The 144179-nt window shown below is 38.2% G+C and overlaps 2 protein-coding genes across 2 annotated transcripts; both read left to right on the plus strand.

Annotated features, from left to right (window-relative positions):
• Positions 1-14529: 14529 nt before the first annotated feature.
• On the plus strand, positions 14530-93720 carry LOC131682702 (zinc finger protein Elbow). Its single transcript, XM_058964390.1, has 2 exons — positions 14530-16292; positions 92216-93720. Exons 1-2 carry the CDS (start codon positions 16233-16235, stop codon positions 93545-93547), a joined length of 1392 nt encoding a protein of 463 aa, XP_058820373.1. The 5' UTR covers positions 14530-16232; the 3' UTR covers positions 93548-93720.
• A 7284-nt stretch (positions 93721-101004) lies between these two features.
• On the plus strand, positions 101005-106305 carry LOC131679985 (uncharacterized). The gene has a single exon (XM_058960726.1). The coding sequence runs from the start codon at positions 101005-101007 to the stop codon at positions 106303-106305; it is 5301 nt and encodes a 1766-aa protein (XP_058816709.1).
• The last annotated feature ends 37874 nt before the right edge of the window (positions 106306-144179 follow it).

A 144179-nucleotide genomic window follows, 5' to 3' on the forward strand; every position in this document is an offset into this window, starting at 1 on the left:
GAAACCATCGCTATAAGTTAAAAGCATCCTTTTACTGGGATGCAAGTATAGTTCGATGGTTCAGGGGGCTTTGGGCGCCATTTTTCCCGGATCTAATTTGTGGATATTTTTGGACTTTGATCCGTTATTTTTCATAAAAGTGCATTCTAATATAATGAATTTGCATTTTCAATAACATCAACCCAAAACAGGTGCTCTCAATTTTCAAATGACACATTTCAGCATATGTTTCATTCAAAATTCAGTAGGGATACGAAAAGTTTAAAAACGTGCTCGTGGGGTGCCTCTTTTCAACATTGTTGTCTTCAAACAACCATATTACCTAATTTGAAATATCCAAGGATTTCCGTAATTATAGTATAAACAAATGATCAATATAGAATTGATTTAAATAAGAGTAGATGTAGTTTTCGGTTTTTGGTCATATGATTCTCCTTAGTTCAACGTTTCGAAGGAATAGCTCCTCATCTTCAGAGGAAAGAAAGGTTAGAACATATCAGTTGTAGTTTTCTCATAATACAAATATTTTGCAAATTTTGCCAGGACCACAAATATTATCTTCCGCAAGTGGCTCTGTTCTACACTAAAATGGAAAACTCTTTATAGGAAAACACAAGACAAAAATAAGTTGGTTTTCTTTAACCTGAACAAATACATCACAAAATTAAATTAGCTTGGATGCTGACAAATATTTCACATTAATTTAAGATCTTATGACACATCTTAGAAATGGATTTGAAAATATCAGGATAGATCTTAGTCGTGACAGTCGCCACGAACACGATTGGAGAGAGATTGGGGATGGGGAGGGACGACAAGTGAGGAATGGTAAATGATCGTTAGTACTGTGACATTATTTTTGTATATATAACGAAATTTTGATTCCTTACATCTTTATTATACATAATGCAACTGATAATGTTTACGCTATAATTAGTATAACATAAATCTTGCAAAAGAAGATAAACTTTCATTAGAATATTGTTAATCAAAAACACAGTTACTCTCGGTGATGCTACGAGTATAATATTAATATGAATATGAATTATGGTAGAAATCTATTTTCTCACTACTAGGTGGATTACTTGGTGAACTGTGCATTCATATACCATCCAACGACTACCTCACGACTAAACGCAGTGCTTAATCCACGGATAAATGCATCAACTCTGGACAAATTTTCACTTTGATGTGAATTTACACATTGTTTTGTCTTTGAAGGAAACTTACGTATTAATCTTTGAGAAATAGTTAAATTATTAAGTAAATTCACAAAACGTTTTCTGAATCGAATTCCTTGAATCACGCAGATGTGTTTTCATACCCCGATATTCAAAATTGGTTTAGTTTTGCCCCTAAAACACCCTTAAAGCAATACTCTGTATGTAACGATATCATTTTTAGTTATTGGAAATTGGTAAGCGAGGAATAAAAATACAAAATGTTTAATATCTCCACAGTTCGTGAACGGATTTTCTATAGCTTGTTCGAAAGGTATTTTTACAAACTTTCTAATTTTGCGCACATTTCCTTGGCCTGATATAAGGCAAAAACGCTAACAGACTATCGTCACAAATAAACATACATACATACATACATACATACATACATAATAAGCATTGCATTGCTTTGTTTGAAAGATATTTGCTTAGATATAGTCTTCCATATCTCAGAAAGTAAACAAAATATCGAAAAACTAAAATAATAGTGTCAAATGGAAACGTTAGGCCTTCCATTTTAAACTAATTTCGTTAAGATCGGTTCAGCGGTTGCTGAAATAATTACATGACATAGTGCACGCACACACACAAAGACATTGTCTCAACTTGTCGAGCTGAATCGATTGGTATATGAGACTCGGCCCTCCGGGCCTCGGAAATTTTTTTTCAAAGTTTCAGCGAATTCTATACATTTCTTTTGTAAGAAATGTAAAACGTGAAAATTGCTGAACACGCGAAATTCCGTGATAAATTTGATGCGAAATTTAATTCGAAATTTGATTCGAAATACCGTTCGAATTTCCGCGCGAAATTCCGCACAGAATTCCTTGTGATATTCGATGCGAAATTCCATGTAAAATTCCGGGCAAACTTCTATGCGAAATTTTGTGTGGAATGTGAATGTGTACAAAATTCTTTGCGAAATTTTGTGCAAAATTTCGCGCGAAGTTCCGTGTAAAATTCAGCACGAAATTCCGTGAGAAATTCTGTGCGAAGTTCCGTGCCAAATTACGTGCGAAATTACATGTGAAATTATGTGTGAAATTCCGTGCGAAATTCTATGCGAATTCCATGCGAACTTCCGTGTGAAATTCTGTGCAAAATTCCGTGCGAAGTTCCACGCGAAATCCATAAAAAATTTCGTGCGAAATACCGTACGAAATTCCGTTCGAAATTTCGCCCGAAATCCTTCGCGAAATTCCGTGTGAAATTCCGTGAATTCTGCGTGGAATTCTGTGAGAAATTCCGTGTGAAATTCCGTGTGAAATTCTGTGCGAAATTCCGCGCGAAAATCCACGCGAAATCCGAACAAAATTCCATGCGAATACCGTCTGAAATTCCATGCGAAATTCCACGCAAAATCCTTCGTGCGAAATTCACTGCAAAATTCTGTTCGAAATTCCGTTAAAAATCCGATGCGAGATTCCGCGTGAAATTTCGCACGAAACTCCGTGTGAAATTTCGTGCAAAATTCCGTGCGAAATTTCCCTACGGAGTTCCGTGAAAAATTCCGTGTGAAATTCCGCGCGAAATTTTGTGCGTGAAATTCCGTGTGAAATACCGTCCGAATTTCCGCAAAATTCCGTGCGAAAATTCTTGCGAAACACGCGCGAATTTTTTTTCATTTCGACCGGAATCTCATTGACAACTGCAAAACTTAGCGGATGTAAACAACAGGGAACGGTGGGGAGTTATGAATATAGTTTTGTTTTCGGGGCATAACTACCATAAACATTGGTCGATTTTCGAAAATTTGACCTGGTATTCCTTCATTCCTTCATTGAGATATGGCAGAATGCGTGGAATCGGCATTTTTTAGTTTGGTGGGGAGTTGTGAACCATCGCAAAAAGTAGAAGAAATGGAATATTTTTATTAGGGCTATAGAAGATAAATTTTAAAATATTTCTTAACTAAAGATGAGATGGAAAAGTGATCTGATTCGCATTGCGTAGGAGATAAAATGATTTGCGTCAAGCCACCTGAATTCGCGGTTACGGCACGGGGAGATTAAAATTGTGGTAGAATTAGTTGATGCTGAATGCACAGTAGAAGACATGTTTTATTCGCATATAGATGTAGGTGATAAGATAGTATAAATGGTTGCTAAATCAGAGCAAAAATTAGAATTCACCCAGTTTTTCTATTTATTATTCACCGAAGATAATCAGATATAATAAGCAAATACTATGAAGATAAATGCTGCATATAAATTCAGTACTTCTCACCATCGCATCAAACTTATAATAAACAGAAGATGTCTTCCTGAGAAAATAACCTGAAAATGTCAACGCAACGCAAAATGAATAATAATGAGAAAAAAATATTACCATTTTCCAAACATACATGTGTTCGCTGAGTCATGAAGCAGATTCCACGACGTGATAATTGAAATTGTGATACATGGCACCTCATGTGCGAGGGAAAAAGGACCAAAAAGGGGGAATTCAGAGGTGCATGTTGGTTCACAGCTTAAACAACTTGACAGCAGCAGAATGAAGTTCACCGCAGTCTCTTTCTCGCACTCTCTCCCGACCTATGTTGGCCTCCGCTGCTGTGCTGCTGAGCTGTCGTAGATAAATAGCAAGCAAACGAACACATGTCATGCCAAACATCGCGCGTGACTTGACATGCCTGACGACAGTGACATGTTACGAGTCTCAACCATGCACCAGCGGAAAAAATACGACAGCGAGTGGATGAATAGAGGACACAGGGTTGACATCAAGTTCGTGTCACATGCGAATGGCAGTGTAAATCAAATTTTACGAATTAGAACACTTCATGATTGTGAGAATCCGATGGAATCAAGATTTATGTGGTTTTATAAATTTCAACAACTTTCTATAATATCCGCAACAGAACGGCAAATGTTTTGCGTTTTTCTCGAACGCTTGATAAGAAGAAAGAACAATAAAAAACTAAAAGTCTGCCCGTTGTCAGTTCAAATGAATAGGGTGTGGAGACTATTTTCGCCCTATTTCTATTATCGCCCTACCCATTTGAAGCCGTTAGTTAGAGCAGCGTCTGCCATCTTTGTTCAACGCATTAGCTCAAATGGTAGTGCGAAAATAGGAGCATTCGATTCGAGTTTTCGGGGCTCTCAAACAGAATAGTTGCCCTTTTTTCAGGACATTTTTGTTTTTATATTGGTTCTTGGGAATGAAGCAAGGATACTCACGCCAATTTATGCGCATTTTAACGAGTGTAGGCTGCGTAATTAATAGAATGGTGTGGTACCCTCCCTAATGGAGCCAAAATTAGGTACCCTACTTAGAAATGCAAGAGCATCGCCTATCCAGTCGAATTCACAGAGTTATCCTAGGCTAACCAACTTAATTTGGACCCCTACATATTTTGGATCCTGTTAATGTATTTGCCTCCTACACTGCCAAGTTTCTCTGCATTTGTTTGGTTTGATGCAGCAATTATATTCCTTGGGTTGTCCATTAAGATTCAATATCATTAGTTCATCTCTAATTGTTTAAAATTAAACAGAATCCACAGTTTTCAAAAATATCACCGAAAACGTTTCATGTTTCAATGATAGCCAAGAGGAACCGGTGGAAATGATACATTTTCAAATTGGATTTAAATGTACAAATATAATATTTTTTATCGATTTAATTAGTTTGTCTGATTTGGTTTTATGCATGTTACGTGTTTGAAAAGGTTTCTTCGTAAAGTTTTATCTAAAAAATCTAAAATAAATGGTGTCCACAATATGTCTTAAAAATTGATGTCAACTTATTTTGGACACCCCTCGATTTTCTTTCTTGACAGCTATTTGTTTATCGAGTTAGAATAATCAAAAAAGTGAAAAATTTCGTAACGGTAGGTCGCCTGCTCTTTTTGGTCAAATTATTTAAAAATGTTCAAGCCAATGGATGTTGAAAATCAAACGATTGAGTAACATTTCATTGAGGACCGTAATATGATCAAAGAGGAGACTTCTGATATCCATGTTGAAGAACATTTGTAGTTCGAATTTGTTGAATTCGATGAGCTATATGTTGACAAATCTAAGAGACATATCACAGCTAAATAATGATAATAAGAGTGTGCTTGCTGAATTCCTAGAATCGCCTGAAACACTCACACGAACAGGAACATCACGATTCAAGCGACGTAGTGCTGCTGTTTTAACATTGCGCCGAACAGTTAAATACCACGAGGCGAAAACTGAAAAAAAGAAAGTAAAGTAAGAGAAACAAAGAAAAACTGAGCTTAGAAAGATTAACAAGAAACCACATCGTAAACAAAAGAAAAATTAATATTTAGTACAAGAAGATTCCTGACGAACTTTGAACCTTGATTTATCATCCACTTGCAACTCTATTGCATAACAATTAGTGCTGCTTTGTTAAGTCTGCAGTAACCTAATTGTACCGAAAGTTTTTCTATTTCTCAAAATGATAGAACTAAAAAAATATTTTATTCAGTCAGCCTTCCATATAAAGATTAATGTACCATTTTTGATTGGCAGTCAATGATTTGCTTATGTTCTTCTTTCATGCATTAAATATACACACCAAAAAAATCTGAATTTTATCGTTGACGTAATTGCAAACATGACACAATTCAACAAACCGTAATTTACGAAATGACGGAACATTACCGTGTTTCGTTAATTTTACATGAAACATATACTTTACATGCGCAATAACATAAAATTACACTTCCTACCATTCAGAACAAACGCTGTATGTGGAGTAAAATTATATGATTTACGAAATTAAACGTCATGCAAAATTACAATCAAACGTAAAACTAAGTCATTTTTGATGCTCGTATATGTCAGGGTCAGGAGACGTAAATTTACACTATTTTTTCTAGGTGTGTACTGCAAAGAGAACGAGTCAGTTTAGTAGAAAAAACTTCACTGTTTCCAAAATATATTCAGTCCCATTCAGTGTGCCCAAAATATGCTTGGAACACTGTGCAAATTAGTCCGAAATGTGAAAAATTCATGCTGTGAAGAAATGTCATTTTCGAGTTTAAGTCAATGTATAAAACATCCATTGACAGTTTTCTTTCAAGAACAGTAATTTTGGAGCAGACTCGTGCATGTATTGCATTAAAAAACACAGGCAAGCAAATATTTTTTGACGTTCACGTAATTTCACTTCCTGTAGGGATCCAAAATTGGTTGGTTACCCTATTTATTTGTGTGCATCAAGGGATTCTAATCCACGCTTCTATTTACAAATTAATTTGTTTTACCATTTTGCAATCTACTTCATAAATGTTTAAGCTCAATTCTGTTTTAAGTGTGACGAAACTTTTCTCTTCAATGTATTTATTATTATTGTGTTTCGATTATAGAGGTTGGTAAATTTATTAAATATTCGAAATTTTACACTTATTTTCTCGCAAATTACTGTGAAAACTCGATTTTGTCGGATCTCGAGTATTTAAAAATTTTACGACTTAGTAACACCATGATGTCTAAATGATGTGATACATGCCAAAATGGGTGCAACACTACTTGGATTTGCAGGTCTGGATCACTTATGAACAATCAAAGTAGCTTTGACCACATTATGTGACCAATGACAGTTCATGATGCCCCTAGGGAACTCGCCTAGTTCCTAAACTAACAACCTATTTCCCAGCGAATTCTTGATCGAATTTCAAATGAAAGATACAGTAATTCCATCAGCTGCTATTGAATTACATTCGGTTCTGACTATTGGTTCCGATGTTACAGGTTGGTTTCTAAGGTCACACTGGAATTTTCCATATAAACCGTTACAATCGTAATACCTATGAGGCTAAAAATCTATTTGAATAATTACCAAATTACATCGTTTCGCAGATTGGCAGATTGCCAATCAAACATTTGAATATATCATCCTCTATCGACAAATCTGGAAGTCCCGGTTCTCCGGACATATTCCCCAGTTACATGGCGATGGTTTGTAGTTATCGCTGGCTTCACCCCGGAGTAAGGAAGTGCGTCATCTTGGCGCACTTTCTGTCGGCCAAATTCAGATGGGCTTCACATACAACATCCCGGCACTCCTGAAGAAAGGTGAAATCATCGAAGGAAAGCCGGTCGTCCAACGTGATAACTCGTCGAAAGGTAGGTGGACCCACCGGCTAATACATAACATATCGAGCTGGGTGGGCAGACCCCATAGGGAACTTCACTTCCATCTGACACAATTCCTGTCAGGCCATGGCTGCTTCCGAGCGTACCTCCACAGGTTAGGGCACGCGGAGGTCCCGCCTGCCCCAACTGCCCAGGTGTAGATGAAACTTCCGAACACATACTGTTCGTATGTCCTCGCTTCGACGTCGAAAGAAGAGAATCATTGCGACGACGTCAGACGTCTGTGGCTGGGACACAACCCCTGATACCCTTATTCAGCGGATGTGTCAATCGGTGGAGAAGTGAAACGCAGTCTGGTCTGCAACCACCCAGATTGCCTGTAGGCTACAGGGCATTTGGCGCACAGAGCAACAGACGACGGGCACGACTAACTAGTGATTGGTTAGTTGGAGCGAAAAAGGCCAAGCGCAGAAAAGTGAGTGAATGGTCTGTTCATGCTGAGGCAGGTTTGGCGCAGCGACTGGCAACCGCGTAATGGGTAAACCCAGCCACCCCGAAGTAAGGCAAAAGAGCGAGTGTATAGGCGTATAAGTGGACTGCCTCATGCCAAGATGGGAGGGTCGTAGCGTAGTATGTTGGGACTTAGATATCGATGCCTCGTGGCGTGGCAGAGGAGCGAAAGGGAGCATCCAAGTCAGTCTCACACGGTATGTTAAAGGTGAGCACAAAAGTCAGCCTCACATGGTATGAAAACGGTGAGCACCCAAGTAAGCCTCACATGGTATGCCAGAAGTAGGGCCTAAGAAAAATGTTCCACAAGGGATGTCAGGGGGAGCGACAGGAGTTTAATAGTACGATTGAGAGTGAACCAGGTGATAGGGTGAGCATCCAAGTCAGCCTCACATGGTATGTTAGAGGCTAGCACAAAAGTAAGCCTAGAAAGGAATGAAAATGGCGAGCACACAAGTCAGCCTCGCAAGGAACGAAAAAGGTGAGCACAAAAGTAAGCCTCATATGGAGTGTTAAAGAGTGAATCAAGGTGTGACAGAGAGAGCACCCAAGTAAGCCTCATACAGGACGTATGAACGCGTGAGCGAGAGGGAATGAGTACATCAAGTACAGCCATCCCCCCAGAAGTAATACCGAGAGGTAGTCCCTGGGGGGAACAATGGCGGAGCCCAATGGAGTTTAGTCGGTATTAATGGCTGCGTCACCATTAGAGCCCGACACACCCCCAGTACACCCCGTGTGGTAGCTTGGCATCTACTAATAACACGTGTACTAGGCTAGTACGTAAATGTATTCTCCATTGTATAAAAAAAGGCCGAGAGGCATTGTATAAACCGGCACAGGTTAGTCTGTACACCATTATAATTGATAACGGTTAACGATGTGTGACTTTCGCAGCTCTCAGAGGAATTGTAGTCCGAAGCACCTTCATCCCCCGCAAAGTTATAAACAACCTGTACCTGTACCTGTAAATCACCTGATAAACAAACTTAGAACCGAATCAACCACGTTTTAATCAACGAAAATTTCATCTCCGACATCACAAATGCTCGCACCCATCGCAGTGCGAATGTAGATTCGGACCACTACCGGGTAGCAATCTACATACGCTTAACACTGTATGCAATACTCGTCGAGCACGAACGCCGATGCTCACCAGTGAGCAGTTATGAGACTATCATGATACAAAGGAATATGCGCAGAAGCGAAAAACAGAAGAGTAGCTAGCCGCGGAACTCTTGGGAATAGCTGGAGCAACATTCGAAACGCCATAGGTAGCAATGCCTAAGCCGTAGAGGAATTATGGTTAAAACTGACACCTTCAGCTTAACCATTTTTCTGGGTTACTACAAAACCAATAAAGTTATAGTTTCTGCGTAGAATTCTTCTCCAGAAAATTTCTCATAAGGCCTAATTTTGTCAGTGCTTCAAAATTTTTATTTCATTAACCTTTGCGTCCCCGTGATACTTTTCACTTATCAATTTAGGTGCTCAATTCACTCTAGTTTTAACAATTGTCAACGGATTACAATCAAACCACTTGCAAACGATCGGAAATTCATTCAAGTTTCTTAGGTTTTGTATGTTGGTCAGGTCAGATAACCGGTTCCGGGTTTATACGGAAATTCCGTGGGGTCTGTCCGAGGATCATTTTAGCTATTTTCTTTAACTTTTCAACGTCTAACTATAAGTCTGGTATTATTATAGCCCGTACATGATCAAAACTTATATACAAACCCTTTGAAGTTATTTTGGGATGGTAATGGTCACATCCGGGCATCCTGGAGCCGGTTCCGGGGGACCTAGTAAATCCGAAATTCGCTATCTTTACCAAAAGGCATATCAAATATTACAAATTTTCATGAAAAATACACAACGATACAAATTGCATGCCCATAGACTATTGCTGGACCCTTTCGGAAGCATCCGGGACATCCAAGAACCATTTCCAAGAGATTTCCTGGAACGGATTTCCGGAAACAGCAAGCCTTATCTATGAAAAAAAATTTAAAAAAACATACCTGTTATGCGGCACATCAAATTACATTAGTTTGATGATGTATGCACTTTGCGATCATGTTGCGGATCACGTTGTATGTCATCCAGCCACAAGGGGACACTTTACGACCTGTTCCGGAATTTCCGAAATCCGGTTCCTCGGACCAAACATTTTTGGTGAATATGCCTGTCATGCGGCACATCAAATAACATCAGTTTGGTGATGTATGAACATTGCGATCATGTTGTATATCATCCGGCCACGAGTGGACACTTTACGACCGGTTCCGAATGTTCCGGTTATATTAATACCTTGCAAGTGGGAATATCTTTACGTGCTACGGCTCGTGATCTTTACATTCCAAGATTGACATTGAATTCCATTTTCTTCATGGTACAATTCAATAACATAACATTTATTGATTTATCATTAAAAAAAACCTAAAATTTGGGTAATATCTGTACTAAATCAAACAAAAACATAGGCGGTCGGGTTTAGAACACCATGTTTGAAAATAGCAAAAATGAACGTTTTCGTAAAACGCTTGTATCTCAAAATTTTCGCAAGATACGAATAAGAACCTATATATTAGGGTGGGGCATTGATATATGGAAAAACGTAATCATAACCACATCAACCGAGCACAGCACTTTTTTGATTCCATTTGGGGTCCCAAACAACTGTGCAAAATTTGGGGTCGATTGGTTTTGACCCGGCGTAGCGCATTGCGTTTGAAATTTGTATGGAAATTAGTATGGGAAAACCTACTTTTTGCATTTTCAATTCTACAGACTGCAATTATTCCTGCAGTATGCCAACAATTAGATAGAAGGATAGTCCAGGATGTGCTGAACTTTGCCGAAGGATGTATGATGTTAGAATGTCTCTAAAACAAGTTATAGCTGTTCAAAGATTGATAGATCGAAATAAATGCCAAAAATCTTTTTTTGCCAACACTGCGGGTGTACCAATGATACTTCATATAACATACCAACATAACATCATATATTTTAGATTTACCACATTGGTAGATAAATATTTTAAAACATTTGCGCAATGTCCTATGCATAATAGTAACGATGAAACGAAACATCTGTATCCCTCTGCAATGAATTATATTAATAGAATTAAAGATAGAGACTGAATCAACTGATGTCGAGTTGATATGTCAGAGATTACTTACTTAGAACAATGGTAGTTGCATTGCTTATATTTCAGTTTAATTCGCACAATGATTTGATAGGATGATCTTTTCGGTGCTGCTCGATCACCTCAAGAAAAAAATGTTAGTTGAACTGGAACTCTGGTGGATTGTGCGTATGTTTGAAAATAATTCATCTGAACATTCCAACTCGACAATATTTCAGTTCGAATTTCTATACATCGAAGACGAACCCGCCCCCCCGCTCCTTACTACGCTCTAATCCTCAACTACCTACGCCCATAAAATTGAGCTAAGGCTTTTTAATAATTCATCAAAAAAAACCAATGTGGTAAATCTAAAATATATGATGTTATGTTGGTATGTTATATGAAATATCATTGGTACACTCGCAATAGACCTCTTCAAATTTTGGAAAAGTTTTGAAATATACATGGGTCAGCTCAAATTTTTGTTCTAGGTGTGAATTTGAGAATTTGCCATTTTTGGCGAAAGTTCTTAAATTCACACCTAGAATAAAAATTTGAGCTGACCCACGTATATTTCAAAACTTTTTCAAAATGTGGAGAGGTCTAACCCGCAGTGTTGGCAAAAAAAAATAATTTGTGGCATTTATTTCGATCTATCAATCTTTGAACAGCTATAACTTGTTTTAGAGACATTCTAATACCATACATCCTCCGGCAAAGTTGTTCAGCATATCCTGTACTACACTTCTATCTAATTGTTGGCATACTGCAGGAATAATTGCAGTCTGTAGAATTGAAAATGCAAAAAAGTAGGTTTTCCTATACTAATTTCCATACAAATTTCAAACGCAATGCGCTATGCCGGGTCAAAACCAATCGACCCCCAATTTTGCATAATTATTTGGGACCCCAAAAGGAACCAAAAAAGTGCTGTGCTGAAAAAACAATCATTTTGCCCCATCATAGTATGTATGTGTACATAAGTATGTGTGATGTAAATATGTGATTTTTGTAACTTCATCATGTAGTGGGGGGATGAGTTCGAAAACGTAGTGCTATAAACAAGAGTCTCTTATGCTATAAGATTATTTCTGGATATGGATATTACCAAGTATTCCTTCCATACAGCACTGTAACCTTCTGTGCCATTTTATACCGTAAGAGCAGATTTGCTAGCGTTCTACATTCTGATAATAGGATTCATTCACTTATAAGTAACACACACTTCGCAGTAAAGCTACATGGTTCAAACTTTTGTTTTTTTCGGGTCACTGATTATCCACGTATTGTATACCGGGGTATACAAAAGATCATTGTCTCACTGTGATAAAGTTCATCTAGGTCAAACCAAGAGAACACTAGAAATTCGGTTTGATTAGCTTTTTGCAGCAATAGCAAAAGCTTTGATAGAATCTGATAGGTAAAAATTCAAAATTTTCTTTTAAAAGAGACTTATAAAAATAAACATAATAAAAGCATTTCTGTTTTACTATAGTGTGATAATAGTGTAATCGAAGTGTCGCGAAGATCTCCCGCCTTTTGTAATGAATTATGAATAAACACAACCATCTTAACAGCGTGTACTCCAACCAAAGGGAGTCGGTTTTACCCCAACAGTGAACATTTTTTTTTCCAAAAAACTATAATAAATATTGAATACCGCAAACTCGTTTTCAATGCTCCCAGTTGATCATAGGTGAGGCCACTAATAATGGGTGCAGAAAAAATCTGTGATTTGCAAAGCATTTGTTTGATTAAAACCTTAAAATCTACCAACAAAATCTATCATGCAGACGAGTATAAACGCTAATGTCGTATGTTTTGTTTGTTTTTATGACATTCGACGGACCAATGTAAATCCAATTTGTTTTCAAATGTTCTACCTAATCGTACTAATGATAAACTGCCATTTTGAAATGAATAAAAATTTGATTTCTAGGGAAAGTTGTGCGGTGTCGGTTTTACCCACAATGTCGGTTTTCCCCCTACTAGGTACGAGAGCTTCGAATGGAGGAAATGACTGCTTTGACGGCGAGTGCTAATAGTTCGCTGAGGAGAATAAGGGCGAGGATACACCATACGAGAGCGAACGAGAAACGATACAGAAAAGCGCGGAATAGACAAAACTCGGTAATCCGATGAAAACATCAGAAAGGAAGATCAGGATAACGAGGCGATAGAACATCCAAGTACCAAGTTTCGGTTAAACACAAGTATTATAAACGAAACAATGAGTTTGATGATAATTCATTTTTATTTTATCGATTGTTGGCCGAGTCAATGAACAAAATAGTGCTGTGGCCGTCTTAATAGGGCCAAAATAGGCTCACCTCGTTCCAAATAGACTTAAAATAGCTTTAACCTTACTTTCCATAATATTGCTCATTGTTAAAATGTATGCATGCTACAACCTTGTGTTTATTGCCAACATCTTGTTGACGTAAATGATAAAAATCCGACGCAATTAGTATGTTTTCTCATTTGTGTGCGAATAATTCAGTCTATGACAACGAATCCTTCAAACTCGACATGCTTCGTTACGTATAGATACATACCCAGCAACATGGATGGAAATATAGAGAGCAAGGGGAAACTACCGAGAATGGATCGTGTACATTATAAACGAAATTAACATGACATATTGCTATTTTTTATGTGTCGCTTTTCGTTGCAAAAACTGTCACTTAATATAAATGATACTCCACTGCTGACATTTTCTCCCTTTCCCAGTCTCGCTTGACAACTTTCTCCTCCTCCGTGACACCTCGGTAGAAATCCGGCAGTGCTCTACGATGGCGAGGCGGTTTTGCTGATATGCCCCATTGCTGTGAATGGTGTTCCCGGGTCGATCCGTTGAATCAAACAGGCCAGTATAAGAGCAGTGAAAGGAAATACAGCAAACAGTGCTTGCCGTTAGAACACAAAGCCAGTTGTTGACGTAAGCTTTCCCTATCCTGTCACAGTCTACTTTTTGGGTATAGAAGATAGTGCATGTCTTAGAAGTATTCAAGATTTAGTTCAGAAATGATAAGAAACATGTTGTTTGGTATGGATACTGCAACGAACAAATCAATGAAGGATAAATTTGGTACATTTGAGTGAACCAACACTCTGTCAAACCTTCAAGCGAACAACTTCATAAATTATTACTGATTCGCTTCCCAGCCAAAGCCATTTGCCAACTCCGAGAACAATAGACTACAGCAAAGGGCAATCATCACTTAACCTCTCGGCCCCGCACGCTTGTAAAAATGAACATTTCCCACACCACCAACCGCGACCTATCGCCGGGTGCTTGTTTGTGTGAATGAAACGAGGTGTAAAACCGCCAACAACAAAGAGATAACAGCAGCGGCCATAATAAATTTGACGTCACATACATCAACACGTTGCAATCATGGCGAACCGTGAAAGCGCATGTTCCAATCGAAATTTACCAGCTGTGAAATAATCCATTTATGCGAGCGAGTTTCACTCTCCCGAGGACGGCATCATAAACATTGCATACGCCGACTAGGGTACAGTCGGTCTATGTTGCTTTGCGCTCTTGCCAACTGCCATGTGCTTCCCTGGTGCAATACAAGTGCACTCGATAATCTCAGCGCTAACCAACACTGCTACAGCAATAGCAGTAAATGTCTGCCCATCGATCGGAGAAGGGGTCGTTTTTGGGTGGCTCCAGACTGTTTGTGCCCCATACCCCACCCAAACGCCTGCTGCGATGGAGCAGTTTACAGTGCGCGTCAGTATCGGTATTTCATGAGAGCGTGAGCATAACGAGGAGGTACCCCTCAAAAACGAATGTGTTTGTAAACGCTTCATTTGAGTGAGAAATCTTTCCTTCTCTTGCTCGCACACACACAACAGAAGCAGCTGCGAAGATCACGAGGTTTTCCACGAACAGCCACCGGAGAGTGAGAGGAAAAACTAGTAGTCGAATGTTTTTGTTAGTCGCTGTCAGTTATTGTGATCGTTTAGAGAAGCACAAATGTTATTAATCACTTTTGCATGAAGTCTGCCACACCGGTCGTCGTGGTACGCTTTAGCTTAATACGCTGAACCCGTTCCGTCCGTCGAGTTGAGTTTCGTTGGCTGGTCGCGAGTTCAAACGTCTGCGCCGCTAACATTCGCCCTATCTCTGTCATGCTTGCGGCAGATCCGAGCGATTGTCGCGCCACCGCGCGCGATGGATGATGTGAAATGAGCACATGCGATGGGATAATGTAATCCTTGGTGATAGCACAATAGACAATACGACCGTAATGATTGTCTTTTGAATTCCTGTGCACAGTTGAGTGTGTATGTGATAGGTTGTTGAATTTATGATCACACGTCACCCTTTTATGGGAGCAATTGGTACTGATTTGAGTTGATAGTTTTTATTGTCATCCACGAATGGCAGCTAATCGCTGAGTTTGTACCACTGAATGCACTGTAGTCACCAGTCAATACATAACCGATCACGGTAACGAGAATAGTTATGAATAAGTCCAGTGAAAACCATTAACCTTCGTTATCGTGCTGCAAAAAAACACAGAAAATATGGCAGCAGCAATTGTTCGGTGGAAATAAAAAGTAGACAAAAATGGATTAATTTACATAACTTCAACTAAATGTGGATTTATTGCATCTAAATGGATATAAATCTAGCTCAGGGGATTATAATTTAGTGATTTATGTTGTTTTTATTCCATGTTTTGCTTTGTTTTCGTCGACCCCACTCTCGTTCTCGCTGGATACCGACCTGAATACAATGAGAAAAAAAAAACGGATTCCAGTGGAAAATATTACCCTCTGCAGTGTGAATAAAATTATGGCCGTGATTACTGCTGTGGATAAATTTATGTATTTTTCCTCGGGCCAGAGCGCGCAGTGATTTTATTTACGTGCTACATATCATAGTGCTGTGTGAAAATATTGGGTCGTCACTTCGCCGGTGCCTCGTCAACAACGCTATGCGCAATTGTGTACATCATGAAATACGGAGCAATAAAAGTGAAGTGAAAGCAAAAGTGACAAATAAACAACGCAACCCGGAGGAAGTTGGATTTATAGCTTCATGATTAATGGAACTTACTACAACCATGTGGTGTAGTGTTTACACTCATGTCCCCTGATAAGCGAATTAGATTTAATTATAAATTCCCAAAAGCCGTTGGAAAACAAGTGTCATTACAAAATAAGCAAGCAGACAACAGTAAGAAGCATCCGGAAAGTAAACCAGTTCTTCACTAGACGGTTGCGTTGCGGGTTGGGGATTAATCGAGAAATAATACACTGCAAAAATTACACCGCTTAGAATCACACCCAAACGAAACAATGTTGACGTCCAGCAATCAGTACATACGGCCGGAATATCTATCACCTTTACCGAACACGGTAAGTAGTTTAAATATAAGATTATGTATATGAAAAATTAATGGGTTTACTTTAATAGAACAAAATTATCAAACAAACCAAATCGATATTTTTTCAAAGGACAAAGAAATATTTTTTTTTAAATTTACAACATAAAACGTTATTCAATCAATAGAATTTTTCGCCTGCAGTTTTCTAGTCTTTGGAGAAAATTTTATTATGAACGTAGTTATCGATATCGCCACTCAATGGCTACTGGATTGTCCTTGTTGGTTATTTCTGAAGTTGTAGTTTTCAATCCAAATGATATTAGCTGCTATTTTTTTATTTCGATTATAGAGATTTTAACCTTTTCGCCTTTTTTCGGGTTAGAGAAATCTCTTTTTGAAAAATCTCTAAACCTATGTGCAGGGTTGGGAATCGAACCCAGGTGAGCTGCGTACAAGGCAATCGATTTACCAACTACGCTATGTCCGTCCTCAGTAGTTGTTATTTTCCATATTGCAAAGCCTTCAACCCTTTCTCTCGTATAGGGGGTTCCAAATCTATTTTGCCTTAGAACTGTTGCGATCATGATACATACATACATTCGTTGATTTTACAGTTATAGTTAATTGGTGGTTAGGTAAAATATCTTACTATTATTACTGTTGGGATCGGTGCAGAAATTGTTGCATTTGTAACCAAAATCTAACTTTTTTTTTGAAAACAAGTACCAATTTATTTGTAGATATACACTGGGATGATAACAATGCATGTCATTTTAAGGAATTATCTTAGTGTGAACGAATAAAAATGACACAATTGTAACATTTGATGCTTTAGAAAACGTTTTGATAATATTTAAAATAATTGGCTACTTGTTTCAACTCGCATTGATTGCTGTTTCAACTTACCTCGGCAGGAAAAGAGTTGCAACAAAGAAAACACTTTTACAAAAATCATTATATGGATGCTTTGTTATTGATTTGCTCTAGTTATTCTGACGCAATTTGATAAAGCATAAACAGAAGCAAGGAATTTAAAAATAAGCAATCATCGAATGGCAGTTTTTGTCGATTTATCTAATTAAAATAATAAATGGTTTCAACCCTCCTCGGTCTCCCCTACAGTTAAAATTTTTGCCTGCAAAATGAAAAATGCTCGGGTATGAGCGGATCGAAAAGTCGAGCTAATGCGTTGAATAGAGATAGCAGACACTGCTCTAACTAATGGGCTCAAATGGGTGGGATGAATAGCGAAGCTAAGATGAATTGGTCGGTGTTAAATCAGACCGGACTAAATCGCAAAACATAAAAAATGAGATAATGATATTACTGGATAAGGACTTTCGTCAGCTACATTTGACTTTTGCCAAATTTGAAATATGTAACAATAAACAAGAATTATGGCAAAATTAACTTACAATTAGGGTAGACGAGCCCTTTTTCATCTCATTAGTCAAGATGTTGCACTATTTCGTTGATAACTCGGCTTACAGTGATTGGATTACTGTTAAATTGGTATCATCATCTTTGCTTCGTTCTTAACAAGGAGTACAATTTAAAATCTTACATGGAAAATGTATAATACTCGCGTTTGAACGATGCTAAAAATCGAGCACAACGCACCCTTATTCATCCTACCATTTGAGCTAATGTGATGAATAGAGATAGCAGACACGGCTCTAACTAATGTGCTCAAATGGATGGGATGAATAAAGGTGCTGAGATGAATTAGGGCACAGTAACTCTATAATGTAACGGATGCTACGATTCAAACTTTAAACTCGTTTTTCTCGAAATCAATATTTTGTTACTTAGTCCGGTCTGACTTAACACCAACCATTTAGGCAGTGAGATTGAAAATTAAGTAGAATAAAACAGAAGTGAAGGAAATGGCTGTTTGTGTTCGCTGGATTTAAGTTGTAAAATGTCGATTTAACATCATTTTTTAATATCAGCATAAATCTTGCTCGCTTCTCTCATAATATTCCAATTGACTCGTTGTTGGCATTATAACCTGCCATGTCTTAAAAGCATAACGATTTATTATCTTCACGAAGGTGCAAAAAATAACATTCTAGTTCATAATTTATGGGATAGGAATCGAAGCTACAACAAATCAGAAATTAACAATAAATGAGTCCCGTGGATTTTGTTTTCCATTGATGTCATTTACCGCCTAAGTGAAATGTTTTCATAACCCTTTGTTATTTCCGTTCAATTATTTCATACGTGCTGGAACATCGATCAATTAAAAGTATTTAGCAAATATTGCCATCTCCAATCATTCTCATGAGTAATTGACGAGTTGTTTTCCACAAATTATCACGCCAAGCGTAAACAATTATCATTGCTTCTGACAGGCATATATGGTTGATTGATGCCTGTCTGGCAGTTTACAAATGCAACTGAGACAGGGGGCACTGGCAAAAAGTTTTCTCACCTATCAACCGCCGCTCTAACACAGATGGCTTACATCCAAGGTAGGCTTTCAGTGTGTATAAGAAATATAACTGTAGTTTTGAAATAACACCAGCACCTAAAAACTATCAAATAGCCGACACACAGTGGTCACAAAACCCTTGCAAAGCTGTGGTCAAAAATGAGAATCTCGTGAGTATTGCGTTGTAAGAAAGGATTGAGTCTTGAGTGGTTTTTGGATATGAAAGCTTTTTTAATATAATTATGATTAGCATAACAAGATTTTTTTGAAGGCACTATATATATATGATTTTCTTCGGTAAAGAATTTGCATTAACACCGTAATGAATAGTTCCAATTACTCACGCCTGTATACAATTTGCTATCAAATCTTTACCTATAAAAGAATGAACATTGATATAGTAGCTCACAATTTTGGATGCTTTAGCGCATTAACTGTTTCCAATGAAATGATTTATAATTTGCTGGCGAGTGGAAGAGGAAGAAACCAATAAGAAATTGTGGTGTACAAGAGAGGAAAGAACCATGGTGTCCAAAGTATTAGAGCAGAAATGCACTGGATTGAGCTCGATAGACACGTGAAACCAATACCTACAGCAAAGCGAGAATATCGAGAAACAATACAAATAATTCACAAGGCTATTTCTGACATTTTCGTTTTGATTTAGGAAATGCCTATTAGCCAATGCAAACTATAATTTTATTCTTTTCACCCTAATAAATTTTTATTCAACTTTCCACTTCTTAGTTCTATCTGACCTTTATTTCGTTCCGTTGCTCTACCACCTCCTGGTTCTCATCCTACTGTCGAACTCCCGTTCTCCTTCCAGCCGCGTCTGTGGCCTTTGCCTTTGTATCCGACCGCAGCTTACGACGCATATTGAAAAATGAACTCAAACCGAACAACAAGTAAGAGTTAAAAGTTAAATTCCGAAAATCGTATTTACTGACAATTTTTTTTAATTGAGTTATTCGTAAACTCCCAAAACGATAGGGGTTTCTTTAGCCCATCGTTCATACGATAATTTGAATTATCGATTGACCGCCAGGAGGCAGCACCCACCACAAATAATGGTTTGAACCGCTTTAACCGGAGATGGGCACTCTTCAGCCGATTTCAATGAGCCTGGCGTCAAAATAAATGCATCGTATTATCGAGAAAGTGTTCTGGAGGCTGCTTTGAAGCTGTGGACAGACAAACATTTCAGTCGCAAACCATGGACGTTCCAACAAGATTCGGCACCGTCTCACAAAGCACGAGTGAACCAGGAATGGCAGAAAGCTTGATCCGAAGTAAAAAATACACCAGCCTTGAGACGCTGAAGAAAACCATTGTCCGTGAGTGGGCCAAAATCCCGGCAAGTTACATTCGGGCAGCTTGTGATCTTTTTTTGTCGTCTCAAGGCCATAGTCATGGTAAAAGATGGTCATGTTGAGCAAGAATGAATAATTTCTAACTTTTGATTATTTTCTCACCCTCTCTCTCTGCACTTTAAAGTAAAGCAAACTAATTTCCAAACCGAATTTACAATTTACAAAAAATTTGTTACACTTACAGTGCCGGACCCTGTATAGCGTTACGAAAAATATAGGTTTAAGGTTGAACAGAGAAAGGGCAAAAATCTAAAACGAAAAAAGCAGTTTTCTTCCGCACCGTGTGTTAGATCTTCATAAAAATCAATTAGCAGTACTGTAACAACATTCTACATGAGCTGATTGATTTTTATGAAGATCTAACACACGGTGTGGGAGAAAACTGCTTTTTTCGTTTTCAATTTTTGCCCATTCTCTGTGCAACCTTAATGACCACATGAAGCTTGTGTGTATAATTCATTTTAGCAAGTTTCACAATACAATAGATGAATAATAATATTATAAACTCATGTATTGATATAGGTTGAACAAAAAATGTGCAATAAATCATTGCCATTTATTCAAGATGTTCTCAAGTAGCGCGAATCGATTCAACAATCCATCAACTTATGGGAACAAATTCTAAAGCCACTTTTCGAATACTTGTATCTATTGTTTTGACTTGACTCTACTCTATCTAATTAGTAAAAGCGTAATCTATTCCCGCTCTACTAGTCACATAATTTTTAATGACATATTACGCTGCTCTTGTTATTGCTGCCTGATAGCTATTTCTTGGGTGCCAAGGGCGGACGGAACACCCTGGCTGAAAGCGGGGAACAACTGTCTGTCAGATGGCAGTTGTAGTGATTTATGGGATCGCTACAGCACATTTATTCCAGGGATCGTTTGTTATCATCCATCACGCACGGCGACAGGAGAATAGCGAACAGCATCGTGTGCCATCCGTTTCACTTTTCGTTCGGTCGTCACAGTGACGGCATCGCAAAGCAACCCGTCGTAGTAGGCTAGGTAGCCATTGGGTGGTGATCTAGTGGGCAATGGACAATGCAGGAAGTGCTGATTAAAAATGTTTGCCTTTGTCAGAAACGAATCCCACTGTCTAAAATAGTTATTCATCATTCATGCTTTAATCGTTCTGCTTACAGCCTGCTCCCGATAATGGAAGACAATAAAACAAACATTTTTCTCTGCTTTAATTATACAAAAATGATTAGACGATCTTGCGCCCATTAAAATCACAGCCGCGGTAATTACAGCTTCATTATAGAAGAATTGAAAAGCTAAAGAAACTAAAATACACAGCATTATCAGTAATTGCGCTTCTGCTTCATATATTTGCTCGACGTCAAGATGTTACTTTTTGTAGCTAGAGATCGAAACCTTTAGACTCAAATAGAGCAATAAATCAAAATTTGTTTTGCTACCAACGCTATCACATTTGCTTTTTCCGTGAAATCTTTCAATTGCACCTTAACCTTTAAATTTTTTGACAGCTATAGAGAAACATGACCATCAACCCTGTCACGCCACCGATAATGCGGTCTATATTTTTGGTTCTGTTCAAAAACAGTTTCATGTAAACATAAATAGCAAAATATACCTATCTCTATGACACTGAGCAATCTTTGTGTCAGATTGGTATGTTTCTTACATACAGTATTCTTGGTTTAGAATTTAAAAGGAAGAAAATATACTATGTGGTTCACAAACTGTTTTTAGGTAAGCATAGTGTCGCATTTAGCGGTGGTTTTATACTTGTGACTGAAAGGCGTTACGATCAAAAACACATAGCTTCCTTGGTCGAGGTTTAATATTCCTGTCCGGAAAGCTGTTTAAGGTGAAGATATGTGGAAGCCAGGAACGCACGCTTGTTGCTAGGCACCGACTCGCTTGTTTACATTGAGAAAAAATGGAATTCGAAGTAAAAATTCAAACGCACAAATGAGAGTTTTCGGACTTTTTCCTTCGATCATGTGCACAGTACCAGAAAATTTGAAGTTTTGTTAGTAATCGATTAAAGTTTCGCGGGTGTTTTGTGCAATGGTGTGTGATTAAAGTGCATTAAATATGGGAAGAAGAAAAATAAGAGTGCTTCGAAAAGAAACCCCAAGTGAAGAGGGGTGATATTTTCGCACAAAATAAGAGCTACAGGTAGCATTCCGTCAAAAACTCGGGTTTATTGTATAGGAAAATATTCTAGCTTCCTCAAGTAGCAGTTTCGTGGCACACCGGCAAGGTTAGTGTGTTGAAAAACGTATTTTTATATTTGCTCATGTCAGATAAATGATTAGACAGGGGAGAGGGGTGTATGTAACGTAGGAGCTATGTTGTGGCTCGCTTGTATAATGTCCTTAAAGTCTGTCTGAGGTTTCATCACCCTGTACCAATCAGCAATCAAACTTCGTTTGCATCTTCATATACAGCCCCGAGTCGATAGTCCGGCTCGCGTTTAAGTTCGATTGCAGACGATACTCCCAGCTTGCTTGTGACATCTCGAACGGAGAATTTGGGGTTCCGAATGAAACAGCCAGCTACTGTTGTCGTTTTTGCGGCCTACGTCTTTCGATTTCCCCCGATCAAGTATTGCAGGCTGTAGACAAATGTTTTCCGAAAACTTTTATCAGGTTAATGATAGTTGATACGGCCAATTGAATTGAACAATTTCGCGTGCAAGTGGTTCGGATTTTCACGATACGCTCCGTTGCAGCTTTTGCTTCGATGCCATTTTCACAACTGAAGCAAATGTCAAAATCAAACTGTAGGCTTGATGCAACACACATACATCTTTAAAATTAGAGGTGCGTTAGTTTATCAATGTTCGATGAAAAAAATGTTTATTGCCAAATTGTGAACAAGGATCACATCAACAACTAAACATGTCCAGGCAACAACCACAGTAACACTATCAAACATTCGAATGTAATACCATGTATATATTCGACGCGAACTAGTTTTTTGAAAACACAAATAGTTTCGTGAATACCAGTTTTACATAATGTCAGGAACTTGGTCACGATTTTCGTAAATCCTCCGATTCACGAAATCGTGATCTTGTTTTCGTGAAATTATGAACGGAGATTTTTTCCGCGTACTCAGTTAACCCTCCGACAGTCGTAGATTGACTTAAAACCTGCGACAAAGTTATATATAATTGAAATATCTATCTTATTTTTGCTTGCAGTGCTAATTTTATGAACAAATCCCTACAAACAAACTTACAAAAAAACGTTTGTTCGATAGCTAGACTTGTACGATTTGGTTCGAATTTGGAGTAAAAACTCCTGGTGGAACTAGGAATCGACTCAGGAGTGGGCCGATTGAATCTCCAAAAAATAGTATTTTCCTGGCCAGTCTTCCATTGTGATGTTGACTTTTATGTGTCGAATAGTGAAAATATCGAATACCACATTACTGCAAGTTAGAAACTCTGAATATTGCTAAAAATTCTTAAACTTTGATTCTGAATTGGTTTTGCTTCATGCTTTTACATTTATCCTAAAGTTTCCTAGATGGTCCACAACCGGAGACAAACAATTTATTGGCCAAGAACATCACTTCTGAAAATTGTTCCTACTTCTGTTTCACACAAAATCAATTTACGTTTTTCGCCGAATAGTTAACTATACTATTTGTGATATCTTACAGACGGTATATAGAGTTCATAGCATCCAAATCATCGAAGCGAATTTTATAAATAGAAAACAAAACGCGACCCGCAACTAGGAACACTTCACTACTTCCTCTATCTGAATTGAAGTTGTAATTGACTAATTATTAACTAATTGAGTCACGATTATTAAACTAAGCCTGGTCCTAAATGAAATCACAAGATGAGTTGATCCTATATCAAAACAAATTTTAGGAACATATTCTGGTTGTGTTGAGTGCTTAAACAATCATACAGAAATTATACAGAAGATCAGTACGTACGTATTAACTATCCCACTGGTAATGGATTATGAAAAGAAACTTTTCATCAAAATTTGACATAACGCTCTCAACGATTCCACTGACGGAAATAAACAAATGTACCTATTTCGTACTGACAAACGTGAACCATTTGCTACATGTAAAACCACCTTTGAAAAGAGTGTTAGCCAATTCCTATCTCGACAGTAGTCGATAAATCAATCGCGTTTGTCATTTACCATGTAGACCGGCGATTATAATTGTTCATGTTCGTTTACTCATGTTCTCCTTTAAGTGATCGCTCAGCCGCGAACAGCTTCGTGAGTAATCACCGCCTCTTTCTACCGCTGGGCTATTCGAAAAACATATAGATTGGTATATCGGCTGTTAACGTGGCGCGAAACAGCATGGCTAGTAGTTGTATTAGGGTAGTTCAACTAATAAAAATGTTTGTTTCACTTACTTGGTAATTTTTTAATTGAATTTGAAATGTATATGTATGTACCTATTCAACACAAAAAAATTCAATTACAACAGCTAATATGCTTCCTGTCCTTTTTCAGTTAACCTAATTCCAAATTGTGCTTACTTGAATTCTTTAGAATGTTCTACTTCTCAATTTTGGATTCAAAGCACGCATTTAATCACCTAAATAGCTTAACTTAGCTTCGCTTAAGTAGTACACAAATTTATTCACCCAAATATTTCACTAACAAAACAAACAATTTCGGAGAAGTTCAAAAACATTTTTTTTTTTTCAAATTTTGATCCATCCTACTAGGAACAAGGCAAAAAACAAACGCCGTAATAAAGAAGCACTGCAATAAATTTTATCGGGATTTCTACTGTAGGGGAGACCGGGGCTAGTTGGCGGTGTTTTCAGTTTTCATTTTTTACCGCTTTGATTTTGGCAGATCTTGCAAAATAGAACACGTTGCATGAAAGGGTAGACTGTTGGCTACATCTCTGAATTTTATTAAATTGTTTGATATGTTGTCTTCATTTATAGAGATAAAAATATGTAACGCGGAAAAGCCCCAACTTACCCCAGCCTCGGGTAGGTTGGCGGTATGTATGGGGTAAGTTGGCAGAGTGCCAGAAAATAAGCAATCCGTGCCGATTGTCTTTTCAACAAAAGCGTATAGTATTCCACACTTTTCATTATAATTCAGTCTCAATACCCCGCCATTTTGACTTCGACGCGTACTCCATTTTCAAAAGCAAATTTTCGAAAATCTTCAGGCGATTGGCTGAAATAATTGTCTTTTGCGTAGACGAGAGACACATGAAAAAGTTTCTCTTACTTTGGAGTGAATTCCAGAAATAAAAATATATGATGACTATTTTTGCACCATAAATAATACCGCCAACTTGCCCCGTGTGCGTTACCGCCAACTTACCCCAACCGCATATTTTATAAAAAAGGATTTAAAAAATTACTTTTGGGTATGAATAGGTATGACATCTATACGGATGCTGAAAGTTCTTTTCACGCACTATCGAAAAGTATAATCGTTCGGGTAACAGATTGAAAAACACCTTAAATGACACAAAATGTTTAAAATTAAGAAAATTTACAGAGTTTGCTCAAAAACACAATATCGCCCACAGCTTCTACAAAAGATAATGTTTCACAACAAAAACACATTGGATAATGTGTTTCACATTATTTGAGGTACACAACGAGAGACAGCGCTTTATGTCTAATAGAAACAGAGTAAAGGGGGTTCCGCCAACTTACTCCAACCGCCAACTAGCCACGGGCTCCCCTAGACAAATGTATCCTATGTGAAGTTGTGTAGCCATTAGTGATTTAACAAATCTAAAAACTTTCACTCCGAATTAGTTTATTTAATCACCTGGGTCATGTGCAAATTTTAATTAATTTTATTCTTAGATTTAGGAACATTGATCTTAGTATAAAGACAATTGTTAAATGTGTAAATTCGTTGTTATTAGTTTATGTTTGTGTCTAAAGCATTTTTTAACTAGTGACGAAGAACGATCACGCAGATTTTGTTAGTTCGTTTTGCTACACTTCATAGAATATAGAAAATGTACACCAACACCGTCGAAATGTTGGAATTTGAAAATCTGTTGTCAAAAAATAATGATGGGGAATCCCTTCAACTACTTTTTTGAAGACACTGTCATGACAGTACCTACAGTGTCGGACAAAACAATAAGACAAAATTAAAAATTGGTTGCATTATTTTTTATTTTTCGTTGAATATCGAGTCATTTTTATGCAACCCAATTCAATTCTTATTGATTTTTATGAATAACATCACACCTAGAAAAAATAGTGTAAATTTACGTCTTCTGACCATGACATATACCAGCATCAAAAATGACTTAGTTTTACGTTTGATTTTAATTTTATATGACGTTTAATTTCGTAAATCATGTAATTTTACTCCACATACATCGTTTGTTCTGAATGGTAGGAAGTGTAATTTTAAGTCATTGCGCATGTAAAGTATATGTTTCATGTAAAATTAAATGGAACACGGTAATGTTCTGTCATTTCGTAAATTACGGTTTGTTGAATTGTGTCATGTTTCCAATTACGTCAACTATAAAATTCAGATTTTTTTGGTGTGATGAGAAAAGAACATATCCACCCGATATACATTAAAGCATAAAAAAGCTGGGTGGTTACTGTCAGAGACATAACAGAAGTAAAGTAGAATACACTTTCGGTTGTTACTACGAATGCTGCAATTTTCACCAGCTTCTGAAAGGTTGTATTAAAACCAGTTATTTCGGTATTTGTAACGGAAATACCGAAATATCCGTACACGTATATAGAAATTTAAAATATTCAAATATATTGGAACATATGGGTTCTCAATATCATTCATCATTACTGAGTTTTACCGCTAACGCATCTATTTTTGTTGTATTCCTAAGAATTTTCCACGTTCAACAAGTTACATTTTATGAAAATTGATTGAAGAATAATAGAGATATATGCACGAGAAAATGATAAAATTTAATATGTATGACAAAAGGCCCTATAACCCCAAGTTCTCGTATTCGGACAAAGGTCAAAAAGGTTCCGTTCGATTTCTGAGATTTTTTTACATTAGGAAAACTGTAAAATATGTATGATTTGAATCACGGAGCAGAAAAATTATTAAATATGGGGGATTTTGAGGTCGAAATGGCCCAGCACACAACTTTCCCGCATTTTTCTAGAAACAGGAATACCTCCATTCAAATACTAAGATTATTTCCTTTGAAAAGAGGTGTATATTGTAATTTTCTGATTGCTATTTCAAAAGTTATAGCATTTAGTATATTTTCCCATAGCACCAATTTCAAAAATTTCAAGCGAAGTGGGCGAGAGTCCAGAATTGTCCAAATGATGTGAAATTTGGCATCTGAGTTTACTGTGATATTTGTCACAATATGAGAGGGGAGGCCTTTTCAGAATTAACAAAAAAATTGCATTTTTCTCATGTGGTAATACTGAAAAGAGCATTTAATGATAGTGAAACAATTCATTTGGCAACAGCAGAAAATTCGATATACGTGTACCGTATATGTATGTATATCCGTATTTCCATTAGAAATACCGAAATAACTTATTTTAATAAAATCTTTCTGAAGATAGTGAAAGTTGCAGCATTCGTAAATATTAACAGACTATAAAGTGAATTCTACTTTACCTAGGTTATGTCTCCAACATACCCATCTTCTTAATTTGTTCCGTTCATTTTACTTTTATTTGTTCTGTATTAAAACCGCTAAATTTGAGTTTGTCCGTTTGTTATAGTAAAAAAACTGACTGTCATTGTTCTGCTTTACGAGTGCATCCGTATGACGTTTCAACTCGTTTAAATTTGGAATCTGGCTCATGTACACCGTTGTACACATTAAGCCTGTCTAGGGCATACAATTAAAGCATAATATGTATTGTTGCATTTCGAATAAAAGGATGGCTTGTAGACTCCTTTTCTGAAGTAGTGGAGCATGATCTTTCACCTGTGTGGTCCTCTTTTCAAGTAGTATGGTGTGGTGATATTATTGATTTTCACCCCGTATTTGACACAAACAATTATTATGACAACTTCGCTTAGGCAGAAATCGATTAGTTCTTCTGAATCTCAATCCAAGGCTTGCAACATAAATTGTAGCACATGGTCACAAATTCTAAATGTTTGTAGCTTTCAAGGAATTGCATGTGATGTTAGTGCCATGAAGGTAGAATAACAATTATACAACGGTTTTGTTGTGAATCGCAACCTGTTCCGCTTTTTTTACAGCCTGACAAAAAAAATCGAAAGAAAACGAAAAGTTGTACTTGCTTTGTCTAACGCAAAAGCACCCAAGTAGCAATAGCAGCTTTACTTAAAGAGCCTCGTAGACTGCACTTGTAGCGTGCTATAAAACTTTAAATGCTGCTTGGGCACTTTTTAAAAATTTACTTAGTGTGCCGTCGTTGAAGAGTTTATTGCTCCTATTGTGGTATGGAATTAAATTAGACTTCTAAATAATCATTTTTGGAACTTTTCTTCGTTTCGATTCAAGAACGATTAAGTTTACTGGCGCTTTTTAATAAAGTTGTTAAATATATTTTGTTCAATACTGTATACGTCTGTGCCAATAGGCTAACTACCCTACGTACCTGCGAACCAACGAAAACAAGTTGACATGAGAATTTCACCCGTACTAATTTAACGCATACACAAGCAGAAAAATAAATTGATTTATCCCAACGCAACCCGCAAGCAGCACACATACGTCGCACCCTGCAGTGTTGAACTCAACTCAACCCCACCCTTCCCGTTTGCATTGCAATGTTTCAAATTGCACAGCGTTATAAACAGCGTACGATCGGCCAGATGGATCAACTATGATCTTAGCCTGTCATTCTAACACCACAAAGAAAGAAAAAAGAACAGCGTACGATAAGCTTTGCAAAGAAATTGGTGCAAGTTTTACATGGTTTAACTGTGTGTGAGTTAATACCTCAACTACCGTAAATCCATAGTAGACGCCAGTGGTGGCATTAACTCGCACACAGTTAAACTTGCTGTGTGCGCAGTTTATCGTGCGCTCTTCATGACGCTGTGCAATTTGATGACAAAAACAAAAACAAAAATGATTCTACTGTCCCTACTGATATAGCCATGATGTTACTCGTTTGATATTCGAGCAACGAAAGATTAAAACGTACGCGCGGCACCTCCATTTGTAAACTACCTGTAGTTAATTGAGTCACTTGGGTGCGAGTGTGTGCATATGCGAAAATCCATAGCATCTACCGCTTATTGTATCGTTCAGACAATACAGTAAATATGTTGCTCGTTTAGCAAGTGAGCACTGATTAATACAAAACGAACACGCGAGGTATGAATAAATAAACTTCTCGTATATGATGAAGCGATTAAATGCTCCATTTTAACGGCTCTGCCTGAAATAGGCTTGCAAATTTCGCATTTTCTTCGTCGTTTTTGAAAGATTTTCTGAAAATCCGTTTTTGCTTTATTTACAGTAGTTGCACATTTTGCGAAATTGATTACATAACACGTGCACATATTTTCAATCAAATAGTGCAAAAATAATGCGATTTCGTTCGGTATCACCTAAAGTATTCGCATATAAACACTAGGAAAATTTCTCAGTAGAATTTCCCCAGTATTGAAACGTTAGAAGTATTCTACTTCAAAAACATATTGAAGCTTAGAAAAATTAGCAATAAAACAATAAGACCCAAGATACACAGCAAAAAAATATGAAAACTAGCTTAAGCGTATTTCATTATATCACAGAAAAACTATTTTTGTAATTATGTTTCACGAATATATCACGGTAATATATCATTATATATATGTATATATATATATATATATATATATATATATATATATATATATATATATATATATATATATATATATATATATATATATATATATATATATATATATATATATATATATATATATATATATATATATATATATATATATATATATATATATATATATATATATATATATATATATATATATATATATATATATATATATATATATATATATATATATATATATATATATATATATATATATAATGCGCTATATATCACGCACATAAAATGACCCCTGAAAATCATGCAAATCTGTATGTTCCTATTAAAATTTACATTATTCTGCTCGAGATCTGCGCGCTATTCATTCAATTTTCAGGTAAAATATCTTATTTTTACACAATTTTATACGAAACGGTGTTGAGCAGAGAGAAAAACTAACTGCGTCATACACATACATGAACGAGTCGCAACTCAATGCGCTTGGATCGTTCTCGCTCAAGCGAAGCTTATGTACGCCACTTTCCAGTCACATTGTTATGTGTCGCTTTAGCCTAGTCCATAAAGGGGTGTCTTTGGTGAGTCAATGAATGTCGGTTCAAGTCTTGGTATTATTTAACGAATTTTTTTTTGATGTCGGTATCGTCACCAATACATACGTAAGTTATTTATAGTACGATTTGTGGCCAATGTAAAATTAATCACTCGCATAATTTTACACTATTGGTCGCGTTCCCTTTATGTGCAGTATAGTTAGCAAAATTTTACATGAATTAATTCAGTTAATGATCCAGTCTGAACATTCTATCATTGTTATTTGGTAGTATACCCATTATTAATTATTAATTCTCGGATCCAGGTCTGCATTTGCTGAGCCAAAGTGTGACATGTAGTAATTAGAACGGCGGACCATGCTTCTTGTGTCTTTTTCACTTAGTTTTGTTAGTTTTAAGAGTAAATTATTTTGCTCACGATCTGTCACAAGTTTTTGTTTGGGTAATTAAATTGGTTTATTTGCAAAGGCAAAAATTGATTCCTTCTACCTAGTGTGTGAAACGTAAACAAACAATGAGTTACAATACAAAGCAAGAGTATGTCTGTTTTGCTGCTGGCTACTCGAAATGTCCGGTAAGACCATCAATTCGTGAAGTGGAGCAAATTTTGAAGGTGAACATGAAGCTCAACGTAGCAGAAGTTAATGCAGTGCAATTCCACCATTTATATAGATATAGATAGTATATAGATGTTGACAGTATTGAAATAAAGATACAAGACCTGGCACCACGTACTAGCGACTCCGTTATCAAAAACCTATTTTAATCCACCTAGCGGTGCAATTGTGCCTTTCTCAATCATGAATCACGAGAATGTGTGCGTTGTTTATATTCATTAAAAGCTTTTAAATGCATATATTACATTTTATTATTGTACATGACATGACAACTATATACAGGAAAATAAATCATCATTCGAGTTCTAAAATTTTGAAAAAGAAAAAACAGCCACGGTAATATTGAACTGAAAAAAGGTGCGAAATCGGCAAAGTCCCAAAAAGTCGATCTAAAAAAAAAATTTTCGTGATAACATTAAATCTCGACGTTTCATGCATTTTAAAGATGTTTGGCATCAAAAATACGAATTCGATTTCTGAAATTTCATGGGGTACCCCCTTTGAAAAAAAAATTTGAGTTCCGGCTTATATGGGAATTTTATGTGTGACCGGACCGTTCAGTCTATATTTCCGGAACCATACAAGCGGTCCATGCGAAATTTTACAGACATCTGTGGGGATAACATAGCTATCATTTGGGACTAAGTTTGTGAAAATCGGCCCAACCATTTCCGAGAAACTGATATGAGTTTGCTAGTTATGAAAGATGGCCGCTTTTCCCGGGCACTTCCGGAACCGTCTATGGTGGTCAATGTAGTCAACGAAAGTTTGTTTGGCCGTCGGTGACCTAGAACTGCAAAGTTAAGTTATTTGAGAAACATTTTAGCGAAATTTTTACCTTTTTTGCTTCCATCGAGGTATCGGTTTGAATCACAATTTGCTATGTGATCGCACGCCACAACCCGTAACTCCGGAACCGGAAGTCGGTTGGGGATAAAATTTAATAGCCATTTACGGGGACGCAACATCTTTCATTTGAGACTAAGTTTGGTTGATTCGGTCTAGCCACCTCCGAGAAACCGATGTGACTGTTAGTCTGAATTTGGATACTTCCGCCGGGGCTTCCGGAACCGATGATGGTGGCCAATGTGACCAAAGAGACTTTGAATGGCTGTTAATGACCTAGTACTACAAATCGAAGCAGTTGTGGTCACATTTTGGAAAAATTTTCACCATTATACATTCATTGCAGAATTTCTTAAAATCGACATTTTCTGCGTGATCGTACTCATCACCCTGTAATTCCGGAACCGGAAGTCGGATCCATTAGAAATTCAATAGCAGCCTATGGGAACGTTGCACCTTTCATTTGGGACTAAGTTTGTAAAAATCGGTTCATCCATCTCTGAGAAAAGTGAGTGAGATTGTGTTCGCGTACACACACACAGACGCACATACACACACACATACATATACACACTCATACATACACACACAGACATTTGCCGAACTCGACGAACTGAATCGAATGGTATATGTCACTCGGCCCTCCGGGCCTCCGTTAAAAAGTCGGTTTTCAGAGCAATTGCAATACCTTTCTATTGAGAAAGGCAAAAACCTATTTTAATCCACCTAGCGGTGCAATTGTGCCTTTCTCAATAATGAATCACGAGAATGTGTGCGTTGTTTATATTCATTAAAAGCTTTTAAATGCATATATTACATTTTATTATTATACATCACATGACAACTATATACAGAAAAATAAATCAATATTCGAGCTCTAAAATTTTTTAAAATCAAAAACAGCCACGGTAATATTGAACTGAAAACCTGTTTTAATCCACCTAGCGGTGCAATTGTGCCTTTCTCAATCATGAATCACGAGAATGTGTGCGTTGTTTATATTCATTAAAAACTTTTAAATGCATATATTACATTTTATTATTATACATCACATGACAACTATATACAGGAAAATAAATCATTATTCGAGTTCTAAAACTTTGAAAAAGAAAAAACAGCCATGGTAATATTGAACTGAAAAAAAGGTGCGAAATCGGTGCGAAAAGTCCCAAAAAGTCGATCTTTATAAAAAATTTTCGAGATAACATAAAATCTCGACGTTTCATGCATTTTTAAGATGTTTGGCATCAAAAATACGAATTCGATTTCTGAAAAAAAAAATGAGTTCCGGCTTATATGGGAATTTCATATGTGACTGGAGGATTTAGTCTATATTTCCGGACCCATATAAGCGATCCGTACGAAATTTTATAAACATCTGTGAGGATATTATAGCTATCATTTGGGACTAAGTTTGTGAAAATCGGCCAAACCATTTCCGGGAAACTGATGTGAGTTCGTAAATTTTGAAAGGTGGCCGCTTTTCCAGGGCACTTCCGGAACCATCTATGGTGGTCAATGTAGTCAACGAAAGTTTGGTTGGCCGTCGGTGACCGAGAACAGCAAATTTAAGTTGTTTGAGAGACATTTTAGTGAAATTTTTACCTTTTTTGCTTTCATCGGAGTATCGGTTTGAATCACAATTTGCTATGTGATCGCACGCCCAGGCCTGTAACTCCGGAACCGGAAGTCGGATCGGGATGAAATTAAATAGTCATTTACGGGGACGCAATATCTTTCATTTGAGACCAAGTTTAGCCGAATCGGTCTAGCCATCTCCGAGAAACCGATGTGACTGTTATTCTGAATTTAGATACTTCCGCCGGGGCTTCCGGAACCGATGATGGTGGCCAATGTGACCAAAGAGACTTTGAATGGCTGTTAATGACCTAGTACTACAAATCGAAGCAGTTGTGGTCACATTTTGGAAAAATTTTCACCATTATACATTCATTGCAGAATTTCTTAAAATCGACATTTTTTGCGTGATCGTACTCATCACCCTGTAATTCCGGAACCGGAAGTCGGATCCATTAGAAATTCAATAGCAGCCTATGGGAACGTTTCACCTTTCATTTGGGACTAAGTTTGTCAAAATCGGTTCAGCCATCTCTGAGAAAAATGAGTGACATTTTTGGTCACATACACACACATACACACACATACATACATACATACATACATACATACATACATACATACATACATATATACATACACACATACACACATACATACACACAGATATTTTGCGATCTCGGCGAACTGAGTCGAATGTTATATGAGACTCGGCCCTCCGGGCCTCGGTTAGAAAGTCGGTTTTTGGAGCAATTGCGTAACCTTTCTATATGAGAAAGGTAAAAGAATAGTATTTAATTAGCTTAATCAGCATGAGTTTAATGTTATCTTCATGTGATTATATTTTGAAATGTTGGTGGAATGGGTTTAAAAGTGGAGGGAATGGGGGGTTAGTAGAGTGGGAGTGGAGGATGCGTCAGAAATCCTTCATCTTATTTTGGTATACGGGGTGGATGAAGGAAATGCGGGCGTGAAGGTGGTCCAAGGGGAGGGGAGTGATGAAGGAGGGAGGTGTAAGGGCAAGACGGGGGGGGGGGGGGGGGGGCGGCGACGCAATACTCAACTGCATATTTTGCCTTCTATTTGAGACTTGGTTTGAGAAAATCGACTCAGTCATCACCGAAGAACCGATTTGACTTTAATTGTGGAATATGCCCGGAATTCCCGACTTCCGGAATCGTCGATAGTGGACAATATATTCAAAGAATGTTTGATTGGCAATCAGTGATCTAGATCTGCGATTAGAAGTAATTTGGTGACCATTTCAATAGTTTTTAGCCTCTGAGGTATTACGATTGTATCGATTTATATGGGAAATTCCAGTGTATCCTTACTAACACCCCTGTAACTCCGGAAGCAAGAGTCAGAACCGAATGAAATTCAGCAGCAGTCAATGGTATTACTGTATCTTTCATTTGAAATCAAGTTTGTAAAAATCGGTAGAGAATTCGTTGGGGAATGGGTGTGATATTAGCTTAGGAACTTGGCGGGTTCCCCGGGGGCGTCATGAACTGTCATAGGTGGCCAATGTGGTCAAAGCTGCTTTGATTGATCATTAGTGATCCAGACCCGCAAACTAGAGTAATGTTACATCAATTTTAATATGTTTTACATCATTTGAACATCATGGTGGTACCAGTTTGTATGGGAATTTGCTGGGTGACCGCACTCTTCAACCCGTAACTCCGGAACCGGAAGTCGGATCAACTAAAAATTCAATAGCAGCTTATGGGAGCGTTATACCTTTCAGATGAAACTAAGTTTGCGAAAATCGGTTCAGCCATCTCTGAGAAAATTGTGTGAGTTTAAATGACACACACACACATACACACACACACACATACACACACACATACATACACACACACAGACATTTGCCGATCTCGACGAACTGAATCGAATAGTGTATGACACTCGGCCCTCCGGGCCTCCGTTAAAAAGTCGATTTTTACAGTGATTGCATAGCCTTTCTTTATATGAGAAAGGCAAAAAGGTGCGAAATCGGCAAAGTCCCAAAAAGTCGATTTTTATAAAAAAAAAATTTCGAGATAACATAAAATCTCGACGTTTCATGCATTTTAAAGATGTTTGGCATCAAAAATACGAATTCGATTTCTGAAATTTCATGGGGTCCCACCTTTGAAAAAAAATTTTGAGTTCCAGCTTATATGGGAATTTCATATGTGACCGGACGGTTTAGTCTATATTTCCGGACCTATATAAGCGGTCCGTACGAAATTTTATAGACATCTGTGGGGATATTATAGATATCATTTGGGACAAAGTTTGTGAAAATCGGCCCAGCTATTTCCGGGAAACTGATGTGAGTTCGTCAATTTCGAAAGATGACCGCTTTTCCCACTTCCGGAACCGTCTATGGTGGTCAATGTAGTCAACGAAAGTTTGGTTGGCCGTCGGTGACTTGAAGTTGTTTGAGAGACATTTTGGCGAAATTTTTACTTTTTTTGCTTTCATCGGAGTATCGGTTTGAATCGCAATTTGCTATATGATCGCACGCTACAACCTGTAACTCCGGAACCGGAAGTAGGATCGGGATGAATTAAATAGCCATTTACGGGGGCGCAACACCTTTTATTTGAGACTAAGTTTGGTTGAATCGGTTTAGCCATCTGCGAGAAACCGATGTGACTGTTATTCTGAATTTGGATACTTCCGCCGGGGCTTCCGGAACCGATGATGGTGGCCAATGTGGCCAAATAGACTTTGAATAGATGTTAGTGACCTAATACTACAAATCGAAGCAGTTGTTGGAAAAATTTTCATCTTTATACATTCATTGTAGAATTTATCAAAATCGACATTTTCTGCGTGTTCGTACTCATCACCCTGTAATTCCGGAACCGGACGTAGGATCCATTAGAAATTCAATAGCAGCCTATGGGAACGTTGCACCTTTCATTTGAGACTAAGTTTGTCAAAATCGGTTCAGCCATCTCTGAGAAAAATGAGTGACATTTTTGGCCACATACACACACATACATACACACACAGACATTTGCCGAACTCGACGAACTGAATCGAATGGTATATGTCACTCGGCCCTCCGGGCCTCCGTTAAAAAGTCGGTTTTCAGAGCAATTGCAATACCTTTCTATTGAGAAAGGCAAAAATCATGTCAAAATACGGAGAGGGGAATACAAAGGAAGATACTTGAAGGAACTTCTTCCGAGGACTCCGCAATGGCGTTCGTGTCGTGAGAATGCGTCCGACAAAACCTATTTCCTCTTACTTGACTTTCACATGCACATCACCTCGAGGTATTGAATATTCTCAACGAACACTAATCGCGTACCCAGGGCAAATTCCTAAATGCCAGTATTGTGATCAGCCGCTACACCACGGAAAACCTTGTGCAGAGACTGCTAAGGAAATTCCACCTGCTACGACCAAAACCGGTATAGAATCATCGTATACCAAACCACAACCGATTGTTAAACCAACTACTGCGGACCAGGCAGTAACAAACACCAGCAAATTTCTTAAAAAAAATCGCAAAAAGTGTTTTTTTACGCTGAAACCCTTATTCCCCTCTTTAGTGAAAAATGGCTTTTGGTACAATTTTGAATATCACAAAATGCAAAATGATAACATAATTCTGATCAGATAACGAATGCTGTCCTATTTTTATGCCCCGTTGTTTTGATGACATCCCGATCAGAAATACATAACAAAAACGTTTAAAAACTATATTTCGCGCTGTTAATTGCTATAATTTTCTGTTTTAACTACCGATGAAACCAAATGTTATTGCATTCTGATCGAGATCTCCGTTAATCATAGCGTCAAGGTAAGTGACGCGAAGATAAATGTTACCACCGCAGTGGTCTTATTGTTTTGTCCATAACCGTATATTTTGTTTTCTATGTAAACTGAACTGACATACATTTTATTTACAATATATCAATGCAAATAATGTAGTAATATTTAACGATGTCTAATTCAAAGCAAACCTACATACACCACTGTAAATCAGCGAATCATCGTCAAATTCACAAAACGACTTACTCGCACACGATGGTGAATTATAAGGTCCCCAAGGCACTCTCGCCATACTTTGTGGAACAAAATGTTATTGACACAAATTAGCACCACCGTCAAGAGCCCACTGGCATTGGTTTGGTCTGCCGCTTTCGGTCGAATCCCAGAAAAGGAGATCAAATCTGGCCGCCGGTAAATTATGGCCCATTAGAAACGTCTTTATAGGCACTAAGAGGATTAAATAAATTTCATATTCATAATCAGCGCGCATATATACGATCCATAAATTGCTAGATTTTCAATCGCCCGCCATTTACCGTTCGGATTGGGTTCTCTGTACGGTCTCGAAGAAATATGCGTCGTATTAAATGTGGAATATAGTCAGAACCTGGGCCGTATACTAGGGTTACCAAAGTACAAGTCCCTAAAGACCTGCTTCTGCGAAGTAGCGGAGGCGGTGTGCACTTGCACACAGAACAGCTTGTAATGAATGGTCTTAGTCAACTCGAAGCTGTTTTTGTGCGCTACGGTGCATTGTGCAATTCTGCCGCTCCTCATCCGACGTCTTTCGAAGCGCGGATTAATTGACGTGTTGACGTTGTTGGGGACGAAGAATTAACGTCCAATCGAACACTAATCGCTGACAGTATTCGGTCACGAGCAATAAATCATGAGAACCGTAGATATTATGGGGTCGTCGGCGTTGCCACCTTGACTTCGTTTGTCAGACCAATTAAGTGAGTTGACATTCAACTGGTCCCGCCGGCTTAGATGCTCAGTCAACCGAGCGACTCAACACAGCGGGGAGAACGGCTCAATAATTCAATCATATTTCCTTAGTGAGCGCTGTTCGAAATGCGAGAAACCGTTTCTCAATTGACGGTAAAAAGTGATGATATCTTTGTTTGGATTGCGCCGTCGCGGCTATGCCGAAAGGAAGACATTCATTAAATGCTAAAAATGACATGAAACGTGCAATTTCGAGCCACGACTGGAGAAGCAACATACCATAAATAACGCAAATAAAATTAATAAATAAATAAATTCAACAAACGAGTCGCTCTCGTTGGTGCGGTGGTTTTTGCAGACTCAACTGAAGAAATAAAATAATAAAATGAAGTAGAAAAACTCCGAACCGAGGCTCATCCGCCCGGCACCGCTCTGCCATCACTAAGGTTGACTTTAAAAGAGACCATAAATTAGCAGATTACGGGGTAAAATATGTGAAAGCGTGTTTATAAATTATAATCACAATACCGGGTAGGCACAAAATGGACTCACGCGAAAGTCCCGTCCGGGCGGTCAACGGTGGACCAAAAGAAAGCGAAATGAGCCTTAAAACGTGCACATGCAGAGTAGGATCCGAAAATGAACAACCGCCGCGACGTATGAGATCCCATATGTATGTAGTAGTCCCATCGTGTGTACCTTAAGCGGAACCAGTGTTGTACACATGTTCTTCACCTTCACGATTTTAAATATCGGCACGCGAGAATAAAGTCATGCATAAAGCGAGATTTGTGCGCTGATGGTTCTATTTAGGGGATTAGTAAAGTTTTTGAAATTATTTTAATTTCTTTTGCAAATTTTGGAGGGCTGTGGTATCTTATGTACTTTACTTATGTTGGTTGAAACTATTTATGAATCAGCTCCAAAAATTGGTTTCAGTAAGCCATTACCCCCCGATCAGAAACACATAACAGAAATATTACAAACAAATTTGTTGTTTGTTTCGTTCACGTTGTTGTTTCACTACTAACACAATATATTACAAAAATTGTGTTTTGTTATAATCTGTTATAATATGTTACAAAAATTGTGATCTGTTATAATAATCTGAATTGCAAAGATACTCAACACGAGTATACAATGTCCAGTCAGTGCCCTGATTAGAATGTTGCAATTGTGCTTAAAATGCAATAAATTATTTGACATCTGGCAGAAATATTTTTGTTTGAAAATAGGATCACCCAAGCTGAAATTGACCTGATTCTGCAGGAAGTATGGAGAACTTAACTAAAGAGAAGGAAGAGTGAAGCATGCGCTATGTGGAGGCGAAGCACAGTAAAGTGGATTGCGTTAAAAGATAGTTTTCCATCGGGTCTAGTTGACGCAGCTTGCTGCTGCGTGTTGAAATCCTCTTCCTTGACGGTGAAACATTAGCTGCGTTGTCTGCTGCAACTTGATGGTCATTCAGTCTGCTTTCTTTCGCGTTTTCGTGCACGTCCACGTCGCCATCGATATTGTATTCATGTTGCTCACGCTCAGATGTTCTTTGGGCTTATCGGTCGCCGTTGGAAATCGGTTTTCATCGGCATCTGATTATTTTTCAGTGGTGTTGGTTGTTTGCTTGGAAACATTTTTTCAGTTAATTGCCTGTCAACAATAATATTGTTTGGAATATTGTCTCTAAATTTGGTAATAAATTAATAATTAATTTATTGTTTTTCCTGAATGAAGGAGGAAAATGTTAAAACAATTTATGTTCCTATATCATCATTCTGTAACCTGATATTGCTGCTACCGCATGAAAAGAATAGTATTGGACATTCTGTTCAAAAACGCCTAATCTTACAAACAATTTATAATTCTGTGCCATTCGTGACACGTCATACACATTTTATCATCGATACACACTTGTGACTCTGGTTTTCATTTTAAGTAAAAACTCTCAGTATATGTAGTCAATTGATCTTCACATAAATCGAGAGATTACGACAAAAAACATAGAAGAACCGATTGCTTTCTATGAAAAGCTTCTAGCATTTATGAATTTTAGGATGTTAAAAAAGTGACGATGACGATGAATTCGACGATACATTATCCTTAACGGAGGTCCCGGCGACGGGTGGTTAACGTTATCGACGATGACGATGAGTTCCCTGGTAGGAATCGAATTGACAGAGCGGAGCACGAATAAATTTGATTGCCTGCCCTGTTATAGCAGCAACGCGATTTTTAGCTTCTGAACTGTGCAAGACGAGACACCGAACTTAGGACAACTCTTGCTAAATCGCTTAGAAACTGGGCGGCATCTGGACCAAACGGTGTCCAAAACTTTTGGGAGAAGTTACTGACTTCAGTACATTCCAACTTGATTGTATTACCTGCCTATCAAGATCATCACCACATACGTATGAGCTTATTGCGAACAGCACAGCATGCCGAAAGAAGAGCAGAGAGGACAAAAGAGAAATACACAAGGGTGCAAATATGAAGTTTTCGATGCAGCCACTGCTGAACAAGATTGATAACAGGAAGTTCCTGCGGCAGACGATGAAGAAGTGAGTGACAACACTGAAATTCAGAAGTGGTGAGGGTGTGCGTATATCGCAAGGTATATTTCGACGCAATTTTTTCAGCCCGCAATTGTTTTGTTTAGTAACTCCCTCAGTAGCACACTCAATTGAAACGGGTATGGCCATCAGATAAGGTACCGTCATCGGGGGTTAGTTTACGCCACAGGGGCTACTTTACGCCAAAATTAAAGAACGATACTTGAGCGTCTAGTTCAAATTTAAGATTATATTTGGACAAAAGCAAACAATAGCATTATTTGCTGGTTCAACACAAATATAAAATTTGGATATAGGTTCATTATATTAGTATACTATCAGTATCTTTCAGAAGCATTTCAAGTATTATAGAAATGTTATAGGGTAATGTCCCTATTATGTCAGTATTGTGACCCTTTTTCGAACCTCTTTGTTTCGAACCAAGCATATAGTATAATGACAATATCTATTTGTCTGAAACAGGTGTTCAAAAATAAGATCAAGCTATATTCTTTATTGGTTGTGCTCATATTGTTTTAGCACTATCCCGTAAATTTTGCCTTTATAAAAATAAAATTAAAATCACCTTCTTAAAAATTAAATAAAGTCACCTTCTTAAAATATCAGATAATACACCTCAGTCAAGTAGTGAAACGAAACAGGACGCAACGGCGCTTAGCAAAATAATGTGCTCCGAGCCGACAGTTACCGCCTCATATCTCATTATTCCGACACAAGAATATTTAACAATGCGCTGATACATACCTTTGACTTAGCTGGAGAATCACGTTATCGCCATTATCGCCATAATTTCTCCGATATACTACCTCAATAAAACAAACCTTTTGCCTCCAGCACCCAGGGAAGAATTAACAGTGTGGCCAAACTAAACCATACACTTAAAAATATATTTTAATGTAATTTCAGCTCCAAATAATCAATAATTAAAAATTATTCAACTGAATGCTGATTGCAGAGATAATATTTTTAACTGAACATAAAATTCGGCTCGGGACAATGCAATTTTTGATGTGAAACTAGTCATTAACAGTTGTTGGTCTTTGCATGATTATTTCCTACCAGCTGATGCGGTTCTTTCATGCGCGTGATATTTACGTTTCCTTTGTCGCCTGAACAAGTAAAATGATTCGTTTTACAAGTGGAGTCAAAATTTGGTGGGTTTCAATGAAGGTCTAGCGGTCCAAGTAACCCCCTCTTTTCGGAAAATTCACGACATTTTGAGAGACAATCCTTAACATACACTACTTAGAATATGTTATGGTTTGAAAAATTTAAAACTTTGGAATCTTCCCGTAACTAGGGCCCTGATTGCATTTTATTGGAGAACAAACGACCAGTTCTCTTGTGCATAGTTCTACTCTACATTGCCCGAACAAGCCAAACGCAGTGATGATAGGACTCTCAGATAAGTGAGAAAAAAAGTCCAACTCCAACCGAAACTCATAAACCCACAGAACTAAGTGATTCCAGTGTACATGTGCTCTTTGCTGTCCGGACCACTATTACACTACATATTTCATATTTTTGTCCACCACTTCCACGCCGCTGCCCACCGAAAGTAAAGCTGTGGAATACCGCAGCATAGAAGTCGCACTCTGCTCTGCCACCAGTTGGACCGATTACTCTTGGATGTGGGTTTACAAGAGCGGTAGACAAAGCGAGAAAAAAAAACTTTACGGTGGCATTTGGCTCTGGTGATTCGCGCTTATTTCTCCCCATTCCGTCCGTATACGTTTGCGGTTCTCATGTCTGCTTCGTTGATTATATTAAAGTCGTATATTTTATGTGCCAATAATTTACTTGGTAATGGAAATGATCTAATAAAACTTGTACTTTATTACCGTAAATTAACAATTTGTTTAAATTATTATTGATCTACCTATTGGTGGAATGGTATTGGGTCGATGTTCATCTGATGATTACAACTATGTGTTGGCACTCATAAATAATATGAGAATTTATTCTGGCACGTTATTTTGTTAGATTTTCCCGCATGTTATACTTCCAAATTTGAGGCCCCTACTACCTAGGTTTATGTAATTTATTTTTGCTATAAAATCAATCGCAGCAAAATTTGACGTTACGTGTGATTAACGTAACAATATATTAGGTCTGTTTTTTTTTAAAGTAGCGGAACCCGGGACTATTCAGACCTACCTTAGCGAATTGCCCTTTTATATGTGGATAGATGTGAAATAATTTACCGGTCAAAGGTCCTAATTGTTAGTTTGAAACCTCATCTACATTTGGATACCGCAAAAGGTTAATTTGCACCACTCCATGGCAGCGCTAGGCGACAATTTGCAAACCTCTACGTTTTCACAACCTTTTGCAATGTAATTCGAACCTTCGGGGCAATTTTTTGCAATGGAATTATGTTCGCCTATGAAATATTTATTAGAGCTCCTTAAGAAGCAAAAAAAATTGCGTTAAAAAAACTAAATCTGGTCAATCACAACTATCGATTAGTGCATCATGTTTTTTCTTTGCTCTGGCCTGTGCAATGGTGTGCGCAGCCGCTGAATGGTGGTTGATGGAATAGGGAGTCCAAATAGCCCCGTACGCTCATTTCGCTCAAACATGGTGATCATCTTGAAAATATCGGTGTTTTCACCCAAACAAAAATTCCATTCCATTGAACAGGAGCCTCAAGCTTTCCAAAACACTTACATTTTATTTTTTCACTTTTGTTTGTTGCTCTAATCACGGTTTTACCATTAAAATGATTTTTGCTTTGAGGATGGCGAAAAAATTAAACACATTGTGTACATATTGTAGAAATAAATTCAGCTCTCAAAATTAATGCTTTAAAATAGCGGTTTCACGAATATGTATGATAGCAAGAAACTCTTGCGATTGATAAATCGAGGGGAACCGAATTACCCCGTTTGTCTTAATAGCCCCGGGTTCCCATATATATAGTATTTTTGAAAGATAATTGAATTCTTTCAAAAACAAATTAATACTGTCGACAGCGAATGCAAAAATATGAATGACATAGACTTTCTGAATCGCACCGCTCTCGCCAAACCTTGGTTTTAAAATTTCATATCATAAAGCATTAGCCCATCAAGTTCAATTATATAACTCTGAGACTCAGGATAATTCGAAAATGTCCGTGGTAGAGGTGGGCAAACCGATTCAATTTAGCGAGCGAATCGTGTGCAGTTCACCTGAAAAAAAATCGATTCTTGATCGATTCAATGATTCACTTGGGAAGTTTAAAGAAATTTTTGATTTTAATCTGGAATAGATATTTAGCAGCGCATTCATTCAGTTATTTTCGGTTTAAATTTGATTTTAGTTTCAGACTGTATTTTGTTTCTGCGCTGGCTCTGAGTGGGATTATCGAGCAAAAATACATCAGAAATAGGTTACGCAGTTCACTTATGCTCTAAAATTCAAAAGATGTCACATTTTGCCTTGACAAATAATAAATAAATGCTTTTGTTTGTGAATTAATTTATATTATTCCTCTGAAATAAAGGCATTCCATTCTGTATGAAATTTCAGTAAGCTTGGAAGTGAATGAATGATTGAGGCGTTGAAACTGGATGCTGGCTTCGGTAAATGCACATTAAATAGCAAATTTGATACAAATTATTCCTTTCTAAATCTTGTAATAAAACATTACCCTAAGTCGCTCAACAGCAGAATGTTTTTAAAGAATCACACATTTTTAAAAAAGAGTCGTAGCTCACTCACTCTTTTCCAAGAGTCGATTCGCGATTCACTCGCCCATCTCTAGTTTGTGGAGTTCGGATGTTCTTGATCAATCGCTTCAGTTTGTCAAGGAATACAATTTCACGCATAACCGACCATATTCGTGTATTCAGCAGTGATAAACAAACTTTATTACTGCAGTTCTTGAGTACAGACTGCGGCACAGAATTTGCGAGAGCTCAATATTCGGCATTTCTGAGTATTCACAACACATCTGGCAGTTGGTATTAGTTGACTGCTTTTTGTTGAGTTGTCTGAACAACTCTGGATTAACCTAACATCTAGAATATCATTTGCGCCATCTGTACAACTACAGTCTACTAGCCGCAAGAAATCAAAGTGAGTTCAAATCCGTTGTGCTTTTAACGTTAAAAGCCTAAAGCGTTTTAATTTGCAGCTTTTTGAAGGTAACACCTACATCAACTAGCTAAACCACAAAGAATTCAAATGCACTATACGTTGGCACGAACACAACAAATAGCGGCAGTGTAAACTCAAACTGCGTATCAAATCAGACACTCAAAATTTTAGCGTAATTAATTTACACAGCTAATGAGCAAACATAGTCATAAATCTGCAAGACTGAAACTCCGCATCCGTTTCGGATTTTGGCAGAAATTCGCCTTCGAAGCTGCAGGGTTATAGAACGTTTGACGGTCAATAAAGTTTGATTAATCTTCTGCCGCAGTCACCGGAGATCAGTTTTGTTGTTTGCTTCGAGTCGCGGTCGCGGTCGCCTAGTGTGACCAAGTGTTTGATGTGCCTTTCCTCGGCACTTCTGAGGCAAAGCCGCAAAAGTCTGCGTAAATAAGTAATAGTAATCCTCCGCCATGCTGCAGTTAACACGTCCCAGTCCGACAGAAGGAAAAACGAAACATTAGGAATGGTTTAATTTGCCGTTAAATTAAGTCATGTTTTTGTGAGCAATTTGAAACGCTCAAGCAAACAACCGAAATTCTTTCAGTGGAGAGAACTGAACGCCTTTCAACAGAAGCGTAGCAAATGTCTCGAACATTCTATCCGTAACAGTTAATCGTAAATTATTTATGAGCTGACTGAGTGCTTTGACTATGGGAATGTTTTAGAACCACAGCGCGAGGGTGGCTCAAATCACCTTGTCGCCGATGGATCAAGCTATAATTAAATTCAGTTCTCGGTTTAGGTACCACAACAGGAATAGCTTAACAGCCATTGTTCGGTTCATGCTTAGCTGCCTCTTGTTGTTGCCTTTTGGTTTATATCAGAGTTCCCTCTGACACCGTCAAATGAATATAAACGACGAATTAATAAAATAATTTATTCTCACAGCTCATTTCTGGGTCTGGAAGTGAGCGGTAAAAATGGCAATATTTTTGTAAACAATCATAAATCATATGATTTATGACCGCTATTCATTAAAACAAATTGGTTTCGCCACAGATAATGACAGTTGGGTCGTTTATTTTAATTCATGCCGTGGGATACACAATGGGGAATCGATAACGGGCCCTACCCCGCGGTGTCGGCACAATTGGCCGAATGGGTTTCATGTTCGATAAAATGAAATAAATCATTATTGCCTTTTTATTTTTCCTTTGGAAAGGGAACACAAATATGTCATAGTAATCGCATTGGATTGAGAGCCGAAGAAAGGTCACGAAAAAATATGCATTGTTTCTACACATATATCTATTATTATTGGAGGTGTTGGGAATTCAAAATACTTTCCGATAATAGGAGGAAATCTACAAATTTCTGAAAATTATTTTAATTTCAGATTAATTGGATAGCTATTGAATATTGTGTAAGTCTATCCTGAATTCTCAAATTGTTTTTATAAAATTTTAACATCCTGAAGGAACTTTTTTTGTGGCAATTATGTGAAAAAAGTCACTTCTTAGGGAGGTCTCGAGGGTGAATTTTTACCCCAGAAACTCAGGTTTAGGTACCTGGGGTGATTTTTTTCACATGATTGCTTTCGTTTAACTCACCACTTCGATCTGTTTTCCCCCATTGGACATCACCAATAAGTCTTTAATGAGGTATTGACACTTACGTCAAGACCCAAAAATGAATTAATTGTTTAATACTGAGAGAAGTTGTGCTTACAGATGTTCATACAAATGAATTGTTAAAATAAAGTTCACTTGACTAAAAAGGAATGTTTCGGTGTTTTATGAAATTATAAAATTACGGAAGCACCAACACTAACAATGTGTAAAATGATAAGGTAACTACTCCTATGCTTGTATCTGTAAAAGGCAAGCTTGTTGCTCAGACAAAAAACAAATTGGATTTACAATTTCAAACTTTTCGAGTAAAACAAAGATTTTTCTATTTCAAATTATTGAATAATGTGAGAAAGGGGATTTCTTAATTACCCATAGATTGAGTCTCTCTCATTTATGAAAATTAGTTTCAAAACACGAAAAGCGCACTTTTCTAGGTAAGTGAGTAAATGATTTATCCTCCTACAAGTAATTATGGACTAGTTACTCTTTCGAAAAATTTAATTAGTTACGTATTAAATTAATTAAATATTCGACATTCTGTTCTAACGATCGCCAGGAAAATTAAGATTCAATTGATATTATAGGGATTCCATGAGAAACCGGCAGATCGCAAAATATGACCATCGTCGATTCGAACGAAACTTTACATTTGTGTTCGGTTTATGAATCTCCATGATTTTCTCTGGTAATTGCAGTATTCTAATACAAGGTCAATTTTTCAAAAGGGGGTAGACGTTTCTACGTTTAATAATTTCAAAAATTTGTTGTTCGATTACACTATTTTATACAATAAAACTATCTGAGAACGAGTTACAACGAATGAATACTTCTGCACGAAAAAAATACACACTGAAAAAAAATTTGTGTCATTTTTCACAAAAACAAAAATTTATGACAAAAAATGATAAACTTGCCCATTAACATCAAGGCGATATTGTAAAGCGTTTAAAAGCTACATGAAAACAACCAAAATATAATTCAACTATATAGTTTAATCATCAGATCCTAAGGTTGAATAATACTTTAACTGTTTTTGTATAGCTTTCAAATGCTTTAAAATATCGCCTTAATGTCAATGGGAAAGTTACAGGAAATATTATGGGTCTTGCGAAAAACTAATTGCTGTTGATGGAGAAACGCGAATAACTTCTGAAACGGTCGTAATAAAACAAACTAATTGGGTTATTAAAACAACATTTAAAATATCTCGAGAACTACTACATTTCAGAATTTTTTTGTTATAAAAATTTCCATTTAAAATGGCGTTTCGAATCATATTCAAAAATAAAATACTACTTTTGACTGCTTGACTGCAAATAGTATGAATTGTGAAAATTTGTCAAAAGTTGTTGGGGAAACTTTTTATTTAAAGCTTCTCCATGATCCAAATACACTGAAAAGGCTTCATTTATGTCTGTAAAACGAAAAAAACATTAGACTTTTGACAGTTTATGATGGGGTAACGCGAATAACTTTTAAAAAAGACTTAATTACATGAATTAATAGTTCTTGTTGGAGCAAAATTCCAAATATCTCGAAAACTATCGCATTTTGCAAGATATTTGTTAAATGCATTTTGATTTAAAATGATATTTAGAATTATATTATGTAAGAAAATTACAGTTTTGTATGTGAATTAGTATGAAATTTAAAAACATGTATAAAGTTATTATTAGAAAAACTTTTTTGGTGATAACTTCTCCACCATGAAATCACAATCAAAATGTTTCTTTTCTCTTTAGGTTTTTGTTGACAAAATATAAAAAATTAGAAAAAATGGTTTTCTTTGCAATTTGAAATTTTATCATGAATTTTTGTTTTTGTGAATAATGACACAAAACCTTTTTCAGTGCATATTTTTTTCGTGCAGAAGTATTCATTCCCTGTAACTCGTTTTTTTCAGATAGTTTTACTGTATAAAATAGTGTATTCGAACAATTTTTTTTTGATATTATTGCACTTAGAAATGTCTACGCGCTTTTAAAAAATTGCGCTTGAGTCAAAATAATCTTGACTGTGGAAAATGTTAAGTCTACCATGTCGGTTAAACATGTAAAGTTTTATCGGAATCTAAGATGGTCGGTCACGATTTCAGAGATTTTCGGATGGATCTTCGTGGAATTCCAAATAAGAAATTCAGCCCGAGATAAAAAAAAAACTCAACGATATTCGGCTTACACTCCTCATGTTAGTCTATCTGGAGTTTAAGTTGCTTATTTCGCAAATCGTATTAATAAAACAAATGATAAATATCACCAATTCTCGGTAGCCGGCTGCCCAGAGCAATTATTACACGATAACGCTATTGGCATACTTACCAACGAATTACACCTTCCCGTGATACATGTGGAGATGGTCAAGGCTCCGAAAATGGCAACCACAGGAGAAATATTTTTGTATCAAATTTTGTGCCAAGCTATTTTTTTCTGTTTGTATATGACCTGTAATATTAAACAAAATGAATCATGAGCTCAGAAAAAAATTCCATGTCTATCATTTACAAAAGTTTATTGATGATATTAACCCTTTCATGCCCACCTTTTTTCTAGTGCATGTAGGGTTTCAAAACAATTTTTCCTTGAAAACGCTGGGGTCAAGAAACACGAAAAGTCTATTTTCATAAAGATAGGTGCTTCCATGGTAGTGCTAAAAGCTGCTCAATTTTTACCTTCTAATGCTCAATACAATTCTCCTAGAATAATTAGAATAGTCCAATAACGTGGAAGACGTAGCCAACGACAGTCTAAATTGATAAATTTTATCAGTTTTCAATAACATTGCACCATAACGATATATGAAAAAATCATTTTCCGTCGTCAACGTAAACTGTCCCTGGCAGCACTGCTTCATCGGAATCCAATCAGACTAATTGCAATAACTTCAGTTCTAGAGCTGATCCTTGTAACTTTTATTAAATTAAATTAAAGGCAATAATCACATTAATGAGCTTTACTTGTTTTTGTGAGCAAATCTCACCTCAATCAAAAGTTATAGCTGTTTAAAAACGTTGTTGTCCACAAACAACATGGGCGTGAATGGGTTAAAGACCGTAAGGAGATTAGAAGGTAAACAAAATCCATATTTTCAACTTTTTGCCTGGAACCTCATTGTCCCATCGTAGTCTAATTTAAATTTGATGATATTGTTTGAAAATTTGAGATGAATATGGATTAATGCTTATTTTTAATTGTGAAGTAATGAAAAACAAATAACTTGCAACGTGACAGATCAAAAATTCGAAAAAGTTTTGTGGACCACACCAACAGTTTGTATACAATAGCTAACCTACATTTTTTCTTACTACTTTGAGTCTACTTTTTGAAAATGTATTGTGAAAACCTTAAAGTTTTATTCATTTTTGTTAATCTTATGTAACGTGACAGATGTTTTCTGCTATAAAGCAATTGCATCAAGTTTGATTCAATTACGTCAAAAATGGTGACCTTCTTCGATTCTGATGGAACTTTTTACGTTTCATCTATATGGAAGATTAAGTATTTTGACTACTTTCAAAATACATTGTTCGAAAATCGACATTTGTACAGGAAAACTACATGATAGCGAGATCTAGGGAATTAATTCTTCTGTGTAAATATTTTTAGCGAGATTTTTCAAAAAAAATACAAAAAAAGTTGAAAAATACAAAAACAACGATTTTTTTGTTAACGTAAGCTTAACAATAGAAGAAACAGTGATTGTATTATTAGGAAGTTATTAATAAGAAAGCATTTTGCACAATGACTTTAAGAATGCTTCTAAATTTCCTAATATTTTCCAGTCATAAATCTAATTGTCTTATACACTATTAATACTAAATATCATTTCGAAGCAAAATGCTCTCAAGACAAATTTTCCAATATATGTTGTTTTTTTTCAAAAACAATATTTGGTAGTGAAAATATGCCCTTTTAATAAGTCACAAATACCAAACACTACAAACCATAACGCGTTTAAAATTTTTTAATAAATAAAAAAGATATAAAATATAATTGCATTGTGGAGAAAATAACAATAAATGATTTTATAACAAAAAATTAAAACATATTTCAAAAATCTTTTAATTTTGAATTTTAATTTAATTTTTGACTGTTTAGTTGTAGGAATGTTCAAAACGTTTGGCAATTTAAAATACTCATTAAAAACTGTCAAAATGCTGTTTTTAAGTTCTTTTAGATTTTCTTTTGACATAAAGTGTTACTTCGTGAAATTATGACCTTTTCATAAGTTATTCGCGTCTGTTCAACAAAACCAATATGGTTTTCAAAATAAACATGAAATTTCCCGTTAATACTCAGTTCCCAGATCAAGGACGATTTGTGTACGATTGTCTCGATATCCTTCCTTCAATAAAAATATAGAACTGTAACGTGACAAATTCTGGCTGTAACGTGACAGATCATTGAGAATACTCCATAAAATCGAAAAAAAAGTTGTTCTTCAGGAAAACTATATTTCAAACTCTTCTTTGATTTCCAAGCTTCAACTTAAAACTGTGTTCACGCAAATTTAGGGGCCAACGGAACAGCTTTTTCAATTTAGTCGGGCAACCTCCAAACTCACTTCGAAAATTGTGTTACGTGACAGACGTATCAAAATGACAAATCTGATAGAATCTGATTTTATCGTTTTTGCAGACTTATATTATGAAATATGCGTAAACATATAACGTGACAGACAGAGTCCTGGACCAGATGCAGAGGATTCCTCGGTCACTAGCAGCAACATGTGTCGGACTAATAGTCCATCCTTCCTCAGATGATCCGCATTCGGACGTGGCCGGCGTCGGTATAAATCCGCATGCAGAAAGCAATATAGTTTGCACAATTATTCCCAAGTATGTTGTTTCAATAAACACTTTTGCACTCTCAATTGGTTCTGGTCAATAACAAAGTAGCAACCACGGGCGATCTCGTATACCTATTCTTATGCTTATGCTAAGAAAGATTATTGATTTGAGTTATTAAAACTAGGAAAACCCGCTATAATTTGCTTTTTGTAAGGAAGATCCATTATGCTTTAGAAAGACTTTATCAGAGACAAAGAGAGAGGGTTTACAGTGGTAACAGGAAAAAAACAACATAAACTTGCAGTTTCGTGACAAATGGAAGTTTAACGCCATCGATAAAAATCGATGACGCTGATGTATGGTCGTCCTCGGAATGGATTTGAATTCCTTTAACAGACTTCCAGGTCGTTTAGTATTTAATTGTCAGCTTTCCAAATTTAGATATGCGCATGATTTCGTAGTGGGTCTATGTTGCGGATCGGTAACACACCGAGTTGTGCGTATGTTGTTCATGCTGTAGCATTCGTGCTGATTGACTTTTACGACGGAGATGTATTGTGCTAACTTGATGTCGCATCAAACCATCGATAGTATACAGTACAGGTAGAAGAGAGTACTTCTGAATACTTCGTACGAATAGTACCACGGAATTTTAGTAGCGGGTATTTACACACATTTCGTCGAATCGAGCCTAAACGTCTGTTATATGTGATTACACTAACAATTCTCATTTTTGACAATAGCATTGATAATGTAAACTAGCCATTAAAACATAAAAGTTTCATAAAGATTTTAATTAAAAATGGGTTATCTGTTGGATTGTATTTTGAATCACCTTTGATTTATATCCCAAAACAAGAGTACCAAGTTTGTTTCGAAGAAAAATGCCAAAACATGGTTGTTCCATCCATATGGTTCAATAAAAATGTATATTATGAGTAACGTATTTTTCTCTGCTTCTTATTTTACAATATTGATGGGCAGTAAGGGCCGTCATTAGATTTCTATTTCCAGCCCCAAGTGATGTAACGACACCTCAGTTATGTTCCAGACATTATACACCCATTTTTTTAAATTTGTAAATCAAACATTCGAACTGGTAAACATATTGCGATTGGCTCATCACCTGCATTTCCATACAGCTATCATCTTGCTTCTAACCGCCAACGCGCTGCCAACTGATTGGACCGCATCATCATCATCACCATCAGTACCGCTCGTTCCATTTTAGTTCCTCTCCTTGCATCTGCGACAACGGACGGCCCGTGGCAAAGTTCATGCTGACAAGCTGACAGCAACAACGCCAGTTTTACTCAACTCGTCACCCATCAAAGCAGCAGCCGCTCGTCCGTCGCCAGATGACTTTCCGCTTCAACGCCTGTCACACAAACTGCGCTTTAGAAATGCGAATACCTACCTACGCTTTGCAGGACCTGTCAGTTTTATTCAGCGTGTTGGCGCTGCATTTATTGAAAATAATGTAACCCGATGTTTCTAACACAGGCAATAACCGCATTTCAATTACATAACATTTATTTAAATGACTAGTTTTAAAGCCAGTGGTTTTCAACTATCCCAGGGGGGTTAATTATGATATAGTAGAGGCAGTAATGCGTGTTTAAATGAAAGGCAGAGATTCGTTGATTATCAACATGTTTGTCAAAACAAACTACAAAATTGTAAATGCTATAATGAATTTGAATAGCTACAAAATAGATGATATTGATCTTCGAACAAATGGACGGTACAACAGTTCAAAAAATATAAGCGGCGAATAAAAGAAAACAGTTCAATAGCGGTAGAAGTATCCCGGTGGATTTTAAAAAGGCCGAGAACAGAAGAGACAACTATATACGAAGGTCTCCAGTGTTTAAGAATTATCCTGGCCATCAGAAGGAAGATTCGAGCTAATCACATACGTTCCATGAGGAAAAGGATAAAGGATTTTAGGATCTGGGAGTTTACGGCACGGAAGATCGTGCAGCGAATGATCATAAAGGTTAAAGTTGCCGAATAAATAAATAAATAAATAAATCGTAAAGGAAGATTGCGAGGCGCAGCCAAGAACACGAAAATAAAACGCTCATGACAACTAACCGCATCCGGGAGCTATGATTCGAGTGTTGTAAGAAGATTTTGAGCTTCCTCAAGCGAAAAAGTCGGGTGAACCTGTTCAGAGGCGAGAGCATGTTTACCATCAAGCCCGTATCCAATTCCAGAAGCAACTGTTACGTAAACTCTATTTCCACGTGGCCGATGAGTACAAAGATGTGTGCTTGACAATGTATCCGGCGGAGGGAGGACGGGGTGGTATTTGATGGCCTCAGGCGGTACAATATCAGCGCTGTGGTCATTCCAGAAGGCGACAAGGCAAACACGAAATTTTACTTCGGCATTTTAAGTATGGGGGTTACTTGTCACACCTCAGAGGTGACTGCGGGAACATCTATCACTATGGTGCGTCACTCAAGTACAGCAAGCCCCAAAAACACTGACCCGTATCTAGAGAGATATGAACCCAGACTCCATTATTGGAATTTGCATTTCGGAAGCGGTTGCACACGGAAAACAATCCGTTTCTAAATTCATGAAATCAAGATCACAATTTCGTGACCAAGTTCCTGAAATTATGAATAATAAACCTCGTATTCATGAAACTATTTGTGTTTCCAAAGAACTAGTTCGCATCGAATATATACATGGCGTTACATTCGAATGTATTGGTAGGTAGGGTTACTGCGATTGTTACCTGGACATGTTTAGTTTATGTTGCGATCCTTGTTCACAATTTGCGAATACACAGCCGACAGCTAATCGATGTTTATGATTGCAGGAGTTTACTCGCTATTTTTGTGATTTCTCATCAAGTTACCGTGATATTTTATTCATGAGTTTGCTATCAGATTTTTCGGTCAAAGCAGCGTGATTCATGTTCATGATTGCAGGATCTTATTCCCGATTATCGTAATTTATATTCACGTTATCGTGATATTTTAGTCACGAGTAGAATGATTTATGTTCATGAATTCAGGATCTTAGTCACAATTTTTGATATTTTTGTCACGAATGGTATGATTTATGTTCTTGATTTTAAGATCTTCGTCACGATTTTCGTAATTTATTTGCACGTTATCATGATATTTTATTCTAGAGCTTACTTTCGCATTTGACACGTGGAGTAACGTGACTGATGTTCATGACATCAGTAGTTTTATTATGATATTCGTAATTTCTCTTCGCCTTATCGCGATCTGTTATTTTTTGGTTATTATCGGTTTTTGTACTTGGAGTATCGCGACAATATAAACAGAAACATAAATGTGTGATTAATAAGCGGGCTCTAGTTCCATGAACTTTATCACCAGCACGATTTGTGGCTCTGATACATACAGTGCCATCTACCGGCAAGAATGCATATTAGTCGGCTTTTTCTATGTAAATTGTTGATAAATCCCATAGAAACTCGAACGCGTTGGTCCGGTAGCTAGACTTGTCTGATTTGATTTAAATTTGTAGCAGGCGCTCATTGTGAGACTAGGGATCGATTCTGGGGTGCACCGGCTGAGTTTTCAAAAATTCGTTTTTTTTCTGGGAAGTCTAGTAAACATATGCCGCAACCGCTGCTGTTCTGCTCTAATATGTTTGGCGCTTTACTGGTAGAAGAAATTGCTCAGATTATTGTAACAGATACATTTTAATACAATTTAACCATGCTACCACGATTATTTCCCTGAAATATACTTTTTTTGCGCGATGTGGCATAGAGAGGGATCAAGGATTATAGCGATTTCTAATTCAGCACGATTGCGGTTTTATCACCTAACCAACGAAATAAACCTACGTTTAGGCAAATATAATGTTAGGGTATTTAAACCAATTTTCTTCCTATAACTTGTTTTCCTTCTACCCAGTAGTCATAGTAGTATCTACTAGCCTTGTTCATCGCATTAGTTATACCAATTTATGCGTAATCTATTGATTGTAGCCCAATCTAATACGATCAACAAAAAAAGTGAATTTTATAAACCTAATGTATTTTTTATTGCATATCATATTAATTTTGGCAAATCGGTTTCCTATGATTTGATTACCCATATGACATAAGTCATAAGGCAAACTTATTCGTTTCTTTTAGTTTATATTAATCATAAGATGCTCGTATGAAGTTGTATGAAGCGAGTTGAATATGCAACGCCTAATAAAATGTTAAGAGAAAAATCGTACGCTTCCAAAAATATTCGTCTTATAAAAACATTGTTTTGCCACCTTTCTATGTATCGTAAGATAATTCTTATGAATTTCATTATACGTGTTGTCTGAGTGTAGGATTAAAACAGGCACAACAACCCCAGCTAAATTGTTGAAAGCAGAGACGAATGACAGCTGCAAAGACAAAACACCTATCCCTTGATGAACTCGATGCCACCAAGCGTGTAAATAATAGCGATCGACGACAGATAGCACCGTGGATGCAAATATGATCACTGTGACGGGCTATTATTCATTCAATTCGCGCTGGTCTTAGCTATACAGCGAACAACGTGGGCTTGTACCGTGTACTTCTCCGGAAGCCTCGTCGCCAACATCGTTTATCCAATAATTTATACAGCAGAGATTTCAATAAAATCTATTAATATATTGCAGTTTTCTACCGTTGAATGTGCCACATTAAAAGCTATTATCAATAAATTACGGCCGTATATATTATTTAAATGCGATGTTTTATGGCTTTTGTATGCAAAGGATCTGTCGCTTTCGAGCATACTCAACTCACGGCGGTGTTGCAGAGAATGGCGCTGGTGCTTTATGCACTCTCCACAAGCCAGACAATATCGAGTGGTTAATGTATTGTGTATTATTGATATTGCGCTTTTGTGTGGATTATGTTTCCTCCGTTTGCCGTCCGGATCGATTTATCCTTTTTGCCCGTCGCGAGCGAGTTCACACCAAGCTCATTTACCTACCGCTACCGGTTGTGTCAGCTACTCACAGAATCTGTGTCAGTGTGACGCAAACCATTTACGATTTGTGCTGCAATAAAAAAAATGTGCATAATTTGCAAGTGACAATTTATTAAACAATACCCCGTTGCAGTTCTCCTGATATATATTTGCGGAATTATTTTCCCATTCTTGGACTTGCCAAACCACGAATAAAGTATCCTATCGTTTTTTGAGTTAATCCAACTGCCATGGTGCGCTGCGTTGCGTTGTGACAATGATTTGTCTAATCAGAGTTGCTTAAGAAATGGTAAGTAGGAATTCATACCAAACCAACTCATTAAAACCACAACAGCATGATAGTCACCATTGCCGGGCCGCCCTCATCTCCATTATTCATGGGAAAGAATAAAGGATAGGATAGATGGGAAGTGTTGATGATTCACCTACTCAACCCTCCAGAAGTCGCGCTTATGGGCCACTGAACGAGCAGCCGCTGGTGCCCCAAAACGATTTTGCTAGATTTTCAGAGCAGCATGTACTCAGTGCACTAGCGCGACTGCCGGAAGGTTAACAGAAGGACGACGATTCATCAAACTTTTCCATAGCTGTCGCAAAGTTGGAGACTGATAAGCATTAAGGTCTAGGACTCACCCCAAGCAAGCGATGCGACCTGTAAATCTTGTCGTTTAGTTGGTCTTCGAGTACGCAGTCCTTTGAAAAATAATGGATTTTGTTTAGTCTTTGAGTTTTTTTTTGTTCTGGGCAGCCGGCTACCGAGAGTAACCTGGTTTGTAAACAAAGGCAAACAACCGGTCTTGGAAGTATGACCAAGTAAAGGTAATTTTATCTGTGTAACTGACTTGCATCTTTCTTTTTTGCATCACTTGTTATTCAACGATATATTTATTGGGTTGGAATCCACCGGCTAATAACACGTAATATTAACAATAGTTTTGATAGCGTGAAATATTATAGATCAGGGAAAACATGTCCTATCTTCCATATCAGATTATTTGTAACATACGCGTGTATGAGTGATCATAACGATCATAGAAAGGAAATACAAGGTATTGAAAACCAACTGTCTCTACAAACCAAATTTTTTTTTGTCTGCCTATTTAGTACATGGCATTCGAAAGATATAGTAATCAAGTATATTCCCTGCAAGTTTGAAAATATTTCATTGACGGAATCGAAATTTATAACGGTTTGGATGTGGTATGCGGTCATCAGGAATCAGAATATATTGGCTCAAATGGCACGTTCCCCGGACATAGTCGGGGATAGATGGGTTTTCTACCAGACTTCAAGCGTGGATCCATGTTTGTCCATTGACTATTTAGATCGTTTATACGTGTCGCGGTTTTTAAAGGAAAACCTTACCATTTAATTAGATAAATATAATGTACAAAAGGTGTTATTTATATGGTACACTGAAAAAATATGAAAATAGGGTTGTTTACCAAACGTTAGATATAATGTGTAAATTAAAAAAATGTATAAAAGTCGGAATGCTTACTTCAAAAGGCCAAAAAAAAATTTGTTTGTAGAGATAGGACCAAACCCGTGTGTGTTTGCTGGTAGCCTTATGAAACGTGTCATAAAACTTCAAATTGCAATTTCTCTCGAATCCCTCGATGGATCATTTTGAAATTCACTGAAAACATGCTTGCACACTGTATCTTTCGAATGCCGTATGACAAATTTATGGTCATTTTTTGTTAATAACGGTTTTGGGAACACCGCGATCAGCAATTTACACAGAACACGTTTTTATGCGTCTCCTTGAATTGAATGGTCGGGTTTAAATTTTTTCGAACCCGAACCCGAACCCGACCCGAGCCCAAAATATTAAAATTTTAAAACCCAAAGCAAAGACAAGCTCACTTCGATGTGAGTTCCAGGTCACATGGGAGTCGATGGAAACAAGTTGGCTGAGCCATGCTTTAGTTCGTGATTTTTTAAAGCGTTCTATGCAATTTTTTTTGAGAAAGCAAAAGACAGCTCGTTGGTAGTGCTATCAAAGTTCAAAAAAACAAGTTGAATTATAAATAATGTTGAAGGTTGTCGGAGTTATGGCCCATCCCCCGTAGCGAGTTTTTTTGGCAGAGGTGTGCGGTGAACGCTCTCCAAGCCGAACCGCTCAACTGAAATCAAAAAAATAAAAAGAATAATTAAGAAAAATGTATTTTGGTATATTTGAACGGATTGGTTTCCTAAAAAAAAAATTGTTCCTGCAAATAAAACGTGTTAACCAAAAAAATGAGTTTTGTGGTGTTCAAAATTTTAAACAGAAAATCATAGCAATGAATCAAAAAAATTTGGATAAAAACAAGAACCGTCCAAGAACACGAGAATATAAATACAAACAATTCAAAAAAAAAATTATGAAAATCGGATGAATAGTTTTTGCGATATTACGTTCACCGCAACGGTACTTTTCTAACAACTTGGTTCCGAGATAATTTCGTTTAAAGTTTTGTGTTAACTTCATACGCGGAAGAACTAGCGCGCTGCAAACGGCTGTAGTTTGAAATCTAGTGCTCCGATCTCGATGAAATTTCGCACAGATATTTTCAAAAGTATGTTCTTTCAGTATATTCAATAATTTTTTTTTCGATTTTTTGAGTTCCAACTTTGTATATAACCCCTTAAGGGAAAGCTCGATGATTGGGAGCAAAGGATGAAGGGAAAACACTTTGATTCCTTACCAATCCATTTTCAACCAGGACAGTATATTAAATAATCAAAGAGAAAATCTAGACAATTTCTCGCTTTACGTAAACCTGAACTAAAGGTTATAACTGATCTTTTGACAAGTCATTACTCTTCCAGAGCTCTTTGGGTAAGTTAGGAAAGACTAATGATGGTGCCTGCGAGAAGTGCCATAAAGTGGAGGAAACATCTAACACGTCTCGCCAGAACCAGTAAGAGGTCAATGATCTTTGGTGAAGGATTCCCGGATCCTGAAGAGATCAGAGAGACTTCAAACGTGCGCAACTTAAGATCCTTAAATTGACGGAAAATCAAGCATTTCCAATGAGTATCTAGGGAATTCACAAGAATTCTATGTAAGGACGAAATGGTCATTTTTTCGCCCGTGTACTCAACAAAAACTGATAAGAGAATTCGATTTTTTTAAAGTTACATCGTAGCTCTACCCATCAAGTGCAATGAAGAGGGACATTCGTGCTTTGTTACCTGTGACATTTTACACGAATGCAACACAGAAACGTTATTTATTAACTGTAAATAAGTATCTTTTAATATCCCTGTAAAAAATTTTGTGGATTACTGAAAAGTTATGTTATTTGTCAAACAGAATTGAATAGAGCCAATTAGTATGTTATTCCTAGATAAAAACGGCTAAGTAATTGGGCCCGGTGTTTAGTAGTTTATTTCACTGTCCCAAAAAATAACTAAAGTAGACTTTGTTATAAATATATATTTTTCTTGCACCTCAAGAATTTCGAAGTTCCAAACGAACTGCAAACTAGTCAGGAGGATAAAAAATAAGTAATTTATTGGGAAAAAACTCCAACTACTATACATACATATATCACTATGGGTACTTCGCTCGCATCGCGAAACATTTCCTCTTATGGTACACTGTGGCAAATTAGGTATGAAACAAACCGCGTGATATTATCATCGTCAATGTATCACACCGTAATGGACGATACATGCGCTGCTGATTTACTACAGTTGGCAGAGCTGACAGTCTATGTATGTAACTGAAAAAAAAACTTATGAAATGTAATGTCAATCAGAGCTATTCGAAGGGCTAAATTTACGTTCGGTGTGGATACACTCTCAATTGCCATAATGTCATAAATGACAAGCGGTCTAGGAAAAGAAGAAAAAAACTTTATAGCTGCTAGTCTGCACATTAATTGAATTACACACGAAACGTATCAATCAAAATGTGTCAATTAACGTAACTAGATTTTTATGATCATTATAGGTGGATACTGATACACGCGGCATTTATGCTCAACCCGCTCGCCGCAGGGCAACGGAATGGAACGCAGTGCTGAATTAATTAGCATCCAATTTAAGTCATGATGCAGGCATAACGTGCAGTAATCCGATGCATGCAACCGAATGCATCGGATCGAAGGAGATCATGTCAAAGCAGGCGGAGTTTTACGATACAGCTCGCCACAACGCTACGAGGCGAAGCAGGCTGTGAATGTGACTTGCCAGCACTTCCAGTTTGTGGCGGGCTTCAGATATATATTTCAAGGTGTTTCACGACCGACGTAAATCTTGTTTTCGGTATTATATTTTTATTTTCATAAGTCATAAATTAACTTTACGATGACAGCTGAAAGGAGAATTTAACCGTATAACCTTTCGGCTCGTTTCTGTAATGGATTGGGCAGCGAACAGGGCTACTTAGTTGAAATCCTGTCCAGAGACGACCGTCTGCGATGTTATAGCGAGTGACTAACTGACTACGGGCATTCATATTTCCATAATGATTTATACAATAATATAGGGGGGTTTCATTTGTCATTCGAAGCAATCAACATACCGCGTGTGATGGTTACATCTTTATGGGAATCTTCGAGTTGAGTCGATTGAGCGCTAGTTTAATAGTTTTAAAAATGGGCAACATATTGGTCGTTTCCTTTATCGCTTGTGTGGTAGGTGTTAATAAAATTTGGGACTAATTGAATAACACTTCGCGTGAAGTGAAGATACCAGGGAGAAAGATCAATAGGATGTTTAATTTTCATCTATAATTGATTCCTAGTATCCTCAAAATCGTCGACCTAGGGCTGCAATAGTATTGTACAGAATACAAGGTCAAGTCTCATGACGAGTACTACTACCAATAAGGCTTTTCTTAGCGGCGGCAAATTTGTATGAATCAACGGTAGTAAATCTCCGAACAAATATTTTACCATCACATGTTCCTTTTATACTCAGCCAAAGAAATGTAGACAGCCTCTGTCTGGTACTGACCGCCAGTCCTAATTTAAAGACGTACGTGTCACGTTCGTTAAGGCAACGCAGCCACCATAAATCGTCGGGCCGCCGCGCTGCTTTGGAATCTATCATAAAAGGGTAGACCGATTAAGAAACGCAACCAGGCAACTTAGCGTGAAAATCTTACTTGAGTATGATTGATTACTGATTTGCCACCAAACAAAGCAAGGTAAGATTGAGTACCAAACTTGGAATCAAGTCATGATTACGCTGCACCTCAACCTTCCACTCCATCATACAATTAATGACCACGGGTAATCGGTCATGTGAACTTTTAGCGAACACTTTGGCAGTGGGGAATGCTACGAAAAAGACCTGATGACCGAAGTCAATTTCAGAAGTAGTCGTCACCCACACCTGACGCGGTGCGGTAATTTACCTATAGATCCGCTAGAGCCGCAGTGCAAGCGCGAAAACCCGAGAAACGAAATCAAAACAAACCCCTACTTCGTCAACACCATCATGAGAGTTTAAGAACCAGCGTGAACGAGATTGTTTGTACACAAAACATACCATCAATTTGAGCTGGTCCATTCATAGCCCAACCCCATGTAAGCTAGACGAGCTACTTGGCGGTGCGTTCTATTTCGATGAAAGTTAATTAGTTTATGTAATTAGAGCCGATAGATCAAACGACCCGCCCACGCTGGACCGGCTTTTCCCACTTTCATCTTTCCTCGCCTCATTTGTACCGACAAACACGAATCTTTCATTAACGATTATTGTACCATTTCATAAACTTTCTGCTGTTTTATGGGGAAATAAAACGTAGGAAAACTCAGTCCAATGCTTCATTATAAAGCATAAAATTTACGACTTGTTAATTTTAAGGTTCGGGAAAGCGTGCGTAAGCTTGTAGCGCTTTAAATTCATAAGAATTTTGCACTCATGTAAACACAGTCACTCACTCGCAATGCAACACAGCAGCTTTATTACACATCTATTGGATGGGGAGCGGAAAATCCACCTTAAAAGCAAATGAAACTGACGTGCGATAAACCGTGGAAAGATTTGTTGGGTCGGCTGCGGTTTTCGCTCGATAGATTAAAGGAAATCAACCCGGTGAACCGTGAAATATCGGTTATGATTTATTCGAAGGAGAAATAAACAACATTGCCCCGTCGGGGCAGCAGAGCGATTTCAGCTCTACAATTAGGTTGGAAGGAAAACATAAATCATTCGTCTATCAACAAGTGATGTAATTTTTATCGCTTCTGACTCAAGCTGTTCGTTGTTTGTGAACTTGATGTAGAACACGCAGCTCAATGCGATCGGAAATCGATTGCACTTTGTGAACGCTGATGGACTGTGGTGCACGAGTTACAAGCTACTGTTGAGCGATTGGAATTTTTTTGTTTTTCTTGAACAAAAGTGTGAACATCACCACCGCGCCGGATAGGAATATCTGACCCACAGCAAGATAGTAATTGAGTTTCGATGTTAGGTGTTTAAACAAGTTAATGATTGTAGTTAACATTTCCTTTACTAGACAATGCTGTTCACGATTAGCACATTTTCTTATTTCGGCGCAGTCATCGTATGTTCGAGCCCCGGTGAGGAAGTATTCATTTACAGTGTTAGTAAAACATTGAAGTAGCTCTGTTATTATTCTGTACACTATGAATTGGCTGCACGAATGTAGTACCAAAGCTGAGCTCTTACCTAGATAAACAAATCCGGAATTCGTGCTGGATGTCTGGCTGGTTTCCGACAAAGCACTAACTGAAAGGAAAAAGTAGATTCCAAGTTGAAGTTCCGTCAGACACCAGTTTGAATTCCGATTCTACTTCCGACTGGTTCAAATGGATCATACTGCAGAACTACAGATGTTTTCAATCAGCTCCAGTGCCAGAAGGCGTTAGGTATGGTTCCTCAGAAAAAAACACAATGCCTGATGGAACCTGCATGGAGCATGCCTTTTCAAGAAACTGTGAATCAATCGATGTTAGTGATGTATTTTCGACTTAAACGATGAATGACCAGTTAGGGTAAAACCGCTTTTCATAAATCCAATCAACTAAGTATTTTTCCTTCATACCACACACAATACCTTCATTATACTGCTTAGAAAAAAAAAGAATTTTGAAAAACTTAATCGGCCCATTCTTAAGTCTATTCCTAATCCCACCAGGAATGTCTGGTTTAGTTTTGAGCCATATCAATCAGGTTTAGCACCGTCCTTCATGTTTGTATCGGAGCTTTCGACGATTTACTTCGACGAAAGCCATTTGTTCATATGTTTGACGTTTCTTGGCGTTAAAATATCACCAGAATAAAATTTCGAACGAAGTAGTATCTGAGTTCGTTTGGCATAGGGCTTGGCATTCATTCATAAGTCAATTTCCAATTTAGCTGTATTTTGGTCAAATCTTTTTAGTTTTACATTTCACAGCATGTTTCACAGCTTCCAGCTCTGATCCACTAGGAGGTAGATAACTATCAATTATCTTTCTCCGGACAAAACCAGCCTAGAGGCCGTGTGGCATCCGGCGGGTTGAAGTATCTCAACCAAGAATTGATCCACTGTGTTCCTGTTCCCATGTCGTAAGAGGCGATTGAAAACAGGAGTCCTCAGGTCAAGGTATTTCTCCATGCCTAGGACTAAATGGCTGACAGGACAGTGGACGATTGTTTCTTCGCAAATCGTGGTATTCAAATAATGGTCATGTCCCTAATACCCATTTCGGGGTTCGCTATAGGCGATTATAATCCAACGGGTTTGTTATCTTCTAGTTGCTGTACAATAAGTGGTGATGATAAAATGTGTAGTGCTGTAACCGAGTATAATTAGTAGCACAAATCAGTCTTCAGCATAAACATACAGCAACTACGAATCTATCCAGCCTTGTGCAGGAAGGACAAGATTCCATAGCTTTGGTTCAAGAACCGTATTTCCACAAAGGAAACTTCTATGTTGGAAAGATACTTAACCCCGTCTTCGTAGCATTCAACAAAAATGACGTGATAAATCGACGTGAAATATCTCATGCATGTATACTTGCGAATAGTACTATTGACGCATGTCTTCTATCCGACCTCAGAACTCGCGATATTTGTGCTGTCACAGTAAATATGACTGTTGACAACATAAACAAGAAATACGTCTATTGTTCGGCATATTTGCCGCATAATGAACCATAACCTTCTGATGATTTCAAATAGGTTGTATCACATTGGGGCAGAAATGGGTTTCCCTTCATAATAGGCAGTGATACAAATGCCCATCACATAATTTGAGGCAACGTGATATCAATTTAGAGGTACAGAATTGATGGAATACTTAAGTAGCACAAATCTGCACATTCTTAATGCAGGAAACCGCCCAAAATTTGCACGAGCTGGCAGAGAAGAGGTGTTAGATGTAACTCTCTGCTCTGACGGTATTACGCATGAGTTGGAAAACTGGCTCGTACCAAACGAGCTCGAACCGTCGTTATCTGATCATAAGTACATCGTATTTGATCATTGAAACGTCTCATTAGATATCGTCGCATATCGTAATGCCAAATCTACGAAATGGGACCTCTACGAAGAGGGCTTGGCGGCTTGTTTTCATCTTCTGACGATTGAATCTCCAAGTGACTTAGATTAGATAGTGGATAAAACAAGCTCACTCATAGTAGCAGCATACAAAGAGGCTTATCCGCTTCGAGTTATGCGTGCTTCAAGAGGAACACCTTGGTGGAATACCGAACTTGTTCGACTCAAAAAGTTATGTAGAAGAGCTCGGAATCGCAGACGCAGGAACGAGTCGGAGGCATTTAAGTTGGCTCGCAAAGCATACAGAAATGCCCTTCGATCCTCTGAGCGAAGTGGTGTGCACAAATGTCTCAAGTCTCAACGAGACTAGTAGATTAAATAAGTTACTTTCGAAATCGAAAGGCTTTCTTGTCAGTTCAATTAGAACTGCTAATGGTGAATACTCGTCTGACGAAGATTTAGCACTCAACTTTCTTTTTGACACACGCTTTCCAGGCTGTACGGAGCCATCACTATCGACTGCCCCTGAGTTATTTTCAGGTAGCTCTGATTCTTGGACATTTGCTCGTAGAATTGTGACAACCCAATCGATCAAATGGGCGATTGAAAGTTTTGCTCCGAATAAGTCTCCTGGAAAGGATGGAATCATTCCAGTTCTACTACAAAAAGAATATGAATACTTCAAGCATATTTTGAAAAAGGTTTTTACTTGTAGTCTTGCAACAGGATACATTCCTTTAGCGGGAAATAACTGTCAAATTCATTCCCAAAGGTGACCGCGTCACTTATGGGTAGGCTAAGAGCCCGATCAGTCTGACCTCCTTCCTTCTCAAATCAGTGGAACGTTGCAATGCATCATGCATATCAGCGGAGGAAGTCTACTACCACCCTATTACACAATGTTGTCTACAACATTGAAAAAGCTTTTTCACAAAAGCAATCAAGTTTAGGAGTTTTCTCTCGATATTGAAGGTGCTTTTGACAACGTGTCTTTCGAATCCATTTTGGAAGCAGCACGAGGTCATGGAGTAACTTCGTATTTCGTCGCTGTTGTGCTATCTTACGACAAACACCATTTTTTTTAAAATGAGTTAGATATGCCTCATTATTTGTCTAAAAAATCTCTAAAAAGTGGCGTTTTCAGAATTTTGACATTTTGCTTGGTTACTGAGATATAGTGAGGAATGTGCTGAGAAATTCTGTGATTTTCGCTTAAAATGACTGTGTCTGGAGATTTGCCCAAGTTATCTTGATGCATTAGATATGTTTCTATGTAAAACAGTCTTGGGGGGGGGTACACTTAGCTTTAGGGGGGGGTTGTTTTTAAGGCAAAGAATTATTTATATCTCCATAATTATTAGTATTTGACATATGTATTTCTCCCACTGAGCCGATGGATGATGGGAGTGGACCAAGAAAGGGGGGGGGGGGGGGGTTCTGAAGTAATCCTTCTGAAGTAATCCTTATTCATTCAATGTGATTATTAGCGATGAATTCAATTTTGACATAAGTATTCCTTCCACATGGGGTGGTTTTTGTGAACGATGGGAAGGGTGAGAAGTACCTAATCCGAGGAAAGGGAGAGCGGGGGGGGTTGTACTGAAGAACTTTTTTTAGCTATATATATATATATATATATATATATATATATATATATATATATATATATATATATATATATATATATATATATATATATATATATATATATATATATATATATATATATATATATATATATATATATATATATATATATATATATATATATATATATATATATATATATTATATGATTTGGCACCAAAACGGTGGACATGATTGTTGGTTTCGGAATCTGAAGGAGAGGGAGGGTTTCTGATGCAATATCTATCAATTACTTCAAAAATCTAAAATTTTGTTGCACGTATGTTTACCAGCACATAAATGAAATGGCAAGAATTTATTTGATAGAGATCTATTACGCGAATGACAATATAATACTGATGAATTGCATGAATTTGTCGAAAATTAAATTGAAAATTGCACCTGCGATCGCTTCATCTGAAGTTAAATCAACATTGCTGGATTATGGACGAACAGCAATGCCCTAAAACAGCCACTAAATCTTGCGCTTGCGGAAAACGTTACTTACAGTATCAATCAAAATTCGGATGTAAGCAAAATGCTGAAAGATTGCAACACTGTTATATAGGACGAATTCACGATGACCCATAAAAGGAACTAATCGAATATTTGGTAGCGTGGTCCGCGATCTTCGTCAAATTTTATCCGTTAGTCGACACCTACTGATGAAATCAGTTCTTGCTTAAGGGGGTAGGATTATTGTTGAAAAAATATCGTGCTTAAAAAAAATTGGCGATACCGAGAGTGTTAGTCTATTCAGACAATAATGCAACATTTAAGCAATATTTTCCTTAATGTTCACCGCAAAATATTGAAAATCTTCAGGAGACACCACGAATAAATGCAATGTACAGAATAACTTTAAATCTACTGAACCAAATTGTTTGAAATTTTGCACAGTTCTCCTTCATATCATAACATCATTAAAGATCATAACTTTGTTCACAAAAATAAGTTTCATGATTTTTTTTTAGCGAAAATTGCATTTTTAGCTGCAGAATGCTATAAAAAATTCAAATATTAGGAAAAAAATAAAAGCTTCGATCAATACCTGGGGATATGTAGCAGAACTGTACAAACCTTGAAAACGATTGGTCCAATATATCTTGATTTATGATTTACATCACAAAGCAAGTTTTAAACGAGATACCTCCAGAGATTTTCTGTCACTGGCTCAATTTTTAGTATTCTGCTATGATATTTGAAGAAATACTGTTCAATTGTGCAGTAAGTATATGGAAAGTGAATGAATATACTAAAACTCTCTGTATCGCCAAAATATTTTTTTAAATGCACCATTTTTTATGAGTTAACTTTACCCACGTCCACCAACACTCCGTTATGTCTTCGTATCATTGGAAATATGTTTCGAAAACAGAACTTTTCACTATATGTGCATACTTTTATTGAATGATTCTTATAGTCACCTTCGCAGGTTAATTCGCCAAAAAAAGTTAGATATATGGGTTGGGAAAATGTTAATCGATGCAACAATAACTTGCACCACATTTTCACATGATTTTGTAACATAATACAATCTGTTGAAGAATTAATCGATTGCGTAAATTGACTTCAATTTCATACACTACTCCATCCAAAATAAAATCGTTGGTAATTCTGTTACGCATATAAATCTATGGATGATCGTATTGAATTATTTAATTCAGTCGATCCACCATGCTTTCAGGAGTATTGGTTTTATACGTTACCAACCCAACAGTCTCCGTCAGACGAAGGTTTTTATATTTAATCGAAAAAATAAAGTTCTTTCTGCGAATTTTTGCGATTAAGGAAGTTGCTTAAGGTGTAAATTGATAAAAAATATTCGAAAATGGACAATAACTTTGTTGTTTCGAGAGCTACAGATTCATCGTTGTTATAAAAATGTGTATTTTATCGCTTTTAACAACTTTGTAGAAGGCACTTTTAATAATAAAAAGTAATCGTAAAAAGTTATATTCGAAAACTCCCAAGCAAACCTACATATCTCGCTACTGTTACTATATAGAGCTTTAGTATCTTCAGTAAAGATTTTCACAATAATATTTTCTAGAACTTTACTGAAGACAGTGAGCTTCTAGCTACATTATTTGGGGAAATAAATTTTCTATCTCACTTTTAGGGGATTAATCACTCAATTTATTATATCAAAACATGCATCTATTTATATCCTGAAAATTCTTCGAAATCCATTCTCCAAAACCAATGGATCAGGAGTTATTAAATTTTGATCGTGAAAACGTCGTTTTGCAACACTGTGCACCGCATGTGTTGCAATTGAAACTTTGTGTGCCTATTATATTAGTTACTGCGCAACATCGACCCACCACAACTGTGCTTTGGTTGAAAAAATTCATATAAGCGACCATTGTAGCTAGAAAATATAAAGGAGCAGATGTACCTCGAATTCGAATGATATTAATGGATTTCAAACGATTGTGTATAGGAAAACAGAGCAATTAATTTAATTGTGCTCCAGGTGGTCAAACTAAGAACATTGTCTATCCGCGAGCAAAAATATTTAGTATTTTTAGTATTTTTAAAATATTTCGTTTAGTCCTGATGGGTGTAGCGAAGCGCACCGGGTTAGAGCTAGTATAGCATATTTGGCAACACTGTAACCAAAAATTACTATTTTTTCTAGATTCCCTGACTCATTTTCTTCAAAATTCATCTAACCGATTGTTTATAGACCAAATGAAGCCAAAGATATGAATAAAAGTTAATAATTGATGATTTTTTCTATGGAAAATTTTCCATGCACGATTATGACACGCCATATAAATTTTGTCATCAATATACCCCTATGACACGTGTGAATACGGCTTTTGTTTACATTTTTAGTAAAAACTCGCAACATAGTCAACCTATCTTCGTAATATTTGAGAGTTTAATACAGAATACATAGATAGAAGCATCAATTGTCTTCTCTCAATTGTACATACCATTTATAAATTTTAAGATATTCAATCTCAAACCTTAAAATTCGTTTTTCTCGAAATGTGCCAAATGGCGCTTGTCATAAGATAGCACAACAGCGACGATATCACAAACTGGATACACGCAATGCTTAGCACCACTTCTATGGAACCTTGTTGCCGATGGCTTGTTGAGGAAACTTATTGAGCTTGGGTTTCCAACGTATGGTTTCGCCGATGATTATCACATAATGGTCACCGGTATTTGCATTAACACATTTTTTGATTTGATGCAACAAGCCTTATGTATTGTTGAGCAATGGTGTCTTCATGTTGGACTATCAGTTATCCAAAATAACATATCAATTTTGCTTTTCACGCAGCGAAGGATAACAACCGGAGATCGTCCATTACAGTTCTTTGACTCTGAAATTATCATCGCAGATCAAGTTAAGTACGTTGGGTAATTCTTGACTTAAAACTTAATTGGACAGCTCACATCGAGTAGTACATTCAGTGGATCTACACAATTGCCACCAAACAAGGCACCCATATGCCAGTATTGCTCTAACTGGCATATGGGTGCCTTGTTTGGTGGCAGAAGGGAGAAGTCATGACAATCCAATCAACGTTAAACCATCTTCAGAGGATGGTCTTGATGGCGATGACTAGTGCATTCTCGACAACATCTACTGCTGCTCTAGTGGCACTCTTGAACATGTGTTTCTGAAACAAGAAGCACTTTCTCATGCATATCGTTTTAAGGTTACTGGGCTCTGGAAAACCGTAACCCAATAGATCGTTCAACTAGCCACACCAGACTGTGGCCCCAAATAGTTACTTGGGATGGGTATACACTTGCTCCTAGTGACCTTACACTCACATGTAGTTTTCCTTCCTTACAACTTTCAATATGAGAATTCCTCTTCGCGAGGAATGGCTGTCTGGCTGGATGGAGCGACAACTTGAAGAATACGTAGTTTGTTATACTGACGGTTCTTTGTTGGAGGACCGAGCCGGTGCTGGTGTCTATAAATTATGAAATGAGATTAAACCAATCCCATTCGCATGGTAGATACTGTACCGTATTCCAAACAAAAAAATTTGCGAATCTGCGCGTACAATCAGCACGAGATCAAAATTAGTAATGGCATGTCGAACTCAAATTGAAAAACTTAGCATTTAAATTGCTACCTTCAATGGGTACCCGGTCATTCCGGCATTACTGGAAATGAATTGGCGGACGAATTGGCTAGAGTTGGCGCTGCGACTGACTTCGTTTGTCCAGAACTAGTTCTACCACTGTTGGATAAAGCACAAGATTCGCTCTTGGGCTGGATCCGAACCGGCCAACTATTGGCGTAAGCTGCAAACTTGCGTTCAAACAAAAACTTTTGTACCGGATGTGAGTCCAAAAAAGTCCAAGAATTTGTTGCATTTTTCCAAGCACTACTGCAGTATTCTAGTCAGAGCACTGACTGTATATTGCAAACTCAATTGTCACATGGCCACTATTCAGCGCGCTGAGTTTTATTCATATATGATCTTTGTGAATCTGTGTCAGATTATTATTATTATTATTCGATATGCAACTGCCCTGTAGTAATGCAATTACGTGAGCGGATTTTTAGTTCTGCATACATAGATGAACCTATGTATAGAAAGAGAGCTATAGTTTTAGCCGTATTTGAATGACAATATCTCTTCGGGATTGTTGTCGTTCTGTAATCTCAATATCGCCTCGGGGGTGTTGATATATCCGCTCACTGCTTAAATAAAAATTCTAAATCCCTCCGATGGTTGGAAGTTTAATTCCTGCTATTGTAGCACCAGAAAATCGTTTATTATCCCTCCCTGTTTTGTTTTAATTGTTCTGTATCGTTATTTTCCTTACCCCTAACCTTACCACCTCCCCAATCCTTCTCAGCAGGTAAATAATGAAAAGGCGATTCTTGGCAAGACACAAATCTCAGATTAACATGGAGAACGTGCTATTTGAGCCAGACGCTACTGATTACTGATTCCCACCAGGAATGTCTGCTTTAGTTATGAGGTTTAGCAACGTTCTTCTTGTTTGTATCGGAGCTATCGACGATTTACTTTGAGAAAAGCCATTTGTTCATATGATTGACGTCAGATGGTTTTTTGGCGCTAAAATGTCACTAGAATTAAATTTCGAACGAAGTAGTATCTAAGTACGTTTTGCATAGGGCTTGGTATTCATTCTTAAGTCAATTGCTAATTTAGCTGTATTTCGGTTAAAAATCTTTTTAATTTTACATTTCACAGCATGGAGGGCGCCGATTAAAACTTTTTAAAGAATTGCGATACAAATATCTGAAGAATTACTACAAAAACTAACTAAGATTTTCTAGAAGGCATTACCGTATTTAAAAGCCAGTTTTAGCTCACTTTTAGCGGCAAAAACTGGACCTACAATTTTCGGCCACAAACAAAATCTTCCGAACACACCATATAAATAAATGTTGTTCATTTTCAGCAAAACGAACAGTTTCGTGGAATTTGACTCCTGAACTAAAACAATGAGCGGTTAAGCTCTTCGTTAAAAGTTTTATAACGTCGCGGATAATGGATGAACTTAAATCAATTATTAGGCTTCGACAAAGTTGACACTAACAAACTGCCCATTAAAGCATAAGAGTCCTATATTGAAAAACTGTCCAGAAAAACGCTATTCAATATTTACATTTTCATCAAGTCTTATGGATGGGACAACCATGTTTTGGTATATTTTTTGATATTTTCTAAACAAAACTGGTAATCTTATTAGTGCATTTTGATTCAATGGTGAATCAGAATACAATCCAGCAGATAACTCGACAAAAATCTATATGGGACTCTTAAGTTTCAATGGGCAGTGAAAGTATCGTTCCCAATCGCAATCCTTTTGATGTTTGGATATCTAGAGTACCTAGTGCGTGACAATTTTTTTCAGTAAATGACATGTTTTAGAAAAATATTTGCTTCTTAAGATATGGGAATTCTAAATTATTTCATTAAAAATCGCCTTCCTTTTTGATCACTGTTACGGGACGCTTGCGGAAACTACCGCATGTATGTTTTATTATGTTTAGATCTAGGGGTATCATCACCGCCTTTATTCTACGTTTGAGCAAACTAAGTGTGTCGTGATTTATTTCGGCGTGTTCGTAGCTTTTTGAGCTGTTCTGTCTTGTTTGAAGATAACCAGCAACAATAAGGCTTGTTCGCGACAATTTTTATAATACAATTTGCGTATATTATTATATTAAACTCAATAAATTATTGATATTTTAAATATTTGGGTATCTTTTATCAAAAGCATACAATCATTCATTCCTAATTGAACTACATGTGAAATTGATGAACATTTAAGGGAGGATTATCTAATAAACGGTCGACATCATGCTGAGTATTTGCCCGTGGTACAATAAGAAAGCTGCGGGAGGCTGATTTTTTTGACATTAAAAATGTCTTACTCCACTATCTGGGGCTAGGTGTCATTCTAAAATCTAAACTATCTCCCATGTAACGAAACTATGTAAGGTTTGCACGCTTATAACTCCAATATTACTAGATGGATTTTAATCATTCATACACCAACCGATTCAGAAACACCTAACTTAAATATTGGTAATAATTTAATATCTCCCCAATAAAAGTAGACTTTTGGAAATTGGTAAAATTAAAAAGTTCACAAAAAACGGGAAAAATACCATTCGTGAGGCAGATTTCTCAGACACAGCCGTCAAAAGAGGGCAGCTTAGTTGCTCAATGAAACACGAAAAGTCATAAATAGAAGCAACGCATGTCCGTTTAAATCAGTTGTTGCTCTTATCCCACACGAGCAACGTCGTCTCCGGGCGATGCAATAAGCGCTATCGATTTTCGGTAACGTTGGCATTTGCACACACTCGCACCTAAGTGACTAAACCATATACGGTTAGTTTATAAATAGAGGTGACGCGTACCCGTTTGAATCAGTTTTTGTTCTTATGTCGAACGGGTAAGATCATGGCTGCAGCGTCTGGGCACTACAATAAGCGGTAGACGCTATGCATTTTCGGCAGCGGTGGCCGTGTGCGGATTTGTCGGGTACCAGCATGGTGTCACAGAATGATTTGCAAAGTGGGTGGGCGGGGTGGTTTGGATTTAATTCAATACGGTGTGTGCTGCTTAAGAGTGTTGCGTTTGAAAAAAATATATTTATTTTTATGCATGAGTAGGGTAAAGAGCCAATTGGTTTTCATGTTTCATATTTCGGTTATATGTTTTTTATCAGTAAGGCATCTGACAACGTGCTTCTGTAGTTATTGCACTGTTCAGCAGCGTAGTATTTTATATAGGAGAGTACACTCAGGTTTTTTACGCGGATTTTGAAATTTACGCGGTTTTCATCCACGCTTTTTTTTTAATTTACGCGGTTTTCATTTACACGGCCTGTATCCCCTGCGTGAAAAATCTGAGTGTAATTGCATCGGAAACAATCACATTTCCAGCAGAACTTTTTGTTTTCTAATTTCAAACACTGTTGTTTCGTACTGCACACAACGGAAAATTTTAAAACAGAACTTACCGTCCCAGCAGCAGTTGAAGCGGGTGTTCTTTTTCGATTCAAATTCAAGCCATGTCTTAAGCGTTACTGGACTTAAAATTGTTTTCCCAGTTAAACCAGTCAGAATATCTGTCCTACCCTATGTATTTAAAACACAGTTCTAATTGCGTTTTAAGGTATATAACAAATACGGTTGGGTATACTAATTTAAATTTTAAAATAAATCTGTTTTAAATTATGAAACAAACCGCTGTACTGAAGATATAATTATGTCAGTCCTATTACCACATAAAACACCTATATAACATAAAACGCTGCAGAATTGGTTTAATAATACAATGTTTACACTACAGAGTTATAACACGTTTTAATAATTAGCAACAAGAAAAATGTCACCAAGATAGCATAAAAACCCGTTTTAACTGGTAGTGCGAACGTTGCATAACAATGTAATTTATCAAATAATTTCATTTTTCCACCACTAATCGATCAAGAAATACATACACTTAAGATTGTTTACTTAAGTTCATTAGTACATTATTGAAAATTTAAATGGAAAATGAAATTTCATATTTTATGGAGAATCCGTATATTTCCGTTGGCGGGCGTGGGTTTCCTCATCACAGCTCTCAATATGGAACTTTTCTTTTGAATATATTTTCTGGACAGACCAGCCTATTTTTACTAGATGGATCAGCCAAATAATGCCAATCACCTAGTGAGATACTTTATTAATTAATAGATTACCGTTAAAAGACCTTCAATAAATTATGTTTTAATGGGGAGGGTATATAGCAAATTGTAACATATGAAAACAGGCGAGTGAACAAGAACGTGTGTCGATATGTGTGATAGATAAAAAAGCTATATTTTTAATGTCACCGTGGTCGTGTCCTGTACACAACCCTTTAATTTTTTTTATTATAAGTTGCACATACGATGTGTGAACTTTCGTTACTACGGGTATCATCATCACTCCGAGAACAATAGCATGATCCAAAGCAAATTAAAAATTGAATCGAGATCTAACACGGTTATTCATTCGAACAAATCTACTCCAAGTGATGTTATGTGTCCATAATGCGACAAATTTCTAGTAATTCCTGTGATGCTAATCTTACTAACCACTCGAGCTAAAAGTGTTGCACCGGCCTTGAAAATGAATAAATAGTGGGAATCGAGTAGTGATATTCCAGCATGCGCTGTTAGGCCACATGCAAAACTGACTCGGACACCAATTCGTTAAAAGTTTGATAACTCCTTCTAACAAATCCGAAACCAATTTACTTGCAGTCTTCGACAAAGCTGTAGATAATTAAATAATATGTCTTATTTTCACTGTCAGTGATGATCTGATGCAGACAGTGTCATCTAGCGGCGAAAAGGCTAGGTTGTGGATTTTCTCCATGTAAATTGTCGAAAAATACTATATAAACTTTAGGCACGTTGCGTTCTGGTCACGTTAGTGTCCATCGTTCCGCATGACTGACATAGGGATGTAGCTCATACTCGCTCATATCATTTGATCCTGCTCCTATTGTAGTAGGTTGACACGTGATACCTAACACCTGCTCTGCAGAATTTAGCTTCTGCCATCCGAATAGATTAGAAACAGCTAGTGACGAAGTTCAATACCACTGCCCTTGATTGCATTGAATCACTCATATTTTAATTTTAAGTTGCTCTGCATTTACGGTGAGTCCCATATTAATCGACTTGTTAAATATAAGTCAATTTACCACTCTTTCATCACTGTCGACTTGGAACGATTTTTCCATCTATTCGTCAGCTCCCTATTAATCTCACCCGAACAGAACTGACAGCGGAGCAGAAAGGAAACCAACGGTAGCTGTCAAGTTTGTATTACGATGTTTATAAAGCGCATATCAATCGCACCATTTGGCGGCAAAGGTTAATCGGCGTTGAAAGTGAAATGTGAGAGAGCAGCGTTGACGGTGATGTCGGTAGCGGAGGCGGCACTTTTATGCTCCCGGGCGGTCTGTCTGTGGTCTGGAAGTGCGGCGTTTTCCCTTTTGCTTCATCACTCATCATTCCATTTGCTCTCTAACGCGATTTGGTTGGCCTGCCCACTCGTACGCACTGCAGCACCACGACGCGCCGTCAGTCAGTCGAACCATCCCAGTCAGTGGACTGTATGTATTGTACACGACCAACTCAACCACCGCACAGTGGTCAAAAATGAAGAAATGCGGCTAAAAGTATTTTCTTGCTTTCGATGATACGATATGAAGTTTCATATAAATTTTCCGAAGACGTCTAAGCAAGAAAACGTTGATTGTATGCCTACAGCCACCTTTACAAACTTTATAGCGCATTTTAGATAATTGGCCAACTTTTTTTCTTCTGTAATTTTTAGAAGTCGGTTTGGGCCTAGTAAAATACTTTGTTCTGTAACTTTTTGGAAAAATATTTAGTATTTATTAATAGATGCAGCAAAAATTGTAATTTTTAGAATCCACCGAATTTTTATTTTGACAATGAAAAGAAAAATTAATTAAAAACAACTTTGCTGAAACGTTACTAATCTTTCTTTTTTTCTGGCTGAAATACGACTGAGTTCTGGTAATTCTACCATCCTGAGCCCATTCACTGATCATTTTGAAGCCAGAACCACTTTAACTCGAATATTGAATGGAATTTAGGAATTATAATTAAAGAGAATGATAGAAGTTGTATATACAGCATCAATATGATATTATCTTCAGTTTCTTTTTTTATTTCGCAAATATTCATTTTCATATGTTGTATCTTATCCAACGTCAATTTTGCGCTATTATTTTTGTCGTTTAATAGATTGTAAATTAGACTTACACGGTATGAATTTAACGCATGGAACTGATATTAATAGTTCCATGCGCTAAATTCATACTTTCAATTTCAATCAGTTCTGGAAATCTTCAGATACTAAACTTTTTTGTCTTTACACAGATTATCTCTTTCAGATGAATTTAAAAATAAATGCTGCCTTCTGTTCTCCCCAAAATAAAGTTTGTCTAAAATTGTAGAAAACATTTCTTGAATTGATAAATAAAAAACTTCCGAAAAATGACTATTCAACCTTGCTTATAAATGCGCATTAAAATTTGATGTAACTTTGCTTAATCTTGAAAAGCTAGAAAACACATGTGAACTTATGTTGCTGATCCCGGAACCACTGTGCACTGAGGCCATCCCTACTACAGTACGCAAACAGCTTCGAAACCAAAAGTGCAGATGAATCGCATTTGTTTACTCGCCGATACAGCCTTTGATCATCCGCCAGCAGCTTTGCTCGCCTTTTTCGCTTCTATCTTAAGCCAGCCCGTCATTTCCTTTCATAAGACCCGGTTCGCGCCTTGTTGTGTGTATATTATTCCGAAAGACAGGCCGCATAATGTGAGATGAAATGGACCGCAAGAAAAGCAGAAATAAAATATATCTGTTTCGAATGATTTGTGTTTACATTATGAACAACTACCTAACTTTGCTACTTATTCTTGTCAGAGGAAGTGAAGAAAAACTTCACCCCGTGTGGATATAATGTAGTGTGGAGTGTGAAAGAGACGAATGAATGGTGATTACTTTTTAATACATGCCAGCTTATTGAATGGCTGCTAATAGTTTTCATCTATCTTTCGTTACTAATAATTCTGTGTGGCGAACCAGTGTTCAATCAAACTGCCAATTTGACAGCTGTAGGTGAGTTTATTGTAATGCTACACAAAATGCACAACTCGATCCGAATATTATAAAATAATGCTATTTCTTTCGCCAATGCTTACCATAATTATAGACGTTACTATCCATTTCTTTTCAATTCTGATGCTGGGGTGGGTTCATTTCTTCAAATCGAGAGTTATAATTTCCTCTCTGTTCCAAAAAATACTAAAAATTATTCACCAAGCGAAAACAAAGTGATGGTCTATTCTGATATCCTGTGTGTGTGGTACATCGCGGTATGAATGCGGATGAAATCTAGTCGCCAAGTCCTCTCCGTACAGGTCCCAGTTGGTAGATTTAGGACTATGATATGTGACGACTTGTCTATACAAATTAAAAGTTTGAAAAATAGGAAGCAAAAAGCCCATAAGCTATATAAGCAAAATCAAAATAATGAGCACTTGGAGAAATATTTCGACATTTGCGATAAACTAAATATGACCATAGATTCAGATCTTGCGGATTATAACTCAAATGTCTAGCAAATGTTTATTTGTTTAAAGCATCAACAGGCATAAAAAAAACCCCAATGATGCTGGCCTAAATACTAATCTTATTTCTAATAATCAAGTCGCACATAAAAACAATAATCATACAATAATTACAAACAAAGAATGAAAAGGTCAAGTGTTTTTCACAAATTAATTAAAAAATCTGGAAAAACGTATACGCAGAGTTTGTCGAGAAACGTTGAAATCGAATGCTGAAGCTACCTGGTTAAAAATGCGTTGCAGACCACTGATGGCTCCATACATACTATAATTTGTGCGTCGGAATGGCAATCGGAACATTATGTTGTTGCGTAGTGCTCGAGGTGCGACGTTTATGTTGATTTGTTCCAAAATAGCTGGGGCATCTATACGGCCTTGCAGAGTGTCGGTGATGAACAAAGCTCTTGCGGCATTGCTTCGAACATGTAGGGGCTCTAGTTGCATCAACTGACATCGGTTTTCATAGCTAGGTAGTCGGACAGGATCTCCCACGGTAATCTAAGGAGCGCGAATCGTAAAAAGCGACGACACTTTCAATTCTCTCAACGCCATTGTTATAGTTTGGGCTCCACACTTCAGGGCAATATTCTAGAATTGATCGGGATAAAGAGCAGTAGAGCGATTTGAGACAATAAACATCCGTAAAGTTTTTGGCTATCCTGAAGATGCATCCCAGTGCTTGAAGCGCTTTACCAACTGCATAGGAGGCGTGTTGTTTAAACGTAAGTTGAGAATCCAGAATCACTCTCAGATCCTTCACATCACCTCACGTTCGATTTCTGTTTCTAGTAGACGGTAGTTAAAATAAATCGAATCCTTCTTCCGTGAAAAGATATTACTGAGCACTTCTTCGGGTTTACATACATGCGGTTCGTATTGCACCAATCAACAACGACTTGAAGCTGCTGTTGGAGAGCTCTGCAATCTTCAATTGAACGAATTAGACCAAAAATTCTAGAGGTCATCCGCGAAGGATAATCGTGGAGTCTTCAGAATTAGATGTTCATCATTGAAGTGTATCAGAAACATCAACGGTCCCAAGTGGTTTCCTTGAGGTATTCCAAACGTAGAAGCGAATGTAGGGGCCTGGCATTCTCCTATGACAACCGCTATCTTTCGGTCAGTGAGGTAGGATCGAAACCACTGCAAAATACTACCATTTATTCCAAATCTCTCCATTTTTGCTATTGCGATATCGTGGTTTATCTTGTCAAAGCGGCAGATAAGTCGGTGTAAACAACGTCTGTTTGAGCGCGATGTTCCATACTCTCTGTTATGAAGGATGTTAAACATAATAGGTTAGACGCAGTTGACCTGTCCAGACGTGAAGCCGTGTTGATCGTCACTTAGGTACTGCTTACAGTGACTCAATAACAGCACTCAATGAAGTTATTCCACGGTAGCTATTGACGTCTGGCTTATTGACGTTTTTATGGACTGGGAATAAAATTCGCTGAATTCCAGCAAGATGGAAAAATACCTCTATCAATAGATGTTCGAAAAATGTGGAGAAGCGGATTAACCAAAACTTCGATGTGCCTTTTCAGAAAAGCGGAGGAGGAACCCGTCGGGTCCCGGACTGAAGGATGACTTAAGTCGAGAGGAAGCTCTGGTAATCATCGTTGCATTTACATCGATAGCACCCAGAGTTTGACCCACAAGTGCAGCTCTGATAGCAGCGAATTTGATTTGGTTAATAGTTAATGCCTCGTCTGTGAACACATGCGCGAATTTTTCCGAAAAAAAACGCACATATGTCTCGTGATGTGGAAGCTGTGTTCCCATTGAAAGTCATAGACGACGGCAGTCCAGATTCGTTCACATACTTCCAGAAACGTTTAGGATACGACTTGAGATTACGCTGAATATTTTGCTGATATCGATAGAAACAGTGTCGACTGTCTCGTTAATATACAGGGTTGAGACTGACGTAATAGTCTCTGAGTGATATTGTACGACCGCACCTCCGCCGAGCAGCTCTCTTGATAGACTTCAACCGTCGCAATGTACTCGTTATATACCGGTCGGTGGCCGGTTTGTCGGTGGTGAACTTTCTTCGGAACGTGCCTGTCAATAACGTACACCAGAATGTTGGAAAAAGTTTGAACTGCGGATTCGATATCTTCGAGGTTTCCCAATTTTATTTTATTTTCCCAATCGATGTTGGAAACAGGTCTGCGATACTGCGATGGTCGGCTTTACGGAAATCGTAGGTGACAGAAAGTGGTGAACCATCGAAATCATGCACCACAGTGTTATCAATCGTAGCGATCAATGGAGGATGATGCAACACTGATTTTACTAGAGGAGAGGGCGCCATCACTATTGATGCGGCGGAAACCTGATCGCAGGCAAGACAAAGATCGAGATGGCGGCTATTTTCATTGGCAATAGAATTGATTTGTAGTAACGTGGCTGAGCTATAGCTGTCAAGTAGCCTCACTGCATCTGGGTGGAGTACGGAATGGTCCGAATCCAGATAAAGGAATCCGTTGCGGGAAGACTTCCATGAAATGCTAGGAAGATTAAAATCTCCTAGTACCATGATCTCATCAACTGCGTTAGCGTCTTTTAGGATAGTAAAAACTGAGCTGCAGTGTGCTTCAACATATTCGATATCACGAGCGCGGTCGGGTGGAACCTACAACACACACAAAAACGGAACAGCAGATTAAATCTTGTCCAAAGAATTTTTACAACTACGTCAAAACTAAAGTAAAGTCAGAAAATTTCCCATCAACAATGCACTTGGATGACAACGTACATGACAACTCGGAAGAAATCTGCAACCTATTTCCAACATTCCTCCAAGAAATATATATATGACTTTTCTGAACAAGACCGTGATCGCGATTATTTCGCTTTTCTTCCCGATTTTCTTAAGGATATTAGTGTCGATCATGTCGTAGTGGAAAATATTTTCAGTGCTCTAAACCATTTAGATGCATCAAAAGGTTCTGGTCCCTATAGAAGTCCACTATTATTTATGAAAAACCTAGCAACCGAGTTAACTGCTCCATTGGTCTGGCTATTTAATATTTAATATGCAATCTGGACAGTCCCCAAAATATTAAAAAAATCTTTTTAGTGCTTATATATAAATCTTGCAAAAAATCTGACGTACGTCATAATCTCCTGTATTCCGAAACTTTTCGAATCAATCATTAACGAAAAATATTTCTTCGAATAAAAAAACAGAATTACTAACCTCCAGCATGGCTTCTTCAAAGGTCGCTCGACCTCAACAAACTTACTAGAATTTATTAACTATTCACTGATTGCAATGGATGATGGAAACTACATGAAGGCCCTTTATACAGACTTTAGTAAAGCATCTGATCGCATTCACATCCCAATGTTACTTTATAAATTGAAAAGATCGGAATTGAGCCTGGGCTACTTGCATGGTAAGAATCATATCATATAACCGTCAGCAAATAATTAAATTGGAAGGAAAGCAATCTAAGCCAGTTGAAAACATCTCAGGAGTTCCACAAGGCTCTCATTTAGGCCCTCTATTGTCCTTCATACTCAAAAAACTGGAAATATAAATTTATGCGATCGGAGATCAGAAACGCCGAATTTTCCACACGTGGTGTCAGAAAAGTCTCTTACAATTGAACGTGAAAAAATGTTATTCAATAACCTTTAGTCGAAAACGACAAACATCGAATGTGAGATTACCTTAGGAAACCAGACTGTAGTAATATGTGAAAGAATTAGGGATTTAGGAGTTATATTAGATTCTAAGTTAAATTTTATTGATCATTATATCACAATTATTCACAAAGCTAACAACATGCTCAGTTTTATAAAACGCTTTAGCTAACATTTTGAAGATCCTTATACAATAAAAACATTATATATTGCATATGTTAGGTCGATATTGGAATATTGCAGTATTATTTGGTGCTCTTTTACAAACAGACATGAAGAACGAATAGAATCATTACAAAAACAGTTTTTATTATTTGCCCTTCGTAAACTAGGATGGACAACATTCCCTCTGCCATCTTATGAAGCACGCTGCTTGTTCATCAATATACAAACACTAAAGGAGAGTCGCGAATTTGCAATGCTTTCGTTCATTAATAATATCGTTTCGCATCGTATCGATTCAGCTAAAATTTTATCCACATTGAACTTTTACGTACCCTCACGACAGCTACGAAATCGAAGTATATGTTCAATAACTCCTTTTCGCAAAAACTATGCAAAATTTAGCCCCATAAATCAAATGATGTCTATTTAAAACACTATTGCGACTCAATTACAATATCTACACGGAAACTAAAACAATATTTTATGCACAAAAGAAATTCTGTAAAAGCCGAAATTTCTTCATTTATATTAAATTTACGGAATATACACATAAGTAATTAAGGAAATACTGTAAAATAGTCTACAGCGATTGACGAAAAAAAAATCAATTTATATTTATTACATTTCACGTGAATTTCTCATGCCATTTTTGGTTGAAAACTATGAAGACGGGGTTAAGTAGCTATTCAACATAGAAATTTTCTTTATAAATATACTGCTCTTGAGTCTTGAACCAAAGCTATGGAAACTTTTTAATTTGTGCTATACTAACCATACTCGAACACATACTCGTTAGCTTATAATCGTCTATTAAGGTTGGGAGTACCGGTTTTACCGTTAGCGAAAACCGGTAAAACCGTTCAAATATTCAATACCGAAATACCGTATTTTTGTTAACAAAAACTATTTAAAGAATTTTTTCATTGTTTTTTTATAATAGAGCTTTCGAGATACTTTAAAAATATTTTCACATACTAGTTTTCGCAGTAAAATCGCCTGTTTTCTTCATTCATTGCATTTTCTGACTTTAACACATGGTCGTATTAAATTAGTAAATCAGTTTCCTTTTTAATTTTTCTTGTCGATCATTATTACTAATAGTAACAAAGATTTTACGCACGCGAAAGTAAATTGTATGAAAATCTGCATCTTATTCAATTGTTCGTGGAGATAAAAATTAACTCACAGTTGTCGTTTCATTGGTTATAATAATACTAGATGAATTTGAATTTTTAACAATCTGAGACTATATTTGAATTCTCGACAGCTGGCTACCCAGAGCATTGCATAGATGTATGTAATTATTTGTCCCACCACACTATGGGTCGCAAGGGCGGTTTTTCGGAACAAAAATCAATAACATCCAAACCGTTCATTTTAGAGAAATTATGTCTGAGAGAATATTTTTGGAAATTAAATTAGCTTTCTTTTAAAGCAAAAGGTAACTAGGGTGGTCCTCTCGAACATCATTTTCGAAAAATTATTTTTCGAACTAAATGGTATAGAAAGGTATTTACTTCAGTAAAGTTGTAGAAAAAATGTTTTTCAAGCAACATTTTCAAACACATCAAAAATACAGCACTATCGGTTTTCATGTTATAATTATTTTTCTTCTTTAACTTAGGGTGTTTCTGAAAAGTCGGGCTTTTAACTATAACTTTTTAAATAGTTAGTCTATCTTCATACTCTCTATGAAGCGTTTTTAGTACTTTTCATTGCGCATATTTCTGCTGAAGAATGTGAAACGATATCATTTTTCTTTATCGAGTTACGGTCATTTTTTTAAATAAAAATGATAATTTTCAATGACTTATAACTCAGGTTGCAAAAAGTAGCAGCTATATTTGTAGTCTTTCGAAAGTGCATCAAAAATATAATAAAATATCACAAAATCAACTTTTCCTTTTTTGTCCTTTAGCGAAAAATGTTGACATCAACATCATGATCAAATGACATCAGCTTACGGCTGTTTTTAAGGGCCTGGTCATCACCATCTAGCACCTATACCAGATGAAAAAGTCGAGTTTTTAAAAGATTTTTTGAGCTTTTCAAATATATGTACACAAATATTGAAAACGTTAGGCTCAGGAAAATATTTATTTTACTATTCTATATAACTATTTTATTATCATCTACATCGTGTTTCTTTTCCTTAAAATTCAGTGTTAACTCATTTAATACCGAGCTGCATTTTTAATCTTTTATAGAAACTTTTAACGGCTTCTCAAAATATATCGAGTTTAAATTGCTACGGATTTTGCATTCTGAGCGAAATCTTTTTTTTTCATTTTCTCCCACATCAAATGATCTCATTATTTCCTCAAACATAACTTTTACTTCATTTTTTATTTCACCTTTGGTCACTTTCCACACTGAAAAAACTAGATACGTTAACATTATATGGAAAACACTTGAATTGATTCAATTGTAAAACACATGAAAAGGATTCATTTGCCATTTGAATATCTAATAGAGTGTGGACAATGTGATTTTCAAGGGGAATTCTTGCGAACATCATGTAAAAATCACATAAACATCATAAGAAATACCATTGACTAAGATTTCCAAATGAATTACACGTGAATATCGATTAGTTGTACCTATAGATTTAATGGGTACAAGAATCGGCAAAATCAAGTGTTTCACATATAGATATACACTATATGTTTTTCACATGAATGTTATGTGGAAAGTTCATACTATGCGACTCAACAGCATGGCAACCAAAATTCAATGGTAAAACATATCGTATTCATGGGATAGTAGTATGAATATAATTTGAAATAGCACATGAACTGCGTTTTAATAGATTTTTGTGTGAAATTCGCAAGGAAATCATTAAATTTGCTTTTCAACATGCAAGTGCATTTGAAAATAATGTTAAATTTCTTTTTGTTTTATATTTTTAACCTGCAGGGATCAAACGATTTTCTTTTATCCATTTTAACGGCACTAATAACACAAAGCACTACGCGCGTTCATCAAATCAGTCGTCGGCTACTGAGATTCGATTCATCAATGGGATTGATATCAATTAAACTGTCACAACTCGTGGTGTTGTTGTTTATATTTGGCATTGAAGGACAAAAAAGGAAAAGTTGTTTTTGAGATATTTTATAGTATTTTTGATGCACTTTTGAAAAAGTAAAAATTTAGCTGCTACTTTTTGCAACATTCTGAGTTGTAAGTCATTGAAAACTATCATTTTTATTTAAAAAAATGACCGTAACTCGATAACGAAAAATGATACTGAATCACATTCTTCAGCAGAAATATGCGCAATGAAAAATACTAAAAATGCTTCATAGAGAGTATGAAGATAGACTATCTATTTAAAAAGTTATAGTCAAAAAACTGGCTTTTTCAGAAACACCCTAAGTTAAAGAAGAAAAATAATTATAACATGAAAACCGATAGTACTATAACTTTAATGTGTTTGAAAATGTTACTTGAAAAACATTTTTCTGCAACTTTGCTGAAGTAAATACCTTCCTATACCATTTAGTTCGAAAAATAATTTTTCGAAAAAATGTTCGAGAGGACCACCCTAGTTACATTTTGCTTTAAAAGAAAGCTAATTAATTTAATTTGCAAAAATATTGTCTCAGACGTAATTACTCTAAAATGAACGCTTTGGAAGTTATTAATTTTTATACCGAAAAACCACCCTTGTGACCAATACCCGATCATAAACACATAACAAGAATATTTCAAATCTATATCTCCCGTTGTTACTTTTTATAATTTTCTGTTATTTTAACTACTAACGAGACCAAATTTATAACACGATATGTTTCGAAAATTGCATTCTGTTATAATCTTGTTATTTCATTCTGATCGGGTAGTGCACCCGATTAACAAAATTCTTCCCGTGGCAAACGTTTGTTACACATTCCTTTCCTTCTCAGATGAGAGCAAGGACGCATTCGACATCGTCATTGGAATTTTAACGTACAAAACTTTCGAAACCTACATATTGAGGATGGATAGTCCCTTCAAGACTCCATTTGTTGATTCTATGTGCAATTTTGTTTGTTCTGTTCAATCACGGAGTAGCTACTACGAATTGTACGGTCATTATGCTTATACTTAATTGGAAAAAAAAAAGCAAATAAACACTGGTTTTCAGAGCGAGGTGGAATTTATACTCAGGCGGTTTCATATACTAAGTAGGACTGTTACAATGGTTATTTAGAATACCGGTGACAGGTCCGTTTTCGAAGCAATTGTTTGTCAAATCTCGGAACGTCTACTACATCTAGCTAACCTGTATGCTGTTTGGTGCAACATGCGAGTTAGACAACTTCACGACATTCACACTTTTCAGGCTACGATGCAGAAACAAGCTGCCTAATCACATCAGGGCGTTGAACGATTACTTTTTTAATAAAGTATGAGTTGGCACCAAACCAAGATGAATACGACTGCGTTTATTTTTAATTTTTTTATTTTTGATTACCGGTTTTATAGATTTTTTTAATCCTGAAAATACCGGTTTTTAAAATGCCGCGGATTTCCGAACCCTAGAAGTGGGGTGTGATTTTGGAATGATTTATATGCGTATTTGATGAAAAAAAGATAAATGAATAAATAATTGGAACGTGCTCACCGGTAAGAATGTGGACAGCTAAACTGCTCGATATCACATCACTTCGCCATTTTTGGATATACTTTTCCCAGTAGCGGAGCACCCGTCTTCAGTTCTTCTCTTGTGTATTCAGAATTTTTCTAAAGGTAAATTTTCTTCATAATTTTTTTGAGGTTATCCTCAAATTCCAAACTCGTTACAAAACTATTAGATAATCCCTGGCGGCAAGCTGTTACTGGTTGGTAGTTCTTTGTTAAACTCCCTCCAAAAACAGCTTCAATCCACTTTAAATAATTTTCCATGCCATAAATTTACTAGTCTTAACGAATTAGCACTTTACATTGTAATTTACATTTTATTTTGGAAAAAAAATGGCGGGAGAGAAAAAATGCGCCTCCGTCGTCAAAGCTGCGATCCATCGATAGAGTGAAAATACACTCATTACCCTAAATAAAACTCAACTACTAAGTGAAATGCTTCATTTTTCTGCAACCAAATTAATGACTGAATCACAGAAAAGTTTTAGTTACAATTTATCAATCACAAAACTAAAGAACCCAATAATGCCCTACCTATTTTGAATTCTCAGCAGTCATTCAAATGAAAATTAGTTTTGTACACGAGGTAGCTGATATAATACAAAACAACTAGTAAAAATTGTATGATGACTATAGATAATTCGTTACAGAGATATCGTGATCGACGCAAAGAAACTTTTCGAAAAATACAATTCGGAGATCATCGAGTTTGATGGTGCTTAATTTTGCTCACACTGACAAAAAATTGTAACCTTTAAGTAAAAATTTAATCGAAACAATATATAAACACTGATTTAACATTTCTAACTTGTCCAAACATATTCAGAAAGAACGGAAACAAGCTACTTACTCAATGATAATGCTCATTTTCCATTATTACTCGAGTGATAAAAGTTATTCTTGTTGCCTACTATATATAGTAGGTTGGGCATTAATAGGTTAAGTCGCGCCAACGACTGGAAGTAAGGTAGGAAAAACCGAGCTGAATTGAAACAGTGCTAGCGAAACTATCCCACTAGAGATTGCCAAAATACCTCTGTTTTACATTTTTCGTATGTGTATAAAGAATACAGTGATGTCTTAAGCTATTTGAAAAAACATTCCATATTTTTCATTAGATGCGGAGTTACTGGGGGTAACGAATGCTTTGTAGTGACTGTTGGAAATCACATTACTCCGTAAATTACAAGAATCATTATTCACTAAACCGTTTGCTCCTCTAGAGATTTTCTCAACGAAAATCCGTTAACTCTGAGAGACATCACCAAATCGTAGTGACAGCTGTTATGGACGTCAACGGTCTTGTTTGAGGTCGCGTTTTTCTTGCTGTCCAATTTAATTCCACGCCTTCACTCACGAAGCGACCGTCATTCGTCAGCTGTCCAAGCTGTCGACGCGCGGTATCCGCAGACCGAGACTGAAAAGTGTGCAAAAAACACCAGCACCAACCTAGGGGAACAGTGGGTAAAATGCAACGGTGTGGGGAATAAAATGAACATGTAGCCTAATCAAGGGAATATTTGTTGCATTCAGAATAAGCTATACAGAAACCTTATCTAAGATCTATTCAAAGGATTTTGAGTCCATTTTATTTATGTCTTCGAGGTAAAATAAACAGTTTGTGTTGGGGACAGTATGTGCAATGTAAATATTCACTTTTTTCATGTCAATGTTACGAATTTCTAAATTTACTTCGAGCTCTGCATTCCAACAGGAACCTGGTGTTTATCGTATTAAATGTTATCTCTCTCAGTTGATGCATTATCACGACAGAGCATGGATGGATTAGTAATTCGAATGACCGTAACGGTGTAAATGTAGAATTAACGTTAATATATAGAATGAAGAACTTTGACCAAAAACTCCGGTGGCGCATGGTAGACGGTTGCGCTCCTTATCATTCCACCGCTGATACAACTTAACGTGTTCATTTTACCTCCAACTCCCCTATAGTTATAATTTCATGCCCATGATTTTTTTCTACTTCACAGCAAAGAGCACGAATGGAATGAAAATAACTTTATTTGTCTCTCGCTTGTTTGCGCTTTAATCCCCTTCTCATCGGGCCGTCTTTATGCGGTCATCTTAAATAAGCTAAAATTCAATAAAGATTGCCGCCGCAATCAAGGCGGGAAATGATCAAAAGCCAAATTATCGCCTCACTTAACCCTGTTTGATCGATCTGACTGACCCATCATATCAAGTGACTTGACAAGGTTTATGTCAGTAATCTGTTGGAAAATCGATACTGACACTGTAAAAAAATACAAACAGATGAAAAGTGTACTCTCCGCAGTGGCACAATATGTTACTGAAATATGTTTCTTAAGTTGTTGTGCAACTTATCGTTGAGTTCGTATAACTGCTTTGGTATATGATTGTATTACGGAAGAATCACCCGTATGTCGTGACACGGCTGCATCTACTTCATTAGCTAAACGGAGCATTGGATCTGTTCGACAAAATATAAAAGTGGAAATAAAGAAAATATGACGAATATTAACAGGTAACTGGTAGATCACATACACGTAACGTGTTATTGTGCGTGAAAACCTTCTTTTGCAACGGAGAACTATAATTGCTTGTTTGCTCAACATACGGGCCACAAGTGTGATCTGATGTGCTGGCTGTTGATTTTGGAGGTACTGGAAGCAGCTTTTGCAGTCTTTTCAAATATGATAATCGATAAAGAGATCATGGTGTCTCAATTACAGGCTGAAAAAAATGCTCTTTACACGATTGCTTGTTATTATGTATAAGAGTATCATATACAATTTGCAAATGATGTCACATAACATTAAATTGTTAACATTTTTTTAGACTATGAATAAACTCCCTATCTAACAAAAACAGGGTTATATTGAACTAGGCGCATTGTTGACGTGGAAAAATGCAAAACTATCAAAAGTAAGGTAGTTTTGCCGTAGTTTTAGGAACATCTTGAGCACCATTATAAGAACACGGAAACAAATCCTTTTCCGTTTTCATGAATTATAAATCATGAAACCAAAAATTTTGTCATCTTTAGAAATCATGATAATGGTTCATCATATCATGATGAAAAAGACGCCCATCATGAACTATAACAAGCACTCCCATGATTACTAATCATTGCTGCTACATGTGTAACACATACCGTCAATTTTTGCCACGCGAGAGCCTGGTTGCCGTTATTTAGGGGCAATCATTTACCTGTTTTCCTTCACGACATCATATTGAATGAGTCAAATTGAACAAATGCAGACGGAGTCTAATAACTACAATTGGTTTCTAAACAAAAATATAAGAGAATGTAATTGAAACGAGTTGTGGTCGTGCATTCCAGACTACTAAGTTGATTTTGATGCGCAGTTATACTATTAGGTAGTCAAAAAAGTTTCAAGGATTTTCTCATACTAAACGAACACAGATGTTTCAATTTCTGGAAAACCTCATTCAACATACAATCACCATTTTGTTCGACTAGATTTTTGCTTCTATTAGACAAAAAAAATATGCCATGTCTAAAAAATTTTAGTGTTTCTGGGAAAAATGATTTAAGAGTTCATTTTGCAGTTATTTATGGGTAATCATTTTTTCAATCAGATTATCGTTTGTTTCGTTCATTACAATACACTCGAAAAAAAATCTCCATAAATAACTTCAAAATGCACTGAAGGCAATACTTTGATCATGAATTTCATCATTTACAGTAGTCGAACATTTATTTTGAGAACTTAGTAAGGTAGTCGAACAAAACGGCGAAATTGGTTGAAAAAAGTTGTTCAGGGCATTAGAAATCCCATGTTCATTTTATATTACAATGAACCTTAATTTTTTTGACTATCTAATATAACGATCATTATTATCCTGTTTTGAAGAAGCTCACTAGTAAGCATGATTTGAACATGGGCAAATCATCGTGAATTCGGAGCCGTAATTTACAGAAAAATGACGACATATTTGGTTTAAAAATTGCGAGACTTCATGGTGTTTTGTATTATTTAGAAGTAAAAAATATAAACCATAAGTTTCTGAACCAGTCACCGGAGCAAAAATAGCAACAACATTCGGATTATGTCAATCTTATTCTGGTAGTGCAGGAGTTAAAGTTGATCTCAAAAGCTGTTCGTTGGGGGAATATTGGCAGTAAGATTCGCACTCACCATAGTTGTCCTAAAAATAGTAAAAGAGAGGTTTTTAATTTTACCAATTTTAGTAGAATTATGATTGAAATGACTATCATTTAACTTATTTTCAATTTCAATAAAAAAGTTTGTTTTCAGAAATTTAGTTCATGATACCTGGAATCATAACCGTCATTAAAACGCCTGAAAATACTCGTCGACAAAACAAGAGTAACGCATATACTGCGTTACAAACAAATAGTTCATGATATGATGCACATAATTCATGGTGTATTTTCATAACATGAAAAAACACTTTATTCCGAAAATCATGAGTCAGTTTTCTCATTTAGAGGAACGGATTTGTACCCGTGAATGTATTGATAAAAATATCAAACTTTAAGTGAATATTGGAAAATACGCTAGAGAACCATTTTCAATAAGAGCCTTTTTCGTAAGTTTTATGGCTGTTTGTAGCAGCTTTGTAGAATAATTATTTTTATGTACGAGGAACGAGTTTTGATAGCTACTTCAAGTGTACGCAATAGTTTGGCATTGAGTCTTCTTGAACCGGTCGGATTGCAATTGAGAACCGTTTTCACCAGGCTATTGTCCGACATTCTGGCTACGTGCCCGGCCCACCGTAGTCGTCCGATTTTCGCGGTATGATAGATGGGCGGCTCCCCCAACAGCTAATGCAACTTATGGTTCATTCGCCGTCTCCATGTGCCGTCTTCCATCTGCACTCCACCGTAGATGGTACGCAGCACTTTCCGTTCGAAGACACCAAGTGCGCGTTGGTCCTCCACGAGCATGGTCCAGGTCTCGTGCCCGTAGAGAACTACCGGTCTAATCAGCGTCTTGTAGATGGTCAACTTCGTACGACGGCGAACTCTGTTCGACCGAAGTGTCTTGCGGAGGCCAAAGTAAGCACGATTTCCTGCCACGACGCGTCTACGAATCTCTCTGCTGGTATCATTGTCGGCGGTCACCAGTGAGCCCAAGTACACGAACTCTTCAACCACCTCGATTTCATCGCCACCGATGCAAACTCGAAGCGGGCGGTTCTCATTCTCTTCTCGTGAACCTCTTCCTATCATGTACTTTGTCTTCGACGTGTTGATGGCAAGTCCGACGCGCTTGGCTTCTCTTTTCAGTCTGATGTAGGCTTCCTCCATCTTCTCAAAGTTTCGTGCAATAATATCAACGTCATCGGCGAAGCCAAGTAGCTGAACGGACTTTGTGAAAATCGTACCACTCGTGTCGATCCCTGCTCTTCTTATTACACCTTCCGTTGCAGAAACAAGTTTCTGTGTTATCCACAGTTCTTATAGAATATGAGCATTTGTAAAACTAGTTGATCTGATGTTACACAAGCAGTCCAACTAGTCCAACAAATGTTCATCGCCGTTTCTGATCAGATACAGATCTTTTATTAATTTTCCAAGGAAAAGCGGCTTATGACAACTCTAAAGCAAAAATCTCGACAGCTATAGCGACGCTTCAAATCAGGTGCACCATTGATGAGCATGTTCCAAAATTCGTTGATGCGAGGCTTATTTTGATACGACGTATATCTCAATAGCGATATATTGCACACATACATTTGAAATTAGTCGAAAAACATATCTAACAAGAAAATTTATTGGGTTGCAGTTGTGGACACTCGCCAACTTACAACTGTCTCTTCTCTCTGATAGCAAGATAACTAATATATTTTTTTATCTCTTTTATTACAGTTCGACTCCAAAACCAGTCCTTTGGCCTTGTTAGCACAGACATGCAGCGCCATCGGTTCCGATTCGCCAAACCCAAAGTTGCTGGCCAACATCGAGAAAAGTACAAAAAATAGCCGTGACAAGCTTTCACCCGGTACATTATCAAACTGTTCTTCGAGCGACACGCCAAAATCCAGCTTCAAACCATACGAATCATCAAATCATGATCAGACTAAATCTCCCGATGACGGTCGACAGATGGGCTCGCGAAACAAATCACCCAAACAGCCTAGCACATTCCATCAGCAGCCAGCAAATGGCCGTTGCGAATCAAACCAAAGTGCTACTTCATCTCGAGCTTCTCCGTCGAGTAATAATCGTAAAACTCCCGGTTATCTGCAATCGAATGAAGAACGTGTGAATAGTCCAAACTGTGCCTCATCCAAAGATTCGCCGACCAACAACGAAGAACGGCTGATTGGATCAACTGATCCTGTGACTTCAAAAGCAACTTCAGAGGCACCCTCTAGATATTTCAATAGCAGCAGTAGCGAATCCATAGCGAAAATGACCACATCAGCTCCTTCACTAGTATCAGTGGGTCCATCATATTATTCCGCTTATGGAAGTTATCCAATGGATCTTATGACTGCTAGTGCTCTCATGACTCCACACCACCAAATGATGAAAGCAGCCGCCATGAATCCTTACTTCAACTACGCCAAAATGAAAGCTTCAGAGTCGATGATGCCGGTATGCCGAGACCCATACTGTACTGGTTGTGCCTTAAGCTCTCACATGCTGGGAAAGCTTGGGACGTCTAGCTGTCCAGCAGGATGCACTCAATGTGACCACGCAGGAAGTAAAAACTATTCTCCTGTAGCTGCTGCAGCTTCTCTAGCTGCCAGTCAATCATCTGCTGCCATGTACGCTCATGCTCAACTTGCTGCACTTGCGGCAGCCTCCCAGCTGCCTTACGTGTGTAATTGGATTGGAAGTGACTCGTCCTACTGCGGTAAACGATTCGCTGCCTCTGAAGAGCTATTCCAACATCTTCGGACGCAGCATGCAGCGGCAGCCTCAATGTCAGAAGCGCTACTAAATCCAGCCACAGCGGCTGCTGCAGCAGCTGGATTACCTCCGACACACCCACTGTTCCAAAGATCCTACTCAACACCTCCGCTAAGTCCACTGTCCACAGCACGTTATCATCCGTATGGAAAACCTTTCTCCCTCTCTCCTGCCTCATTAGCCGGACTCCCAATGCCACCACATCCGTCGCTAGCGCAGTATTTTCATCCATATTCATTTTATGGGGCACGGTTAAACGGGTCAAACAATATGCACCCATGAGTTCTGCCACTCTCGTCTCTAAGCATGGTTGTTCTAAGTTTGTACATAGTAGAGCGTTTTGTCTAAGATGTTATCTGTAACTTTTAATGTAACAAAACACATAAAAAGAAACTTTGTCTAAACTCTAGGTACTCTATTGCAATATTTCAAAGAGAAACGAAATAAAATTATTTTCTTGGGAAAAAGTCTTTGTCGAATCATTGAAAATACCACCGCCATTATACGTGCGAGGTAAATTACATCCTCACGTAACACAGATTAAAAACCGCTGATAGCCGAAATGAATGATGTTCTTCACCGACAGCAATAAAGATCTGAAAAAATGTAAGTACCTACTTCAAAAGAGTCAGCAATAGCAATGCTGCATCCAACCTTCATTGAAAATGGCTTGAGCTGAAAAACCTACACATCTGGCCGGGTTATAAATCTTGCGTTACGCCATTTCTCTTGACGCGCACTAATTGCTATACTAAAAAGCTCACCAGCGGCGACGTGACGTTGGTCATAAATTATCTTTACGCTGATGGCTGGCCGGCTGACAAGCAACAGAACCATCACATCGCCGGCTTTTCGGCAGCAGATCATGGTGAATATTGTGGTGGTTAAATTGTTTCTTCCTACAGCAAAAATCAAAAGGTGGGACGCATTTTATCGTACGCGAAAGTTGCTCTAAGCTGGTAAATAAAGAATTCTGCAGAGGCCGCAGTCTGTAAAGCTAGATTAATTATTTTGTCCCAGTGTGAAGATTACTTCATTCACAGTTTCGATCTTTGTCAGTTTGTGAGCCAGAAAATATGCTTGTATTAAATTGTTTCAGTCCGCAAATGACCAGACCATAAATTCGACCATTCTCAATACGAACGATCCTTTGCGGTTGTAATGGGTTTAAGAGCTTCAGTGTTTTTCACAGACAAACAAGGCGTATCAGCATTTTTAAATACCACTTCCCAAAAAAAAATTAGGAGCTTTCTAAGTTGCAAGGAGTTAATCATGCTTTGCGAACAAAAATATGCACCGAAAAAAAAGTTGTGACCTATTTCAAAAAAATTAAGATGATATCAAAAAAATAGATTGACTAAAATACACACTACATATTACAATTTGTATGCCAGCAACATTTGATTGCATCAGGCAGAATTATTACAAAAAATTCTATTCATCAATATATTTTAAAATCATGCTATTTTCCAGAATAAAATATATCTCAACAAACTTATTAGGGCGTTTAAGGGGTTATATATGTTGAGATGCGAGAAAAAAGGGAAAAGTTTGAATTTGTATAAATATATGTAGCCCTATTTTTATGAAATACTTGTTATACGTTTAGCGTAGTACAATGTTCAATTTACAAAATCCACTTGAGAACATAAAAAAATATTAATAATTGTCAAAATTAGAGCATATTCCTCAAAACGCGTTTTTTTTTCATTCAAATAGGATTGCCGTGACTACGCTTCCTGTCCAACAGCTCAACCGAAATCATAAAACTAAAAAAAAATCATTAGTATATGTATATGTACCTGTGGTATCCTTGAACGATCGATTAAAAAAAACTTTTTTTTTTGGAAACGGTGACGATTTTTCCAAAAAAATCACTCTTTTTAACTGAAAAAATATTTAAAAATTCATAATGTTAATATGAAAATTTTGACGAAAAAATGGAATCGTTCAAGGATATGGCAGTTAAATTACGAACAAGCCAAAAAAAAGTTATAACTTTGCGTCTACTGCTCCGATCTCTATAAAAATTTGAGGTAACATTCTTAAGAACCTGAAGTTTACGAAAGAAGAATAAAAAAATCGATTTTTTGGCCGACCTCAACATAGCCAACTGTCTGAATTCTCGCTGGGGGAATTTACAGAGAAACCGTTATTGGCCGCCCACATATCAAAGCAGTCAACGAAAGATTAAACTGTTCTCCTTTGTTTACGTTTTACAACTGTAATTTCAAATCTAAATCGTTCAATTAAAATGTGGTTTCTATGAAGAGAATTAATTTGGAAGATTACGCTCATTTCAGCAGCAGTTATTCGTCTTTCTTCATTAGGGACCATTCATAAATTACGTACCGCTTTTAGTTGGAGAGGGGTTGTGACATGTTTTGACATAGGGGGGAGGGGGAATTAGCTAGATCGTTACGTAACATGTTTTCACCGAAGAAAAACAATTTTTTTCTAGGAATTTGTTACGTAATAGGAGAGGGGGGATGGAGAAATTTATGACAATTTGTTACATGGGGGGAGGGGGAGTCAATTTTGGGCAATTTTTGCGTTACATAATTTATGAATGGTCCCTTAGCAAGGGTCTTTCATAATCTACTGGAAAAATGGATGTTTATGAAATTGCGTCACAACCAATTTATTTTACCTAGCAGTGATATGAGACATTCCTTAGGGGCCGTTAATATACCACGTGTACAAACTTTTCATTTCATTCCCTTCTTGGACAAACGTGGACAATTTCTGTACTCCTACCCCCTCCTTACGATGTTCACGCGGATTTTCCCAATTTTCATAAAACTACTATGATGCAGAAGGACTTGATGGAAATCGTTCAAACTTCAACCACAGAATGTCATACACTTCTATAGTTTTTTTGTGAAGTTTTAATGGAAATAACTCATTTCTTAACGACAATATGATCTTTGGGATCATCCATAAATGACGTAGATTATATGGGAGAGGGGGGAGTTTTGTATTTTGTGATGAGGTGTGACGACAGGGGGGTAGGGGGTCATGTCATGCTACGTAGCTTTTTTAAAGGGGAATAACTAACATCGTTTTTTTAATTATTTTTTAATTTTACGGGGACAAGGGGGGGGGGGAGAATTACCGTCAAGCTACGTAATTACCAGGGGGTAGTTAGAGGTTTGTGACGAAATGATACGATGGGGGAGGGGGGTGTTAAAAATCACTAAAAAAATGCTACGTCATTTATGGATCGCCCCTTTTGGGTTTAACGCAAAATCGAAGTAACCTATGGATTTCTGAATTGGCTCATAATTTAACCACAAGCCGCCAAATCCAAAAACAGTGAGATTTGACCAAGTTACACAAGATTGATTCAAGTGATTCAGACAGAATTTTTTCCTCGAATATTGTTTCGCACAATTTTCTTTGATTTTTTATGATAGATGCCATCGATGTTTTCAATTTTCAAAACATTCAAAATAAAGTGTGAGAAAAACACTACCACCAATTTATAAATTAATTTTTTATAAAAGACAAAAATATAGCGAACAGTCCACGTGGACATTTCCATGCCACCACCCTCCTCCCCATGGGCTAGCGTGGGCTTTCTCATGACACCTACCCTCCTCTGAATTGTCCACGTGGTATATGAATGGCCTCTTTTAACACACCATGGGAAGTGGTCTGCGCATTTCGAATCTGTCGTTTTGCATACGGTAATTTTTCAATAATGCTTTCTTTGATAATTAGTTACACCTATTTCCGGATCCATTTAGTTGGACGCATTATTGTCTTAAATTAAAAATAGGTAGATGGATGACCAAATATAGTTTTATATTATGTAATAACTGAAAATAAAGGTAAAGGGATACTTTTTTGTCGCCTTGGAGTCGCATCAAACCATCGTGGGTGTACAGTACATGCGGAAGAGGGATAAGCGTCTAACGTGTAGTGATCCGATACTTCACACGAATGGAATTCCGACCCACATCCATTCCTCTGGCCCAGGGTACCTTCAGGATGATGGAATGCAGCCACTATCCCTCCCCATATAAATATATTAATCATTTCTCACAAAATATACAATTACTAAGGGGTTCAAGATATCGCATCGGATGAGCAATCGATATGATAGGTCCCAAAAGTCCATTTTCAGCGGAGCACTTCTAGATTCATCGTATTGGTCGAGTGCATGCAAAACGCAAACAACAATATTGGATTCGCTCTAATTTGAGGAAATGTATGTTCGCAGCGGAGCGGTAACAGAAACTTCCGTACTTCATCACCGACAGTATCGTTATTTGGTTGTTTGATCAGGTCTTCTGGATGGACGCCCTACCATGTTCTGGTTATTGCATACGGAAAAAATTGATCCTTTGTTGGCTTTCCTGTTTCAGATACATAATATGACATATGACCCAGGTACTTTTAAAGTCAACCCAGACCCCGAGATATATGAAAGTTAAAACCTGAGTAATAGTTTGACCCATTAATTGAAGCTGTAGTCGCCAGTTCATGCTTTCTTGAAAATAAAACTAGCTCAGTTTTCTCGGTGGAGAATTCGATATCCAGCTGGAGGGCCCAAGCATATAAATTGTCTAAGGTATCTTGCCATGGTTGTAAAGAACGGTGTTAAGACATGAGCCCAAGAAAAGACCCATGTAGCTCATTCGTGCTGTCGATATACCACCATGCGAAGAGTGTATGTATTTTTCAGACAAGTTTAGCAAAAAGTTGTTTAGAGTCTGTGAAAGACTCTGCTGGTGCAGCTTCTCAAAAAGAATTTTGTTAGAAACTAAATCAAAAACCCCCTTAATATCCAAGAAAACTGATGCCATCTGATCTTTGCTAGCATAGGCCATTTGAATTTCTGCTAAGAGCAACGCAAGACAATCTCACTTTGCCTTTGCGAAAGCCAAATGGTGTGTTTGACAGGAAGCTATTTATTTCGACCCAATTGTCGAGGCGAAACAAGATCATTTTCTCGAACAACTTCGGGATACAGAACAACATTGCAATCGGTCGATACGAGTTGTGGTAGGAAACTGGCTTTCCTGGTTTTTGGATGGTGATGTCCTTCACTTCCTCCAATCATTAGGACCATTGCTACCCTCAAGAAAATTATTAAATAAATTCAACATGCAGAGTCTGGCAGATTCTTCATCAAGTTAAATTTGATTCTGTCTGACGTTCGCGTTATCGAGATGGGACGGGGCGCGGTAGATTTTCTGTGCCGGGGCGGAATCTGTACAAACCTTCCTGGCGAAATTGAATATCCAACAGTTTGAATATTCCACGCTCTCTTTAGTACTGTTTCGGTTGCATAAGCGACGCGCCATGCCCCAAAGAGTGCTCATCGATGTTTCTCTCGTTAACCCGACAATGAACCGGCGCCAGTAGCTACGATTCTTGGCTTTCATCTAACTTTTCATTCGCGTTTCTAACATCACGTCCTGTCAATAGCTAGCGGGTAGCCCGTCACCCTGAAAGGTCTTATACGGCGGTGGTCTTCTCCGCGTACATGTTTAAGCACTCTTTGTCCCACCATGGGTTGGGTGGACGCCCGCGAGAGTTCGCGTCTGAGACACGTTTAGTCTGAGTTTGAATTGCGGCATCGAGAATCAAGCCAGCCAGAAACCCGTACCCTTCCTCCGGAGGAAGCTCTAGAGTTGACTCAATTTTGTCGGCTATATTGTATAGGTCGAAGCAATGCTAAGGTTGTTGCCTTTAGTTCTGGTTTGGCAAATGACAACTTTAATGCCCGCGGTAGAAGAGGGTCGATTCTATTGGAAGAATAGCACTTTTTGATCCCCGAAAGTACTCCTCCCCAAGAGCGAATAATATGAAAATCGTGGATATTCAGGTCTATTTATGGAGTAAGCCATATTTCGCATAATGCAAATGCATCGTATTTCAAATTTTGTTATCAAAATTTTTTATGAACCGATTTTCGGGATAATGCTTCTGCAATTCCACTGTAGAACAGTGATCAGATCCGTGACCTCGTCCGATGAATTACAAATCGAAGGATACAATCGCTGAAAAGAGGGGGCATCTCGCAGTAAACTGCATCAAAAATGTTTTTACTACGGGGAGAATGCTGATCAGAAATATTTATTACTCTCCACTAGGGCATTGCAAATATCTTTTTATTAATTTTCGAAGGCCCCCCTCTTATTTTGTGACAAATGTCAAAGTAAAGTGTTCGGCACACACGCTATTTTGTAAATATTTCTACTAGACTTAAAACTACTGTGAAATCACTGAACTACAATTAGAAACTAAAGTAAAACTATATTTTGTATACGTTAAAATAGTAACGCTACCCTTGGACTAGAAATGATTATGCCAAATACTCAGCCTGTGTAATTTGAAACGAGCACTACTATACATACACTCCGCTGTGTAGCAGTAGGTAGAAAATATTTGGAGAGAGAGAGAGAGGAATGAAACTATCGTCGCGATCACAGCTGATCACGGCTAATACTATGTATATAAAGTCAGTTGAAAATAGATCTGGTGAAGGAAGGTTGTTCGTTTTCGTTCTCGGTGTGATTTAAAAGAAAGCCGTCGGTAATTTTGCCTAAGTCAGCAGGCAGTAAATTTTACAAGTCCCCAGCGGGTTGGTGGACTTAGTGTTTCGGTTCGTTTTGTGATACGGTGAGCCATAGTGAGATTTTGGCTAAGTCCCCAAGCGAAGGGCGGACTTTAGTTTGCAGTGCGCGATGCAAACATTTTATTAAGTTCCCCCAGTGTTCGGTGGAATTGCGATCCCGTGCCCTTTTCTGTGCGCACTTTCGGTGCTAGTTTATTAACTAGAAGTAAGTCCTTCGGTGACCGGCAAAAGTTCGTGCTCGAACATTTTGGTCCTTCGAGCCGGATAGAAGGCAATTCAAACCGCAAGTGCGTTGTGCGGTAGTGAACAAATCGCGGAAAAGGTACCGCTTGGGCAAAGTGTAGCCATTGCGTGGCTGAAAAAGATCGCCATCGCGTTTGCGAATTGGCGGGTGCGCCGTAGTGAAAGCGGATTTTTCGGGCAAACGCGATCGCGCGGTAATATAAATATTCGCGCAAAGGTAAAGGCGCAAGTGAAAGGGCCGAAATACGACGGCTAGTGTTTTTCGATTGTGTGGTGGAAGATTTTCGCGCTACCGCAATTACTGTCGCGTGTGAAGCGCTTGGACTGTGGCCATTTTTCAAGCCATCGAGTGGGCCATTGTGACTGGTGGCTATTCAACGGATCGGGAGGTAGTTGACCTCCGATAGCCGCGTCTACAGAGCCATTTTGGACGCTGAGTGAGCGTCGCTTGGGAAGCTGTTGTTGTCAGTGAAGGTATTGCTGATAAATGTCACTGCCTGGTCATTGAGCAACACTTCTGATTCCGGACTGGAATCCCCGGTGAGTCAATTCCAATTTTCCGCCACACGTGGCTTGCAGTAGCATTTGTTTTTAGTTTTAAGAAAGTGGGTGACCTTCAGTCATTGTGGCAATCGGTGGACGGTCCGCGAATCGAGTGGAAAATCGTTTCGCGCCCTCGATTTGCGATACCGCGTAGAAGTGGGTTAGTTCGCGACGGGAAGGAGCAATCGTTCGATTAAAAAACTGCTCACTTCCGTTCGAATTTCGCGATCGCGTCGGGAAGGATTTAATCGTTTCGAGTGTGTTTTGTCCTCGTTCGGTTCGGTTTCGCGTAGAAACGGTTAGTTCGCGTCGGGAAGGAGTCCGTTATCGATTTAACTGCCGTTTCCGTTCGTAGTGCGTCGTGATGCCACCCAAAGAGGAGAAAGTGTTGGGAGACCGGCTTGTCCAGCGCAATGGATTGCTGGCAATTCGTGATGCTTTGGAGAAGTTTATCATTCGGTACGATCCTGCACGTGATGCTTTTCAGTTGAGTGTTCGTATAGAGTCGCTGGATAGGGCTTATGCGCAGTTCATGGAGGCGCAGGATGCAATTGAAAGACTGGACAAGGAGGAGTTTCTGGCATCACACCTGGCGGAACGTGTCGATTTCGAGCAGCGATACTGCGCAGCGAAAGGCTTTCTACTCTCCAAGGTTCCTGTAGAAGCGAACAACTCAGCTTTGAACACATCCATGATGGCAAATCAACACACTTTCTCGACAGGATTCCACCTCCGTCTTCCAAAGATCGACCTACCGAGATTTGATGGCGATTTCTCACGTTGGTTGTCATTTCGAGATACCTTTACGTCCATGGTTCATTCCAATGGGGACATACCAACGGTCGCCAAGCTTCAGTACCTTCTACAATCGCTTGAAGGGGACGCAAAGAAGCCGTTCGAATCAGTTGACGTCGAAGCTGACAACTATGCGTCAACATGGGACGCCCTACACAAGAGGTACGACAATCGCCGTTTTCTCAAACGTCAGCTGTTTAGGACACTCTACGAGCTGCCAGCGGTCAAGCAAGAATCTGCTAAGCGCATCCACAGTCTGGTCGACGATTTTCAGCGCCATGTACGGGCGTTGGCGAAATTGGATGAACCTGTGGAGCATTGGGATACGCCGCTGGTGAACATGCTGTCGTATAAGCTGGACCAATCCACATTGCGAGCATGGGAGGAGAAAACGAGCAGCCAGGACGATGTCAAGTACGAGGAACTGGTTGAGTTCCTGTACCAGCGGGTGCGCGTCCTCAATTCTGTCGGGCCAGATACGCAGCAACCGGCACCTCCAAAGGTGGCCGGCCCCCCGAGTTGGAAGGGCACGAAGGTGAAGTTCGCAGCTAACGCAGCTGCTACGCCCAACCAAGATTCTCCATGTCAGTTAGCATGTTCAGACAGCCACTCCCTCCGCAACTGCCCAGTGTTCCTAGGAAAGGATGTCCGCCAGCGCCGAGAGCTGGTTTCGCAAAAACGGTTGTGTTGGAACTGTCTGAGCTTCGGTCACCCAGCCAGGAAGTGTGTATCGAAGTATACGTGTCGTACGTGCCACGAAAGACATCATTCCCTGTTACACGATTCCTCTCCATCCAGGGTGTCGTCGAGTCCTGCCATTACGGGATCATCACAACAATCTCCACCGGTTCAACAGCCGCATTCGTCCAGTTCGGGTTCTGCTCCACCGCAGGTCAGCATGGCGGTCCAAACCGCATGCAGTATGGTTCTACTGGAAACGGTTGTTCTCAACGTTGTTGATGATCATGGCAGGGAATACAAGGCTCGTGCTCTACTCGACTCGGCGTCAATGTTCAATTTCATCTCCGGTCAGTTAGCGAAGGTTCTCCTCAGCCGTCGCACCAAGGTGGACATTTCGGTCGCAGGAATCGGTCTCTCAACGCAAAGGGTGAAAAATGCCATCACCGCCTCCATTGAATCGAGAACTCAGCCATTCTCCACTAAGCTCGAGTTTCTCATTCTGAAGCAGCCATCCGCAGAGCTGCCGACCATGCTGGTCGATACGTCGGCGTGGAAATTCCCGCAGGTTGGATTAGCAGATCCACAGTTCCACGTCCCAGGAAGGATTGACCTCGTCATCGGAAGTGAGGCCTTCTGGGAACTTCACACCGGTAGGAAGATCTCGCTCGGTAACGGTCTTCCGTGGGTAGTCGAAACACCATTCGGATGGGCGGTCTCTGGTTCCGCGTCCAATGGATCTACCTGCATTCCCCGGATCTGCAATCTCTCCATTACCAATGAAGATTTGGAAGCCGCACTTCAGAAGTTTTGGGAGTTAGAAGCGATTTCCACTGGGCCTGCACACTCACCCGAAGAAAATCGCTGTGAAGAGTTATACTCCAGTACAGTCAAGCGTGATTCGACTGGAAGGTACGTCGTACGTCTTCCTCACAACGAAGATCCAGAAGTCTTCCTGGGGGCCTCTAGAGCCATCGCAGAACGCCGTTTTTACAGTCTGGAGCGCCGTTTGCAACGAGATCCTGCAATCAAGGAATCGTATCATCGTTTCATGGACGAGTACCTACAGCTCGGTCACATGAGAAGGCTTGACGAGCCTGTAGATGACGTGAAGTCTCACTGTTATCTCCCACATCATCCCGTGTTCAAGGAGTCGAGCACTACTACGAAAGTTAGGGTCGTTTTCGACGCGTCCTGCAAGACGGCGTCAGGATATTCGCTGAACGACACGCTGTTGGTCGGACCCGTAGTTCAGCAAGATCTACTCTCCATCGTGATGAGATTTCGGACACATCACGTCGCTCTGGTTGCGGACATCGAGAAGATGTACCGGCAAGTATTCGTGCATCCTGAAGATCAGCCGTTTCAGCGAATTCTTTGGCGCACGGGCCCTGATGAACCCATCGCTACGTACGAACTGCAGACAGTAACGTACGGAACAGCGAGCGCTCCGTACCTAGCAACGCGTACTCTGCAGCAGATTGCACAGGATACCAAGCAGTCGTATCCAATCGCGAGTGGACCAGTTACGGAAGACTTCTACGTCGACGATTTTCTTTCTGGGGCGCCGGACGTAGAATCCGCCATCAAGCTGCGTCGTGAGGCATCGGCAATGCTAGCTTCCGCTGGATTACCGCTCAAGAAATGGGCATCGAATTCTCCTGAAGTTCTTGGGGATGTACCACCTGATGATGTGGCAATTCAGCCGTTCCACAATCTTCAGGATGACCAGGCCGTCTCCACGCTCGGCCTCATTTGGGAACCAAAGTTGGACATACTCCGGTTCAAGGTTCAGTTGCCGTTAGCCGCATCCGTACTGACGAAACGCAAGGTGATGTCGTACATCGCCCAAATCTTCGACCCTCTTGGACTCGTGGGTCCAACGATCACCAAGGCCAAACTCTTCATGCAGCGACTTTGGGCTCTGAAGCAGAATGGCGAAGCATGTGAATGGGACACGCCGCTCCCGTTTACACTCCAAGAAGAATGGAAACTGTTCCATAACACACTACACCTGTTGAGTGAAGTTCGCGTACCCCGCTTCATTTCGATGCCCGACGCCGTCAGCATCCAGCTTCACTTCTTCTGCGATGCGTCTGAGCGCGCATATGGGACATGCTGTTACGTCCGAACCGAAGCACACGGCACAGTTTCGGTCCAGTTGTTGGCGTCCAAGTCCAAGGTAGCTCCGCTTTCTACTCGCCAGACAATCGCCAGACTGGAACTCTGCGCCGCACATTTGTCGACCCAGCTGTACAAGAAGCTGAACGCGACGCTGAAGCTTCCTGCGACTGTTCATTTCTGGACAGATTCCACTACTGTCCTCCAATGGCTTCGCGGGAACCCGAGTCGTTGGAAGACTTTCGTCGCAAACCGAGTCTCGCAGATACAGCTTTCAACCGATCTCAACCGCTGGAAGCATGTTCCTGGAGTCGACAATCCTGCTGACGACATTTCCCGAGGATTGAGTCCTACTGATCTCCTCAACCGTTCACGATGGTGGACTGGGACACAGTGGCTAGCAAGGTGTCCGGATTTTTGGCCAAATCCAACGTTACCCGCAGCAGAAACTCCAGAAGTGTCCGCCGAAGGACGCAAGATACCACTAGTTGCCATGACCACGACACAACTGAGTTTCGCTCGCTACTCCAACTTCTCCAAGCTGCGCCGAGTGACAGCGTTCATTCAGCGTTATCTGCACGTGCTTCGTGAACGAGCCTCGCAACGTCGTTCGGAAAAGGAGAAGTACAAGCCACTCGTCATCCCGAACATTAACCCGCACCCAGTCCATCCGCTTACCGCACAAGAACTCCAACACGCCGAACTTACGCTCTGTCATCTCGCGCAGGGTGAACTTTTCGCTGAGGAGATTTCCGATCTCGCTAGTGGCGAACGTGTCGCAAGATCTTCCACGCTGAAGTGGTTGAACCCGTTCGTCGATCCCGAAGGCACCGTACGTGTCGGTGGCCGGCTTCGCAATGCCGCGCTGACCGATGCAAAGAAACACCCGATCGTTCTCTCTGCCAAGCATCCGCTCGCTGTTCTGTTGGCTAGTTTTTATCATTTGAAGCTACTGCACGCAGGCCCCCAACTCCTGCTAGCCACTCTCCGCCAGAAGTTTTGGATTCTGGGCGGCAGAAATCTTGTGAAATCCGTCTTTCACCGTTGCCACACTTGCTTCCGTAGCAAGCCCACACTAGTCCAGCAGAGCACAGCAGATCTTCCGGCATCGAGAGTATCTCCAACCCGACCGTTTTCCGTCTGCGGAGTCGACTATTGCGGACCGTTCTATTTGAAGTCCGCTGTCCGCAACCGTGGCCCAACGAAGGTGTACGTGGCCATATTCGTCTGCTTCTCTACGAAGGCAGTTCACATCGAGCTAGTGAGCGACCTGTCTACTCCAGCGTTCCTAGCTGCACTCCGTCGTCTGGTCGCCCGCAGAGGAAAGGTGGTAGAGTTGCACTCTGACAACGCTACTGCTTTCAAAGGTGCATCGAATGCACTGAACCGCATCTACCGCATGCTGAAGGTCGATGAGTCTGATCGGAATCAGATCTTCGACTGGTGCTCCGACAACGAAATTCGCTGGAAATTCATCCCACCTCGAGCACCACACTTTGGCGGTCTTTGGGAGGCTGCAGTGAAGTCAGCGAAGACACACCTGTTGAAGGCAATCGGCAACGTGAACGTTGCGTACGAGGACATGCTCACACTGCTGGCGCAGATAGAGATGTGCCTCAATTCTCGTCCGCTGACTCCAATGCCGGACGATCCGTCCGATCTCGAGGTCCTTACGCCAGGACATTTTCTCGTCGGGAGCAATCTCCAAGCTGTTCCGGAAGCTGATCTGAAGGAGACTCCTGACAACCGCTTGGACCACTGGGAATTAACTCAAAAACGGTTCCAAACTATTTGGTCTCGCTGGTACCCGGAATACCTGCAACAGCTGCAGTCTCGTGCTACGAAAGGCTGCAACCCGCCTGTCTCCGTCGACGTTGGCAGAGTCGTCATCGTGAAGGAAGACAACATCCCGCCAACCAATTGGCCTCTCGGCCAAATCATCAAATGTCATCCCGGAGCCGATGGCATCGTTCGTGTGGTCACTCTACGAACCGCTGCAGCCAAGGAGGTTGTGCGTCCTGTGGCCAGAATCGCTCTACTACCGACACCACCAACTCAACGAGCCGACTGAGAGTTGTCATCCTGGTAGAGCAACCCGGACGGGGAGAAATTGCTCGATGCGCACCTGCGCATTGCACAGGTAATTGCAATTCCAATCCCCTAACCCCAATCGTTCGATCTACCTGGTCTTTTCTTATTTCTCGGTCGATGGCGATGAACTACTCCAAGGGCAATGGTTGCCAGTCACTGGATTTGTGGTGGACATTATACACGAGCAACTCAGCTATCACATTCCCGAGTAACATCTGCTATCCTCAACCGAGATCATCGACATCCACTACCCGGAGCAAGCAACACTAGAACAAACACACTTTGAATTTTTTGTTGAAACACCGTAATGTTTCAAGGTGGCCGGAATGTTCGGCACACACGCTATTTTGTAAATATTTCTACTAGACTTAAAACTACTGTGAAATCACTGAACTACAATTAGAAACTAAAGTAAAACTATATTTTGTATACGTTAAAATAGTAACGCTACCCTTGGACTAGAAATGATTATGCCAAATACTCAGCCTGTGTAATTTGAAACGAGCACTACTATACATACACTCCGCTGTGTAGCAGTAGGTAGAAAATATTTGGAGAGAGAGAGAGAGGAATGAAACTATCGTCGCGATCACAGCTGATCACGGCTAATACTATGTATATAAAGTCAGTTGAAAATAGATCTGGTGAAGGAAGGTTGTTCGTTTTCGTTCTCGGTGTGATTTAAAAGAAAGCCGTCGGTAATTTTGCCTAAGTCAGCAGGCAGTAAATTTTACAAGTCCCCAGCGGGTTGGTGGACTTAGTGTTTCGGTTCGTTTTGTGATACGGTGAGCCATAGTGAGATTTTGGCTAAGTCCCCAAGCGAAGGGCGGACTTTAGTTTGCAGTGCGCGATGCAAACATTTTATTAAGTTCCCCCAGTGTTCGGTGGAATTGCGATCCCGTGCCCTTTTCTGTGCGCACTTTCGGTGCTAGTTTATTAACTAGAAGTAAGTCCTTCGGTGACCGGCAAAAGTTCGTGCTCGAACATAAAGTTAGATGCAAAATTTTACATCATTTGGATAACTCTAGACCTCCGCCAACTTCGCTTAATTTTTTTTATGGGAAAATATGGAGGAAAAATATATTAAATGCTACAACTTTTGAAGTGGCACTCAGAAAATTACTATTCATACCTCATTTAAAAGAAAATAACCTTAGTATTTGAATGGAAATATTTCTGTTTCTCGAAAAATACGGGAAAGTGACGTACTGAGTTAATTTGTCCCCAAAATCCCCTATTTTCAATAATTTTTTCGCTCTGTGACGCAAATTATACATATTTTGCAGTTTTTCTAATGTGAAAAAATCTCAGAAATCGAACGGAACCTTTTTGGCCTTTTTCCGAATACGAGAAGTTGGGGTTATAGGGCTTTTTGTCATTCATATTAAATTTAATCATTTTCTAGTGCATATTTCTCTACTATTTTTCAGTCAATTTTAATAAACTGTACCTTGGCAGGGGTCTAGAATTGATGTGAAATTTGGCATCTGAGCATACTTTGACATCTGTCACAATATGAGAGGGGGGAGGGCTTTCGAAAATTTGCTACAATGGGTGGCTGTGCGTCCCAATTGTTTGCAATTATTATAGTTCATGACCCGCTGCACGAAAAGGCGAACAGGTAGACGAACCTTGTCAAAGAGGAGGTAGTTAGGTAGGGCAGACCCGGCGAAGGTTACGCATCAGGAGTCTAAGTTGACATATGTCCTCTTTCCGTCAGCTGCGGCGGATGTTGAATTCAAACATTTGCACTCCAGTATCTTCACTGGCTGAAGTCAACACTGTGTTTCAGCAGGTTCTCGCAATTCAGACTCGAATCGGAGACGACCCCGTAAGCTTCAACCCTGTTAGCTTGTATATATACTCTGTGCTCCTTCATAAAGGGCCCGTAGCTAGCAAGATCAGCTCATCACACACGTCGCATTTTGATTGTCAATTGCAAAAATAATCCGAAAAATAATAGCAAACAATGGCAATACTAACAATAAATTTTGCTAAAAAGTTTAAACTGGTTCATTCTATAATTAAACTCCATTTGCACAGGTCTACAGTGAACTAGTCTTATAAGTTGTCGCAAATTTTTCATAGTTCATAGTATAATTTCTTTAAATTTCAATAAGTGGATGGTGGATATCTTCTATTTTCACGTTACTCATATTGATAAAGGAAAAATAATACAGAATTAATTGAATTGTATATAAATAATTTGATATTTAACGAGAGAAAAAATAAAAATTACAGATTTTGAGATTGATATAGTATTGTATAAATGGTTTGTCCGTCACTGTAGTATTAGCTAACACCAATGGAATGGAATGAGTAGGTGAAGAGTTGAACTTCTGCATAAGGTGACTCGAATTGATAATCTAGTTCAGATTAGGTAGCTACCTCGACAGTCCGCTTGGCTCTTCGTTTCGACGTTTTTTGTAGGCCAGCAATATAATTTATCTAACCAAACAACCTTTCCGCGAGGGTTATCTCGCTAAGGTTAATTAAAAATAAAAGCTTTACCATTTTCTTCGCCTCTTTATATCAGCGACACCATTAACTGAAGTTAAATGGTGTAGAAATATATTTATTAATATGGAAATAACCACTCAAAGCAGAATCGTCTTATTTATGACACCCAAAATTTAAATTAGTTTCGTAATAAAGATACTTAATTTTGTCGTCGTTTTGCTCGTTCCTGGCGATCGTCCGCAGCCGAAATGTCGTCGTTAAAAGGAAGCCGTATCTCCGTACTACCGAACGAGCTGGTGATTTTCACTCTTTCTCATGTTCACCGACCACCGACACAATATCTTTCTTTACTACATGTGTGGGGTGCTTTTCGAATCTCGCGACTCCGTCGGAACTGGCAACAGATCTGGCTGAGGCAGTAGAAGCACACAGTCACTAAAAAGACGAATAAATTATCACGATAAATTAAAGCTGTTATCCGAAATGCAGACCGAATGGTTTTTTCATTCGATATAAAACGTAAATAAAGTGTTTCCATAAAAATTTAAAACTAATGTTTGTTATGAAAATTTAGTGGATGCGTATAATTTATGAGCTTTTTATTGATAGCTAACTCACTCTCGAACCTGTTTTCGTCAATTATGGTAGAGAAACTATCTTACGAATCACTTTGCAGTGCCCACCAAATATATCTTGTCGTAGAATGCAGTTATATGCAGTAATTTAAAACCACCAAAAATTTACTTTTCAACTATCCTTGACCTTGGACTACCGTTCAGTAACGTGAATTAAGCAAAAATTACCAAATTTTCCCAAAATTGTTAGTAAAATCCCATGGATTCTGCAGCAATAAAATTTTTATGATGCGAAAAAACGTGTTTACAATTATGATCCTTCACGATCCATCAGTTTGCGAAATCGTGAGTTCTTCATGAATTTATGAATGCCATAAACAAACCAAGTGAGTATATAGAATAAAACGAGTAAATAAAAAAAACATATTGGGTTCTTTGTAAGGCAATTTGACACAATGTGTTGTTAATTTAATCCGAAAGATATCGGCTTTCACCTTTATACGAATAATGGTCGGTTTGATTACCAACCCTGCGCATAGGGTTAGCGATTTTTCTAAAAACATTTTTCTAATACGAAAATAAGACGAATGACTCTAAAGTATTTGCGAAGAAGAGTGGGTCGAGAAATTCTAAAAAGCACACGTAATTAGTGTACGACCGCGTAGAGTTGTCTCATATATGTTTCAATACAATTACGAGCCAATCTAATGTGGCATGTCCGCATGATCCTTTATCAATCCTCATCTTAATTACGAACCAATCACCTCGTATAACCATGTTTTCATGTTAGTTGAGAGTAACAAGTATTCTCACGTTTTGACGAAGAAGTTTCACCAAAGAATATTGGTGTGAAATATATTTGGCTCTTAAGGGGGTGGGGGCATAAGGATTTTAGAGTGAAAAAAAAACTTTTTTTGCGATTTTTTTAGAAATTTATGAGAAGAAAATTGATCAAAACTTTTGTACATAATCATGTATCATTTCAATAACATTCTGTAATTTTTCTATGCAAAAAATCGACAAACGAAGCTTTTTGTAGACCATCTCTGGAAAAAATAAGATTTGCGGTGTTAACTGCCATTCAAAAACTACTTAACCGATTTACTTCAAACTTTGTTTACTCATTGTATATGAAAATTCCTAAACCCTACGTTGAGTTTTCGAGATAATTTTTCAATTAGGATTATTTCAAATGAGTTAAGATATACCCTAGATTGAAAAATTATCCCGAAAACATAACGTAGGTGTTAGATATTTTATACATAGAATATGTATGCAATGTTTGAAATAAATCAGTCAAATATGTAGTTCTTGAATGGTAGTTAACCTTCCGACAGTCGTGCTAGCGCACTGAGTGCACGCTGCGCTGAAAATCTAGCGAAATCGTCTTAGGGCACCAGCGGCTACTCGTTCAGTGGGCCATAAGCGCGGCTTCCGGATGGTTAACACCGCAAAGCGTGTTTTTTTCAAATCCGTTCCACAAAAAGCTTCGTCACCGAGTCGCTTGTTAATATTTTTGCATAGAAAAATTACAGAATGTTACTGAAATGATACATTATAATGTACAAAAGTTTTGATCAATTCACCCAAGTTTCTAAAAAGTCGCAAAAAAGTGTTTTTTTTTCACTATGAAAGCCTTAACCCCCTCTCCTCCCTTAAATTTACAGAATATGAATCCAAAACAATTTTTTTGATTTTATATAAATAAATTTGATTATAAGATTTCGACTGTATTGTAATTTTAAGCTGCAATTATTTCGGCTAGGCAGTCTTTATGTTATTAAAACAACTTAAGTGATGATTACTCCACAACTTAAGTTGTTTCAGTAACACAAAGACTGCTTAGCCGAAATAATTGGAGCCTAAAATATATAAATAAATATACAAGTAAATTTAATTAATAACGATTGTTTAATTCTGTATCTGTAAAATAAATTATTACATCACAATATTGCCCTGCACTAATTATAATAACATGCTGCCTTATTTACCTATGCTAATAGTATCCACTCTTAAACTGTCATGGCCATTACATTGGTTCTGTTCAATGCTACCGTTATTGCCGCCGATCGCATATGTATGTCCAGTCCACTGATGGGACTGTCGTATGTCTCGCGGTGAATGCTATCTTGTTGGCAAGAGCGTTGGCAAATGTTGTGACAACTGACAAGTCATTTCCTTGGTTGAGAGTGACAGCAGAGTGGCATGTTCTATAACACTCCGGCAGGAATTAGTTTCAAGCTGAGAGAATTCCATTCCCTCACCATTCCACACACGTTATGTTTACATCGCGTGCAATCGTGTCGAAACAAGCCTTCAAATACTAATATACTATACGCAAAAATGAAAAATTACCGTTTTTCTTTCGACTTAAGAGGTTGTACATATTTGACTTCAATTTTCATGATTTTTAAATAGCGTTGAGCCCATTTTCATTCTATTTATATTGTCGCTCTACCCATTTGATGTCGTTGGCATGAGGAGATACATTTATTATGGAATGGATCGCGGGAGGGAAAGGGAAACCTTCTTTTAGGGGGATGGAATCAGCAAATATTGGCTCAATTGACACGTTCTCCGTATATAGTCAGGCAGGGAGTTGTACCTTGCCGTGTCTTCTCATCAGTTCCCGATCGCAAGGAGAAGGAGGAGGGAGAATTAGAATTGAAAAGGTGGGAAAAATAACAGCACGAAAACTAAACTACTCACGAGTACAGAGATGCCAGGTACTTTTTTCAAATGTCTGCAATAATAATTTTAAAAGTCTGGGAAGAACAAAAAAGTCAGGAAAGCTAGTGTAATCAAAAGCCTTTACATTCAAAAATCTGTAAATATCTGCAACCAATCTAAAAAATCAGCAAATATCTGCAACCAAACTAAAAAATCTGCAAATATCTGCGTCATCGAAGAAATCTGCAGCTTAAATTAAAAGTCTGCGAATTTGAAGACTTGTCTGCAAATCTGGCATCTCTGCACGAGTATTTCAAATCGCCTGCGAGTAAGCCTAAAACTCTTTACAACAAAGGATAAGAAACTTTAGTATGTCTCTGAGTTTCAGTCGTCCAAACACGGTGTCGCCTATATAAGAGCCGCCGAAACTTCGAAATCGCAGTTGCGCTACTGCTGGACATCCGCATATCAGATGATAGGAGGATCCACAGTCTGATTCACAAAGGCACGTTTGCTCTAAAAACACCTTTGTTTGGCGACGCAAACGTACCTACAAACGTAGATATCTCCAATAATTGCGATACTCGGACCCAGGACCGTATTTTTTCTGATATCCAACTTGTCGAAATTGACAGGGCGGGCTTAGGAGAGACGGAGTCAATTGCTGCACATGCCCTGGCTAATTTGCGGGAGGGGGGTTTGTCCTTCCTTACGTAATATCATATAACATGCATGAAACATAAAAATATCCGTATCCGTCATTTAATTTATTATACTAATTATTCCACATTTGAATCATGAATATCAACAGTATGAGCATATATTTGTAAAAGTGGAATCCGGATAAATTCACATGTCAGTCAGAACAGAAGGGATAATAGATTCATAACTAGAAAAAAATCAGACGAAATGGAATATGTGAACAAAATCAGAATTTATAAATATCTCTCAACGGTTATTTTAATAGTAGAGCTGTGCAAGGTTATGATGCAATTAAAATTAGTACATATTATTACAGTTATTTATTATCATGAAATCGCTTGTAATATGTATAAACTATTGTACTTATCGGTATACTATCTTATTAATAAAGAATTAACAATATGAATAAGATCTTCAATATGTCGAGGGAGAGTTTACAACAAGCTTATCGGAGAGGCAGATGAATGTCCAAAATTTCTAAAATAACCTCACGTTATTAGTGTATGACCCTTAAGTGTGTACTTTTACGCAAACACGAGTATTAAATAATTCAGCAGAAACTGATGTATACACAAGAACCAGATAGAAAACCCAAACCAAAGCAATTGCTCGATGGAATTTTGGAATGCTTTCATCACTTTTTATTATTCCAAGAGCTAAACAGAGACAATTACTTTGTAAGAATACGGAGAAGTAGAATCCGTTACACGTGATACGTGGAGAAATTTCTTCCCGGGTAAACCTAACTGTGTTCTTGTGGTGAGAATACGGATCGAAAGACCTATCCCCTCCCACTTGACTATAAAACTCAAAACCCACGAAGCTACTATTAATCAAACTATCAAAATGAGGGGCAAACTCCTACGTGCAAGTATTGTAATCAGACAGCGCACCACGGCCAACCTTGCGCGGAAGATACAGAGGAGAATGCATCTCTACCGATTGCCAACGCATCCACGGCAAAGCAACCCAAAAAAGAATTTTCAATACTGTTCAGTCCATATTGACAACTGCCAAAGCAGCATCCAGCACCTCTGAAACAACTGTAAGTAACATCGGTGATGAAGATAATAAGAATGACGACGGATTTGCATTGGTTACCCGTAAGTGCAAAAAGTAGGAAAGAACATCTGGTCGCGAGCACCAAGGCACTTTTAACGATGATGACCTTGATGTGTAGGACAGGAGAGAATTAAACGGTCCCCATGACGCAGTAGGCGAGTCGCGAAAGAAGGTCTCCGCTCGCAATAAAAGTTGCGCGCACGAGATCCAACGGACAAACAATAATATTTGTTTTCATTTTTATTTTTTACATATTGTAAACACATAATAGATCCACGGCTCCGTTAAGCTACCGCTATGAGCCGTGTCAAATAAACGAAATAAAAAAAAATTGCTTTGTAAGGTATCTACGGGAGGGGGATAACCCCTCGATATACCCCTAACTTCGCCTCTATTAAAATTCAGAGAACTTACCATATGTTACTATGTTCCAATTGCCGAATCGGCGGTAAAACATGATGATGAGTTATGTTCTATCAATGACCAAGCGGTAGACTTGGGTACAACGCCCGACTCCTACTTAGCAGAAGGGAAAGGACTCTTCACATTTCCTTTCGATCAAGTCCATGTGAGCCTGCCTAGTCCTTGTTTTCCGTTCTAAGTTTATAACTGATTCACTCTAGAATACCTATCCGTCTTTCAATTTCTTTGCTTTCGTTGTCTCTTAGTCTTAAATTTGCCGAAAATAGCCAACAAAATCGAAACAGTAAAACCTATTATCGAGATTTCGTCAAATCTGGATTAATGATGGCGAATGCGTCTCGTGAACTTTAAAGATTATTGACATCGAAATAAAGTTTAATTTTTAATAAGTTTCGCATAGTTTTGAAATCATGGTGGTTGCTGTGTGACCCCATTGTTCATCCCGTAACTCTGGAACCGAAACACCGATCAGCAAAAAAATTCAATAGCAGCCGGTAGGTTCTACCTCTAATTTGAGACTAAGTTTGTGCAAATCGGTCCAGCCACGTGGGTAAAATACCCCATGGGAAGATGTCGGCAGCACAAAATGAAAGGCGTACAACAAGTATAAGACGCTCATAGTGAAAGCTAACCATGATTCGTACAAGAACAAGAAAGTACTGCGTGCAGTGCGGATAAACCCCAGGGCTCAGACGATAATAAATGCGCCGCAGCGGAGAGATAATCCTGGAATTGAAAAAGGACTAGGTGCTTTATACGAAATCTTCAAATTTCTTGTAAAATGTATACACATATGGGTGATGTTTCTAATGGTAACAAACCGTAGGAAGAAAAGTCAGGATGTAACGAATACGTTAATTGTAAATAAGTAAATGTAGGGGAAATATGGTAAAAACCGACTCCTTAAGCTTAACACTTTTTCTGGGTTGCTACAAAACCAATAAAATTATAATTTCTACACAGAATTCTTAGTCAAACTATCTTTTCCAGACTTGATTTTTCGAACAGTGATCATCAACGATCTACCGGGATATACAAAAGATCATTGTCTCATTGTAATAAAGTACATCTATGACATAACAAGAGAAGACTAGAACTTCGGTTTGGTGAGCTTTTTACAGAAATAGCAAAAGTTTCGATAGAATCTGATAAGCAAAAATTCCAATTTTTGATTCTTAAAGAGACTTAAAAGAAATAAACACAATATAAATATTTCTATGTATTTCTGCTATTACTATAGTGTGCTAATAGTGTAATTGGAGTGTCACAAAGATCCCCAGCCTTTTGTAACGTACCGCATGCAAACACAACCATCTTAACAGCGTGACGGTGTTACCCTAACCAATGGGTGTCGGTTTTACCCCAACAGCGCACATTTTTTTTAAAAAGCGATTAAAAATATTAAATTTCTCAAACTCGTCTTCAATGCACCCAGTGGATCATGGGAAAGGCCGATAATAATAGGCACTGAAAAATGTGGTGATTTGAAAAGCTTTGTTCGGTTAAAACCTTAAAATCTATCAACAAAATTTTACATCCAGACGAGTATGAAAGCGGCTGTCGTATGTTTTGTTGATTTTTATGATTTTCGGCGTTTAGTATGCCGTAAACCCAATTTATCTTCAAATGCTCTACATAATCATACTAATAATAAAGTGAATAAAAATTTGATTTCTAGAGAAAGTTGTGGGGTGTCGGTTTTACCCACAATTCCCCTATATAGATTTGTAAATATTCTTACGTATGCGTAAATTGTTATTTTTCTTAATTGTATATCATGCATGGTATCTATATCATTAATTTAAACCATGGATTTACGGTAGCGCGAGAGAGATTTCATCAAGAGACTTGCTATAATACGAACTTGATGAGTGCCCGCAGTTCTTCACAAGTGCCCATTACTAATTTGCTGGTCTAGAGATGCCGCTGGTGAGGGGAGGGATTGGGCTACCGAAAGAGGCCATCGACCCTTGGTAAATTTCACGAATATTTGCACTGATGGGAGAGCATTTTGTTTCACTCTATTGTTGGAACAGGCAGCAGTCGTGCATGATAGAAGCCGTCCGCAGAAATGAGATGCGATCATGAAATTGGGGATGTTCGGGATGATCAATATGTTGTTAGAAATGTCGCTATTGTCCACTTCGTGGAAATTGCGTCAGATCCGCTGACGAAGATCACCAAATCGCGGTTATCCTGAGGATTCCCAGAGCCCAATAAACGACTTCGATCATTGCAGTGAAAGAGGCAAGAGTGGTTCAATTTTTGTTTCGCGCTCTGATGTGTTTAGTGTGAAAAGCATTGGTAGTATAGCGATAATAAGCTTGGCGATTCTAGTGTGTGCGCCGTTAGAGAAGTTAAGGTTCATGGCAGCCGTCGAATGTCCGACACATCACACATCTTCATTAGCGACCACTCTTGACCCCACGATTCGGCTCAAGGTGATCCCGGCGGTACACGTGGTCGGAAGAAGACAGCGTCCGTCAAATCGCGCCTTGGCAGGACTGTTCGAAGACAGCAAGTGCAACATCAACAGCAATCCACACTTTCCGGTGACGACCGGAAGATTTCAGCAGTACCCCGTCTGCGTAAGTTCCACGAATCGGCGGTGAAGACCATCGTCGTCAGTCCAGTTCGATCAAGGGTGATCGCACGTGTTGTCAGCAGTATCAACAGCAGCAGAAGGAATCGCCGTCTCCCGCCATCATGTCCACGTAAAACCTAGGTCGTGAGTACAGTGAAATATATGTTGTGGTATGGTCAATCAAGCTTGGAGTCACATTAAACGACCCTACTCTACCGTCAGATTTTGCCAGCCGTGGCTCGAAGTAAAATTGCAACATTAATTAGCACCACACGGTATCAAACAATACATACGTCAAGAGCACACACAATGTGCTGTATATCGCCACACTAGAAGATAGGGAAAACTAGAGGGGAAAATGCGACTAGCTAGGCACGAATAAGAAAAACCGGAAAATGAAAATTGTGAATAGGAGCATGCTTTGATGTTTTTAAATGTTCTATTCTGTGTTAGGTTTCCCAGACGGTAGATGTAGCAATTGTCGAATTGGTGAAGCCTTTTGGGATCTAGTTGATTTCGGTCGGTATTCTTGTCTTGTTTTTTGTCTTTTGCTGAGAAAGTTGGCCCTGATACCAACCGGAATTACTCTCGAATTTAACTCTGAGTGGTCAATTGGACAGATTGAACTCTGCCAGCGATGAAAAACCCCCACGAACGGAATCTTTGCTTTGGAACTGGTTCGTATTGATCATTTCGGATATTATCCGGGTTCATTCTACGCGCGACTCGGACGGTTGTGATCGGCTAGCTTGCTTCCTTCCTACATTGAGGAAAACCAGAACCTTCTCCCGAGGTCTCACAAGGCCGGGTAGCTCTAAACCAGGTGGGTAGTCTCTCAACTGAGAGTGGCGCATAAACCACCCACTTACTTACCTCGGAAGCTCGGTAGGCTGGCTAGTTACAAGGATAATGATCAATACAAACTTTTCTTCATCTAAACTTTTTAAAGATTTAATGATAACAGATTTGATTTTTCAAATTGCTGGCAAAACTCAATATTGTCTTATTGCTATTTCTGTTCGTTTCCTTTGAAAAGATGTACTTCGACTATCAGTGCCTCAAAAATATATATCTAAATAAATGTATAAAAATAAGGCCCGTCTTTGACAGAGTAAGAGCACCATCCTGTTTATTTTCAGACGGTTCTAGAGCATCCAGAACATATTTTGGGTGATGTTTATCCTTTTATGATATACCGACACAAATTTGATTATCTGATTGTTTTTATGTTCAAAAAACCCTAAAAACTACATTGTTATGGACCCCAGCTGAGGCTTTTAATACTACATGGGTACAGATTCATTTTACTCGGCTGACATTTTCAAGACCAAAATTATGCTACTAAAACAATAAATAAATAAGACGCCTGAAACCATCACTTCAACGCCTTGAATCATACTCGTCACTGAAGCGCCCGAAATTATACTTTTCTACGAAATAAGTGCATTGTTTATATTGCATCTTGTGAAATGATTTGTTTTGTGATAGACCCGAGACATTGCAAGAAAAGTTTTGTATTAGATGATATTTCAAATGAGTATCACCAAGCAACAACCAGGATTATTATTTGCTCACACGATGTGCACAAAGAGCGAAATATACCGTTGAAATATAGATCAGCACAAAAACACTGTGATGTGCAGATCACCCGCACAAAGTGAAATTTGAAAACGAAAAGGAGAAAGAGCTGTGCACCAAGAGATGCACAATTTCGCACGAAGAGTCACCTTAACCCTCCGGAAGTCGCGCTTATGGCCCACTGAACGAACAGCCGCTGGTGCCCTAAAACGATTTCGCTAGATTTTCAGAGCACTAGCGCGGCTGCCGGGAGGTTAAAGAACGCTACCAAACAGGTAGAACGGAGAAACAAACTGCAATTCAGAAAAATTTTGATCAGAAGAACGTTTTTAATGTTTTTGGTTGCCTTGCCTGCTTCCGTGTTCGTGGGACCAAGGTGCACACAGATGAGCCTCTTTATTTCTCGAGTGTTTTTTGAAAAGTACCAATAAGCATACTGTTAAAATTCACTTTGAGAGGAAATTCTGGACAAACCATTAATCGCCGATTATAAATCACAACAGCAGACGAAAGAGAAAACTTTTGGCTTTCATAAAATGTTAACATCCATCCGGAATTTCCTCTCAAAGTGAATTTTGACAGTATGCTTATTGGCCGTTTACAAAGATTTCTACTCTTTTATGTGTGCAGCCATGGAGTTGAATGCACACATGGGAGTAACACACATCGGAGTGAAGAGGTTTATTGTAAAAAGAAGAGCTGTGTTTCGCATGAAAAGTGCAAAGAGCGTTTTTATTCTTCTCTTTATTTGCTCTGAGGTGCATTTCAGCCCTGGCATCAACTTTAAATTTGTAGTGATTTCTTTAAAAAAATCAAAATAATTTTTTTTAAAGTCGTACATCGCCACAAGTCAGCAGATGCTGTTCCATGAACAAATATTTAGATATGTTTCATTGGACGAATGCAGTGATATTCACAATAATTAAATAATGTGTAGGGTTACTGCACCGTAATTCATTCCATTCAACTGAACACATTAGACCAGCGTTGTTAATAAACTGCTTATTTGAAACAGCAGTTATTTATACAAGGCCGACCCGTCATTTCTACAGCAAAACCGCAAACCTGAGAAGGTGTGCTGGGAATCAATCATTTTATGCGAAAAAATAGGCACGCTGAAAAAAGGTGTCACATTTTTTTAAACATAAAAAAAAATTGTTTAAAAATAAAATTAAAAGGAACCCATTCCTATTATCTTTTATCAGTGATATTACAGTATGTTATTAAAATCATTATTAACGTTTTTTAAGTTTCAGGGTATCTCATTCAACAATTGACATCATCAAAAACTGAAAAGAGATTGAAGCGTTCAGTACGAAAATACTGAAGAAGGGCTATTGTCCGTGAACGTGTGAACCACGTATATGGCACCCCTATCTCATTTGTATTGAACTGACATAAGTCAACATCTCAGCGGGCATACAAATTATGGGCCCCACTGACAGTTCAAATTCTTCTGCTTGTTTTGCTCGAAACTCGATTTTCGCTAGTCAGATACCGTACGGCATGAGCCCATTTTTGGAAATATTGTTAAAAAGCGAAAACATTGGACAGCTAATTAAAGAAATGTGTTCTTTTGGACATGTCGGTGAATAATAAAAATTTTACACCACTGTGCACCAACAAATTAAACGAATTCGACTTTCACAAAATTGTATCGAATGAAATGGATTCTATTTATTGTGGATCGACTCTAACGTGACATTTTAGATGTTGGCTTAGAAATCATGGTGGCGTAGCAGATACCTGGTGTGAACACTCGCGCTTTTCAGTTCTTTTTTTGACCATATATCCCGTGAAATAATATGCCATCCTGATTCATATTTATGGAAATAATAAACTATCAACCCAAAATTATATGATATAGATACAATACCATCATTTAACAAATTGAAGTTTGTTTACCATGCAGTGTGTACTCAACCACCGTAATATGATAAAAAGCACATAAAGAATTTTTTCATAGAAAACCATTCATCCGATGAAAGTATCAATATATTTTATCATATCTGGCAGTTTTCGAGCGTTAAACAGGTATTCTGCTTTACCTCCATGATTAAACTAAAAATTCGATTGAGTGTCCTTTTATATTACCCCTTCCGTCGATTGGTTGCGTTACAAGCGAAACTACATTGAGTGGTGTACAAATCGACGACAACCGCAATAGTTCAACGTTACGCGGACATCGAAAGCAGGGAGCCTTATTGAAATTCAATACACGGTGTCGTTTGTGTCCGTAAAATAACATTCAAAACGAGAGTTTCCTAGATGGCAGGGACATGCTGTTGTATGAAACATCGGAGCTACAACCCCTGCTATGTGAAAACAACAAGCGCCACAAATACACGTTCTGTGTTTGAGTCCTATAAATTATATTCTGATATTCTAAATGCAAAATCGAACATTTATAAAATATATTATGCATTGACAGCTTTATTCCAGTAGCGGGCGTACATCGCTTATCGAATGGGATGTCATCTATCATTTCTGTCGTGGCCTGGAACAAATACGACGAGACTGATCACGTCTCATATTTCTTGTCGTGGCTGGCACCAGCGCGCAGGAAGCTTTATGTGTCGTTCGTGTCGTTCTACTGTGATCCGTTGTTGCTTGTGATGTATTTGTCGAAGGTATGTACTAAGTACAGTTGTAACTAGGAAACATTAGAACGGCCATATTCTTGGATTCGAGTGTTTTGACAATATTTTTGACAATTACTATTTCACTTTTCTAAATAAAAGTATAACATTTAAATGTTTCGCAGCAGCACTGCGAAACTCAACGTTTCTGCCATTTCAAAAAACACGCTTTATCACCCATTGACATTGAGTGTTCGGGATAATTTTTCAATAAGGAGGCTTTCTACTCAGAAATTTTCTTTAAATTTAGCAATTCCGTCATTTTATTAGTAAAAAACCCCTAATTGAAAAATTATCTCGAAAACTCAACGTAGGGGTTAGGTATTTTTTACATAGAACGTGTAAGCGAAGTTTCAAATAAATCGATTAAGTAGTTTGTGAATGGCAGTTAACACCGAAAATAGTGTTTCTCCAGAGATATTCTACAAAAAGCTTCGACGCCGAGTCACTTGTAGATATTTTTGCATGAAAAAATTACAGAATGTTATTCAAATGATGCAGTATAATGTACAAAAGTGTCGATTAATTCGCTTTATCTATCTTTATAAAAAAAATCGCGAGGAACCTGATTTTCTTACGCTGAAACCGTTACCCACATCCCCCCCTTAACTAGTATTAATCAATCTTATGTATCGTTGTCAAATCCCAGTATTTTTGAATTTGTATTGAAATGAAAAAAACGATGTCTTTTGGAAACACATTTTCTAAGTTTGCAATTCCGTTAAAAAAAGCTATTTTAACAAAAGTGTAACAAAACTTTTCTCATTTTTTATTTCGACTATGTAATCACATTTTCCTTTTTTCCTTTTAACTTTTTTCTTAGTGATTACTATACGGTGGTCAGCTATCTTCGTCTACAACCCTTATAATCAATTTTTATAAAGTGGTTCTTAAACATTCCTATCTTTGGAAAATTGGATATGCAACTAATTTTCCCGATATTTTGTTGCGAGTAAGTAGAAGTTCTTCACATTTTTTTCGAATGTAATTTTAAATGTTCGTTGATTTGATAGCATTTTAAGGGAACAGGTAACCACCTGGTGATGTCACTCGAGCTGATATTTCTTTGGACTGAACAAATCATTTCCTTTGTTTGCACCATGTTTATTGAACCAACTAAGAGACTATGCTACAGCGCATTTAATGTACATGGAGAATACGCATGATCTTGTCTCAATGGAATGATGACTATTGAATCATGTATGAGGGAAGAACACATGTTTTATTGTCAGATTCAGTGGTTTGCTTTTAGTCCATTAAATCATGTTCATTATATTAATTGTTCTCATTGAATTGAGTAATTTTATATAGTTTTGAGTAGTACAGTAGGATTCCGTTTTTGGCAACAATATTTTTTTTCAATTGCCAAAACTGGAATCGTTCCAAAAATGGAACCTTACCTTAAAAGCTTTTATTTTAAATTTGTGACATCATAAATGTTACAAGAACATTAATTATAAAAGAATATGTGAAATGGAATGAAATAATAGTAAAAATCAACAAATTTAACTTTATTCGCTATGCCCGCCCCCATAAAATATAGCAAATATGACTCCAGTATTTGAAAATAAAGTCAAAAGCGATATCCATTATTACAACAAAATGATTATTGAGCATTTTTCAAAAGATTTACTATGAACAAAAATAATGTTGCCAAAAACGAAACCCATTTGTTGCCAAGAACGGAACTTTTTTGTTGCCAAAAATGAAGCATGCCAAAAACGGAATCTTAATGTACATGCTTTATATTGTCAATCGCCATGTTAATCATATTTTATCATGGATATAATAATATTATAGCTTGGATGGTCTCTACTTAGTACTAAAAAGTTATTATAACTGACGCGGACCCCGCTGAATGAATCTCAATCGAGTGTTGGAATATTTAATCCCTCTAAATTTGTAACGTTAGTTGAATTGAACTATAGCGGTGCATTCCTATTGCGTTGTACAGCTTTGATGCATAGGAATTCAAGGAGATCGATTATCGAGTACACGGTGGGGTTGATCCGAAAAATAGTAAATTTTTTATACAGAATAGACGCAATAAGTTTAATATCGATATCCCGAAATTAATCACGCAAAGCAAACTACTTCATCATTTTCCTCGTTTTATGGCAGTTTTTCTCGTCCGATTTTAAAATGTGTGCAATTTTAGGTGATACTTAGTTTCAAAATACCTCGATTGGTCTAAATACGGCCCTGCCTCAGGGAAAATCATAGGTTAAACACCACCAATATAGTAGTCAGAAATTCTTTGCTGTGCAAACGGTTACTTTACGTTGATTGATGGCGACACAATAATAATTCTCTGTGGCAACGGCTTATCGAGACCAGCAACAGCGTAAAGGGTCAGTCAATCACGGAAAGCCATTTTCACGCCACCACCGATATATGTTGTAGCGTGGACCGAGGTAATGAAATAAAAACCATTGTAGCGCCTAACGAGCTGCGTGACTAAAAAAATCAAAATCTCGTTCATTGGTTGACCTCAATAATTACGGTTCTCACACCATGCTGACACCCAGTGGCGACGGCCAACAGCATATGCAGTGATTCAAAGAGAGGGTTGTTTCGTGAAATTCAAAAGGCTGTTATGAGCTACCTCCCTCATCGATAGCGGCAATATTAACCCCTTCAAATCCAAGTCTCACCTCGAGTGTGGCTGTGGCCAGTGTCCGAAAAATCAAAATGCTTATATGGATTTAATTATAACGATCGCTGATAGCCATTAACGGTCTACACCGATTGCCACAAATGTATAAATTATTAATTAGCCATCATCACTACGCACCGACGTGGTCGCTACCGAGTGACCGACGAAACCTGAACACAATGCCACACCGTTCCATTACCGTATATTTTATCGACAAGTGCACCGCGTTCGAAATGTGAACCGTGATGATGGTGCCAGCAAAGCTATCAACATATTTGAAATGCATGTCCACACCCGACATGCCGTCAACGGTGCTGTTGAATCATAATTAATTCGTTTTCGGTCGAATCGTTTTGATTGGAAAGGTTTTTGGCAACAGCCCGTCGCCCATCCGGCTCTCTGAAATCCCAGGCACTTTACCACCTCGGCGTACGTGGTGAAATGGCCAAATTCTGGTAGCGTGTCCGTGGAAATCACGATGATTATAGTGGAGTGTGTATTTAACATATTGATTAGACGGCGTGATTGCGGAATAGCTAGTTGGTGGTCGTTAAACATTGGAGGACATCAATTTTCAATCGCTAATGTACCATCATACACAAAATTGAGGTGAATCTAACATACGCTCTCGGTCAGCTCTCGTTTAGCTTACGTGTATTGTATGAAAGGTTGCCAGCTTAGATCATTTGTAATATCGCATGCAGATTGGCTAAACTTTACTCGCGACAGACACAGGGATGCCAGATTTACAGACATATCTGTATTTTACAGACTTTTGATGGTCTCCTACAGACGTAATCAGACATCTACAGACTTTTAAAAAAGTAACAGTGTTTAACAAAATTATACTAGAATAATTTGATTCGAATACGAGTGATTCCTTCACAATAGTTTACTAATTTCAAGCCACTTTTAAAGTAATAACGTAGTGTAAATAGGATTTACACAACCCTCTACAGACTTTTACAGACATTTTAATTATTCTTCTACAGACATTTCACAAAAACATGTGGCATCGCTGGAAAGACATTAATCGTTTGATATAAATAGCAGGACCTTTAGTTTATAAATCATAACCTCAAAACAAAGCAGTGCATTGCTACTTTATTGCGACCATCGCAAAACAAAACAAACCTAAAGAGTTTTATAGAGTTAAGAGATGTCTTCTAAAGCACTGCAGCACATGCATAGAATAATCCAACGTGAAAAATTGAAATGGTTCTATTCATGTATTTTTCCTACCGCGTATACATTTTTTGATCAGTCCTGAAATTGAAAATGTTTGTGGTTTACCGAGGATTACAAATTGAAATTATCCCAAAATTATTTAAAGATAACCATTTTAAGACTATTTTTAAACTAGCAATACAGTTCGATAAAGAAGTAATACAGTCCAAGCAATACAGTATTTGACAATGTATTTCAGTAGCCATATGCCAACGAACAATCGTTTTGCTTTGGCTGACATGCAACATTAACGTTCCCAACATATCAGAGCTTCGTTTAATAGAAAAATATTGCGCAATTATGAAGCGGCACCTCAAGAAGACGCGATGAATAGTGGTCAGCAGGATGCAGTTCAAGGCAAACTGGCGTTCTGCGGCGACGAAAGTTCATGGTGGCTGTGCAAAACTTGATGACAGGATTCAAATGAATGGCCCGGTAATCTGCCTTCGCTAAAAAGAAAGCTTGAGTGAACATTGAACTGTGAAGTAGTTCCGCATTATTTTCAGCAGTTTATTAGCACAAGCTTGGTGATCGGTGCATCGCACATACGTCTCCCAACCTTTGAACGGAACGGATCGTTATATTTCACAGTGGTGTTCGGTGTGTAAATTTTAGTGAGTCAAGGTCATCCTTTGTTCGTTCGTTAGCTGCCGTTCTGCTGGTGCCGAAAGTAAATCCAGCACATTGTTTTCGCTGGTGCGGAACAATCGACGTTGTTTGCAGATAAGTTTTGCTTTATTTTTTTTCCCTCGTTTGCTTTCTTTCCTTTTCCCTACTTTTACTCTACCTTGTAATCAAATAATAAGACACATTCCCGTTTATATAACGCTCTGCCCTCGTGCTTATATGGCCGAGGGCGAAATACCATCTGATGTAATCATGGAAGTCCCTGATCCCCCTAATACTCGCATTGCTCCCCGTATAAAGCAGTACCCAGAAGGTTCCTCTGGGCCATGGGTGGTATATTTTCGGACCGGAGAGAAACCAGTTAATATTTTAAAACTTTCTCGAGATCTGACTGCTAATTACCCGGCAGTAACTCAGATAACACGTGTTCGGGCAAACAAGATACGTGTTCTAGTGAATGATCTCGGGCAGGCAAACGCGATTGCTTGCTGTGAGCGCTTTACGCGGGAATTTAAAGCGTACGTGCCTTGTGTGGCCTGTGAAATCGATGGGGTAGTGTCCGAACCGGGCCTGAAATGCGAAGAACTGTTGGAGCACGGGGTTGGCTGCTTTAAGGACCCCTCTCTTGAACAGATTAAGATCTTAGAATGCAAACAATTGTATACCGCAAACACCGAGGGAGGTAAGACTACCTACTCTCTATCAGGCTCGCTTCGGGTGACATTCGCCGGGTCCTCTCTTCCCAACTACATCCTCCTTGACAGGGTTTGCCTACCAGTTCGCCTGTTTGTACCGCGGGTCATGAGCTGCAGCAATTGCAAGCAGTTGGGCCACACAGCCACATATTGTGGAAATAAGAAACGATGCGGCAAATGCGAAGGAGAGCATGAGGATGACTCTTGCGACAAAGAAACTGAAAAGTGTATTTGCTGCGGGGGCCCTTCACATGCTCTTAAATCATGCCCTGCGTACAAGCAGCGCGGGGATAAAATTAAGCGCTCCCTTAAGGAACGCTCAAGGCGTTCTTATGCAGAAATGCTAAAGAATGCTTCGCCATCTGTCCTGTCCGAAAATCCCTATGCTGGTTTGGCTAACGTTGAGCAAGAATCTGACGACCCACGAGAGGGAACATCTTTGGTTAACCCAGGGGAATCCAGGAAGAGGAGAAATCCAGCCTCCCCTACATTGCCCCGTAAGGGTGCCAAGGTGTCGTCCACTCAGAGTGCGCCATCTACAACCAATAAATCCAACGGAAGTGATGCACAAAAGCCGAAGCAATTTGCTCCAGGACTTGGAAATATTAATTCTAACAAGGAGTACCCACCACTTCCAGGGACACCAAAAACCCCAAGTGTCCCCTTTTTTCAAACAGATACTCAGTCCAGTAGCGGACTAATGAAATTTTCTGACATAGTGGACTTAATTTTCACAGCTTTCAATGTTACTGATCCTCTTAAAAGCCTTCTGATACGTTTTCTCCCTATAGTGCAAACATTTTTGAATCAGTTGACTACTAAATGGCCCCTCCTTGCAGCGATCGTATCCTTCGATGGCTAAGTCATCGAACGAGGTCACCGATTCGATCACTGTTCTACAGTGGAACAGCAGAAGTATCTTCCCGAAAATCGATTCCTTTAAATTTTTACTAAATAGTTTAAAATGTGATGCTTTCGCATTATGTGAAACTTGGTTAACTTCCGATATAAATCTCAACTTCCACGACTTTAATATAATTCGTCTGGATCGAGAAAACCCCTATGGAGGAGTACTTTTGGGGATCAAAAAGTGCTATTCTTTCAACCGAATTAACCTCCCTTCGACACCAGGCATTGAAATTGTCGCTTGTCAAGTTTTAATCAAAGGTAAAGACCTTTGCATTGCTTCCATCTACATTCCTCCTAGAGCCTCGGTAGGGCACCGAACGCTTTGTAATATCACGGAATCCTTACCGGCACCGCGGCTAGTTCTGGAAGACTTTAACTCGCACGGTACGGTATGGGGCTGTCTTCATGATGATAATAGATCAACATTAATCCAAGATCTTTGCGATAATTTCAACATGACCATCTTAAACACGGGAGAAATGACGCGGATTCCTACACCACCAGCACGCGCAAGCGCGTTGGATTTATCGCTTTGCTCGACATCGCTACAGTTAGATTGCATGTGGAAGGTGATCCCTGATCCCCACGGTAGCGATCATTTGCCTATTGTGATTTCAATTGCTAACGGTTCAAGACCATCGAAAACAATCAATGTCTCGTATGACCTCACACGGAACATTGATTGGAAGAGTTACGCGACCGCGATATCCGTTAAAATCGAATCCACTCAAGAACTTCCTCCGGAGGAAGAGTACAGGTTTTTGGCTGGCTTGATTCTCGACAGTGCGAATCAAGCTCAGACTAAACCAGTACCCAGCGCGAATACCCATGGACGGTCTCCCACCCTGTGGTGGGATAAAGAGTGCTCAGAGCTGTACGCGGAAAAGTCCACTGCATATAAGGCCTTCCGGGAAGACGGGTTACCCGCTAGCTATCAACAGTACGCGTCGTTAGAAAGGCGAATGAAGAGTCTAATGAAAGCCAAAAAACGCAGTTATTGGCGCCGGTTCGTCGACGGGTTAACGAGGGAAACAGCGATGAGCACTCTTTGGGGTACGGCTCGACGTATGCGTAATCATAATAGTACCAACGAGAACGTGGAATATTCAAACCGTTGGATATTCGCTTTCGCCAAGAAGATCTGTCCGGACTCTGTCCCGGTACAGAAAACGTACCGCACCGCGTCTTCTCACGATACTGCGAACGAAACACCGTTTTCGATGGTGGAGTTCTCACTTGCTCTCTTATCGTGCAACAATAACGCCCCAGGGTTAGACAGAATCAAATTCAACTTGCTGAAGAATCTGCCTGACACTGCAAAAAGGCGCCTGTTGAATTTATTTAACAAGTTTCTTGAGGGTAACATTGTCCCTTATGAATGGAGGCAAGTGAAGGTCATCGCCATCCAAAAACCAGGAAAACCAGCCTCCGACCACAACTCGTATCGGCCGATTGCAATGCTGTCCTGTATTCGGAAGTTGTTCGAGAAAATGATCATGTTTCGCCTCGACAATTGGGTTGAAGCAAATGGCTTACTGTCAGATACACAATTTGGCTTCCGCAAAGGCAAAGGGACGAACGATTGCCTTGCGTTGCTTTCTACAGAAATCCAAATGGCCTATGCTAACAGAGAGCAGATGGCATCAGTCTTCTTGGATATTAAGGGGGCTTTTGACTCAGTTTCTATCAACATTCTGTCAGAGAAGCTGCACCAGCATGGTCTTTCACCAATTTTAAATAACTTTTTGCTAAACCTGTTGTCTGAAAAGCACATGCACTTTTCGCATGGCGATTTAACAACATCGCGATTTAGCTACATGGGTCTTCCCCAGGGCTCATGTCTAAGTCCCCTGCTCTACAATTTTTACGTGAATGACATTGACGATTGTCTTGCCAATTCATGCACGCTAAGGCAACTTGCAGACGACGGTGTGGTCTCTGTTACAGGGCCCAAAGCTGCCGTCTTGCAAGGACCATTACAAAATACCTTGGACAATTTGTCTGCTTGGGCTCTTCAGCTGGGTATTGAGTTCTCCACGGAGAAAACTGAGTTGGTTGTTTTTTCTAGGAAGCGTGAGCCGGCGCAACTCCAGCTTTTATTAATGGGTGCAACGATCAACCAGGTTTTCACATTTAAATATCTCGGGGTCTGGTTCTACTCTAAAGGTACCTGGGGATGTCACATTAGGTGTCTGAAACAGAAATGCCAACAAAGGATCAATTTTCTCCGAACAATAACTGGAACATGGTGGGGTGCTCACCCAGGAGACCTGATCAGGTTGTACCAAACAACGATATTGTCGGTGATGGAGTACGGGTGTTTCTGTTTCCGCTCTGCTGCGAACATACACTTCATCAAACTGGAGAGAATCCAGTATCGTTGCTTGCGCATTGCCTTGGGTTGCATGCACTCGACCCATACGATGAGTCTCGAAGTGCTGGCGGGCGTTCTTCCGCTAAAAAATCGATTTTGGGAACTCTCATATCGATTGCTCATCCGATGCAACATTCTGAACTCGTTGGTAATTGAAAACTTCGAGAGACTCGTCGAGCTTAATTCTCAAACCCGTTTTATGTCCTTGTACTTCGACTACATGGCACAGAGCATCAATCCTTCTTCGTACAATCCCAACCGTGTCCGTTTCCTAGATACTTCTGATTCTACTGTATTCTTCGACACATCCATGAAGGAAGAGATTCGTGGAATCCCGGACCATATACGCCCGCAGGTGATCCCCAATATATTTTATAATAAATTCCGAGAAGTCGACTGCGACAAAATGTTTTACACTGACGGATCAAATCTCGATGGGTCCACTGGCTTCGGTATCTTCAACAATACTATCACCGCTTCATTCAAGCTCAATGATCCCGCTTCAGTTTACGTCGCAGAGTTAGGTGCAATTCAGTACACCCTTGGGATCATCGACACTCTGCCCACAGATCACTACTTCATCGTTTCGGACAGCCTCAGCTCTATCGAGGCTCTTCGTGCGGTGAAGCCTAAAAAGCAATTACCGTATTTTCTGGGGAAGATACAGGAGTCCTTGTGTACGTTATCTGAAAAATCTTATCAGATTACCTTTGTTTGGGTCCCCTCTCATTGTTCTATCCCGGGCAATGAAAAGGCCGACTCATTAGCAAAGGTGGGCGCATTAAATGGTGACATATACGAAAGACCAATCTGCTTCAACGAATTTTTTAGTATTTGTCGTCAGAGGACGCTCAACAGTTGGCAAACCTCGTGGAGCAATGGGGAACTTGGACGATGGCTACATTCGATTATCCCAAAGGTATCAACGAAGCCTTGGTTCGGGGGGATGGATGTGGGTCGGGATTTTATTCGTGTAATGTCCCGACTTATGTCCAATCACTACACCATGAATGCGCATTTGCGGCGTATTGGGCTTGCGGAGAGTAGTCTGTGCGCTTGTGACGAGGGCTATCACGACATCGAACACGTTGTCTGGGTGTGCGCCGGGTATTGTGACGCCAGGTCTCAGTTAAAGGAATCCCTTCGGGCCCGAGGTAGACCACCCAATGTACCAGTCCGAGATATGCTGGCAACTCGTGATTTCCCCTATATGTCCCTTATTTATACTTTCATAAAAACGATAAATATCCCAATTTAGCCCCTCTCTTTTATTTCTCGTTTTTAGAGTTTCCTCCTGCCTTGTGGAACCGATCAGCTCCAGAGTGCCACTATGTAACCGCCATCGCCCTTACCACTACGCCTGCATAGAAGGAAACTGAAGCGAGAGCGACTCGAGGTCCGATGACTTTTGAAGGATTCCCCGCGGGTCCGAAGAATACCATCCGCCAATGCGGTACTCGACGACTTACTATACTGAGGCGCAAATTTGTTTCGCTGATCCCCCTCCCCCCCCCCCCCCCTCGCCGTTCGAGCGAAAGTTGCAAGTTTTGCTCTTCTTTCCCTGTCTCTCCCCTGTCCTTGATACAACTGCTGCTACACTGATGCGGAAATAAGCCACCCTTTGAATATCTTGACCAAGCATAAGTTTTAGTTAAAAAATTCAAATTAGTATTCTGTATTCCTAGTTTTAAGATAGCTATAATTTTTACTCTTTATTGAAACTCTTGTCCTCCATCTTGTAAATAGAATTGAATCCCTAGTTTTAAGATTTCTGTGAAATTTCTCATAAATATTTGTTCCCCCCTTTTGTGTACTAAACTATATTGTTAGTTTTAAGATAACCGTAAAATATTTCGTAAAATACTATTACTCCCCCTCTTGTATATCAAAGTGAATCCCTTGTTTTAAATTTTTTCATAAAAAAATCTTTTGGCCCTCTTTTGTATATTGAATCTTATTTCTAGTCTTAAGATAGCTGTAAACTTTCTTTTCCTTTGTGAAAAAAAAATATTTCAACATTGTAACCTCCTAGTTTTAAGATATCCAAATGTAAAAACAAAAGCATTTGGCACCGCCAAGCTAACGCATTTGTGCCTATCAAATAAACGAAATGAATAAAAAAATAACGATGCATCATCAAATTCATTAAATCTTCCCATTCTTCAATATCGGACAATTCACTGTGGTTTGCCGAAGATTATAATCCTTCGAATATTTCTTTAACTAATGGTACAGCTCGTAGTTCATACGTCTAAGACAGTCTCAATTTTACATTTTGCCATCGAGTTTTGAGCACTTTTTCTCTTAACCACTCAGGCACTCGATAACCCAATGGCGATAGTCGTCTATTAGCTCGTACTATACCCATTCCTGATCAGAAGAGCGTAACAAAACATTAACACTATTATAACTATGTCTGATATTTATAACAACTGGAGTTATATTCAGATAACGGAATTGAAAGTGGATTGCGGACAGTTTTCTATACTATCAAAATTATAACATAATCTATTATGAGACCATCAATTTATGAATTGATCGTTTGTTACTAGGTCACTGTCATTAGATGATTATGTCTAATACAGTTCTCTCACAGAATACCTATATACTTTTGGAAAAAAAATATATCTCATTTAGTTTTAACTTTGATAAAATCATATCAAATTTTGTTACAATTTTGTTATAATTAGCCAGGTTTTTGTTTTATTTTTTGTTATTTTAACAACTAACCAGCCGGATTTATAACAGGTTCTGTTTCAAAATATTTTAAAATAAATTACTCCAGGTGTTATAAATCAGTTATGCCCTTCTGATCGGGTTACTTCGCACTTTGGAACCAACAGCGTGCAGACTGTCCTGTGCTCTATAAGTTAACATGTACTTTGTTTTGTCATAGCTCTCGCAACTTCTCTTTTTAAAAAGCCCAAACATTTCTTGCACAACCCGGTGCTCGGCTCCAATGATGTCGATATCATCTGTATAACCAAAAACACTTTTGATCCACCTAACAGTGTGATGAAACATTTCTTATAACTGTTAAAACTCCCTCTTCGGATATTATATCGATCAAATTAACATGGGACAACATCATTGTGAGAAATTTCGAAAGTCTAATCAAATCAAAAGTAAAACGAAAAGAAAATGCCCTTCAATATAGGCGGAAAATCATCTTATTACTAATGCTTTGTGAATAAAATATTTAAGTTCTTCATTCAAAGCATTATTAATGGAAAAACTCAATTTCGTTAAAGGACAAAATTTGTTGTGGTAAGGAAAAAATTAACAAAAATAATTATTAGTTATTTCGTATATTCAAAGTACATATCCTTAATAGAATCTATTCAAATTTTCACGGCGATCTGACAACTAGAACTGAAATTGCAGCCCTTGATAATACACTACTTCAACGCGATTATTTCGAAGTCGATTTATGTTATTGAATGTTACTGAAATGATACATTACAATTCACAAAAGTTTTAATCAATTTCAACTAAACATTCGCAAGAAAGGTTTTTTTCAATATGAAACCCTTATACCACCACCCCCGCCCCTAAACTTTGAAGTTCCAACGAATTTTTAGAAATTTCCTAATCTAAGCATGCGCAAGAAAGAGAAGCAACACATAACTTTATATTAGATTACCATTTCACTACAAAATGGGATCAACTTCTAGACTTCGGTAATGTTGCTCATTTCACCATAACCTATATATCTCCAGATTTTGGGATGCACAAGATGATACTAGCATTTTTACTGTATTTATTGTTTTTATTGTCGATTTTTCTGATATTTTCACATACATACAAACTTAAAAATTCTTGTGATTAAACCAGAAGCAACCGATAAAGTTCATATTCGGCATAAGGTTTATGGTGCCAACTACCTTCCGATTGACCGGTGCTGCGAAAAAAGTCAATTTTTTGTCAGTTTGTATATACGAGCACTTTAAAAATATTATGAACATCTGTGACACACTTAACCGCAATGGTACACCCAAAATGCGACCAATTTTATTTACATGCCAAACTTTATGGCTGGGAAAATGCAAATAAAGCGTTGTTGTTTTGGGACAAAAATGCATTACACGGCAACTAAACGTAGGAATTGACACAATCCCACAATGGGGTTCTTTAGGGGTGTGCGGGTTAAGGCATATTATGATGCAGATTAGTACCGTGAGTTAATATCTCAGTCCTTTTCCAATTTTTAGGCCCGAAACTATCGAAAAAAACATTTTTTAGTTTGTTTCCTTTTAGGACAATAACACATCCAAACCCGTGCGACTTGCACGACTCTATAGGTTGCCTTATCAGATCTACCATAGTTTGCAGATGAAACTTGGCTGTTAGCGGATTGACAAAATACCAGATCATGCTGTGTGGGTGATGTCCCGGTTAACAATGAGGTGAACGAGATATTTGCAAATACGTCATTTAGTCGGTCAAGTCGGTTAGTCAGTTTGTTGGTTGAATTTAATTTGATTTTTTTTAAATTTAAAAATCAGAAAAGAATAATTAGGATTTAAGAATGATATGAGTGCACTCGTAAGGACACCTGCTATCCATAACTACGAAAAACTGGCACAATTTTTCCAAATTAAAGATCCCTATTGCGAATGTCTTGGTGCATTCAACATTATTAAAGCGTTGATTTTAGAATGACCCTACACTATTACACATGTAGAGATCACATTCCCCTTATACATTTCTACGTTATATTTGACGTTGGTTTTAATTAAAATCAGCAAGCAACCATCTGAAAATCGAAAAGTTAGTTAGTTAAGAAACTGCCAACACTGCCTACAGCAGTAGCGAAATGACATCACAGCAGAATGAGGTATTCGACGAGCAAACAAAACACGCACAGGTAGGGTCGTATTTTTCAACAAACCATATTTAAAGACTCTCGTCCCATCGCACAGTAGTCCCAACCGAAAATTGGCAGACAAAAATATTTCTTGATCTTACAATTTTTTTTTTTTGAATTGGCAGCAGATCTCGTCGTTTCATATATTTGGTATACAAAAACACATTATTTGCAAACTCAAGTCTCATATCAAATCAACCATTTTCTAGTTCCCAAAAAATCGATTTTCACAACAAATCGAGCTAGGTAATTTTTTTCGCACTTTGACCATCTAGCGACCCCCTTAAGCCATCTCCAATACAACATAAATTTTGCATAGACATATTTAAATGTTTGAGATTACGCGCATGCCCCTACATTGCTGCACGGTTATCTGCGTGCACTATTTAGCCCTAGTAGTGAGATTCGGTGCTGGAACTTGAAATCGTTCGATATTGGCTCGGTCCGATGAGACACAAAATGCGACGCGGCCAGAGAGAAATAACTTCACAAAAAGCAACGACCCATTCTACTTGAATAAATTGTCCGACGTGCTTCACTGACTTTGATGTTTTATTTCAACGGCGCATGTTCGACATTCAAATTGATTGATTACCATTTTAACTATCAATTACCGGGTGATTTACGTGTTCGCCATCAATGGGAACGCTAGTAACGCGGGGTGCGACTAAAATGAATCAAGTTCGAGTGTCTGTGTTATTTGTGGAATAATGTATGAATAATTAGCATACATTAAAAAGTGGATTCGCTGAAATATAAACTCTGATTCAAGCGGCAGCCAATGGCACCGTAAGAAAAACCCTTACTTAATTCAGTCGATCAAGTTGTTTATTTACTTGATTGTTAGATTATGAAGTCGCTTTCACCGCCTATCCAAATACCATCATTTTCTTCTAGATAATACGGGTGCCCGCATGCTTGGTTAATGATTACGTTTGTGAACCTACTTACCATACTTAATATCTCAAAATTCATTTGATTCGTTGCTGTGTTAAAGGTTCTGTTCCCTGGGTTTGCTCGCCATTATGTGGTTTGTGCATTGGACTGAAACAGATTCAGGTTCAGATCCAAACTTCTGCCAACTCGTTTCTTTCAAACTAATTACACAACTGAAATGAAACACAAATCGAAATCGCTCCACCGTTTCTTTGTAAAATTATTTAATTTAACGAACAAAATCAAATTAATCTAAAAAATGAATAAATATAGATGTCCAGAATTATCATTTTTGAGTTCTGTCGGTTTTTCTTAGCAAAGTTAAATAATTATATTCAGTTTCTAACTAGGCTAATAAAAGTGTGTAAACAGCAACACAATAGATAAGTTAAATAGTACATTTGGATTTTCTTTTCAAATCAATCTTTTTCAAGATTTGAGCACAGTATTTTTTTGATTTTATTAATTTGTCAGTATTCTCTAAGAATGGGTAAGTATTAAAAATAAAACAAAACGGTGACTTCTGCTGTCATGAGATCGATCGTGAAACTTTTAATATTTTATCCGAATGTGACAGTGAAGAAATATGAAAAAATCCATGTATTGTGCGTAATTCTACTACGAAGAAACTACGCTGATAACAGTGATGATTCCCGAATTCAAAGTCTTTCGAACTGAGCTGTTAAAGTTCCTTCCAAACGTGAATGTCTCATATCAGATAGTTCGGTGAAAAGATTGTAGAATTACAGCAAATGGATGGGATAGTCACAAACATCTTCTACAATATCTTATACTACGTTCACACTACGAGTTAAAACGTGTTTTAACGCTATCTTGGTGACATTTTTCTTGTTGCCAATTATTATAACATGTTAATTACTGTGCTGTTATACACGGGGCTGTAGCGTAGTCTTCAACCGCCCTTGAATGAATATCAGTTTTCCGTCGTTTGCCATCGCTAGCAGCGTTGTGTTTCACTTCATTGACATAAAATTGGTATAAGGTATATTGAGCAGCATTTTTACCTGTTGAAAAAACACCAAAGAACTCTTTGAATATTCAAAAATCGATTTCGTCATGGAATATTTTTAAGTTGAGTTGAAACTTGGGTTTGGAAAAGCAGCTTTTGTGGTTTTGATAGTTTTGTTTATGCCAAATGTATTAAAAATGCATATAACATTTTTTCATGAATTTCTAAAACATTTGACATAAAATATTCCACACAAGATTTTTTTTGAAATGCCAGTTCTCAACGTTTTAAAACTTTGGAGGTGCGTTCGGTTTGAAAATTCAGGATGACCATAAATACTGGCATACTGTCGTATAACAAACCAGTATACTGAGTGGACAATTTTTAGAAGCTATGACATAGTTAGTGGATTGCTAATTAAGTTGCATATCATTACATTTGAATCATCAGTCAATATGCCCTCACGCCATTCTTGTTATGTCCGAGGCAACCATCCTTTTGCAAATGCTAGTAAAACAAAGAAGCTTTTAGGATCTATTTATGACAAAAAAAATTACACATTATTCGTGCCAGTTGCTGAGAAAATTTGTAGCATCCAAAAAAAACTCTGATTCGATCGGCAGCGGAATGAAAATTGATTCCCACATTAATGCTTCACTATCCCCTGACTAGTCTTTCAATTTATTATATCTCCCGTAATTTCTGTCTCTTCCTTCGTAGTCTTTCAGTTTTCACTTTGCGTGAGGCTCTAGGCCCGTGCATAAATAAACTCTCCTAGAAAGAGCCAGCTAACGATAAAATGGTTGTCGAACAAGATTCGTCATCAATTACTACGACTTCCCGATCGGACCATATCTAATTTTCTTTCGGATAAAATTTAATCCGCCAAATATTCTAAACATTTCGAAAGAACTGACGCAGAAATATTCAGCAGTGACAGCTACCGCAAAAGTCTAAAAAGACAAGCATAGAATTGTGACATTCTGTCTAAATCAACCAAAGGACCTTACTGACGATAAGCCTTCTATGAAGTACTACCGCATCTATATGCCCGCTCACAACGTTGAGATTGACGGTAAAGTTATTAATTCGAGTTTCTAATGCGTGGATCTACTGAAGCACGGGTTTGGCTATTTCAAAAACTTCTTGCTCCAGTGAGCGCGGATTTCGAATGGTAATCGTACTGAACGGGACAAATCGTGTTTCCCACCCAACTTGTCTCGTCGGGTGATCTTTGTCGAGACTTCTTTACGCTTGATTTCGTTTTCTTCAATAAGGATCTTCCGTATGTTCGGCAGTTTGTGTCTCACATTGTATCATTACATTAATTACAGATAAATGAACCATTGTATCAATAAGTTGCGACAATTACGCAGAGAATCAAGAGGATGATTCTTGCTTTGCGAATACTGAAAAGTGTACCTATTATGGGAAGAGTCCCCATGATTTATTACCATGATCCGCATATCAACAGCGTGCGAGATATTTGGAGCGTTTATTTATACATCGCTTGCTACTCATCGTGACAAATCATTGTGCTTTCTTGGCTCTGTAAGAGTGAAACACTGATGACCCCAAGTGGTGACATCATTTACTGCTCCTTAATACTATAAGCTTATGAGATTGTTTGTAAATATACCTGCTCGAGGAAGCTTTGACACAAAGTCGAAACAAACAGCTTGGAAATTTGAAATTAAACAAGTAATTTTCAGCGCTTCCAGGGACACAAAATATCTCATTGACGTTTCAACTAAAGATTCAACTTAGTGAAAAGTTAGTTGGACCTAGCTCAGGCACCGACAAATTCGTGATATTGTGCAACTTCTCTCGACATCGAGAAAATTTCAATTCTAATGGCACGGCATGAGTAGGGGACCGCGGGGCAAGTCCGACACCTTAAGCGCAATAATTTTTCTAAAATTCCACAAAGCTAAAATTGTATATTCTGTGCATAATCCTTGTTTAGGTAGTTCTTAACAAAATATAATTTTTTTAGCGTTTCAAAAAATTGAATTCATTAAAAATTATTGGTTGCCAAAAAATGGGGAAAAATGTAAGACCGACACCCCAAAGGGGCAAGAGCGACCCCCTTTAGAATTTTCTTTTTGTCAATTTTTTTCCATTAAAAATGTATTGTGTATGTGTGATAAAGTGCAATTATGTGTATATGAGTATGGGTGATGCAAACGCATGCTTTCTGTAGTTTCATTGCGTAGCAAGAGGAAGAACATTCGAATGCGTGGTGTTATGAATAAATAATGTTTAACGCATGGTTTATATTATGGTACGGGTTTTCTCAAGTAATTCTTTCGAGCTTGTATAGCCATTATAACGAAGAAGAGCTGTTCTGCAAGCAGATTATATACGCTGTTACTAGGACTCATTCACTTAAAAGTGACGCACGCTTCGTAATAAGCTAGGTTCGTGTTGGGATTTTTCGGAACACCGTTGATCAATAATCCGACGGTCAATTTCATCAATGTCATTTCAAAATCTCATATTAGATTATACTTTTCATTTCTTTTTGTAATATAACTATGAATCACGTTCAATTTAATTCTTAAATTTTTTTGGTCGGCTTGAGATAATACTGATAAATAAATGTAAAAAAATAGTTTCCGTGTATTTCAATTATTAACATGAAGTAATTATAGTATAATTGAACACAACAAATATACCCAGTCGTTTGTATCGAATCAAAAGCGAACCCAATCATCTGAACACCGTGTCGGTCGTACCCCAACAGCGCATATTTTTGTTAAATGCTCAATTAACAGTATTGAAATACTCAAACTTATCTTCAATACACACAAATAACAATATGGAGAGTAGAATAGAATGTGTGACACAAAAACCGGTTATTTTCAAAGTTTTTGTGTTATTAAAACCTTAAAATGTATCAACTAAAAATAACATCCAAAAGCGCATCAACTTTGCTTTCGCTTGTTTTGTTTATTTCGTTGACGTTTAATAAATCCATATGGCATCGATGTGTATCGAAATGCCTAAAATAATCGTACTAATAATATCCTGTCATTATTGTGTGATTCAAAATTTGATATCTGGGAAAAGTCGTGGGGTGTTGGGCTTACCCAGGGTGTCGGGCTTACCCCCAGTTCCCTTATGTCTTCTCGGTAATAATTAAAGTAGTTCATTCCACGATTTTAGCTAGTTTTGAGCAGATGATCTGCTTTTACTACCCATGACCACATCTGTCTTACTCTATGAAACTGAGAAAACGATGGATAAAGTTTGCAATAATTTACGCGATTTATTAATCTGAAATCCTTAAAGTTAAAATATTAGTGTCGTTCAACTTAGATACATTCGTCCTTAAACACCTATATATAGTGATTAAAACGGATCCTTGCAGAGCCGTGGTGTGGCCCTCTGGCGCTTTCGACCTCAATTGTGTGCCCTTTGGTGTTCACGTTAGTTTTTTTTTCAGTTCGACCTTCAAACAATAATTTAGTGTGTACCAGGAAATGATACTCCTATCATGGCCCCTATCCTTATCCTCACTTATTTTATTAAACATGTCAGGATTTCAGCACCCGCTTAACATTGGTGCTCTTGGTGGGCGCTATTCCGGCCAACTGCCCGCTACGGGCCTTAACCCTATAACGCTACACTTACTTTTTCTACCTTAGAACGTTGCACTGGGGTACAAATGTATCCCACGCGTTTGATAGCAATTTTCGCAGGTTTATTCAAACAAAACAAATGAATAATATCATTTTCTTTGCTTGTTGATTGCAAAAACACCTGGTTGGGATAAGGTACGTACTTTATTGAAACAATGGTACATAAATTGACTTGAGTAAAAAAAGAAGCGAGAAAATCGCGGTTTTGACTTTTTTTCACAAAAATTAATAAAACTTTGCGAATTTTCAACCGATTTGAAAAAAATTATATGTTATAAAAGTTGAAAGAATGGCCTAATAACAGAATAAAAAAAAATATCGATATTTTTGAAAAAGTGCAATTCTTTGGAAGAGTGCAAATCGAAAAAATCCCGTATTGGAAAATACCACGAAATTGTGGCGGAAATTGAAATAAAAAAAACATTTCTGACCAGTAATACATTAGTCACACGCAACGCTACTGTTACAGTACTCGTTGTGCGCAGATTTTACTTGCAAGCCATTATCTTTAAAAACTATAAAAATAGAAAATATTAAAGTTAAATTCAACATAAATGAGAACAATTTTTTTTTTCTACTTCAAAATTAAATTGAATTAATTGAATCAATTATTTAAAACGATTACATAATACTAATTGTTACTTACGTAGTAAAACAACCAGTATTTAAACTGGTATTGTCACGAGTCATATTTCCACTTACAGAACAAAACACTACCGGCAACCGTACACTGAGGTACACATGTACCCCACGCCAACTTTGACTCCTGCTTACACGAAGGCACGAAGCAAACTGGCTCTACCACCTTTCCCTACTCTTACTATGAACTCAAAATTGAATTATGGGTAGGATCCCATGTCGGTTAATGCTAGTCGTCTTCACACGGCTCCAAAGATAACGTGGGGTACATTTGTAGTCCAGTGCAACGTTCTAGTATACAGTAGGATTCCGTTTTTGGCTACAATTTTTTTTATTTTCAATTTGTGACATCGTAAATGTTACAAGAACATTAATTATATAAGAATAAGTGAAATTGACTGAAATGATAGAAAAAATCAGCAAATTTAATTTTATTCGCTATGCCTGCTGCCAAAAAATTTAGTAAATATGACTCTCATGTATGGATGTAAAGTCAAAAGTGATATCAATTATTGCAACAAAATGTGTATTGGCCATTTTTTTAAATATTTAGATTGTACAACAACAATGTTGCCAAATACGGAACCCATTTGTTGCCAAAAATGGAATCTTTTTTTATTTAAGAAGTATGCTAGCGAGTATTCACCGCTAATGCGAAAAAGGAATAGGGTGATGAGCCCATTTTCGCTATGTTTCTATTATCACCCTACCCATTTGAAGCCGTTGGTTAGAGCAGTGTCTGCCAGCTTTGTTCAACGCATTGAGGCAAATGGTAGCGCAACAATAGGGGAACTCGATTCGAGTTTTCGTTGCGCTCAAACAAAAGAATTTCACTGTTTTCAGTGCATTTGTGTTGTTATTTGGTTCTTTACAACGAAGCAAAGCTGTTGATGTCAATTTTTACGCATTCCATTGATTGTAGGCCGAGAAATTAATGAATTAGTGAGGCACCCTGCTTAGTATGGTGAAAATAAGCACTTTACCCTAGTTGATCATTCTAGTAGTGTTCAAGCAGGAGGAGCAACGTATCTAAATCTTTATAAATTTGTGGCAGCTGTTTAGGCCGTAATGACAACTGCAAAAGTTGCATCCAGCACCCCAAAACCAACTGTCAGTACCATCAGCGAAGTCAAAACAATGACGGAGGGTTTACGCCGGTGATCCGTAAGTGCAAGAGTCTGATTGCGGTACCAAGACAACTTCAAAGATTATGACGTTGATGTAAAAGACAAAGCAGACAAATGTTTCCCACCGTTAAAGAAGGTTTTCATGCGTAAGAGATAGTTGCGTGCACGACACCATAATATTTCGTTTATTTTTCTTTTTACATATTATACCCACGCGTCAACTAAGTTACCGCAATGATCCGTGTTCAATAAGTGAAAAATAAAAAAAAGCATCATAACTTTGCTCACATATCGCGAAAATCTCAAAAAAATAATATGGTAACCGGAAAAGGAACTTTGTAGCTGTTCGCTAAGGAATATGCGGTTTGGCAGGCTATCTGTACCTGCGACTTGAGAAGCAACATTTTCATTGCAACCGGGACCATGTATAGGAACAAGATTCCGGAAAACATTTGCTTACTTTCCTGAAATAACACGATTCTTCCATGCTGTTTTGCACGGGCTTTGAATCCTTTCATTCCGGAAAAAGGGATATGCCACCAACAACGCGCAAGGTGTGTCCTCCCGGAGTGATTGCAGTGGCTTTCTTTATTTGAGAATATCTGAATGCCAATTGTGGGCTAAGCGTTAGGCAATTTAATAGCATTTATTGTTTAAATATAAAGAATAAACCGAGCAAGCCGTTAATATCCTTCGAATACCACAAAGTATCGAAGAAAATAACTTTTACGATAAATGTTGGCAGAACTTTTAATAATTTCGGTGTAAAATTGTAATTATGATTTGAAAGGTTGATTTCATTGCAAGTATGGGACCATTCATAAATTACGTAACGCTTTTAGGGGGTACAACAAGTTGTGACATGTTGTGACATAGGGGGGAGGGGGAGTTAACAAGATCGTTACGTAACATGTTTTCACCGAAGAAATAATTTTTTTTTCTAGGAATTTGTTACGTAACAGGGGGGGGGGATGAAGAAATTTGTGACAATTTGTTACAGGGGGGGGGGGGAGGGGGGAGTCAATTTTGGGCAATTTTTGCGTTACGTAATTTTTGAATGGTCCCTATCCTGTGAAACCTAGATATGCGTAGAATTTTGTGTGAATGTAGTTTTATTAATCACATAACCTGTTTAACATAGTTAACCCCCACAAAGAAACATGTTTGCTTCGAATGGCAAATGTTAAAATGCATGTTTCGTATGCATATTTTCTTACTATGCCTAACATAACTAGCTGTGCTTTCGAGAAAGAAAGAAAATACACAATGGGATATTTGCATGCCGACGCACTTCCCACTTGCGCTGTGTAGCAGACGTGGACTATCCATCATCTGGGAATGATTCATGACTCGTCATAACTCATGTGCGAGCTGGAAGGCATGATGGGCTCATTAATCACCTACTTGCACTCGCTTTTTGCTCCGAACAACCGCGCAGCACAGTATGTAGGCATCAGACAAGGCTCCTTGCCGCTGCCATCGGCGGAGGCTTGGTAGATTAGATGACGCCTTCTCATGAATTACACTACTCCATCAGAGCGGCAACGCCACAAGCGCCAACCAGCACAGCATGGTAAAATCTTAGACAATAAAATTACATATAACTACCTTCAGTGTGTTATTTGTGTACTATGAGTTATGATTAAGATAAAAGCGAAAATCTACCTGCAATTTTTAACATCATACATCGTCGTACCGGACCCTCTGAAAATATTGAAGCACAGTCATTATTAAGGAACGCTATCATTAACATCGTTGAAGAAGAACGCAAGAATTATGTAGAGTAGAGTGCTGCCCGACTAGTTTCTAAGGGTACGATGAACACTGTAATGATATGATATTCAAACCGATGAAAGCTTGCGGCAGACCAGTCCTCCTTCTAAAGTATGATGTGTTGAACTGGGGCTCGATCGTGCCTCAAGAAAACTATAGCAGCTAATCAGCATTCCAGCCGTCCATGTTTAAAGAACGAATACCTATGTCTCGACCAGCCTTTCGCATCATACAGTAATTGAAAATATTATTTCTTTAAGCTAAAAAACTACCCAACAAGTAAAATCTCGACAAGCATATTTAGTTTACCAAACAAAAAATTTTCAATTTTGAGCGAAAAAAATGATATGTATTTTTCGAATTATTCAAAATTGTAATCAATAGTTAATTACTAATGTCGTTATTCATTACTGTGCAACCAGTTCTGGTGAGTGGCACTACTCCAGTACTCTGAAAGCAATGCGGATTCAAAAAAAAATTTGGTCGGTTGGTCGGAATTTCGATTTTGAAAAAAATATTGTGCACTTCGTAATGCGTTAATTTTGTAGTACATGGTTATGCATTGTAACATTATCCTTCCGACAGATGGCACCAAATAATAAAAAAAACACGAATTTGATAATTAAACTAATTGATAATTTCTCTTCAAATTTAATATTTCGGGGGAGTCTAGGATCCATCCCTGGAATGATCAATTAGTTTCGGAGCAATTGATTA

The sequence above is a fragment of the Topomyia yanbarensis genome, chromosome 2 (genome assembly GCF_030247195.1).
Source record: "Topomyia yanbarensis strain Yona2022 chromosome 2, ASM3024719v1, whole genome shotgun sequence".
Classification (NCBI taxonomy): domain Eukaryota; kingdom Metazoa; phylum Arthropoda; class Insecta; order Diptera; family Culicidae; genus Topomyia; species Topomyia yanbarensis.

Bases quoted from the DNA above. Each gene is read 5' to 3' on its own strand.
- LOC131682702 (XM_058964390.1), top strand. From the start codon at position 16,233: ATGTTGACGTCCAGCAATCAGTACATACGGCCGGAATATCTATCACCT. The intron at 16,293-92,215 runs GTAAGTAGTTTA...CTTTTATTACAG, and splicing joins TATCACCTTTACCGAACACG to TTCGACTCCAAAACCAGTCC.
- LOC131679985 (XM_058960726.1), top strand. From the start codon at position 101,005: ATGCCACCCAAAGAGGAGAAAGTGTTGGGAGACCGGCTTGTCCAGCGC.